Genomic DNA, 144,179 nt, shown 5'->3' on the forward strand with positions numbered 1-144,179 from the left:
CTGATAACGGTAATCGATTGATAAAGTGGTATCAGAGCCTAAGCTCTCTACTCAAAGATCTAACAATCTTGAGCTGATCCCTTAAAATGGGTGAGAATAGCACTCGGTTTCTTCCAGGAAACCAAACAACACAGATACTCCCAGAGGGATTATCAATCACCAGACCTCCCCTATTCTTTGGGTCAAACTATACATTCTGGAAGAATAGGATGAAGAACTTTATACAAGCCACAAACATGAGTGCATGGCTTGCAATTGTTCAAGGTCCACATGTGCCATACAAAACTGTTAACAATGAGAAAATTGTTAAAAGTGAGGCTGAGTGGACAGAGGATGACCTCAGAAAATTACAAAATAATGCTTCGGCTATAAATATGCTTCACTGTGCGTTAGATGCTGCAGAATACAATAAGATTTCAGGTTGTGAGTCAGCACAGGAGATTTGAAAGAAGCTTGAAGTAACCTATGAAGGCACAAGCAAAGTTAAGGAGTCTAAAGTCAATCAACATATGAGACTCTACGAGCTGTTTGAGATGAGTGAGAATGAAGACATCTCAGAAATGAACGCAAGATTCACAAACATTATAAACGAGCTAAAAAGGCTTGGAAAGAACTTCACTGAAGAAGAACAGGTGAAGAAAATTCTGAGAAGTCTGTCTAAGAGCTGACAAGCAAAGAAAACAGCTGTAGAAGAAGCCCAAGACTTGACTACCTATAAATATGATGAGCTGATCGGATCCCTGCTGACCCATGAAATCTCTATGAAAAACTTTGAAGCCAAAGAGAAAGAAAAATCAGAAGATAAGAAACAAAAGTCACTTGTCATGAAAGCTGACTCGACTGAAGCTGAGTCAACTGATGATGAGGAAATGGCCATGTTCACCAGAAAGATGAAGAAGCTGTTCAGGAGAAATGATAGAAACGGCAAAAGGTCATTTAGAAGAAATGACAAGTATAAGGCCGAGTCAAGTGACAAGTACAAGAAGGACAGCTCGAAATCTGTCACATGTTTTGAGTGTCATCAAACTGGGCACATCAAGTCAAGCTATCCCAACCTCAAGAAAGAGAAGAAGGGGAGCAAAAAGGCTATGGTAGCCACATGGAGTGACAGTGATGTGTCAACATCATCTGAAGCTGAGCAAAATGAAACAGCCAACCTATGTTTCATGGCAGATGATGGAGCTGACCAATCCCAATCTGAGCAAGCTGACCTCTCTGGAGATTCCGAGCAGGAGGAAAATAACAAAGAGGTAACATCCCTACTTTTGCTTAGAAACAAAACGGTAAATGCCCTGAGTGACTTATATACACTAACTAAGAAGTGTAACAAAAGGATTAAATCACTCAGCAGGCGGTGTGACGAGATTGAAGAGGTCAAGCTGAGTGACCTCCGATATCTCCTCCAGGACAACTCTGACTTACATACCAACATGCAAATCATACATGAGTTTGTCACGGAGGTTCAAACTGAGTCAAAGAAACTTAGAAACGATGTCACAATGTTACAAAACCAAGTAAAAGGCTCAAGTAAGAATAAACCCCATGCTGAGTACGCAAGTACTAGTCAGCGTAAGCAATTCACTCTATGTGAATGCTGTGGAAAAAAGGGGCACACAAGGGATGTGTGTTGGCATAACAAGCGGATTGTCCAATGTGACTTCTGCGGAAGAAAAGGGCATACCATAAAAGTATGTTGGCATGCTCAACACAACAATGCTGACCATGCTCAGTTCAACCCTCAAGGGGTACCATTTTGTGATTTCTGTGGTAAGCCAGGCCACACCATAAAAGTATGCCGTCACAAGTTAAAATATGATTTTGCACCTGTTTATACTAACAAGAAAGGACCCAAAAGGAATTGGGTACCTAAAAATGAATAGTTTAAACTGCAAGTCAGCTTGACATGCGTGGAGAAGTCAAAACTATGGTATATAGACAGCGCATGCTCAAGACATATGACAGGTGATGAAACCCAGTTCATCACACTAGAGCTTAAACGAGGTGGAAGCGTAAGCTTTGGAGACAACAAGAAGGGTAAGATAGTCGACTCAAGTACTATCGGAGGTAACCCAACCATTGAGTCTGTCTCCTTAGTTAAAGGTCTCAAATACAATCTGCTGAGTGTAGCTCAGCTTTGCAAGAGCGGCAGAAAGGTTGTATTTGATGATACTAAGTGTCAAATACTCGAGGGAAATACAAATGAATTGATTTTAACTGCCCCTCGTGTAGAAAATGTATACATGTTAAACTTAGAAAAACAGTTTTCTAAAAACATATGCTTAGTGTCTAAAGAGGATAACTCCTGGCTATGGCATAGAAGACTTGGGCATGTCAGCATGGACCTTCTTGCCAAATTAGCTAGAAAGCAATTAGTTGAGGGATTACCCAAATTAAAGTTTGAAAAAGATCAATTATGCAAAGCTTGTCAGCAAGGCAAACAAACTAAAAAGTCATTTCATAGCAAAAATATTGTCTCAACCAAAAGACCATTGGAATTACTACACTTGGATCTTTTCGGACCTATCCAGCCACTCAGCTTGGGAGGTAAGAAATTTTCTCTGGTTATTGTAGATGATTTCTCTCGGTACACTTGGATCATCTTGCTGAGTAGCAAGGATGAAATTTTTGAGATGTTTACCACACTGATTAAAAAGCTTGAAAATGACAAAGACCTAAGAGTAGCTCACATTAGAAGCGACAATGGTGGAGAATTAAAAAACCAACAGCTTGATGAATTCTGTAAAACCAGTGGTATTGACCACAACTTCTCCGCTCCTAAAACACCTCAACAAAATGGGGTTGTTGAAAGGAAAAATAGAACCATTGTCGAAATAGCTAGAACAATGTTGAGTGAAAATAGACTTCCAAAGTACTTCTGGGGTGAAGCTGTTCACACAGCATGTTACATATTGAATAGGGCTCTAGTTAGACCTATACTTAAGAAAACTCCATATGAGCTTTGGAAAGGACGAAAGCCCAACATTGGACACTTTCGTGCCTTTGGGTGTAAATGTTTTATACTCAATACAAAAGACAACCTCGCAAAATTTGATGCTAAAGCTGACGAAGCGATCTTTTTAGGGTACTCAACAAACAGTAAAGCATATAGAGTATTTTATAAAAGAACTCAGGTTGTAGAAGAGTTTGTACATGTTGAGTTCGATGAAACTGACCCTACAGGTAAGTCAGCTCAGCTCGAAGAAGATGAACCAAGCTCAGCTTCCGCTGATCAACCAGAAGCCTATGTGTCATCTATACAAGGACTGACCTCAGGTAAGCAAGAAATTGAAATATCATTTGCTGACCAATCTGTTCCTGTAGAGATTGTAGAAACACCTCTTCCAAACAACTCAACATTGCCCAAGGAAATAAAGATCCCAAGAGGACATACAGAACAGGCCATTCTTGATGCTGCCAACAACAAGTTGATGACCAGAGATCAGCTTAGAAAATACCTTAGCAATGTTGCCTTTGTCTCAATGCTTGAGCCAAAGAATTTTGCCGATGCTGAGCAAGATGAATATTGGATAAATGCCATGCAAGAAGAACTTGACCAATTCACCAGAAATGAGGTATGAGATCTAGTACCTAGACCTAGGAATCAAAAGCCCATAGGAACCAAGTGGGTCTTTAGAAATAAACTAGATGAGCATGGAAATGTGATTAGAAACAAAGCTCGACTCGTAGCCCAAGGCTATAGTCAGCAAGAAGGTATAGACTATGGAGAAACATTTGCACATGTTGCTAGGCTAGAAGCTATACGTATATTGTGTGCCTATGCTAGTTTCATGAATTTTAAGCTATACCAAATGGATGTAAAAAGTGCATTTCTTAATGGCCTTATAAACGAAGAGGTATATGTTAATCAACCTCCTGGGTTTGAAGATTCAAAATTTCCAAACCACGTTTATAAACTCAAAAAGGCCTTGTACGGTCTAAAGCAAGCTCCAAGAGCTTGGTACGAGAGGTTGACAAATTTCCTGCTGACCAGGAACTATGTCAGGGGAAAAGCTGACACAACCTTGTTCATTAAGAAAAATGGTAAACATACCCTACTTGCACAAATATATGTAGATGATATAATATTTGGTGCTACTGACGAATCTTTGTGCAAAGAATTTAGCCAACAGATGCAAACTGAGTTTGAAATGTCGATGATGGGTGAACTCAACTTCTTCCTTGGACTTCAAATCAAGCAAGGTAAGAATGGCATCTTTATAAGTCAGTCTAAGTACACCAAGAAAATGTTAAAGAAATTCAGCATGGTAGATTGCAAACCAATATCAACCCCCATGGGTACGGATACTGTCCTAGGCAAGGATGAGAAGAGTAAGGCAGTTGATAGTAAACTTTATCGAGGTATGATAGGTTCCTTACTCTATCTCACAGCTAGTAGACCTGATATTCAGTACTCAGTATGCTATTGTGCTAGATATCAAGCTGACCCCAGGGAATCTCATCTAACTGCTGTAAAAAGAATTTTTAGATACTTGCAAAGCTCAGTTGATGCAGGTCTATGGTGTCCAACTTCAAATGACTTCACACTCATTGGATATACTGATGCTGACTATGGACGAGATAATCTAGAACGGAAGAGTACTTCGGGAGGATGTCATTTCCTTGGAAGCTGTCTAGTATCTTGGTTCAGCAAGAAGCAATCATCCGTAGCCCTATCCACAATCGAAGCTGAGTACGTGGCTGCTGGAAGCTGTGTTGCACAAGTCCTATGGATAAAGCAATAGCTTGAGGATTATGGAATCAAAACAAAGACAATAGAGATCAAATGTGACAACAAAAGTGCCATTGATTTATCTAAGAATCCAGTCCAACACAGCAGGATGAAGTATGTTAGCATAAGACATCACTTCATCAAAGATCACGTACTAAAATATGAGATCAAGCTGATCTATGTGCCAACAAATGAACAGCTTGTAGATATCTTCACTAAGCCCTTGGCACGAGAACAATTCCATACACTAAGGGAAGCCATCGGTATGTCAAATCCACTCTAAATAAAACTGTATAATTGAATGATTGAGTGATTGCTATGTTGAGTGAAATGTTTGTACAAATGCCATACTGAGTAAGTTAACAATAAGAAACTTCTACTCACCAAGTTTAAAATGATCACCCTATGCTGAGTTGACATTCACGTTGCATGATTATACTGAGTAGATACAAATGATTCTGTGCTGAGCATATAAACATATTGAATAATCACCTTATGCTAAGTAGATGCACATACTGAATGATCAAAGTATGTTGAGTTATTTAGAGATAGAAAAATCATGTATACAAAAAAACTAGGCACTCAACATCGCGAATGCTTCGAATTCCAGCGAAATAAAAAAGAACCCACTCGCGTAAAATAAATACCTACATGTGTAACCTCTGGCATCTTGGAAAGACGCACATTAATGACAAATCCCATACGCCGAAAATGTCATAAATGACAGTATCTTTGTCGGTTGAACATCCCTAGGCAAAACGGCTAGTTAAATGAATAGGGCCGCCATAAATCTATATAAAAAGTGGAAGGATCCCCACTCATTACTCTTTACGCCTACGATTTTCTGAAATCAAACTCTTCTCTCCCTAAAACCTCAAACCCTTTCAACAATGGCTTCCGGCAAAGACAAAATCCCTAACCTCACTACTCAACTTGGCCAAACCTCTGGCAAACCCACTCAGACTGACCCCGCGGGTCCTTCGACGCAAATAGAAAGAAAAATGATCAAAGTACACAAAAAAGTCAACAATCTGGAGGTTCTGAAATGCAGATGGTTCTCTCCAGGATTCGTCAACTCTGAGAAACCATTTTGTGACTGGATCGAGAAGAACAAGTGGACTGGTCTCTTCTCTCTCTCGGGAACAACCTACCCTAGGTTAGTACGGGAATTCTACTCGAATCTATATGTTGATGAAGATGATTCTGATTATTTGGAGACCACGGTCAAAGGTCAGAAAATCACTATAACTCCTGCCTATCTAGCCACTTTACTAGATTTACCAGACGAAGGAATAGAGTTTAGGACAACAAAGGAGAAAGTACCAAAAGACAAGGTTGAGAAGATCAAGGGGTTCTGTAAACCCAAGGATCATAAAGGTGAAATACCCAGCACCTGTATGGGGAAAGAACAAAAAATGGTCCACTACATGCTGACCAACTTTATCTTCCCCAAACTCAGCTCAGCTTCATCCGCCTCTAACTTTGAGCAGTGCTTCATATGGCACATGCTGACCTACACTCTGCTCAATCTCCCCGTCTTCTTAGTTGGAGCTCTTCAACGAGGTGGTAAGAAACTCCGCTTGGGCTCTCTAATCACAAAAATTCTCGAAGACAAGCAGATCGAGACGATAAATGAAACAAGTAGTTTGGGAAGTGAAATCACTGCAGTTCTGCTGGAAGGATTGTTGTACAATCAACCCTTGAAAGGATATGAAGAAGTTGAAGAAGCTGAGGAGAATGATGATGCTGAGCAACTAGAAGTTGAGCTTGAAAATGAGCCTGAAATAGAAGTAGAGGCTCATGCTGAGTCCCCTAAGACAGCTCAGCCCGAGAAGAAGAAGAAGAAGAAGAGGAAGGCTCTTGAAATTTGCTCCAAAGACATTCATGTTGTCCTAAAGAAAGTGAGGCTGTTGTCTCAAGAAAAGGTTAAAGCTGACAAAGCTAAGGAAAAAGCTGAGTCAGCAGAGAAGAGAAAGAGGCCAGAAGAGCCTGAAGATGAAGAAGAGGAAACTCCTGAATCACCCTTGATGAAAAGGAAGAAAGACAACACCTTAAAGACAGTTGAAGCTGATCCCCTAGATTGGGTTGTATCCTCCAAAGGTCATGGCACTGACCTAGAAAAGGAAACTGAGCAAAGACATGAAACAGAGAAGGAAGCAGAGAAAGAAACTGAGCAACAAGCTGAGAAATAAAGGGAAGATGAAACTCATGCTGAGGAAGAACCCACTAATGTTGAGCAACATCAGGGTAATACTGAGGAAACAGTTGAGGAAGAAGAAAATGTTACTGTTATGGATCTTGCTGAGCAACTTGAGAATCCATGTGTAGAAGAGGAGACAGCTGCTATTGAGTCCAGTGAAGGTAACCCAGCTGACCCTTCATCCCCAAAAGCTCCGACACGACGGAGACTCAAAAAGAAGGCACAAAAGCAAATTGATCTTATGGACGACTTTCCTGTTGATGAGATTGATACTGACCTCTCCAAGATCTAGTTCCAGTACTTCTCGAATGATGCTGAGACTGAGTCACCTCCAGCAGATACCGTACAAAAGCAAGCCTCTGTTACTCAGGATGAGGAACAAGCCAAAACCCCTGATGATCCAATCCAGGCTGATCACGATGGATCAAATCCTGCCTCAACGTCACCCATTCAAGATGAGCATGTCAACATGCCTAATCAAACTCCACCTCTAACTCAACATGTTGACGACTCAGCTCATGAAATCAATCAAAGTCCAGGTACCAATCAAGGTACTCAATCTGGCAAAGAACCAACTCCTCCACCACCATCAAGCTCAATACCAGCCTCTGAGTCTCATGCTGCAACATTCACATACTTGAATGCCACTGAGTCAGGACGCCGTATCATTGCTTCTGCTCAGTCCTTGCTTCAAGATTTGAACCTTCCTCAAGATAATGCTAATCCATCTACTCAAGCTGCGTCCTCCCAATTGTCAGGTATCACTCAACTTCTCAATGAACTCAGAGGATTGAAGGATCTGGTCAGCATCATAACTACAGTTCAGACAGGGCAACCCAATCAAGATCAAATAGCAAAATTGACCGAATTGGTGCTCACAATGGCGAACCATATGAATTCGCTTGAAGGCAAAATTCAACAGCTGACGGAAGTCAATCCAGGGTATGCCACTTCTACTGAACTTCAAGGATATTTTACCAAGTTAACTAAAGAACTGACCAAATCGAGTGCACCCGGCAATGCTGAGTTTGCCACCTCTATCGAACTTCAACAATGCTTTACCAAGCTTCATGCTGAGCTGACCAGTACCCGTGACTTAGTATCCTCCTCTTCTCAGTGTACTATTGACCAACTGAGTGAAGCAGTAAGCATACTCAACCTCAACAAGGCACAGATGGATGTTGATCCAGTTTCCAACAGTGAACTCCTGAGCTTTTCCCAGGCCATTATGAAAGCCATGCGCATCAACAATGCCCAGCGGATGTTCTATGATTCTGCCTTGCTCAAGATGTACCATCAATCTTTTGGTCAGCTCACCGGCTCGCTCACCTGGCTGAGCAAATCCCATGAATGCCTACTTAGCATGATCAGCAGCTCCCTCCGGGTCCCTCGGCATGTCCAGGATGACAGTGTTCCTGTTATTGATGGTTTGGGTGAAAGCACTAAGCGGCTTCAGTGCTACTCCCATTACCTTTCCAATGCCGCACGAAATGAAACCTTCCTCTATAAACCCGATGATGGCAAAACGGGGGAGACAAGTCAAGGTGGAACTCAGCTTCCAGGAAATGTCTCAGGAAGTAAAGACAAAGGTAAAGGAATAGCTCAAGCTGACCACCAAACTCAGAAGAAGAAGAAGTAGAACTAGATGTAGTCTAGTAAATGTTTGTTTAGAACGTGCATAGACACCTTCATGTATGTGTTTGCTTTATTTTCTTATTTAATCTATGCCAAGTACTGTTTTTCTCAAAATAGTCGATAAAATTGAACAAACAAGTTAAGAAGTAAAACATACTCAGTATAAATTAACACTAAAACACTTAGGTAATAAACTGAGTAACAACATACTTGAAAGCTGACTTAAAATTAAAAAAGATCAGATCTTGAAAAATCCAACATTAAACTAAGTCAGCATACACAAGTGTCTTAAAAGTAATTCAATTAAACATTAGAAGGTTTAGAATTAAGTTAAGACAATATGTGCAACCCTTACGGGGGAGTTATTTCAAAAATGTCAATCATGGGGTAACTTATAACTGAGTTCCATAATTATGTATTTTGCCAACATCAAAATGGGGGAGTTTGTTGAAACACCTTTTCCACAAGATTTTGATTTGACAAAATCATCCATGATTAAGAGGCAATTAAATTTAAATGCTTTGATTTAATTGTACTAATGTGTTTGTTCAATATTGAGTGCAAAAATATATATAAAGTAAAGACAGGACAAAAGTCAGCACAAGCAAAGCTGAGTAGAAGGGAACTCAGCATGACAGAATGGAAGCTGAGTGGAGTAGAACTCAGAAGCAAAATGAAGCTAACTAAATTTGAAGACTTCTTCAGAAGCGTTTAAACAGAACGGAGCTGACCAAGAAGGAACTCAGCTTAGAAGTTGAACATCCGAAGATAACGAATAAAGCTGAGTGACAGTCAGGACAGCATGAAGGATCCGTTCACTACAAGACAAAGTCTGCCAATCCTCTGCACCAATAATTGGAACCTCGAAGACACACAAAAGACTAATTCCAAGAAACATGGGACATTGGATTATTGGTAAAAGACAACTGGCGCAAAAAGACAAGTCTGGTGCAATAAGACAAAACCTGACGCCTGAAGAAAACAGAGGAAGGGAATGGCGGAACAGACTGAAGCTGACCAGAATTTGTCCCCCAAAAGAGCCGTTTTGGTGTTAACGGTAACAACAATTCAAACGATCCAAATCTGCAATTTTCCTTCTATAAAAGGACAATGAAGAACCTTGGATAATCACCGAAGCATCAAGAGAAAAATAAAAAAGAGAGAAAATCTTGAAAGCACTCAAATACAAAAAGATCTTACACCAACTTTTCTATTCTCTGTGTAAATGCTAGATTGATTGTTTTGTAATCATCTAAAGTGTTCTTTAGTTGAAAAAGAACAAGTCTGTGATCAATAGGACTATTGAGAGTGTTAAGCTGAGTGCTTGGTTGTAAGCATTCAGTGGTAGAGAAATCTAGGTGCTGGGTTGTAGCACTCAGTAGGAGTTGAGTAGACGAATAGAGGAAGGTACTCTTGCATATTCAACTACCTTGTAATTGGTTTGTGCTCTACCGTTAAAGAGCTCAGTATTGGATTCAAAAAGCCCGGAGGACTCTGGGGACTGGACGTAGGCAGAGAGGCCGAACTAGGATAAGTGATACTGAGTAATCTCTAAACTCTCTCTCATATTGCATGTGTTGTTTGCTTTATCTACTTAGCATATAAATTGCCAAAGCTGACCTTGAGTAAATAAGTTGTGCTGAGTTAGAAGCTGACCTCCAAGAGTGTCAATTCCTAACTTACAAGAAAATAACTTTAGTCAACACCTGACTAAAGCTGTCTTAAAACACATCTCACCAAGCTGACCAAAAGCTGAGTTAACAAACTCCTAAAATAACCTTCAGTCAGCATTACTAAACGCGAAAAAGTTATATTAGTTCCTAACCCCCCCTTGGAACTAATTACTAGGGACCAACACACTTCATTTACATTAAGTTTGTATCCTAGAACAATTGTCTATAGGACACTAAAACCCCAACACTTGAAGTGAAAGGGAGACCCAAGCGAGAAAAGAAACCTGGGAAAGACGTTCAGTCACCATTCACTCATCCTCAGATGAATTGTCATTTTGCTGATGATGATGATCAGTACCCCGTGGAACAACACGATGGTCGCGATCGTATAAAAGGACACCTCCTACAGGCCTATGACGACTGGAAGAAGAATACCCCCGTGATCTGTTGAGGCAGTTAGGTGGAACCGAATGGGGACAGACTGTATCGTGGTTTGAAGATGCAGAGTTAACTGGAATGTACATAGACAGCCAAGTAAGATACTGCTCACTTTGTATGTTTTGGTGTATATTGTTCACTAGGATGCATCGATATATCAACCATATCGACGCATCATTCAATTTGGGTCCTTACTAATATGTGTTTGTACTTATTTTTTCATGTGTTACAGCTTGTAAATGCATTTTTGTGGTTATTGAATGGAAAAAACGTCCATCAGAGTCAGGATTGGACTGCCATTGACCAAATTTCTTTGGATTCATGGAGATTGCAAATATGACCAAGAATTATGACAAACCCGGAAAATGGGAACAAGCCAAGTTGTTTGTGCAACGAATCAATGGGATGGAAGCGTTTCGAAATCGGCCTTGGTATGAGGTTAAACATGTGCTAATACCCATCAACGATAAAGGAGAACACTGGTTACTCGGGGTGTTCTACGTGGAAGAAATGAGGATAGAGTTCTATGATAGTCTGGAGTCAAATGCATCCAACGAATCAATAGACAAATGGCTAGAACCCCGGTTTCGTATTATGACAAGAGCAATGGAAGAGGCCGATTATTGGAATAAAAGTGGGAGGCCTGATAACGGTAATCGATTGATAAAGTGGGAGAGGGCTCGCAGGTGCCCACAACAGCTGCGCAAATCCAATGATTGTGGTGTCTTCCTATGCATTTTTGCTCATCATTATGTTTAAAAAGGGCCATTATGTACGGATTATGGCTTCTCCAGGTCTGATGGACGTTTCTATCGGTTGCAGGTGTGCTTGGAACTCTTCAACCAACGATTGTTCAACCAGAATGATCTAATTACGAGGCCTACTTTGCTTGGATTGTAAACTTTTGTAAGATGTAAACGTTTGTTGGTAAATTATTAATGTAAATTGTTATTGTTGATAAACGTTTGTTGGTAAATTATTAATGTAAACTGGTATAGGCGATGTATAGAGTCGATATGGGACCATATCGGCGTGTATATAGGACATATTGTTGTATGTAACCATTATCGGCGTAACATATAGTCGATATGTAACCATTATCGGCGTAACATATAGTCGATATGGGACCATATCGTCGTGTATATAGTGTTGGGGTTTAGTATCCTATAGACAATTGTTCTAGGACATGAACTAAATATAAATGAAGTGTTCTTTATGTCTTTTGTTTTAAATAGATATGGTTTCATAAACTATATATAAAGGCAACCTCTTTTAAGAACTAAATAAGTCTAATAAAAGGAAATCCCTAAGTTTGTTTAAAGTGATTATAAAGTGTTCATACAAGCATGAAGTGAGACGAAACTTTATAATAAACTAATAAACTTAAAACCACCCCAAGTCAAGTAATATGTTTAGAAAAGGATTGACATATCACTGTTGAGACTTGCATGTAACAATTTCTTCTGTCAAGACAGAGAGCTGATCTCACAAGCTTCGGATATATAGATAATATGAACAGTTGCATGGATCCAATGAAAGGGAGTTCATTAGGATTGGGGACCTGACTTGAGATAATAGGATGGGTAGACTTATCCTTGTCACCTGTTCATGTCATTAGTATTAATAGGTATAAGTAATCCTCAGACTCAAAGGAATGTTAATTAGTGATTCTGGATTACAAAATGTGATGCTTTGATCCTGTTGTAACACGATCCATAACATAGATGACTCTAGGGTGTGAACGGCAAACGTTGGGTATCACAAGAAGTAATTGCAGGATAGTTATACATTGGATTGAGCATTTGTCACTCCGGATAAATGGGAGATACGTCCAAGGATCGCTTGTGGAAGACTTGACTCTAAATCCTTGCAAGGTGATAGCTTAAGACTTGAAATACAGATTTCACTTAACCTATCTAATTGGAGTTGACTCGGCCTGTACAAGTAAAACGAACGTCTCGCTATATGTGACTTGACATTATCCATAGTCATAAGATTCAGTTCAAGGATGTAGTTGATAAAGGATCGAATTATACTGTAACTAATACGGAAAGGTCAACGACAGAATCAACATGTCTTCTTATAGCTCTGGGGGAATGTTTCGGATTTGCTAATCACATTTCGCGCACTCTTTCCGTTATGCAAAGATTAAATATAATTCTGAGAAAATTAATTTAATAGTTGCATACGGCTAGAAGCAATAAGAACCTAATGGGTCACACATAAGACTTGGAGCCCAAAAGAGAAACAGATGTTAATTAATTGATGGAAGCCCAACTGAGTCCACTAAGGCCCAGTAAGTGAGGGGGGGGGGGGGCGATTTTATGTATATAAAATACATAAATAATTAATTTGATTTTTAACAATTCTAATTAGATTATGATTGTGAATTAAATTAATTAAAGGATAAATAAGTTAGGAGGATTAATGAGATTAAATTGCTTCTATTATTATCCTGTCAGGTTATTATTATTATCTTTATATTTAGATATAATTATAGATAATAACTAATAAGAATTTTATTCCGAATTAAATTCTTATTCAGTAACCTAATTCTATCTAACTAGGGTTTAGATACAAGAGAGTATATATACCCCCCTTACATGAGAATTTTGGCCAACCCTAGTCTACCGAAGAGAGAGAATTTCGACCCCCTAGTTGAGGACGAGATCATTCACCACTTCCTTCCGATTCGATCGATTTTCATCTCTTTCTTTTATTCATTGATCTTGTGTTGATTAATTAGAGGCAATCTATTCTTGATTGCTTTTACACGGTTGAGTTCTAACTTGTTTTGAATTGTGTTTTTGTCTTGTGCTCGGGAACTCGAAGTAAGAGTTGTGGGCACTTCGATTGCAGCGGTAGATAGAACTTCTAAAAGGTATTTCCTTCTATCCCTCTTTATATGAAATAACGATTACCGGATCTTGGGTTAATGGAAAAAGGTTAAAATTTTATATTTCTGCTGCCAAACGTTTGCCTATTTTCCTTCATATAGTCGATATGGGACCATATCGGTATGTATATAGGACATATTGTTGTATGTAACCATTATCGGCGTGTATATAGTCGATATGGGACCATATCGATGTGTATATAGGACATATTGTTGCGTAAACTCTTGATTCAAAAGACATAAACTCTCAATCACAAATTATCATGGCAAAAATACACAAAATTTCAATCACAAATTATCAATACAAAATATACTAGAGTACACTATTTTCCAGCTGAGTTTTTAGAGCAGCTTGGTTCACTCGATATTGTAGGTGGAAGCCGCGATGGAACTCGTAACATACTAGTACAATTCGCTCGATTATGACCAGTATTCTCGCACCTGGTGCATCTTGTTGGAGTTACCTCCTCGCCCCTTGATGGTATTCAGTTTTGATTTCTCGGACGTCCCACTCTAGGTGCAGCCTTTTTAGGAGGAAGCACCCTCTTAGGAGTCTCACAAACTTTCCATTATTCTGGTTGCCTCTACTTCAGCAACATTTTGTGGCCATAATTCAACAACAATTGGTCGTCTTACTTCGGCAACAATTGGTCGTCTTACTTCCGCAATACTTGGTCGCCGTACTTCAGCAACCATTGGTCGCCTTACTTCCGCAACACTTGTTCGAGGAGTCATAGTAACATATAATGGCATCACATCGGGTTTATTCCATCTACAAAACTCAACGAATCCAGCAATATCACTGTCATCCACTATGTGTGCTAATCTTCCAAAAAGTTTATTTGGACCGTATGTTGTGTGCATTGCCATTTGTATGTCAAAACAGGTTGCATCAACGTTCAACGAAGCGTGAATTCTATCTTTCAAAGTTTGATAATCAGTTGGCGTTGAAAAATGGAGCACCTTCGATTGACCACCAACGTATATCATTATGTCCATGGGCCCCTCTTTTTTCCATTCTCCATCCCACGAAAGCATACACAGACAAGTATTCGGGGTGGACATATTTCTGCATTATCATAAAAACAGCTTGTAAATTATATATTATTTGTAACTTAACGAAGAAAGCTAACGAAGCATATCATGGTATACACATTTCAAAGTATAAGATATGTCGATACAACATATATATCGACACCTATCGGCACATATCGACACATAAGACTGGCTACTCCGTCGATATTTGACATATATCTACGATGCATTCTCGTGATAGCGGTCGATAGTGATCATATATCGACTGATATCGACGGAAGATCAAAAGACGTTTTTCTAGAATGATCTGTTAATGAGCATTAAATGCATGTAATGATCACTTTGACTTTCACTCTTCTTCGAATATCACTCTAAGCGTTAAATATGAGGCTTGTCTGTTGAGATTCCCCATGAAAAATACGGTTCTTTCTCCTATAAATAGACGCTTTGTCTGTTTATAGTATATTCATTCTAGTAAACTCTCAAACACTCTAGTTTATCCAAAAATGGAAGCGCCACCACCACCACCACCTCTGCCTGAGTTCGAAGCATTAATAGCTACATTCGGCGAATCCTTCCGTGAAGGTGACACGGACGAAATAGTCCGATTCATGAGGGGCATGGCGCACACCATGTCTTTCGCTGCTGAGGCCATGGCTGACCATCTGGAGTCAGTTAAGAAAAAAACAGGCAGCTCAGGAGGACAATTAGGCGCCTCAAAAGGCAGTTGGAGAAGTCCAAGATGGACTACGCTGACGCCCTTTTGGGTCCTGAGTACCTGAATGTTTAGTTTATGTATTTTTTATCTTTAATGTTTATGTACTTTTGTTGTTTTGTGTTTGTTTCTCTTTTCTTTATGTGTTTTGTGTTTGTCTATTATGTTTTATTGTGTTTTTTTCCGTTTTGTGTATTTTTTCTTTATTTTAATATAAAAATATTGTTCTCATCTATGTTTTATGTGTTTTGTGTTTGAATATTATGATTTAGAATGGAAAATCTCATTTAACCGAGGTCGATATACGTCGATATTCTTCATCTATCGACGCCGATATGTCTGTCGATATTAATAAGATATCGACGGTTATCGACCTTTTCGGTAAAAAATCGCTGAGTGAAGTTCCAAACGAAATGCATCTTCCTACAACAATGTCACTGTTTTTAGGGATTCGCACGAACAGGAAAAACATGAAAATGCAACAGCAACAATATACATTGGGTTTTAGAGAAACAAAATGCTACATCTTAACCATGAATATGACGAAGCTTTAAATATTGTAAATAAATGAAAAACTTACATGATTGTGTATAAAATCTTGAAGCACAAACTGTGGGTTGGATTGATTGTTGTTTGTTGTCTGTAAATTGATTTGTTCTTTAGAGAGAGAGAGAGAGAGCGAGAGCGAGGGAGCGAGAAAAAAGAGGAAAATGGGGGAAAGACAACGTTATAAAAGGATAGAGAGGAGGGCAAGGTTGGAATTTAGTTAATGAAATGTGTTAGTTTTGGTGAGTTTCTCAAAATGAGTTAGAAAAGAAAACTAGCCCCTTAAAATGTGCTAGTTTTGTAATTGTCCCTTTATAAAAGAACTATTCTATTTTAATGGATCGTTGAAACTAATGCTATTCACTCCACTTTCACTCAATTAGATATTATATGTGAAAATATACTTAAAAACAGTATGCAAAAATTAATCAACCTTTTATCATATTTTCACATATATCCCAGGTTTGAAAGAAGTCCAACTTGAACAAATAAGAAACAGATAAAGGTAAAAAGATCAACCTCAGATATTAAAGTAGCTCCAATTGTCTCTCCTCCCTGCAACTGATTTCTTGTATCCTTGTAAACATATGGCTTTCGCATGGCAGTATAAATAAAAAGAATATTAAAAGTCAAAAAGTCATTCAACAGTTGAATATAAAATCCCACTCATCCAACATAGCCCAACAAATTAGAACATCTGCTCCTTCTCCAATAGTTACAAACTAAACCACACCAATGTAATTTAACTGAATCATTCCCTAGAAATTCTTCTGTTGCTGAGAAAATTAAAAAGAATAAACTAAAAGGAAGAAATTACCATTTGTGAATAGACAATGAGAACCAGTCGCAGAATCAAAATAGTTAATCTCCATTAGGAGATTTCTTTTTCCTTTCTTGAGGGAGAACAAAAGTGTTGAAGCTAATATTTATACGCGTATCCTCGTGAGTGGGGTTTAGGGTTTTAGCGTGTCTGCTCGCCTACACCATGATTCGGTGGAACCACATCCTATTTCTGATCATCCGTTTTGGTTTAAGAAGTTCATGCTTATCTCCAAAACTTTCAGGATCCCCAGTGAAAAGAACAAATCTCCGATGTTTATCACTTTGAATTTCTTAGTAATTGAAAAATAAGTTAATTTAGAAAATAAGTAATTTTTAGTATTTTTTTTTGTACACGGAACAATGATAAATTTTTTTTTTTGTTACAATAGCAATTCTATATAAATTTCAATATAATACTTAAGCAAGGTCCGTCAAATTGTGGATTCCTTTATCATTTGGGATGTATATATAATTTCAGTTAAGCCATGGAAATATTTTTAATCTGGAAGAATTTTGATAACTAATAATTTCAAATGATGATGGAATGAAATATTTTTAATCAACAAAAAAAATTAGGAGTTGACATGTTTTATATTATATATAGAATATAACTTTATAATATTTTTATCACATCATATTTTATGGATATTACCACTATAAATTTACATTAAAATTGGCTTGTATTAAATCATATTTTTATAGATTTATGGAATATTGGAAATTGTTTGATATATGTTAGAATATTTATCACATTAAATTGGCTTGGATTTATCACATATTAAATCATATTTTATGGACTTATGGATTATTGGAAATTGTTTGATATATGTTACAGTGCAGGTGCAGCAGGCTAAAATATTTATCACATTATTTTTTTAAGAACATTAAATCATATTTTTAATCTATAAATCCAATCCAATTTTAACATTGTAATTATCCATAAACTCATTAAATCATATTAAATCAAAAAATTGGATTCACGATTGAAATTGAATTTATGGATAATCAATAATTTTTTTTTTTTGAAGATGGATAATCAATAATTAATTTAGAAGAGTTTTAATTATTGAAGTTGGATAATCAATAATTAATTTAGAAGAGTTTGGAAAATTAAAGATTAACAATAATTCTATAATTATAACACATTAGCTGCTTCTCTATTATGATGCCACGTGGACAATTGAATCTCTATCTTTTTGACAAATGTAACTTTTGTTCCACATTTTATATATATAATAATAGATAGATGATGAATGAAAGCGATTACAATTCAATTTATGTCTATCACAAAAATAACTAAATCAATTGTAGATGTTAATCATAAAATAAAGGCATAATGCTCATCCATCCCCCTTAACTTGTTTAAATTGGTTATTTTACCCATCAAACTCATCGAATATCCTATTTACCCCATTAACTCCATAGAAATGGTATTTTCCACCCCCTTAACTTGTCCAAATTAGTCATTTTATCTCATCCTCAACTCATCGAATGTCCTATTTACCCCCTTAACTTCATAAAAGTGGTATTTCTCATCCCTTATGATCCTATTTACTCACTTAACTCCATAAAAGTGGTATTTCTTACCCCTTTATAGTGCAAAATTACACTACACCATAGATTGCATATAGCAACCAATTTTTAGAAATCATTGCCGTAAAATCGTTGCATTATCAAATTTTTTTATTGCTCATGTTTATGTGAGTCGAATGCAACGATTATGTATGACTTGTTGGTTTATTTTTAATTGTTTAATTTGAACTAAGGCAACAATAATATGACATTTACGACATGTCGTTGCCTTTTTAACTTGATAATTAGATAAAGCAACGAGGTTCCACGTAAAACACCATTGCATTTAATAAAAATACAATATATATACCTAATTAATTTGAAAATTTTAATTTCCATACTTGTTCATTAAGGATTCTATATATAGTTTGTCAATAATTGCATTTATTGACTGAAAATAGTGTAAAGTTGTGTAATAATATTTTTATTATGTAATAATATTTTCTAGGTAATAATAGAAAAACATTAATAAAAAACAACTAAAAATTGTATTCCATTTAATTAATATATTATTTTTGAAGCAATTAATTAATATCTTAAGAATGAGAAATTTAAATAGAAATTCATTGTTTAAAAATTATCTACAACTATGTCAAACTAAAAAAATTATTAATTTTAATATATTTTAAGAAATAAGATGTATCAATTATAGGTCTAAGATACTTTTTAGGGTTAAAATTTATGAATTGAGATTTAGAATTTTTAAATTATAGTATAAAATTATAATTAATTTGTGATATATAGAAAAAAAATGATATATTTAAAATTAATTTTGTTAGTATGATTTAGTTATAATTTTATATCTAATTATGATTATTTTTATATAAAAATCCTATTAAAAATTTGATTCAATTAATTAAAAATTTAGTAAAAAATAAGATTTCCACTTCCCGCCATAAATTTTCACCAAATATATTTCTATTTTCCCACCATTAATTTTACTCTAAATTTTCAATTCCCACCTTTAACTTTTTCCCAACTTTTCACTTCCCTCCAATAATTTCAATTTGACTACTTTCACTCTCTCTCACCCACTGCGTAACCCTTTTGCCTCTCTCTCACAGCCTGCAATTTTCCTTTCTCTTTTTCACTCTCTCACTGACCCTTCTCGGTTTGCTCAGTTTCTCATCTGTTAGGAAAACGATTTCTCATCAGTTGATTAGAGAATCTATCTTTAGTGCCCTATTTGCTAGAGTCCTCACCAAAAATCGCTTTTAGGTCTTCTAACCTAACATTGCATTGATAAGTTAACGAAGGCTCACGGATTCCAGTCAAATAGGTATTGAATCTGTTATTAGTTTTGGCTTCTCTTTCAATTTGTGCTTTATGTCCCTAGATTGCTTATAGATAAAGTTGATTTGGCCTCTGTTATAATTGTGCATTTATGATTTCATACTGATTGATATGCTCATTGGAATTTATCCTTGATCTGCATCTCTGCATTTTCTCTTCCTTTCGTCCCCAAACCCTAACTAGAAATGACCAAGGGTACTAGAAAAAGATTGACAATATCCTCCGAAAGCCTCAATCCCGCATACTATGAGTTGTCGATTCAGTTTATCAGCACCTTCAACGTCGGACGGCAAAAAGGACCTCTACATCTATAAACTGATGGGAACAACGAAAGAAGACACATTGGATGAGTTCAATGTTAACTATGGATTCATAGAGGAGGAGGAATTGACTGACGAATCTTGCAGGAGCACAGTGCACGATACACACCCTAATTTCCATCGGAATGCTTTCTGGGCAGCAATTGTGTGAGATCCTAAGCCCTTCTTCCAGCCAGGTGTCTCTAAATCGAGATACATCAGAGTCCCATACCTAAGGTACTTGCAGAGGTATTTTGCGCATTCGATGTTGGGGAGAAAAGTGAATCCAAGCTTAGTGTCAAGGAATGAACTGTTTTTGCTATGGTGCGCACATTATGGGGTGAGAGTGAATGTAGCCTTCTGGTTTCGGCTGCATCTGTCTAATAATGTCCATGGAGATGGAGGAATCATGTTCGGAAGTTTCATAACTCATCTAGCCAAGACCGTCGGTGCTTACCAACTAGAGAAGCACATGGAATCCTTGTATGGCGAGCTTCATATGGAACCGTTTAATCTCGGGATGATGGAAAATCTTCATATCTGCTGGACCGACAAGGAAACTGGCCAACTATACTTGATGGATGATTGCAGCGCCCAAGCTTGGGCAGAGAAGCTGGCTAAGGAGAAGGTTGAGGTCCCTATGGATGATGGGGCCTAGAGTGGGGGAGAGTGGTTCATCCCAAAGGCACTGGAGCACATTGACTATCGAGCAGATTGCTCAATTCATGCTAGACCTGCAGACACAGGTAGCCAAGCTGAATGCAGCTGTGTTCCCCCAAAATATGTTTACAGAGGAGACCCCGCAGCCCGAGGCTTCCCATGACTCGTTGAGTGAATCCACTTTTAGCCCCGATGAGCAATATCAGCGAGTTAAAAGACTTAAGAAAGGGAAAAGTGTTGAGCAATATCAGGGAGTTAAAGGTCTACTCTATATTTATATGTGTGTCAGTGTTCTAAAGGGTAAGTGTTGTAAAGTGATTCTTAATTTGTTTCATTGATGTTACTTGAAATATCAAAATAGTTAGATGGTTAGTTTTTCTGTTCTTAGTTCCTGGCATGTTATTATTACTGCAACTGCTATATCTTATAGTTTATTTCTAATCATAGGTGCAATTGTGCGAAATGGAGCAAAACTACTTGCTGAAGCCGGCTTCGTCACTGGTTGGTACAGCTGTGACAAATGCATTGATCAATGCAAGGAAGGCTGTGGATAAGACTTCAGCTGGTAAAGTTGAAAATGTGCCTATTTTATCCACAAGTGTTGCCTATGGTATCTATATAGCAGTTTCTAGTAACCTCAGGTATCAAATACTTGCTGGCGTCATTGAACAACGGATATTGGAACCTCTATTACATCAGCACAAGCTTATGCTTAGTGCTATTTGTTTTGCTGTTCGAACGGGCAACACATACTTGGGCTCATTGTTGTGGGTCGATTATGCTCGCCTGATAGGACTTCAGAAGGCTCCTGAGGAACAGAAGGTCTTAGCTTAATTTTTATCAATCTAGAAAATATATCAATTCAATTTTTGTGGGAGCTTTGGATGCTGAAATACAAGTTCTTTCTTTTCTTTTTGGAAACTTCATACGTCTGCCAATTCCTGGAAGCTACCTTGAGGCTGAAGGTGTTGAAAGGACATGGAGAATTCGACAAATATCAATTCCTCTGGAAGTTGATATCTTAAGCTCAAAGAATCAACATGGTATAATCTTACCAGGTTGTATGTTATCCTATTTGCTTTCATTTGCTTTTCTCTACAATGTATTAGTAGTCCATTTAATTGAAAATATATAGCGTCAATCATGTTGACAAGTCAGGATAGTTAATTATGAATGGAGTTCTTTTAGTATTGATAATCAATCTGTGCTGGAAATTGTGAACTCTAATTTACCTCTAAATTGTGGTTATTTTTAGGAGTGGCCTCTTGCCAAAATATTGATAGGGGAAGGCTTGCCCCAGTACACCCTTGTGGTGGGATTCAATCACTTCAATAATATGGAAAAACTTTTTCTTTTATAGTAATCATTTGTGAGATAAATTCCGTTAATGAATGGATTACACGGGGTCAGCTTAGAAGATCTGGGGTTCTATAATAGAAAAGGATTATTAAAGAGAGCGTGAAAAGGAGCATTGGGCAGGGAGAAAGACAGACAGATACATATCAGGGGCAGGCAAGCCTAGGCGTGAATTGGTGCTCTCTTTTCAAAACCATCTCTCTGTTTTCTTCTTCTTCTCTAAACCAACCAAAATTTCTCAATTGAAATCAGCTATGTCTGTGAGTCTCTAACTCTGTTATTTCTGCATTGAATCTTAAATTAATCATACATTTATTAATACAAAAACATTGACATTTATGCAGAAGGTAGAGGCAAGAGTTCCCAACCTTGACTGCGAGGGTTGTGCTTCCAAGTTGAAGAAAGCTCTTTTCAAGCTCGTTAGAATGACGGATTAAGGGCTCGTTAGAATGATGAGTCTTCTTATGATTTATCCAAAGAGAAGAAGTTCCAAGCTCTTGGGAACATGAACCATGGTCTATTTCTATCGAAGAAGTGAAGTCATTTTGGCTACTACAGAGAGAACATCAATGTGAAAAAGGTAAGTCATGCCATGCTACTGCTTCAAGAGAAATGCTGAAAAGAAAGGATAGGGGTTTGGAAGCTGCCTGCCTGTAAATTGGTTGGAATAGTTGTTCTGAAAGGCCTTTTAACCAAAAGTGTATATACAAAAGGTGTTGTTCTTGCTATGCTTTCAATGGCATTATTCTTTCATATGAATTTTTTTATATTGAACTTCCCATGGGCTTTAAAAAAAATATATTCAAACTTAACTTGAGAAAAAAAGGTTTTTTCTTGGCAATCTTACGCTTGGTACCCATCATTTTTGTCAGCATCTGGTTCAGTTCGGCTTCCTTTTGTTGACTCCATTCAGCTGCTTTATTAAGTAGTCTTCTCTCAACTGTCCATTCTGAATTGAGATGCTTCTTGTGTAGTTTGTATCGTCAAATCATATAGCAGTCTAGAACTTCTAGATTTGTACATTTAGAAGAAGTTAGGAGAGTGAAAGAAAGAGCGCTTGCTTAAGCTATGGTTGTTCAACTCTTAATATTTCTTGGTGGTGCTAGATCTGTTAGATTCCCTCCATTTTTGGAGGGTTTCAATTTATTTGTTTTTTTCTCTCTTTTTGGATGGTCTATTTATTCCATCTCCCACATTCATTTACATTTTTAATTTTGTAGCAACTTATGTAGCTTGCCTTGAGTTAATTCTTCATACTTCGTATTTAAAATCTGCAGGCTGTTGAAGGGGCCAGGATATCAATTGCTTTAGGGATCATTGGTGTGTGGATTTGATGCCTAGCCGATTTGAAGAAGGTAAGATAAATTTGTATTAAACTATAGCTATAAGAATACTTGGGTTTTTTTAAGATACTGAAGAAGGTAAGATTAATTTGTATTAAACTATAGCTATAAGAATACTTGGTTTTTTTAAGATATTTATTCCCACTGCGTTTAATTGATGATGGTTCAAATTCTTTTTGGTCTGGTAGAGTAGAAAATTGGTGTTATTGAGTTTCTTAATCCAAAAGATTATGAAAAGCCTGTTTTTTTGCTTAACTGATTATAGTCTTGCTTTAATCTTGGCATTTGACATGTTTTATTTTCAATCCATGAAAGGAGAATCAGGTCACCATGCGCTATGATTTTGTAGAAAATAGTGACAGGTTTTACTTATTTCATATTCAGTACTTCGTTATTTGTTGTTGATCATACTTTGTTTTACATGGATTAGGATAAGTCAGACCAGAGTTTAACTATAGGTCTCTGCAAGGCCAAGAATCTACCAGATTGTACTTTGCAAACACATACTGGAAAGCGCAATAGTAGTGCAAGTTGTAAGGCCAAATGAGGTGGAAGAGAAGAGGAGGGAACTTCCAATTGTCATGATGGAGCAGGAGATAATGGAAGCAATATATGACAATCCCATTATTATTATTTGTGGAGAAACTGGGTGTGTCAACTCAAGTTCCTCAGGTGGATTTATCTGATGTTATCTTTTCATTAACATTTTGTGCGATTCAATTTGCAAGTTTGTACAAGGATTGTCCTAATTTCATTATTGGTGAAATCTTTCAGTTCCTTTAAGAAGCAGGCTTTGGTTCAAAGCAGTGTGCTCCTAGAGGTGGTGTTATTGGAGTTACTCAACCACGACGTGTGCTCCTAGAGGTGGTGACATCTTTCAGTTCCTTATTATTGGCATTTTAAATGGAATTTTGTTGCTACTCAAAATATTCAAAATAAAATAAAAAACATAGATAGCTTGAATGCTACTCACTCCAACTTCACTTTACCTCTTCCATGCTTATCTACAGTAATATATTATCTTTCGCCCAATTCTATATATAGTTTATGTGTTTCCCCCATTTATAGATTAATATGTACTTTTTTATTACAAAAAAGATGACAGTGGTATTCGCTAGTAGTGTTCCATACACTTTGAATGATGATTTACCTGTTAGATCTAACTTATTAAATTTAAATTTTAAAATGCTTATCATTTTCATCATAAAATTTTGATAAAGCTATATTTAAAAGTGGATGATCAAATTGATTTGGCTATTAGAATTCATATAAATATTACTGATTAGAATAATCAATGACTTTTAGGTGGATAATGTCAGTTTGAGCGTTGAGATTTCAAACAGAAAATTCTAACAATTGATAAGATTCTAACCAATTTTAATTTTTCAACATTTTAGTTAAGAGGTTATTCTAAGCAACTTCAAACTCAACTTCACACTTTCTAATATTATGGAAGATTAAATTTTAATTAAGGTCTCAAAATAACCCTTAACAACTTTAAAATGAAAATATTAAAAAATTAAAGTTGTTTAGAACGACATTTGCCATAAAACCATATTTTTATTTTCTAAAAATTCATTCTCTCTTTTCTAACCAAACACCACCTAAATGGTCCTATAGAAATATTGGTATTTGGAATAGCAGAGAATGCAACTAAGGTCCTATAGAGTGTAGTAGTATACTATATCAGGTCAATTTTTAGCTGTTAATTCTGAAATAGAACAAACTTGGTTTTAGTAGCATGTTATTCTTTTGCTGCACTAGTTAGCATGTTATTCTTTTGCTCTTTATCTCACAATTTGAGGGATATTCAATATTCACGATGCAAAAAGTACCAAATGGCAAACTTGAAAATGAGTGTGCATTAGTCTACATTGTTAGTTTTGTTTAACCAACAACACATATTGGGTAAGTCTCTGATATCATTATCTCGTGTGTTTCTCAGGTATCCAAGCAATATAAGCACCTATTAGCTCAACAGACTGGCTTATCAAGAAACCAGGTACATTTTTCTGTCCCTCTCTTTTTATATATATTTAAAAATCAGTGATAAAGTAGAACTTGTCAAATTAGAAATTTAATTGAGAGGTTTAATTAGTATCCTATATGAATAACTGCCCAAAACTTCCTTTCTCTCATGAGCCACAAGATGTTTTTCTATGGCTTCATACCCAAATTGTAAATATAACTTGTTTTCATTCATTATCTTATGGTGAAAACAGAAAGATATATTATAGCTCTTAGCATTAAAAAATTATAACGAATCTTATTATTGAAACTCAAAGGGAACTTCAAAACAAATAAAATTATGCATCATCAAATAGGATTGAAACATTTAATGACTTGAAATCAAAAGAACAAAGACAGGAGCAGAAAATGAAGGAAATGAAATAGAAAATGACATGGAGAGTATTTAATTAATAAGGACACTGGAATCTGGCGGCAACATTCTTGTTGCACTGGTTGAGCAGCAAGCTTAAGTCCAGTGGAACGTTAAGGTTGATTCCCAAAACATTAGCTTTAATAGCAGTACAAAGGCAAAGAGCAGCATCAAGATCGACTAGACCAGAAATTAAGGAGCATCATTTTTCATTTGGTGGAATTTGAATTTTTCATTTAGATTTCTTTGCAAATTCATGAAATTACGGAAGTTATTTTTGTATTTCTTTCTTTTAGATTTTCTAAATATTTTTTAAGGAGGATAAAAGGAGACGCATGATGCGTCAAAATCAAAGTGTCACATTTGTAGAAAAACAACAACTAATTGGAGAGTACATATTGATTTTGCTGTATGGGTGGGTCTAGTAATTAATTGGAGAGCACTACTACTTGGAACTCTTTTTCTTTTTTCTTATTTTCTTTTTAATATTTGAAGTTGTTTACTTAAGCCACCAAATCAGTAATGCAAAATCATATATTTGCTACTTTATGAGGCATGTAAACAACTATATCTTTTTTAGACCTGATAGCCTTAAGGACCAAAAACTTCTAAAGTTTATGGTAGAAATTGAATCCATATAAAAACTGAGATGCTTCTCTAACTGTTTGTACTTTATTTAAATCAGAATTTTTTTGTTGTTTTCTTGTTCCCATGATATTTGTTGGTTGTTTTCTTGTGCCCATGATATTTGTTGGTTATCTTCTTTATGGTAGAAATTGAATCCATATAAGAACTCAGATGCTTCTCTAACTGTCAGCACTTTATTTAAATCAAATTTTTTTTGTTGTTTTCTTGTTCCCATGATACTTGTTTGTTTTCATGTTTTAATTCTACAGCCAAGGATTGAAGAGTTGTTGTCTGCCGGGGAAAACATTGAGCAGATTGAAGAAATACTCGGAGGCTTGTCATCTCATGGTCGTGAATATCTAGTTAGTAGGATAGGCCCCATTGAAGAAAACAAAAGGTTATAGGAGCGTGGAATCTTCAACTTCTACGAGTAAGAGCCCGTTGTCTAAAGATGCAAAAGAGCAATTCAAAATGGAAACCAGAGAGGAAATCAGAGACGAAGTGAAGAATGAAATTAGAGAGGAAGTGAAGAATGAACTATTGTGATGATACTTGGATGTTGATATTTAGGCACCTTTGGATTTTATTGTTTGTGGATGTTTATTTGAACAGGCGTTGCCTTTTGGATTATAAATATCATCGTTGCCTTTTTGTTACAAAATATTGTTGCCTTTATTTTAAAAACATCGTTCCTTTCTACTTTAAATATCGTTGCACTGCACACAAAACATCGTTGCACTTGCAAACAAAACATCGTTGCACTAGTAAACAAAACATCGTTGTCTTATTTTTTAAAAATCGTTGCAACTGTAAAATAAAATTGTTGACATAACGTTTCAAACCATTGCTTTTGCTAAAAAATTATGTTGCTTTAGCTAACCAAAAACTGTTGATTTAAAAAATATTTGTTGCCTTTAATGACTAAAATTGTTGCATAGTATAGCAATAGGTGTTGCTTTTGGACCTGAAATAGTGTTGCCAGTTGGATTTAACCGTTGCCTTTAGTTTGAAACAGTGTTGCCTTATCTTAGTAATGGCAACGACTAATAAATGTAAACGCGTTGCTTTAGGGTTCATGTTTCGTTGCCATTAGTTGTATCCTTCAACCGTTGCACTTGCTGGAAAAAAAGCAACGACATCGCCATTGTTGCATTAGAGAATATTTTCGTTACCTTTGAGAGAAAAAGCAACCGTGAATTAACCAACGAAAATAAATGGACCAAAATCGTTGCCTTAGCCCATTATTGGCCATAATGCAACCATTTTTGGTGCCTAACGTAACGAATCAGCATCGTTGCAATAAGCATTCTATGGTGTAGTGTTAATAGCACTTATTCAAATGAATTTGAAAATATATATTTTTGATATCAACTTTTTATTTTGTTTTAATTTGATAATTATATTGATACTTCATGTATTTATTATAATAATATTGTATTACAATAATTAGATAATCAAAATTTAACTAGCAAAAAAAGTTGAAAAGAGAAAGAATGAATAAAAGGTACAAATAACAAGAACATTTTTTTTGATAAAAAAACAAGAACATTAATATAAACAAGTTAAAGACATTATATGTAGGGATAATGTACCAAAATAGGCTTATGATTTTGGGAAAGTATCAATTTAGGTTCCACGTACAAAATAACACCAATATAGGTTAACGTTTAAAGGATGTATCAATTTAGGCCTCGATGACAGATTGTAAGGGGTGAAAAATACCACTTTTATGGAGTTAAGGGGGTAAATATGACATTTTATGAGTTGGGGAAGGGGTAAATGGACATGAGGGGGTGAGAAATACCACTTTTATGGAGTTAAGGGGGTAAATAGGATATTCTATGAGTTTGGGGGGATAAATGGACAAGTTGAGGGGGTGAGAAATACCACTTTTATGGAGCCAAGGGTGTCAATAGGACATTCGATAAGTTGGGGGGTAAAATGACCAATTTGGATAAGTTAAGGGGGCTGGAGAAGCATTAGGCCTAAAATAAAATACAAACGATACAACAATTGGAATGCGACAATGAAATAATGGAATTGAAATGCTACAAATAGAATTGAAATGAAATTAAAATGACAAACTCGAAGCCAATAAATGGCTAGCTTGACATGTCTTGATTAGATTCCACGAGAGTGAGTACGATTTGAACGACGATCGAATAATATGAACGTCTTGAGCATGAACTTTCAGTAATGATTTGATGATGACTGTGGGCGAATTGAATGTTTAGAGAATTTTAGGTTTAGAATCGGGATTAACGAATGATTTTGAAGTGGAATTGGATGAGAAACTAAACGATTTTCAAGCAAAAGGGATGACTCAAGATTAAATTAACTTGGTATCATAAAAACTAAATAATACAAACAGAATTTTGAAAGTTGAAACGGAAAATCGAGATACCAAAACGTGTATAAAATGAGTTTTCGGACATGGAATTGAGCGAAACGAAAGCCTAGAATCAAATTTAGGATGTTAGAAACGATAGTAAAGTGAAAATTTGGACTAAAACAGACTATACAATACCGAAATAAGGCCACAAAGAAATCTGGATAGGATGTGCAAAAGAAGAACAAAAACAAAAAATTATGAACTTCGAATGACGAACACTGAAAACCAGACTTTGAAATAGACAAACTAAAGAAAGAAAACTAGAAATTGCTCAGTTTGAGCTGAAGAAACTCGAAAAAATAAGGCAAGAAAGGGCCAAAAGAAAAACTCAATAGAGTGATAAGAGAGACTTGTGTTGTTGTGTTGTGTGTTGAAATGAGGAGGGAGATGACTCTATTTATAGTTGAAAATGGTAGGTTTAATTATAAATAAACTCCTAATTTCCCTCCACTAACCCTTAATTTCAGTTTATTTAGTTGCTAGTGGGTGGTTAAGTTGGTTAGAGTAAGTGAGTAGTTAAATTGGTTAGAGTAAGAGTAGAGATAACAACCAATTTAACTAACCCGTTAGGCATGGACCTTATACTTCCAAGCCTTATTTCTCCATTCGTAGGAAAATTTCTCTGTTTGATATCTCGAATGGTCAATTGAAGTGACGTTGGTATGACATACACGTACTCTAATTTCCGAAGCTTATTTCTATCTCCATATGGACCCGAATTAGGCCTAAAAACACATCACAGATTCCTTGCATGTCTAGTTTTTGGAACACTCGACCTTGTGAAAAAATTCGTCCGTTAGATGGCTCAAATGGTCCATGGAAATGATGTTGGTGCTGCTAGAAAGAGTGTTATTTTTGGATTTTTTTTTTCTTTTCTCCTTCTTTTCCTTGTACTGGAGGCTAGCTCACCGAGCTTGCCATCAGCAGTCCCTTTGGGGCTTCTCGTGTCCAGCTCGGCGAGCTGGAGATCAATAGCGCCGAACAAATGATTTTTCATTTTTTATTTTCATTTATTTATTATTTGTTTTTATATTTATTAATAAAAATTACAATACTTGAAAAATATAAAATTTATTTTATGAGCCAACACTCACTATGAAGGAAAGAATAAATGGAAGAACACAGTAGGGCTGGACGCGGATCCTGGAGATACTGGACCGGACCGAATATCCGAAGAAAAAACTCCAGAATTGGATCGGACCGTTGACTTTTTTTGGAGAACCGAACTGGATTGGACCGTTGACTTTTCGTCAAAGAACTGGACCGAACTGGACCGAAATTTATCCAGAACCGGACCGATAACCGGATTGGATTGGATTGGATTGGACCGAACTGAAATAACCGAAAGTTTAGCAATAATAAATTTATATTTCATACATTAACTTTATATAAAGAGAAATATTATATAATATATAGTTATATATTTTGTAAGGTTTGGTAAACTAATTACAATAATACAAATTTATAATTTATTAATAAGGTATAACGTTATTATATAGTCATAAAAATTATCCCGATTAATTCCCGTTTATAAAATGAAATAAAAAATATTTACCTGAAATGTAGACATAGAGAATCAAACACCTAACCAAATGGAACATTGTTAATCGCCTTAACCATCTGAACCAATTCTACTTCTTGTTAACCTTTTAATTAAGTAACAAGTATTGAGGTTCTGTTGACACACTGAATGTGATGCTTTTTGTATCGGTGGTTTTTGACCCAAGGTATAAAATTAAGTACTTGATGACTAAGTACACTGAATTTTATAGTGAGAACGATGCTAATGAGTTGGTGGCACAAGTTACAAAGATTATTATTCCATTGTTAGATGAGTATATAGTGCAAAATGTGCAAGAAAATGTGAATCTTGGAGCACATTCTTCTAGTTTGGATGAAGCGGATGATGACATTGATGATGAGATTGAGGGTTAAATGCACCATTTGTCACTGAACTTACATGATTGTCTCAAAATGGTCACTCAATTTCAATTTGTCTCAATAAAATCACTCAACTTTGAGTTTTGTCTCAATTAGACCACTCTGTCGATTTTAGTGGTTAAAACGCATCGAAATAATGACATGGATGACACGTCAACATGAGTTAACTCAAATCTCTGACCAGAACGAAATGTGACAGTCGCATGTTTTATTGAAGAAGGTAATATTTACTTAACAATTATATTTCATAGTTTTATTTTAATTAAATGTTTGTGAATACTAACTATATAAATGTTATTTAATTTGTAGAAATTAGTTCTGATCCTGAAATTGCATCATCTCTTTTATCCATATTTCAATTGGATATCTAAGGTTTTTTTAACCGAATCAAATGCATTTTGGTAAGCATATTTTTTTCCTTTTACTTTTTGCTAGTGTGTTGATTAATTTTATTGAAGTGAAAGCTAATTAATTTAACATTTGTTGATTCACTAATATGGTAAATTTTATATGTTTAGGTTGATGTTTGGCTTTTACTGCATTTGCTTTGGAAAACAAGGAATTTGTTGTGTTAAGAAGATTCAATTACAAATTGGAATGATGATTAGAGAGATTTTTGTAACGACCCGGTCCGAAATGGGTGGCGCCGGGGTAGACGGCCTGAGCAAGGAGCGACCCTAAGGGATGGCGATGGGGACAGAAATGAACTGAATCCCATATCGGAAATGGAGAGGGAGTGATTGGGGCTTATTAGTAAGATGTGAATCCAATACATGCAGACGCGTTTTAAAGCCGTGAGGCCCAATGTGTTGGAATTGGGCCAGAGCGGACAATATCTACATGGTATTGGATCAGGGTGATACAATTGGTATCAGAGCCGACTCTCCACGTACGATGTGTGGTTCGGGGACGAACCAAGCGGAAGCTGGTGGGCCTGTAACGACCCGGTCCGGAATGGGTGGCACCGGGGTAGAAGGCCTGAGCAAGGACCCCTAAGGGATGGCGATGGGGACAGAAATGAACTGAATCCCACATCGGAAATGGAGAGGGAGTGATTGGGGCTTATTAGTAAGATGTGAATCCAATACATGCAGACGCGTTTTAAAGCCGTGAGGCTCCATGTGTTGGAATTGGACCAGAGCGGACAATATCTACATGGTATTGGATCAGGGTGTTACAATTTTGCTAATGAAGCGTTGTCTTTTTTGAATTAAAGGTTGTTTGTTTTTATGGATTTGTTATTTTGTAGCTTTGATTTTGTGGGTTTTTTTAGCCTTGTTGTCTACCGTAACTTTTAATACTTTGATTTTGTGGGGTTTTTTTAGCCTTGTTGTCTACTGTAACTTTTAATAAATGTTGTTTACTTCCTAAAAAAATATTATTTATTTCAAGTTATGTAAGATAATAAAATTTTATATTTTATTATCTTGTAAATTAAATTTTTAATTTATTTTTTAGGACTTAAACTATTAGATATTTATCCGAATCACCGAAAAATTATATTGGATTGAACCAGAACCGAATCTCCGAATCCCCAAACTGGACTGAACTGAAATTTTGGAGCAATTCAATTCTGGAGATTTATTCTTTCAATTCTATCCTGGAGATTTCCTTTTATTAATCTCCGAATTTCAATCCAATACTGGAGATTTATGAATCCCCGACTTGGACCGAACTGTGCCCAGCCCTAGAACACAGTGAGTATTATTTTTTCGCAAATAATTCTTTCCTTACTTCGATCCCTGCAGTCTTTTTATCTTCAATTTTCAGCCAATGTAGATGAGTTGTCTTCAACAATGTTGTATTGTATTTAGCTTCAATATTAGCATGTTATTTATTAGGGCTAATTACAAATCTAGCCCAATTAAGAGGGGTCATTTACATCTCTAACACGCTTTGCTTCCATCTTACCAAATTAGACCATTTCATCCATTTTGGACAAAATTACCCTTAGTTCTATTGATCGATGGATCTGCTCCTGCTTTTTCTTATTCTTCCGCTTCATCATCATCTTCATCTTCTTCTTCTTCTTCTTCGATTTCTGATATCAATCGTTAGCAATTTTTGAGATTTTTGAAGTATTATGTTCAATTTCCCGTAAAAATGGTATGTTTTTATCTTATACGTCTGCTTTTATCGTTGGTCTTGCCTCTTTCTTCATCTGTAATGGTATCGTTTCAATTTTCTCAATTTTCCACCATTTTTTTCATTTTTCTCCATTGTTGTCGCATTTGTGATGAAATTTGTCGCATTTCGTCATAAATGCGACAACTGTTGTCGCATCTGTGACGAAATGCGACAAATTTCGTCACAAATGCGACAACAATGGAGAAAAATGGTGAAAATTTGAGAAAATTGAAACGATACCATTATAGATGAAGAAAGAGGCAAGACCAGCGAGAAAAGCAGACGTATAAGCTAAAAACATATCATTTTTACGGGAAATTGAACATAATACTTTAAAAATCTCAAAAATCGCTAACGATTCATATCAGAAATCGATCCATCGATCAATAGAACTAAGAGTAATTTTATCCAAAGTGGATGAAATGGTCTAATTTGGTAAAATGGAAGCAAAGTGGGTTAGATATGTAAATGACCCCTTTTAGTTGGGTTAGATTTGTTAGCCCTATTTATCACACTAAATTAAAATCAACACTTACTTTAGTGTATATATTAACTTTAATATTAACATTCTATTTATCACACTAATTTACTTTAGTGCATGTATGAACATACTATTTGTTACACTAATTATAAAGTCAACTCTGTAAACCGTTCTCTACTCTCTCCAAAAAATTTCTCAAACTTTCTTCTTGTTCTCTTCAATTTTCATCAATTTTTCTCCAACTTCATCAATTAATCTTCATGTTGATTGGATATTCTTCTTTTTCAAGTTGCAGTCTTCTATTTGAGGTGGAAGAATGAAGATTGTCTTCCTTTTTCCTTCTTGCACCGTTCTATTGTTTTATTTTTTCTTTTTTGTTCAATAAATTATAGTTGGATTGCGTATATTTCACTGAATCTCTTATTTTGTTTGAATTGCATCCGTTGTTTATTATCTTTTCATTTGTAATATTTTCTGTTTTAGCAAGAGCAAAAATGGTAGATCACTACATCTACGTGATTACAGAAGAAATGACTCAAATCCGAAGATTCAGAAGAGTTTAAATGCTGAATTACAAGTGTTTTTCTGTAAAACTGGAGTTTGAGGAAGTACATGTTTCATCTATTGTACTTATGTCTTTAATGGTTTATTTTGCTCTTTGTAGTCATTTTCTTATCTTTATGGATTCTGTACTAGGCATAGCCAGTACTTATGTAAGGTTTTATTCCTTGCTTTTTTTTTTGTACTTGATGTTTTCTTATCTATGAAATTATGAATGCACTTTCATCCAAAAAAAATCAACTCTTAATTTAGTACATATATTACATGCTATTGATTACACTAATTTACTTTAGTGCTTATATTAACTCTAATATTAACATGCTATTTGTCATGTTAATTATAAAGTCAATTCTTAATTTTAATTAGATAACTGCATATCACAATTAAAAGAGTTAATTTTTTTTTTAACTAAACTTCATTAATTAAGCAAAGAATGGCAAAAGTATAACACAGAGCAAGTAAATTCACTAGGAATAAAATCAAAATAAGACTGACAAGCAAATTGAGAGGCCACTCTAGCAAAAGCGTGAGCTAAACCATTTGTCTGTCTTCTGATAAAACGAATAGTGAAACCGCTTTCTGAAGACAAAATCGACCGACACTGATTAACAATATCACCAAATTCTGAATGATCCACAACCCCGGACTTGATGGCTTGTACCGTAACCAGGGAATTTGACTCGAACATAACCCTTTTGTGGCCCGTCTTTTTCACCCATCTAAAAGCCTGCAGCAATGCCCATGCCTCCGCGTCCATGACCTCCATTATGCCCTCCCACGTAGCAGTCCGCGCCTTCACGAAAGCTATGTTGTAATTCCTTATAACTGCACAACTCCCCGTCTTCCCAAGGATTGAAAAAATGCTTGCATCTATACAGCTTGACAGAGCTTTGGCTGGCGGTCTGTGCTAGGATTTATCACCGTAGCAGTTACACAAAACAGCAACACTTGCCGTAATAGCAGTTCCACTTCGGATTCTCGCGACTTTCCAATCCGATAAAATCTGTTTGCTTCTTGTAATAATCTCAATTGCAGGGATCAATTTCTGGTTCCATAATCGTTCGTTCCGGGCTCTCTACCATGACCAAAGCACTATCATAACTTTTTCTCGTGCCTCCATTCATGCAAATGTGGAAGAAAAAACTAGCAAAGTTAGCAGCATCCTCTCCCGCTCGCCCACTTCATTGCTCAACCCCGCCTCCCTCCAAACTTCATGCACTTGTGGACACATAACCAACAAATGCCAAACATCTTCAACATCGTGTGCACATATAACACAGCTTCCCTCCATATTTACTCATCGACATCTCAATCTGTAACGAGTCGGAATGCAGTCCCGAGCTAATCGCTAGCAGAAATAACGAACTTTATATGGGACTTCCGCTTTCCAGATAGCCTGCCATAGCCCCTCAACCCAAAGCTGCTGGTTACTAGTAATTTCCTATGCTGCCAACCGGTACGCACTGCGCACAGAGTAGCAGTCATCACGCGAGCCATCCCAGATGAATTGATCTTTCCTACCTGCTAGCTTTGCTGTTGAGCGTATTATAACTAGCACATCCTGTTCCGAAAAGATTTCATGTAGCAATTCGACATCCCATTCAATAGTATTTGGAATAAAGAGGTCACAAACTTTCAGATTTTCCAAATCTACTACCATTGGTGTCGATATGGTTAAGGAGGGAGATTCATGCAGCCATGAATCATTCCAAACACTTATCGATTTGCCATCCCCAATCTTCCAGCGACCACCTTTTGTAGCAATAATTGAGAGCCCCAAATACTCCACCAAATATAGCTAGGTGAATGACCCAATTTAGCGTTTAAAAAATCCTCATCTGGATAATATTTTGCTTTAAATACCTTGATAACCAGAGAATCAGGAGCTGACTGAAGTCGCCAACCTTGTTTTCTCAGCATTGCTAGATTAAAGGCAGTAAAATCTCTAAATCTCAATCCACCTTCATCCTTGGATATGCATAACTTATCCCAAACTAACCAATTAATTCCCCTTGATCCATCCCTCTTATTTCCCCACCAAAACGAATTCAACATTCTCTGCAGCTCTTCTGTCATTGAGATGGGAAGCATGAAAACACTCATAAAGTAAACCGGTAACGCCTGCCCATCGGCTCAGATTAAAGTTGCTTCCCGGCTTTAGATAACGGTTTAGCTCTCCATGTCTGAACTTTTTTCCACAGTTTATCTTTGAGATGTGCGAAAATTGCGTTCTTCTTCCTTCGCACAAGTGATGGAAGGTCCAAATATCGTCTAGTACTAATAGGCTGAGAAACCCCCAAGATACTAGAGATACCCTCCTCTAATATTGGATCGACATTATGAATTGAAAGAGTTAATTATTCATCAATGTATTTATTTATTTATTGATGTTGTATTAAAAAATATGAAAATTATAAAATTGGATCAATTTGAAAGACTATTTACAAGCCTGTTTCTCTAAATTCTTACCGGGCTTAATCAAGTAAAATGGACAAAATCAGGATAAATCAGTGTAGAGAAAATTACTGGAAAAATCACATGTCATGAAAAAATTATAGTTATGTCAAATTTTATTTTGAATTATATCATTAAAGAAGTTATCAATAATTAAGTGAATTACTATACCTAGCCACAAATTCCTACCTCTAGCCTCGGGAATTGACCGAATTGAAAAAAGACAAAACCTCTCAAATACCCTATACACTCTTCGATCAAATCCGAACTCATTTCTGAACCAAATCATGGATCGTGAAAGAGGCCGTAAAGGGAAAGAGAAAATGGTAAGATTTACGATTTTATTTTTTTTGATTTACGGTTCGAATTGGGATCTGTGGGCGTTTTTGTTCATACGCCGGAATCGCAATCGGGCGTATGAACATCATGCCCGGCCGGTGGTTCCAGTGTATGAACATCACGCCCGACCAGTGGTGCTGGCGTGATAGCCAAACGCCCGAACCACTAGTCGGGCGTGATGTTCATACGCCCGCACCACCGGTCGGGCGTGATGTTCATACGCCCGACCTGTGATTCGGGCGTGATGTTCATACGTCCGATGGTGTTTTTTTTTAAAATTATAGTTACATTTAAATTAATTTAGTGTAATTTGTAATTTATAATTTATATGTTACAATTTTAGATTAATTTAGTGTAATTTTTTTGTAGACGGAGCGGCCTACTATCGGGGGGAAATCCATCTCGTCATCTGCTCGTCGTTTAGATGTGGACGACGAGGATGATACACCATGACATACGAGATTGCGTGGTATTGATATATCTGGTCGTAGGTGGAGAGGGGCTGCGACGGAGCAGGTGCGGAGGGGTTTGATTGTGGATCAGCCCGATATTAGTGGATCAGAGGATGCGACAGATTTTGATGACAGAGAACCTGATAGCGATTTTGTGGAGGACTACTTGGATGTGGTAGCCCAGGTACTGCGACAGTCTGCAGCTAGACGTGATTTTCATCGTACAGGCTCATACATTCCTCTGTCTCAGTCGAGGATACCTGGCAGTAGGGCTGGGCACAGTTCGGTCCAAGTCGGGATTCATAAATCTCCAGTATTGGATTGAAATTCGGAGATTAATAAAAGGAAATCTCCAGGATTGAATTGAAAGAATAGATCTCCAGAATTGAATTGCTCCAAAATTTCAGTCCAGTCCAGTTCGGGGATTCGGAGATTCGGTTCTGGTTCAATCCAATATAATTTTTCGGTGATTCGGATAAATATCTAATAGTTTAAGTCCTAAAAAATAAATTAAAAATTTAATTTACAAGATAATAAAATATAAAATTTTATTATCTTACATAACTTGAAATAAATAATATTTTTTTAGGAAGTAAACAACATTTATTAAAAGTTACTGTAGACAACAAGGCTAAAAAAACCTCACAAAATCAAAGTATTAAAAGTTACGGTAGACAACAAGGCTAAAAAAACCCACAAAATCAAAGCTACAAAATAACAAATCCATAAAAACAAACAACCTTTAATTCAAAAAAGACAACGCTTCATTAGCAAAATTGTAACACCCTGATCCAATACCATGTAGATATTGTCCGCTCTGGTCCAATTCCAACACATGGAGCCTCACGGCTTTAAAACGCGTCTGCATGTATTGGATTCACATCTTACTAATAAGCCCCAATCACTCCCTCTCCATTTCCGATGTGGGATTCAGTTCATTTCTGTCCCCATCGCCATCCCTTAGGGGTCCTTACTCAGGCCTTCTACCCCGGTGCCACCCATTCCGGACCGGGTCGTTACAGGCCCACCAGCTTCCGCTTGGTTCGTCCCCGAACCACACATCGTACGTGGAGAGTCGGCTCTGATACCAATTGTATCACCCTGATCCAATACCATGTAGATATTGTCCGCTCTGGCCCAATTCCAACACATTGGGCCTCACGGCTTTAAAACGCGTCTGCATGTATTGGATTCACATCTTACTAATAAGCCCCAATCACTCCCTCTCCATTTCCGATATGGGATTCAGTTCATTTCTATCCCCATCGCCATCCCTTAGGGTCGCTCCTTGCTCAGGCCGTCTACCCCGGCGCCACCCATTCCGGACCGGGTCGTTACAAAAATCTCTCTAATCATCATTCCAATTTGTAATTGAATCTTCTTAACACAACAAATTCCTTGTTTTCCAAAGCAAATGCAGTAAAAGCCAAACATCAACCTAAACATATAAAATTTACCATATTAGTGAATCAACAAATGTTAAATTAATTAGCTTTCACTTCAATAAAATTAATCAACACACTAGCAAAAAGTAAAAGGAAAAAAATATGCTTACCAAAATGCATTTGATTCGGTTAAAAAAACCTTAGATATCCAATTGAAATATGGATAAAAGAGATGATACAATTTCAGGATCAGAACTAATTTCTACAAATTAAATAACATTTATATAGTTAGTATTCACAAACATTTAATTAAAATAAAACTATGAAATATAATTGTTAAGTAAATATTACCTTCTTCAATAGCTTCAAATCTTCAATTTCTTCTTCATGCTTGAAAGCTTGAGTTGAAGTTTTCAACCAATCTTGATAACAAATCAAAACCGCAGCTGTAGCAGGAGTTAAAGAACTCCTAAATTGATTACCACTTGTGCTAAACATAGATTCAGAAGCCACAGTTGAGCATTGAATTGCAAAAACATCTTTTACAACTTTGGATAAAACAGGATATCGCATAACATTAACCTTCCACCACAATAGAAGGTCAAACTCAATTACATATTTTTCAGGTGCGTCATTGACATATCTTTCCCATTCTCCCTCAATTGACATATCTTTATCAATATTCAAAAAATAATCATCAATCTCAGAGTTAAATGCACCATTAGTCACTGAACTTATATGGCTATCTCAAAATGGTCACTCAACTTCAATTTGTCTCAATAAAATCACTCAACTTTGAGTTTTGTCTCATATAAGTCACTACAACGATTTTAATGATTAAAAATCATCGAAATGATGACATAAGTGATATGTCAATATGAGACAACTCATATTTATAACCGAAATGACACCTGACATCCACATATGCGCCACATGGCTATCATGTGTCGATTATTTTTATGGAAAAAAACTAAAATTTAGTTTTTTTCATAAAACATGCGACTGTCACATTTCGTTCTGGTCAGAGATTTGAGTTAACTCATGTTGACGTGTCATCCATGTCATTATTTCGATGCGTTTTAACCACTAAAATCGACAGAGTGATCTAATTGAGACAAAACTCAAAGTTGAGTGATTTTATTGAGACAAATTGAAATTGAGTGACCATTTTGAGACAATCATGTAAGTTCAGTGACAAATGGTGCATTTAACCCTCAATCTCATCATCAATGTCATCATCCGCTTCATCCAAACTAGAAGAATGTGCTCCAAGATTCACATTTTCTTGCACATTTTGCACTATATACTCATCTAACAATGGAATAATAATCTTTGTGACTTGTGCCACCAACTCATTAGCATCGTTCTCACTATAAAATTCAGTGTGCTTAGTCATCAAGTACTTAATTTTATACCTTGGGTCAAAAACCACCGATACAAAAAGCATCACATTCATTGTGTCAACAGAACCTCAATACTTGTTACTTAATTAAAAGGTTAACAAGAAGTAGAATTGGTTCAGATGGTTAAGGCGATTAACAATGTTCCATTTGGTTAGGTGTTTGATTCTCTATGTCTACATTTCAGATAAATATTTTTTATTTCATTTTATAAACGGGAATTAATTGGGATAATTTTTATGACTATATAATAATGTTATACCTTATTAATAAATTATAAATTTATATTATTGTAATTAGTTTACCAAACCTTACAAAATATATAACTATATATTATATAATATTTCTCTTTATATAAAGTTAATGTATGAAATATAAATTTATTATTGCTAAACTTTCGGTTATTTCAGTTCGGTCCAATCCAATCCAATCCAATCCGGTTATCGGTCCGGTTCTGGATAAATTTCGGTCCAGTTCGGTCCAGTACTTTGACGAAAAGTCAACGGTCCAATCCAGTTCGGTTCTCCAAAAAAAGTCAACGGTCCGGTCCAATTCTGGAGTTTTTTTCTTCGGATATTCGGTCCGGTCCAGTATCTCCAGGATCCGCGCCCAGCCCTACCTGGCAAAGATTTCCATCGACTCGGGGCATTGATCGGAGGAGATGCCGGCCAGTTGGATACGATCCCACTGCCTGTGATGCTGCTTACATGGACTGGTATATGCGATATTCGCATCCTCATCTCCTTCATGCACCATAGGATGGACCGGTCCAGTATGCTCGCACCAACAGCGAATTTGTAAGTTTATTATTATTTAATATTATTATTTAGTATTAGTTTATATGTGTTTATTTTTTAATATTTATTTTTTTTTGCAGTGGGTTAGCTGGTTGTGGCGTGTGTCACCCAACTAGCGGTTATCCACCGATATGATGAGGATGCTCCACTCATTAAGAGGGAGATGGATGAGTTTATGGACGCGTGGCCTCGGGCGAACTAAATTATTTTAGTAGAACTTTATAAATTTTAACACTTTTGACATTATATGTACTCTTTTATGTTTATTAATTTATTTTAATGTTTACGTTGTTGTAAATTTTATTTTGTTTAATTAAATCTTTATTTTGTTAATTTTAGTTAAATTTTTATTTTGTTAATTCAGGTATTTACGGGTTTAATTCAATATCGGACTATATTTTTTTTTGCCCTCCCGACACGCGGGCGTGTAGCTATCACGCCCCACCGTGAGGTCGGGCGTGTGGCTATCACGCCTCACCGTGTGGTCGGGCGTGATAGCCCCACGCCTCACCGTGTGGTCGGGCGTGTAGCTATCACGTCCGACCACACGGTGAGGCGTGGGGCTATCACGCCCGACCACACGGTGAGGCGTGATAGCCACACGCTCGCGTGTCGGGAGAGCAAAAAAAAAATAACATTTTCCTATCCTTAACTCATGAAAGGGCATTTTCGTCCTTTCACGAAGCTAGGGTGGGAATTTGAGGCTGGGTATAACAACACCCATAATTAATTATGTTGAAGAAGGTTAAAGGACACTGGTTATATTTTACTTACATTTCTAAAATAAAAATCAACATATGACATTTCTAAAATTAAAGTCAAAATATTATTATGATCTGGGGGAGTATTGTGGAAGTTCGCTGAGGGACTCAGAATGCTTCTTTCCCTCGTATATTTGCAAAATCGCCGCGGCCGACCACCGGTGGCCGGTCACTAGTCATCCTGCTCACTGCCACGATCTATACGTGGCCAGAAATTCCTCAATTTTCCTTTTAATGGCTTCATGACTACGAATTTGTTTCTGAAAGCCTTCAGTTGCAGCGAAGAAGACAGAAGAGAACTTCAATACCAACTCAAACCAAGTCATGGATTTCCATTATCCGAACAAGAAGAGCAAGAAAATCAATGCAGATCGGGACTCTGGAAAATATGACACATTTAATGGAGGATTTCTCAGATTCCCAAATCGAATCGATTAGGTATGTTGTTATTTCTCCTTACTATTCACAAATTATGAATTCTTGTTGCTGGATGATTGAGAACCTATGCTTTTAGCGACTTACCAAACTGCTAATTGTGACTCCATTAATAGAACTTGATGCATTCGCATCTGCTGTTAGAAGTATTGGTAGATTTTCTGTAAATGTAAGCTGGTTGTTTTGGAGAGGGAAGAGCCTTTTCACTCCCTAACATTAGGACTATTTCTACCATAGTTGGTCTGTCCTCTGCATTTTCTTGAACACATAAAAGCCCAATTTGAATGCATCTCAAAGCTTCATCCATAGGACATGACCCTTCCATTGATGAATCAACAATCTCTATTCCTCTGTTTTGTCTCCATAGTTCCCACACCTGTATGCTTTGAAGCATTAGCATATGGAGAATATAATCGTTATAGTCATAGATTTATGGGATAATGTACAAATTTAGGCCAATGGAGAACAGAACCTGTAAAACCGTGCAAGGTTTGCACTAACCTTTTGTAGATGGAGCAATTTTAGATTCCATTAATGAAAGATCCAACAGAAATCAATTTTCTGTTAATTTCGTTCCATGACTGCACCTCCTAAGGTAAAAATATAGCCATATGGTTATATTCAGACTCCATATACAAAACCATGTAATATATGCACGAACTTTGGTTACAAGTGGACTAATGGAGCTTAGGTGGTGTAGACATGGAACCAAATTAATGGAAAATGTTAATGAAGTCTGAAATTGCTCCATCTTCAAAATGTTAGTGTTAACATTTCTCTGGTTAGGGCTAATTTTGTACTTTATTCCTAGATTTATAGATTGGTGTCTATGAGTTTCCATCACTTACATATTCTATCAAGCTCAAGGAAGGATCCTCTTCACGAAAGCCATTGTTCTTCTTAGCACTCACAATCTCCAACAGTATGACCCCAAAACTAAACACATCTGATTTTGTTGAAAACTTTCCTAATATTAGATACTCCGGAGACATATAGCCACTGTACAAGAAAATTGTTGAAAAGTAAAGTTAACATGTTTCCAAGTTTTTCATGGATATTCGCAATGACAAACTGTTCTATATTTCATACTTACTGTGTTCCCACAACTTTGTTTGTTTTCTCTTGAATTTGATCAGTCCTGAATATTCTAGCCATGCCAAAATCTGAAATTTTTGGGTTCATGTTTGCATCTAGTAGAATATTGCTGCATTTCAGATCCCTATGAATGATTGTCAACCTTGAATCCTGGTGAAGATATAACATCCCGCGAGAAATTCCATTTATAATATCGAAGCGTTTCTTCCAGTCCAAGAATGGTTTTCTTGTTTGATCTACATCAAGATTTTAGATTATTATTATTTTTATTTATTAGGGTTTATAATAAAAAATGTGATAGATAATGCTATACCAGAATTAAGGCCAAGTAGGAATAAAAGGGACACAAATCAAACCAAGAAGTAGAATGCACAATAGATGAAGAATAGTAGAACTGATATAACATTAGATCCAAGTTGATGAACAAAATCAAATTATAAATCTATGCCGAAGCACTTCCGAGGGAATGATCCTTTTCTCTTAGCAGAAATCTAAGAGACCCAAAAATTCCCAAAATGTATAAAACAAAAGCTACCTTTCTCTTGTCATACCACATCTATATATAATTATATACATACTCCCATCCAATTCTCACTTTAAACCCCTGATATGACCAATTATAACTACGATAGCCATGTGTCCCTTTTATTTCAATTTTGTTGTTGTTGAGGTAAATTTAATGAGAAAATATAGTGAATTTTATTTGTTATTTGTTATTTTTAACTTAATTCAGTTTGTTCGGTTTAAACCGAACTGAACCGCATATTTCGGTTCAGTTTTAATTCGATTTTACCTATTATCCGGTTCGGTGTCGGTTTGAATTATTTTGATCATTTCGGTATTCGTTTTTTTTATTCGGTTCGGTTCGGTTTTGTATCGATGCACACCCCTAGACGTGAGATTTGAGAAATGAAAGGTTAAATGACAATGTAATGAGAATTCAAGTCATTTTTCTATGTAATGGAGATTACAAGATTTCTTCAACAAAATTTAACTCAAGGTTTTCTCATTCCATTACAATGAAATTGTAATATGCAACCAAACATGGTAATGAGCCTTCAATGTAATGGCCATTCCATTACGAAGCTCATTACGTCTTACCAAACGGCACTTATATGCGGGTCTAAGCGGGCTTGGGCCGGACTGGACATATTACGAAACATATAGGGTCTTTTACATAAAGATCAGAAATGATAAAAATATTTATAATTTAATCAAATTGATAATTTTATTAGTATTATATCAAATATATCATTTTTTATTTTAGAAATGTCAGATATTTTTGAATTTCTATCATCTTTTAACATTCTCTAACCATTTCTAACCAATCATTTATTGATAATTTTCTAATTGACAAAATGCAAAATATGATTTGTTATAAGTGTAAATTACTTTTTATAAAGGCTTTTCTGTGTAATTTCCCCAAACATATACGTCCAAGTCCAGTCTTTGAAAAGCGGGCTTGGATGGGCTGGGCGGGCCAATGGGCTTATTTTACTATATTAACCCTATTAAAACTACATAACATTGATTTGAGGAATAACTTATTAAAATTGTAGAAACTTAACTCAACTCTAAGATTGGAAGGATATAACTTTTATCCATCCCTTATCCGATCACTCTATCTCTAAAACAAATATTGGATAAATGAACTTGAGACTTTTTTTTATTCTTATCCCACCTTATTTATCCCCTGTAACAAACACAATCTAAATGCTACCGCCACTTCCAAACCCGTAAGAATGTACTATCATGTCTGTTTCCATCCTATGTTTGCTCTTCTTCCTCTATAGCAGGCGTCTCTAATGATTTATGAGTGCTCAATTGAGAGTTTTTTGGTGCTTTAGCAGAAAAAATCAAAGCTTCAACGAAGTTTTTCTAGACACAATGGGTGCTCAAGTCTCCTTTGCCCTTTTTAGATTCGTCCTTGCACATGTTTGTGGTGGTAAATTGCATGTTATCAACGATAATAAATCATTTCAAGTGTGAGGTAATCTTCCTATTTTGAGATGCATTTTGAAGTGAATTAGACCTAAGTTTAATATCAATTACATATGGATTTAAGATTCAGTGACAGATCCAGAGGTCAGGGGGGCGCTTATTTATGAATGTTAAATTGATATTTTTTTTTAATGTTTTTACATTAAAAAATTAAATTCTCATTCACAGTTTTTATATATTTTTTTTTTGCGTTTTCCAACGACATGGGCACTCAAGCTCCCCCTAAACTCCCATGGATCCATCCCTACTAACAAGGGTATTTGAAGTGCTTTCTGATAATTTATAAGTGGTGAATTGATATTTTTCTAATGTTTTTTTTACGTAAAACTCTATGCGCAACTTCAAAAAAGTTTTTATACATTTTTCGACAATCAATAGGTGATTAAGCCGCTTGTATCCGTCCTTGATAACTGTTGTACGAGTTTAACGAAAGATAAATAAACGAGAATCGAAAACACAAATTTACGTGGTTCACCAATGTTGTGTTGGCTAGTCCATAGGCAGAAGGAGAATAGTTTTTATTAGGAGACGAAAAAACATATTACAAATTAGGTTGACATAATAGAGTATTTATAGTACTTAATCTAACCTAATCCGACTTGCAACCCACGATGTCCCCACGATGTCGTTTCCGAGTAGCAAACCGAAAGCCAACACTATTCCGAATCGGATTAGGTTAGGTTGCCAATACTAATCCGCGAGACCCTTATTGTTTACTGTCGTACTATGTTATATTGATTCAAGGCATTACGACAATAAAAAAAAAAAATCAAGCATGAAGATATACTATTCCTTATTTTCTTGAAAACGTGGTGGATTGTGGATCTAGGATAGCTCTACTAGACAAGAAAATTAAAAATGAGTAGATAGAATTAGAAAGGTTGAGACCAAACAAATATAATGAAGGATAATGTGATAACCACACAAGTCATTTTTACATGACCACTTCTTTCACTTTTCAGTTGGCGTGTTAACTCAGTTGGCTCCCCCTCATTAATAACTCCAACTACTTCATAAAAAAGGTAGCCCTAATGTATAATTACAAATTTGTTACTTTCATTCTTTGGTAGCCCAAATTTATATTTGGATATTGATGGGGGATAGTCACATGTAACCTTTTTGGATCCTTTCAATGCTTGAATTAACGCATGATAAAGTTACGGAGGGTCAAAAATTTAAAAGGGGTTGCTCGTTCAATTAGGAGGATAGCTGGAGATTTTAACAGGTCATAATCCTTCATCCATTGTACGGGGGGCTGTCGATCCACCCTGCAAGGAAGGACCGGAACTAATGACCTCATTCTGATATTTAAGTTAGTAAAGCAAATGGAGAGTAGTATAGTACCGAGGAGTTTGAAATTAGGAAATGTCAAGAGAATGTATCTTGCCCTGCACCAAACACTTTTATACAATAGAGGAGTTTGATTCCATGTGTTGGTTTCTGAATGGAGAAGACTCGTTGGCAACATTAGGCCATTTGTGTCGGTTCTAACTGTTATCTCGTAATTCTATGCATAGAATTAGGAATTTGTGTTCGATTCGAAATTCCTTTCTGATTGGTCCACGTAGTACTGACAGTTACCTCCTTAGAAATGGATACTCTCATTGGTTCGCCAGTACTCAATTTATTTACTATGATATTAAATATATTATCCATTAAAATTTATCAATTTTGAGTATTGATCTGACATTCTTATTTACTTATTTAACGGATTTCAAAATTGGCAAGATACCGTCAAATCAAAATATTTTATATCTATAAACAAGCATGTGAAGTTCCAAAATTAGTACCTAGTGATACAACTATAAATTCTAGGTACCTAAATAATAAAAAAACAACAAATTTAAGTATATAATTATATATCAAGCTACAAAATAAATATATGGAATAACATATAAAAATATCTTCTAATTTTGGCTTTCATAAGTAATTTTATCTTTAACGTTGAAATAGTGAAAAATATCTTCTAATTTTGAGTATTGATCTGACATTCTTATTTACTTATTTAACGGATTTCAAAATTGGCAAGATACCGTCAAATCAAAATATTTTATATCTATAAACAAGCATGTGAAGTTCCAAAATTAGTACCTAGTGATACAACTATAAATTCTAGGTACCTAAATAATAAAAAAACAACAAATTTAAGTATATAATTATATATCAAGCTATAAAATAAATATATGAAATAACATATAAAAATATCTTCTAATTTTGGCTTTCATAAGTAATTTTATCCTTAACGTTGAAATAGTGAAAAATATCTTCTAATTTTGGCTTCCACAAGCATTTTTATCGCTTAATGTCGAAATAGTGCAATTTAGCACTAAAATAGATCAATTTCACATATTATTATTATTAGTTGCTTATCGGCTGGTTTAAAAAAAAAAATTATTGTTTTTTTAACTCCATAATAAATTTAGATATAAAATATTCTTAATTTCACCAAAATGTTTGAATATTTTTTATCTAACACATGCAGAAGAATATAAGATAATTCTTTTAATTTATATTTTACGTGTATATATACATATATATGTACTCTGTTATTTATAAACGATAACACGTTGCACTTAATATGAAATAATTCTTTTAATTTATATTTTACGTGTATATACATATCTAGAGAATTTCGTTAATAATATTTGAAATTGATCAATGTGAATCATTCAATGAGGGATAAAATTGAGATAAATGTAAAAGTTTGAGCCATTTCTGTACCTTTCATATATATATATATATATACACAAGTATTGCCGGCACTACTCATAATCATCACCGGAAAACCATGATACATCCTTCAAAATATCATGAATCAACTAGAAATTTCTCTTTCTTCCTTGATTTTCTTCCTAATTCTCAACTTCACCATCTCAATTGACACCTTAACTCCGACCCAACCCCTCCGAGACGGCGACGTTTTAGTTTCTAGTGGGGAAGCTTTTGCACTCGGATTCTTCAGCCCAGGCAAATCCCCTCGGCGTTTCGTCGGAATTTGGTACAACAAAGTTTCAGAACTAACCGTCGTTTGGGTCGCAAATCGAGACACTCCGATCAACGATACAACCGGAATTCTCACTATCGACGGCCGAGGAAATCTCGTCCTCTACGAGAATAACAAAACCGATGTTCCTCTTTGGGCTTCCAACGTCAACGATGATACGACGTCGTCTAAGGCACAGCTTCTAGATTCAGGGAATCTCGTTTTACTTGATCAGAAAAATAGCAGCAGGATCTTATGGGAAAGCTTTGATTTCCCGACCGACACTTTGCTTCCGTACATGAAACTTGGCCGGAAAAAAAACACCGGAAAAAACTGGTCTCTGTCGTCGTGGAAGTCACCGGAGGATCCGGGAACCGGGAACATTTTCTACAAAATTGACCCGGTTGGATTTCCTCAGTTGTTTCTTTATAAAGGTCCGGCCCGAATATGGCGGGGCGGGCCATGGACCGGGAAGAGATGGAGCGGAGTACCCGAAATGACCCGAAGTTTTATCTTTAATACTAGTTTTGTCAACACCGACGATGAGGTCTATGTTCTTTATGGTGTAACCAATGGTTCAATCTTTACAAGAATGATGGTGAATGAATCGGGGGTTGTTCAACGGGCCACGTGGAACGGTCGTGGATGGATCGGGTTTTGGTCCGCACCGAAAGAACTGTGTGATAATTACGGTGAATGTGGGGCGAATAGTAATTGTGATCCGTTTGATTCGGATAATTTTATTTGTAAGTGTTTGCCGGGATTTGAACCCAAGTCACCACGTGATTGGTACTTACGGGACGGGTCGGATGGGTGCGTGAGAAACGCGGGTGTGTCCACGTGTCGAAGTGGGGAAGGATTTGTAAAGATGACAATTGTTCGAATTCCTGACACCGCGGTAGCACGTGCGGATATGAGCATGGGGTTGAAAGCCTGCGAGGAGGAGTGCTTGAAGAATTGTTCTTGCACGGCTTATACAAGTGCTGATGAGAGGGGAATCGGGTGCTTGAGTTGGTATGGTGATTTGATTGATACGAGACAGTATTCAAGTGTGGGACAAGATTTATACATAAGAGTTGATGCTGCCGAGTTAGGTATGTACATTTGCTAACTACCGATATTGAATTCATTGTCCGATATTGCTGCAAGTGAGAAAGTTACTAAACCCAATGATTGAATTACTAATTCTTTGCGTTTGGAACTGGTATAATTAGCATTACAATAAGAAAAATTTTAAACTTTTTTAAAAGAGAAAATTTTTAAACTAAGCATTACTTTTAGGTGACGTTTGATAAAACTTAAAATTAAGTACTAAAAAAAAGTACCGAGTTATAAATGTTGAAAGTATTAAATGATATAAATGTTTGATAAATTAAATACTATAAATAACTACTGAATTTAAAAATATTAGTTAATAATGTTGAACGTAAGTTAAATCTTTTGAACTTAATTCAAATATTTAAGTTGTGTTATGAAACAAGTTTAAATCTAATAAGCAATTAACGTATTAATTTTAAGTGTTAAAATTGGTTATCAAAGAGGGTCTTAGATATATTCTCACAATAATAGAAAAAATATCATATATGTAGTAAAGGAGCTTTCTTTCTTTGTAGTGTTTTAAGCGGGCAGATCATATTTAATACATTTCAATCATTAATTATAAATTTAATGATTTTTGTATCGCTTTATTTTAATTATGATTCTACCATGAGATGTGAAATTGTAATTCCAACTATTAATTATGAAATTAATGGTTAAGATTTAATTGTTAAATTCTCAAAATTAATTACTAAATAATTAAATCTCAATTATTAATTCTACAATCAATCGTTGAGAAACCTCATTAATTTTACATATTACATTGTAAAAAGACATCTTATAGCCAGAAGAAATCGGTTAGCCCGAATTTTCTATCCCTTTCATAAAAAGTGATTCCTACCTAATTAAAATAATATATAACCTTCTAATTAAGTTTAAATGCATAATATTTATTTAGTGTAGAAAAACTAAACTTATTTTTTCTTCCTAGCTTAATAATACATTTTTCTGTAAATAAATGTATATTATGTTTAAATTTTAGGGTCCCATTAGGTATTTTCTGGAGCAAATTTATTTTATTCAAGTAGATTGGAGAAAATATTTAAAACTAATGGAATAATTATAATAATAATATCTTGAATTATTATTTGTTCTTTTAATTAATTAATTTTTTTTCTATTTTGTGACAGCAAAGTATAGGAAATCAAAAGGACCTCTTGCTAATGAGGGAGTGCAAGCATTAGTAATTGTTTCTGTGGCAGTAATTTCATTTCTTACAGTCTTCCTCATATATTATATAATAATTAAAAGGAGAAAAGGTAATTAATTATAAGAAAATTAATTTCTTGATCAATTAAAATATATATATTTTCAGGAATTATATTATTAATTGCTTCAAATTTCACTTTATGCTAATTTTTGTATGCAGCTAGAGATAGAAGGCATCGTAACAAATTCTTATTTAACTTCATTAATCAAGATTCTGAAAGTGGAAAGAGAAATGATGATGAAGGTGGAATTCCGGATTTACCATTCTTTCATCTGAATGACATAGCTGAAGCTACGAACAATTTTTCAGATGATAACAAGCTCGGAGAGGGCGGATTCGGGTCGGTTTATAAGGTATGCTATTCGTAATAGGAATGGATATAAATTTATTAGGGTAAAGTCGGCATAAAATTTCTCAAGTACTAAAAGAGATGAGAGGCTGAAGTAACTATATATATAGCCGAGGATGCTAAAGCAACATTCTCCTTGAGCAAAATCCAGGTGTCTGGTGGCGGTGGAGGGAAAGGGTGCCCGTTGCATCCCGACTACCTGGGAGGGGATTCCAGGTGGTACTCCCTCTGGTTTGAGAGTCTCGGGTTTTGCAATTGCATCTCTAGACTCTGTTTCCTAGCTTCGCCATTAGGGGATTGTTGAAACAATCTCCTCTTTAGATAAAATGCCAGGTGTCCAATAGCGGAGGAAGGTGGGTGCAACAAGCACCCCCGACCATCATAATTCATCCTAATAGGGGTGATTCTGGTGTTTCTCTCTCTAGGAAGAGAGAAGAGAGTAAGGAGGTGTTATAATTGCATCCCTAGACTTTTTTTCCTTAGAGTATGCCATCGTACGAATGTTTAAGCAAACTCGTCTTTTAATGAAATCCCAAGTGGAGGGAGGGTTGCTCGTTGCACCGCGTCTAGAAGGGGTAAGGCTCCGCCACTTCTGGATACTGAACAACCTCCTCTATGAGCGAAATTTCAAGTGTTCAGTGACAAAGTGAGTGGGATGTTCACTTGCACCCGACGACCGGAATTCACCTAGAAATAGTGACTCTAAGCGGCTTTCTATCTAGAAAGAGAGTCCGAGCGTGTTGTAATTACACCCGTAATGTAACATTCTAGCACAATACCGTGTAGATATTGTCCGCTTTGTCCCAAACCCAACACCTTGGACCTCACAGCTTTAAAACGCGTATGCATGTATTAGATTCACACCTTACTAATAAGGTTGAGTCACTCTTTCTCCATTTTCGATGTGGGATTCAATTCATTCCTATCCCTATCCCCATCTCTTAAGGCCGCCCCTTGTTCAGGTCATCTACCCCGGCGCCACCTACTCCGGGCCACATCGTTACACCTAAACTTTTCACTTCGATATTAACCCCCATATACCTCCATTCTTACTAATCCATATAGCTAATTTCATTTAGTTATATTAAGATTTGGTCTAATTTTGATTGTTAGGGTGTACTACATGATGGAAAGGAAATTGCAGTGAAAAGACTATCAAAACATTCAGGACAAGGAAGCAATGAGTTTAGGAATGAAGTTGCATTAATTGCAAAATTACAACATAGGAATCTTGTGAAAATGATTGGTTATTGCATCCATCATGAAGAGAAGATGCTCATCTATGAATACCTCCCAAATAAAAGCTTGGACACTTTCATTTTTGGTATGTCTTTTTTTCTCAATATTTTTCTATATATGTTGATGTTTTCGAAGAAATTGTTCTAAATCCAACTTGTTTAAAAAAAATTCATATATATATATATATATATATATATATATATATATATATGCTATAATCTGAGTAGTCAAGAACGAATGTAAAAGTTCTCAAAATTAAGATACATTGTATTTAAGATTTTTAACATGTAAACAAAATCGTGTTTAATAGAAAAACGGATTTAGGGGGAAAAATAGAAATTTGGATTTAAGAAGACCTAACAGACCAAATTTTTTTAAAAAATTGGATTTAAAGAGGATCTAACAGGCCAAGAAAATTAGAATTTTGGATTTAGATACATCTTAACAGGACATGGCCCAATTTTAGGGTGCTATAAATTCAGCATCTTAGAGACAGGGGTCCGGAACCACTACAACCTTAAATTTTGTGGAGATAGAAGGACCGAAACTACTCCTAATCATGGTGGTTCTGGCGGCCGGAGGCTGGGCCGGGCCCCCGTATCCGCCCATGCTCTTATACATTTGTTTTATCAAGATTATGTCATAATATTTCAATAAATCATAGATATCACCTCTAAATATATGCACACATTATTTAAATAATCAAACATGTAAGATACCCAAAATCAAAATCTTCATTATTTATTGGAAAATTTACACGGAAAATTCAAATTCGAAAAATTATTTACAATTATGTCAAGTATTAATTTAAATAATGTCAAACTAAGCAAATAATTGTTTTCATATATTTTAAAAACTAGGTTTTATGAATTAGAGGTTTAAGCTATATTTTTTAGGATTTATGATTTATGAACTGAGGTTTAAAATTTATAAATTAGGATATAAAATCATACCTATATAGAAAATAGTGACATATTGAAAATTAAGTTTTATAATATGATTTAATTGTAATTTTATAATTAGATATGCTTTTCATATAAAAGTCCTTATTTATTTAAATTAAGTTTCATATTGTTTGTCTATTAAAAATAAACGTTTCATATTGTTTGCTTACAATTTATTATTTGTAATTATGGAAATGCTTCATTTACTAATTAAGAAATTATATATATGTTGATTTATATCCAGATGAAGCAAAGAGAAAACTTATAAATTGGTCAATGCGGCATGAAATTATATGCGGGATTGCTCGAGGAATTTTATATCTTCATCAAGACTCGAGATTAAAAATTATCCATAGAGATCTCAAAGCCAGTAACGTTTTGCTAGATGCTTTAATGAAGCCTAAAATTTCAGATTTTGGGATGGCTAGAATATTTGGAGTCGACCAAATTGAAGCCGAAACACACCGTGTTGTTGGAACTTAGTAAGTACGATTGAATTTGAATTTTTGATCTAAATTCGTTGAATTTTTTTTTAATAAAACCATTTATCAATTTCAAATTAAAAAAAAAAGTTACTAGAATAGTAACGTGACAGTCACGTTGATTTAATGTTTATTTGTGATATTTCAGTGGTTACATGTCACCGGAATATGCGATGCAAGGATTATTTTCAGTAAAGTCCGATGTATATAGCTTTGGGGTTTTACTCATTGAGATCATCAGTGGGAGAAAAAATAGCAGCTTCTATGACGAGACAACATCTTCAAATTTAGTTGGATATGTAAGTCAAAATTAAAATCTTTTTATTATATAGTTTTAAATATTTTATATTGAGTCTCTTAATTAATTTTGAGAAAAATAAAGTATTACATGAGTCCCTTGAAACTTACTTAAAAAAAGTGAATATATTTTAGGATATATATGAACTTACCTAATTTGACTTGATTAATTATTTATAGCTACATCAAAAAGTAAAAGGCGATTTGACAAGTTGAAACGCACAACACTTTAAGCAGATTTAAGGGCTAGCTAGTAGGTCATTTTAAGTAAATTCATAGAGACAATATGTTATTTTAAGAACATGATGTATTGAGCCGGAAAAAAAAATAACAAAAAAAAGAACGTAAATTAGATTTAAGGCTTAATACATCTTCAACGCCTAATGATGACTTTTTTGCCTCCTCGATTTGTTTATACTGCCATGACTAATCCCTTACATATGATGGTACTGTATACTCTATGCGTCACTCGCATTTTAAGTAAGTTGATGTGGTAGAAAAATCATTTTAAGCAATTTCAGATGATGAAAAGTCATTTTAAGCAAGTTGAGGCGGCAGAAATATCATTTTGAAAGTTTGAGTATCATTAGATATTTGAGTGCAAGAAAGCAGTGATATCATCAACATGGTAGTGTCATTTTGCATGATAAGTAACCAAGAAATAGGATCTAGGGGGTGCAATTGCAGCATGCCTAGATATTATGTCTAGGTGAAGGCGGCTGGGAACCACTTCTCTCAGACCATATTTTGGTAGCCGAAAGTGTAATGGCTATGTGGACCCCTCGCTTGCCACTACCTATAATATATTACAAACTTTTATATATATATTTTTTAATATTTACATTTATATGATGTTTAAATATCCATGGAAATGGAATTATAGGTTTGGGAGCTATGGAAAGAAGGGAGGAGCTTGGAGATAGTAGATATATCATTAGGAGAGTCCTACAAAGAAGAAGAAGTAAGAAGATGCATTCAAATTGGGCTACTATGTGTACAAGAATCAGCTGCAGACAGGCCTACAATGTTTGATGTTGTCTTCATGCTCACCAATGACACAATTCTTCCCTCTCCCAACCAACCTGCCTTCATTATGAAGAGAACTTACACTAGTGGTGACCCATCAACAACTAGTGGAGCAACTAATTCTCTAAATGACTTGACCGTTACCACGCTTCATCCTCGCTAGTTTAGCTCGTTAGTTAAATATCTCATATTGGTTAGCTATAAAAGTTTAATGAGTCGTTTGTAAGTGTAAACTTAACACTCCCAATGTCCAGATTTGGATGTGGGTTGGAGAGGTGTATTAAAACCTCTTAGCCTAATAATATTAGGCCAGACTTAGAAATAAGAAAAAGAAGCTTTTTGTATTATTTTATTGTCTTATCTTGTGACATAGTTTTGTCTCTAGGTGAATATCACTATGGGAATGCGTTAGGATCGCAAATATCTAGTCTTGTAAACTTCATCCTCGAGATAGTTAATCTTGGGCAATACAAGGTATGTTAAGTATTTCATATATACTACCTATGAAGATATCATTTATAAGTGTGTGACAACTCCGATGTAGGAGTATTGTGCATTATTCGGTTAAAACTGATTTATTTCAGTTTTTCGATTTGGTTTTTTTAAATATTTTACTGTGGGATTAGTTACAGGTTTAGTTTTATTTCGGTATTTCAGTTTGATTTGGTATGGAGAAAATGTAAAAATAAAAAATAAAAAAAGACTGAAACTAATTATTCGTTTGTCTTTAATTGTAAACTAGAAGATACCCTCGCTTTGCTTCGGGAAAAAAATTTAAATAATATAGTAGGAAAAAGTAAATAAATTTTTAATATATTTTTTATGAATATTACCTAATACAATAAAGAATATATTTTTATAAATATTTGTAATATATTTAAAGTGTATAATTATTTTTTGTATGAAATACGTCATTATAGCATCAGCATATCATCATAATTCTGCCTTAATATACGTACGTATCAAAAACGACGTCGTACAAAAAGATGGTCCATATTCAACTCTAAAAATTGCACACTATATAATGTCACTTATACAGATCTAACTCCACGCCGCTGCTAAACCAACTGCATATCCACTATCTTTCTGTCTCTCTTCATCCACAAAAAAAAATGGGAAATCCAAAAGAGCGTGAATCCATGGACGAAATCCCTTACCTCATCATCACAGAGATACTACTGCTTATCATCCTCCTCATATTATTTGCATTTTTTCTTCCCGAGATCGTCCTAGGTCCTCATTAACTGAGAGAAGGTAATATGTTTAGCAATAAAATTATCGTTTGATTATGAGTTGAAATTAGAAGTTTTGTTGTAATTTCAGTAACTGTATCGTAAAGATGTACTGGAGAAATCCAGATGTTTGATGATCTGAAGGTAATAAAGAACCAATTAGATTGTGATTTTGTCTGTAAATTCAAAAAACATATGAATCTGATGTTTTATCTATATTATTATCTATTTTGGGACTTATAGAAGTGAATGAAAATACTGAACTGTGAAGCCATATATTATCCATGAATTTATTATATATTGCATTAACTTCATTGTTTGAAAGAGTTCAAGATAAGCTAAAGGATTTGATAAGGGAGATAATCGGATTAAACATCTTTTAATAAATAAATTCAGGTACAATTCATAAATAATCGTAAAAAACAATTAGGAAAGATAGTTGAGAAGTGGCTGCAACTTCAATTGCCCTGTAAAAGAAAAATTTAAATAGTCGTGATGAAAATAAACCAAGAATGTATTTGGAGAAAATATTTAAAAAAAACTAACCGCAATAATCGTTTTTGATCTACTGTTTACTTCTTTTTTGATGAAGTTGATGTCACCCTGAGAAAGCATATTAATATCAAAAGTGTAATTCACAAAACAAAATTAACTACTACTTATGTACTTACTCATTAAGCTTTCTTTTGTTTTGAACCTCTGTTGATGATTGATGAACATCTAGTTGGTTTTCAACAATTGGTAACTTTCGTTTTGCTACTGGAGACAAAGAACATCGAGATATGGGTGACTTCAAATGAGTGGAAGGTGTTGAATTTGGACTTGGAACTTCTTTTTTAGGTGTTACCAGAGTGTCCTTAAAAATATAAATTACTTTAAATGATATGTTGGATGGATCATCAACTAAATGACTGACTTGAATCTGAAATACGGTTTCGACACCGTAAATCTTTGTCATTACAGGTGGAACCTCATATCTTTCTTTAAAACTATTTGCAAGAGTAGTTGCAGGAATGCCAATTAAATCTGCTGCCATATGCCCAAAAACTACAAATGTGCTTGTACCTGTAGCATCTTCAACAACCAATTTCACTCTATACCTGTAATATTTGTTATAGAATAAGCAACAATAATTTTAGTAGAAAATAATTTAAATATGTATGAATAGTATAAAGAATTCAAACTTTTACCATGGCAGTGGTAGATCATCAATGAATCTGCAATTTTTACACCACAATTTGTCGTCAAAGTTTTGAATACCACTTTTACATGTAGGACATGCCCGGTACCACCAACCATCAATGGGGTCAATTTCTTTGATTTTTGCCTTGCATGTGAATTTGATTTCCTAAGAAAAATGAAATTGAGATTGGTAGTGTTAATTTTTATGCTTAAACTCATATATATAAACTGATCAAATATAATCTTAAATAAAACCTTGTCGGTGTGAATATCTATTTGCAGTAACTCAGCAATTGTCTTTCGATTTGCTTCTTTCTCTTCCTCTATAGTCATGACTTTTGGGAAGTTCAACGTGCTTTTTTCCAGCAAAGGGTAAGGTTTTTCAACACTAAAATGGGTGTAAACTGCATCTTTATAAGCTGCTCCATGCCCACTCCATTTTGCACTTTACCATCAAAACATGAAATTGTCTCATAAAGAATTCGGCGAACTTCATCAACTACGATATCCTACATTAAAACGTATAATATTCGAGCATTTAGAATGACCGTGGGAACGGTAAACTGGTATAGATTCACTTGGTATAACAAATTGGTAAAGTGCAACTAATTGAATGAATAATAATTTTATTAATTTCATTGCACCAGACTATGTCTCAACACACACAAATAGGCAAGACTGCATATTCTCTAGTATTATTGTTTTCGTGCTACGTAGTGAAATTAATTTTCTATATAGTGAAATTAATTATCTAAAGGATTAATAAGGGCAGTTAAAATTGGGAAAGATATCTCTCACATTATTCTAGTTACACTCATATATCACAGAAAGAAAAGCAATGATATATAAAAAAGATGAGCTCTTACCTGAGTGTGATCTGTGAGCGTCTTTCGCTTCATGCCTGAGTGTCCTTCATTTGAACACTTTTCTTTGTGGTCTATATATGATATATTGTTTCCATGGGTGGACAACTTTGCCCATTTCTTATATTCATCACTGAGATTGAGGATAGCCAGAAAATATTGAGCAAGTTCTTTTTCTCCAACCAAGAAATCTCTAATTGCTCCTGCATATGAAAGCCGGGAAAGAACGCCTGAGTGAAAAGCATATTTTAATACAAATTTAGCATGTAACACATAAAGGCTTCAATTTGACTCTAAGAAAAGAAACAAAGAGCTCATAGATCTGTGTATTTCAACCTTTGAAATGGTTCTATTTTTACTATTTATAAGAAAATACATGCTAAATATCATCAATCAAAAAACTAAATAAACATATCTGGAAAAAAAAAAATGAAAAGCAATGAAAATTAGAGCTACATAAAACCATACCTGAACCGTGCTTAGATACCCGTTCTTGGAGTCGCAGGTTCTTGGAGTTGCACAAAAGGATTGAAGGCGGGCTAGAATCTGAAAATTGTTGGATCATAATACATAAGCATTTGAAGGATTAAGAGTGTAATGATGTGGATTTAAATGATAGCAACTGTCTAAACAAAAAGGTTCATCGAAAATCATATAGGAAGCCCGACATAAAGAGGGAAAGATAGAAACCACTGGAAAAAATAAATCGAATCAGCGTTACAGCTTAAATAGGAGGGTTAATCGATACTGAAACAAATAAATTAAGATGCATATGAACTTCAAAAAGTACAAAATAATAAAAAAGGAAAGCACCTGATTTGAAAGTTGCAAGAAAAAATCAAAACCTTCAATTCTCTTCCCTACTAACTAAAATGAGAAATTTCCATAATTCATAACCTGATTGACTAAATTCCCCAAATATCTCACCCAAATCCAAAAGCATGAACACATATTACTCCTATTATCCATGACATGATTTTACAAATATAAATAAAACTTTCAACATATTTTCCAGTAGCCTCCCTGTAATTTAAGCATATTTTAATACAAATTTAGCATGTAACACATAAAGGCTTCAATTTGACTCTAAGAAAAGAAACAAAGAGCTCATAGATCTGTGTATTTCAACCTTTGAAATGGTTCTATTTTTACTATTTATAAGAAAATACATGCTAAATATCATCAATCAAAAAACTAAATAAACATATCTAGAAAAAAAAGTGAAAAGCAATGAAAATTAGAGCTACATAAAACCATACCTGAACCATACTTAGATATCTGTTCTTGGAGTCGCAGGTTCTTGGAGTTGCAGAAAAGGATTGAAGGCGGGCTAGAATCTGAAAATCGTTGGATTATAATACATAAGCATTTGAAGGATTAAGAGTGTAATGATGTGGATTTAAATGATAGCAACGGTCTAAACAAAAGGGTTCATCGAAAATCATATAGGAAGCCCGACATAGAGAGGGAAAGATAGAAACCACTGGGAAAAATAACAACAACTGTAATCAGAGGAGAAAACTTACTGTTGAGAGGAAAGAGGCGATTCATGATGCCTGATACAACAACGAATTTAACGTGGGAAAGTAATCTGAAACCGAAGAAGCTGGACCATTAAATCATGTGTATGGCTGCAAAAAGGGGAAAAGAGATAGGAGAGAACCGACAGTTTTGGGAGGCAAGAAGATAGAGAAGCAACTGGAAAATGATTGGGAATGAGCGGAGTAAAGAGAATGCAACCCTACCAAGGTCCAATTTACTGAAAGGGACTTTTAAAAACGATGTCGTTTTAGAGAAATAAGGAGCAGTTTTTCAGAAACTCCAGGGGCAGCATAAGGAATTAATTAGAAAACTTGCTAAAAAGACAATAAAACCAGTTGATGATGGAGAAAATTATAAGGGCTCAATTAGAAAATTTAGAAAAAGATGCCAAAAGACAATAAAACCAGCTAAATAGAAAGCAGGGTGAGGATTGTAGGGGTTCAATTGGAAAAAAATTGACAAAAAGGTTCCAATTTCACTATTGAGAACATTCAACTTTAAAGTATTAAATAGATATATACACATTTTCAAAAGAAGAAAAAAAACTACTTTTTTTTTTTATGGATTGTTTTATCCTACTTCTTTCTATCTATCTATCTTGCCTATTGTGATGTAAATTGGGGCAAATGTTTGATAATCGGGAGATTTCTTACGGATTGTTGTATTTTTATGGATCCTCTCTTATTTCCTAGAAAACTAAGAAGCAGGTTATCGTTAGTCGTTCCTCTACTGAAGATTAATACATGAGCATGGTTGTTATACATTTATAGCCTAAGACAACACTTATTGAGGGTTGCATTAGGCCATCAATGGTGCAGTGAAAATAGGCTAGGAAAGACAAAAATATATATTACAAAATAACTTGAATACTTGGTGGGGAAGTAAACAGTGTAATTACCTTCATATCCTAATATTCCTCGTGAAGGAATCTTCTGGTGTTCCGATTTCTTTTTTTAGGTCTACATTCAGCCAAGGCTGTAAAAAATGCTAGGTGCTACAACGCGTTCGAAGATTAATCGAGGATTAATTGAGGATTAATCGGATTTCTATTTTTATACTTTTTATTTGTTAATCAGCAAATTGTTATATAAATTCAATTAAAAAATGTATTATACTATATAAAATTAATAATAGAAAACACGTATATTTATAACATATATCTTTAAAAGCGTGCAAACATCAACATTTCAATAACAATATCATTGAAACAACTAAAAAATGAAGTATAATAAAGCAAACAATAATTTCACAATAAAAAATGCTTTTGTTCATCGCCGCTTAGGTGACACCTAGACGGTCTAGGCAACGTCGAGGCGGGGTAAGTGGAGCCTAATGGCTAAAAATCGCCTAGGGACAAAAAAATGTCCATATGAATTAATCAGAGAAAATTGACGTGGATTCTCGATTTAGACAGGGCTTAGACGGTTCAGACGGCCTTAGTTTTGAACAGATACAACCCCACATTATGTTTTCGGAGCTTCATCATTCGGGTGCTCTGTTAGATCATCCCACACACACCCTTGATCATATAATTGTCTTGTCCGGATATTTTCTCATCTATGTATGGATTCCCTCTCCCGCGATTCTTTTTCTTGTTTACATATCCTCGAGCTGATGCCTACATCATGTTGTGATTTTTTTAACAATTGTTGAATATGACACGAGAGATGGGGAATAAGATAATAGAAAAGGGAATTATAAAAAAAGTTTGAAAGAAATTCACTTAAAGACTAAAAAGTATCAATTTTATTCTTAAAATGTCAAACACTCGAATTATTTGGAAAATATCAGAAAATCAAAAGGAAAATTTCCTCAATTACCATTTTTCAGACAAAACAATGTAAAATTATTTTCATATAAGAATTCAACAGACTCACAAACTCTTAAAAAAATACTCGGTAAAAGTAATATTCAATTCAGATCTTATGGATTGTTTTGTCCTAGTTCTACTGATGTACATCAGATTCTTGCTTGTTGTGATGCAGATTGGAGAAAATGTTTGACAATCAGGAAATCTCTTACTAGTAATTGTATTTTCCTTGAACCCTCTCTTATTTCTTGGAAAACTAAGAAGTAGATCACTATTAGTCGTTCATCTGCTGAAGTTGAATAATGGAGCATGGTTGTTACATGTTTTGAACTGGAGTGAATTACTTATGATCTTAGAGCATCTATAATGGATCATACTACTAACCAATACATACATATGACACATCATTAATGTGGGACCATACCCAATAAATTTTATTCCATCATACTATCTTTCTCCAATGGTTAAACACTTAAACCACTCAATCACATGAACCCACTATTAAATCACATTTTTTATTATTATTTTCTACCATTAATTTAACTACCCAATTAATTTTTTTTTATTTTAATGGCTAGTTTTCTAACAGCTAGTTTTTTTAAAATTGTTCGTATTCCGTTAAAGCATTCAAAACATATTTTTAAGGAATTTTTTTGAAAATAGTTGGTACTTGATAGTGGACTAATTAAAAGTTTTGTGTTTTTAAAGAAATTACATTAAAATAGACATTACATTAAATATAAAATTACACTAAAATAGAAATTGCATTAAAAATAAAAATTACTACTCCTCATATCGGTTTTCCCGACTACTATTTTCCTCATCAAGAACAATAGTGTCATTCTCTAGCTGTGTAGAAAATGTTGGAATTTGAGACTCATAACCAGAACCTGTAAGTGGTGTAACTTCTTGAGCAGCAGGAGATAATCTCTCATAATTGGATTGCACATTTGAACGGCTTGAAAATCCATTAGGGGAGCCAAAATTTGGCATGTATGGATTAAAACCCGGTCCCAAATTTTGCATATATGGATATGGAAAATTCGTTTGATTTCCAAAATTTGGTTGCGAGTTGTAGTTTATAAAATTTAGAAAATTTGGGGGATTATGAAAATTGTTGATATTTTGAGAGAAAAATAGATATTCATAATTTTCATTTCGAATATTCTTTGGAGTTGAATTGGGAGATGGTGAAGAATTGAAATTTTTTTCCATAATTGATAAGTAGGATTTTAGAAGAAAATGAATGTAATTTTTTTAATACAATTCTTGGGTATATATAGAATTTTTTTCATAATTCAATGGATCACAATTAAATTTCATTAATACCTATATAATTAATTGTAAAAAAATTAAAAAAAATTAAATCAGTGTACCGTTGGAGAAGGCTCTCCAACGGTAACACAATGTTGTTACCGTTGGAGAGCCTTCTCCAACAGTAACATCATTTAATATTATAAAAAAAAATAAAACTAGTGCTCAACTTTTGCTGCCATTTGGCAGTAAAAGTTGAGCTATCAACCGGTTGATATTTTTTTTTTGTATCGTACTCTCTCCAATAGGAGAGTATGATACTATGGGGTATATTGAGTGGTACAATATACCCCATTGGAGATGCTTTTATATCTTTTAGAGTTACAGTTAAGCTTACACATTATGATAACCAATCTGCAATAACTTTAGCGCATAATCTCATTTCTTATGATCGAATTAAACATGTTGACATTGATTGTTATCATAAGAGAACATGTTGGTTTTGGTTTTGTCCAAACTCCTTATATTTCTACAAGGCCGAATACATCACCAGTTCTCTGAACTTGTCCATACTAGTATATTAGCTCCCTAAGCTTTGCAAATGTCTTATCAATTCCTTGAACTTGATTATTCCGTATCATCAACTTTCTGAACTTCATAAAAGTAGATTAGGTCATTAAACTTTATTATAAGTGTCTCACCAACTCTCTAAACTTGCTTACTCTATAACAACTAAATAAAAAACCTATTAAGTCTCTTGAACTTTATGATTTGGACTTTAATGTTAAGGTTAAATAACTCAGAATTTTTATGATTAAAATTTTATTACTATTATTTATTTATAATTATTATTAAAGTTTTGAATGAGTAAAACTTCAGTTCCTAAAAATTAGCTTAATAGGTTATTAGTGGCTATTTCTCCAACTTTTTCTCCTGACTTACTGCCTTTAACATTGAGTAAGATACAAACTCATATGCCTAAGAAACTATAAATAGGGTGGAGTTTCAGTACATTAAACATGGATATTGTGTTTGTTCATAAATATCTTTTCTGATGAATAGTGGTCTTCATTCAAGAATAATTGTGTTTGTTCATAAATAGTCGTGTCAGCTCATGAACAGTCATGTTCGTTCATAAACAATCGTGTTCATTCGAGAACAGACATGTCCATTCAGGTTCTATATATATAGGATGGAGCTGTCAAATTCACAGACTTTTGAAAAATTACTCTGTGAAATATTTATGCTCTCTATACGTTATTGTTTTTCTTACTCCAGTGATAACGAATCTCCACTTGGTAACAGTTTGCTTGCCTAATATGTTATTTCTTGTTAGACGATCATCAATAACGACGAATCTGTCTTAAGTAGACTGCTAACACGAGCCTTAGATTTGTCTGAACTCTATTCTTTTGATTTCAATTTACTGTTCATATACTTTTCTGTGTTAAAACAAACACAGAAAAGTAAATGAACAGTAAATAGAAATCAAAAGAATAGAGTTCGGACAAATCTGAGGCTTGTATTAGCAGTCTCCTTAAAACATATTTCAGTGTTATTGATGATCGTCTCCCAGGAAATAACATATTATGCAAGCGAATGCTTAACGAGTGTAGATTCGTTATCACCGGAGTAGGAAAAACAACAACGTACAAAGAGCATAAATATTTCAGAGAGTAATTTTTCAAAAGTCTGTAAATTTGACAGCTCCATCATGTATATATATAGAACTTAAATGGGCATGTCTATTCTTGAATGAACACGACTGTTCGTGAACAAACACGAGTGTTCACGAACTGACGCGACTATTCATGAATGAACACAACTGTTTATAAACGAAGACGACTATTTATCAGGAGAGGTGTCTATTAGACTTTATACCAATTTCAAATTCCAACAATTCTTAGTTGCATATAAAAATTTCAACGGATTGAAGTGTATCTTGTGGGGGAGGTGTGGATGATTAATACTCGGTGCAGACGGACCATTTTCTCTCAAAGACAGTGTAAATCAGCGTGCTTCAGTCCATAAATTCATAAGATACTCTGAATCAAATATTGATTTAATTGTTGTTTGTTTTGTAAATATTGTTATTATTAATGTGTTCAAATATAATAAATGTTCATTTATCATTATATTTATTTGTTTGAGTATAATTTAAGGAATAGTACAAAAATAAACATTGTGGTTACATATGTTTTCGATCGGCACCTTTGTGGTTTAAAAATTTACAAACTGGTACCTTGAGGTTCATTCCGTTAGCAAACACATGTCAAATTGACTAACGGTGTTAAAAGTCAAAGGAAAAATAATTAATTCTGTTCTTATATTTATTTATTTTATAAATTAACCCCCCTTATTATCTAATTATCACAAACAAACTCCAAAATAAAAAATAAAAATCAATTACACCATCTTCTCTATCTCTTTAATAAAAATCAAAACACATCCACTCTCTTTTCTCTCTAAAAATAGATTAGTGATGTTTTTAATGAGGTAATGTAGATGATTTAAATAGTAAAAAAACAGAATCATCCAATCTCTTGTGACTCCTCATCCTTTTCCATCCAATTAAAATTTGTCAATTTTAAAGTTAGACTTTTGAGAGCATTCAATAATGAGAACACAAAAAAAAAAAAAAAATCAATGAGGAATATTAATTTGATAACTTTAATTGATTATAAGAGACATAGTCTTCTTTTCCTAGTCAAAAAAAGTTAGTATTATATGTTGCTTGCAAGAAACTAGGAAAAGGATGTATCTATATGACCAAGTTGTTATTATTACTATTATTCTCAATAAGCCCTTGATTTTTTGCATTATTATGCATTAACCTTATCATTTATAATTTCACATATTAAGACGGATAGATCGATTTAAAATATATGGCAAATTTCATTAATGTCTAAAATTACGCTTTACAGTTCGAATTTTTTCGTATTGAAATCTAAAACGTCTATAGTAAAATTATAAAAAAACTTTAGTTTTTAGATGTGAATGAATAATTGCTAGCTATTAGCTTAACGTGTGGAATTATGATTGTTTTAGAATTTTGTATGACTAAGCCTGTTTTTTTACCGAAAAATATTGTGCAGAAAAAAAAATTCATGAATTTTCGGTGTTTGTTTTGTTTAGAAATATAAGTTAACATAAAGTTTTAAGTTAGTCAACGGAAAAATATATAAAGAAACTAAGGAAAATGTTTTACCATTTTGAAAAGAGTAAAATATTTTTCTAAACTTTTGGAACCATTTATTCCTTCTTATCCTTTTGAAAAGAGTAGTCACCCACCATTTTTTTCTATTTTCAAGTGTTATAGCCAAACATCGGAAAACACCTTACTTTCCAATAAAAAAATTCACTTATTCAATATTTTCGGGAAACAAATGGGGCCTAATAGAATCGGAGATTGAAGAAAGGAAAGTCCATCTTTCTTATGCAAGATGAATTGATATAGAATCATTAATCTCTAATTAGCTTTTAAGCTTTGCATAGAAACAACGAAGGAAACAGTTAGGACTATGACGAGATATTTAGTCCAGTTGCGAATATCACCTCACTATGTGTCCTATTAGCACTTGCATCTAGTAAAGATTGGAAGTTGTGGCAAATGGATGTGAAGAATGCTTACGAATTGAATCGAGAGATATACATGGACCAACCTTAAGGGTTCGAGAACAAGGCTCAACCAAACTATGTATGCAATCTGAAGATGGCGTTGTACGGATTAAAGCAAGCATCAGGAGCATGGTACGGGAAGATAGCGGAGTTCCTAATTCAAAGTGGCTACATGATGACACCCACTTATTCGAGTTTGTTCATAAAAATCTAAGGCGGGAAGTTGGCTATAATATTAGTTTATGTTGATGATCTTATCATAACAAGTGACGATGTTGATGAGATCAATCAAGTCAGAGCCAAATTATCAGTACGGTTTCAAATAAAATCCTTGGGAGAGTTAAACATTTTCTTGGTTTTGAAGTTGAACGAACGAGCGAAGGAATCTTCTTGTATCAGCATAAGTATGCAATATATCTTTTGGAGAAATTTGGGATGCTATAATGCAAGCCAACTACAGCTCCAATAGAGGTACACACAAAGGTATGTTCTGGTGAAGGAAAAGACTTGGAAGATGCTACCATGTAAAGACAACTAGTTGGCAGCCTGGTCTATCTATCTCTAAAGAGACTAGACATATCGTATACAGTAAGCATAGTAATTCAATTTATGTAGGATCCGAATAACCTTCGTTTAGAAGTTATTTGAAGAATTTTATGATATGTCCGAGGTACCATAGATTATGGTATTTTATACAACGAGGAAAAGGTGGAATATATGGATATTGTGATGTTGATTATGCTAGAGATTACGACACAATGCATTCGACTACAATTTACATGTTTAGTCTCGTATCGGGACCTATATCTTGGTGTAGTAAAAGACAACTTACAGTTTCCACATCAAGTACTGAAGCATAGTACATGGCAGCAGCAACAACAACTCAAGAATATACCTGACTGATACAACTTATGAATGATCTCCATCAACCAGTTAATTATTCAGTACAATTATATTGTGATACTCAGTCAACTATTCACCTGACTGAGACTCCAGTGTTCCACTTGAGAACTAAACATGTGGAGATACATTATCATTTCGTACGAGAGAATGTCTTACATGGAGACATCAAGATGCAGTACGTGAAGACTGAAAACCAAGTTGTTGACATATTTACTAAAGGTCTTAGTGGTGCAAAGTTCGATGATTTCAGAAAGCAACTTGAAATGATAAGAGATATTAAAAGTTGATTCTGATGGGGACTATTGAAATTGCATCATCAACTTTTGACCTCTACAATAATCCATTAATAATATCTAGATTTTCTTTTGATTGTTATGTAGTTATTATTCATACAAGTTTGTAGTTGTTAGTGTTGCTATGAATTTGTGGTGGCGTTTGAGTTCTCTACCAACACTATCCAACTATAAATAGATATGGCTGTCGTGTGATATGTAGAATAAAAAAGAGCAGCAAATCAAAAAATAGCGAGCGAGGAATTTGTGTGTGAGAGAGTGTGATGAGGAAACAATTAATATAATTTTGTAAAATTTCAATTTCAATTTAATAAAATAAATTTTGTTCAATTTAGTCCTTAATACCTAATATATAATGTAAACTCTTCTTTCATTGCGTTGAAACAAATATAAAAATCTAAGGGGCACGAAGTGTTATATTTGATGAGTTGATGAACATAATAGGATGCACGGGATGAGTTGGATGGCTAATCAATACCATATAGGCACATAAAAGGACATAAAATATTATATTTATTGAGTTGATGGGCTGATAGATTAACCGCTAAGTAAAGGTGACTAAATGATAAAATGGGATAAGTGCAAGATTGGACAATTTGATTGATATAACAAAGTGTTCAACTTTGAGACAAGAATTTATTTGTAAGAGTTGATGCTGCTGAGCTATGTATATACATTTTTTTTTTTATGGTGAGCTGTATATACATTTTCTAACTACCTAATTTATTACAAGGAAAAAAAAGTATATATATTTATATATATGAAAATTTTCTTCAAATTAAATAATGCTTTTATGAGAAACATTTCTTAAATAATATAAGAGTAAATTACATTTGGGGTTTTGAGGAGAAAGAAAATGATTGTTAAGAGCATGGTTGTCAAAACCGGACCGGTCAAATAACTGGAAAAGGCAAAGGATTAAGGGTTTGAGATTTAACCAGGATCCAATCAGGGTTCAACCGGTATTAAAAAAATCATGTGAAAATTATATTTCTATTTATATTTACTAACTATGTGGGTGTTTGTTTCAGCTTTTCGGATGAGCGTTTAGCGTTTCACTCCAAACCGCATGAAATATAGCGTTTGGTTAGGTTTATATAACCGCAACGTTTAGCATTTTCTCTGGAAACTGCAGCGTTTTGGAGCGTTTCACGAAAAGCTCATATTTGGAGCTTTTCATAAACAGTTGTTTGTAGGTAGTTGTTATTGACAGAATTATCCTTCTTATTTCCACAAAATATGTTTGTTCTGTAACATTATTTATATTTCTACAACATAATTACCGGAAAAACAAGGTTTTGTCGCGTTCAATAAATTTTTTATTTTTTATATAGATTATTTTTATTAATTTGTGTAACACATTTTTTATTTTATAATAGAATAAGGTGAAAAAATACTCCCAACATTTATAGCTAGGAACAATTTTACCCTTAATGTCTAAAATGGTGCAATCATACCCTAATTTTTGCAGCCAAAAGCAATTTTACTCATAACATTGACAAATTGGGTCAATTTGAGAAATAATCTATCAAACTGTCTTCTTGGTCATGAATATTGTCATCTACACTTCACATGTGCACGATTTTATCATCGTTAGTTACATATCACAAACATATGATTAAACGTGAATTTTTTTTTAAGAAAATAAAAAATATATATTGTCTTTGTACGAGTTGGACAAAAAAATTTCTAATATTTCATCGATTTAATAAATATTAATTTTTAATTTGATTATTAAATCACAAAAAAATATGAAATCTCTTTTTTAGAACAATTGGTATGTGCAATTGGTGTATAATAAGAAATAAACCAGATGGGCTATAATTGGAGATACCATCGACCCAACTTGTCAATGTTAGGGATAAAATTGCTCTTAGTTGCCAGCGTTATGGGTAAAATTGCACCATTTTAGACATTAAGAGTAAAATTATTCATAGTTGTAAACGTTATGAGCATTTTTTCGCATTTTTCCTTTATAATTCCATCGTTGATTAATTTAAAACATGTCCATTTTAGATATTTTAAATCCGAACAGCAACAGTTCAATATAATTTTACCAAACACTAGTAATTAAACAACTAATAACAAACAGCTAACAGCTTACTGCAACTGCAAACAACTAATAGCAACCGCAACAGCTATTAGCTAACAGCTGAACCAAACAGGCCTATATTCATAAAAGTTATACTAATATAATAACATTTATTTAATATCAAAACATGATATCAAATTAATAAATTTAATATGATAAATAAATATAAAAATTAAAAAAAATATATATGCTTTTAAAATTAATAGTGATTATTTTTTGTTAATAACTAACATGTAAATATGTTAATAGGATATGTATTTTATAATTCAACTTAAATTTAAATTTATTAGATTTTTAAAATTTATTTGTATATATTTAAAATTTAATGTTAATTAAACTTTATTAATATTGAAAAAATATAATAATTTTTTAATGATATTTATTTAAATAGAAAAAATAATACTAAATTATATTTTAATTATTTAACTTATAACATTATTATTTATTCTTAAATAACTAGTATTAGACATAAGTGAAATGGTAATGTAGTGGTAAACATTAGAGTTTATAGGCCAAAGGGGGTAAATTTCATCTATGGTGTACAAACTTTACCCTAAATCACACTTTAGTGTACAAACTTAAATTTGTCACACTAATATATACGTACTTAGGGGTGACCTCCCAATGTAGTGTACAGTGTTGAAACACCATTCCACATGATTTTGATTTGACAAAATTATTTAAGTAAACTATAAAAAATATTCTAACACATTAAATTTAAATGCTTTGATTTATTCACACTAATGTGTTTGTTCAATGTTGAGTTTATTGTTTATAAGACATTAAGATAAAAAGCTTAAAGGCCCATAAGTGGAAGTCAAGCCCAAGTCAACAGATCAAGACCACACGGCCCAAGAATTCAAAACGCGGTCGTTCTAAACAAAGTTCAAGCTCAGCGTGAAGAAGGATCGAGAAGCCTTCTATCAATTGCTTCAAGATGAAGCTGCTGAGTCGAACGACAAGAAGTACAAGTCAGCGGCAGACAAGAACCAACTTATAGACAAAGTAATTCTACTTTTGGTAAAGTTCAGAAGGCGCATGAAGCTGTCTGGAAGACTTTGCCATAAATGTCGAAACATTATGTTTACCTGACGAAAAGCTGCTGAGCACTGCCGTAGACAGAAGATGCAAGAATCTCATTGGCCAACGACACTGAGCACGTCCTGAGTGACAACGAAAGGAAGCCGTTAGCCTCCAACGGTTATTTCGAAATTCGAAATTACCGGTGCTTGAAGTGTCACTATATAAAGGCCTCTCATTTGCTTCAATCGATGCAGATCTTCAACTAGTCGAAACGCTGACCAAATTCACACTTGAAGTTCTGTGAGAAAAACAAAGCAAAAATCTTACACCAATTTCCAATCATTGTGTAAAAGTCTAGAGTGATTTCAAATCATCTAAATTGTCTTAGCAATTGTTGTTTAGGACAAACATTTTATCATTTCTAGAAGAATAGAAAGGAGAAGCTGAGTACTCGGTTATAGTACTCAGCGGTAGTTATATGAGTGAGTAGAGGTATAGAGGAAGGTACTCTTGTATACTCAGCTTCTATTATAAAAGGTTCCGTGCTCTACCTTTAAAGAGCTCAGTAGAGAATTCAAAAAGCTCGGAACGCGTTCCGGGGACTGGACGTAGGCGGAGAGGCCGAACCAGGATATGTCTGCTGAGTAACATATTTCTAACCCTTAAACTCCTTTATATATTGCTTGCTATAAAACTGACTAAGTAACAAACTCACGCTGAGTTGAGTGCACTAAGAAGCTGAGTTCAGGAATAGACTTTAAGTGCTATCTCCTGACTCAAGGAAAGAAACAGACTTAGTCAGAAGTTGACTAAGCTTGTGTCTTAAAACTACTTAGCGCCGCTGTGTAAACCTTTTATTAAGAAAAGAAGTCAGCCTTAACGGACAAAATTTTAAATAGTTCCTATCCCCCCCCCCCTTGGAACTAACCTTGTCACGTTATACGGGACCAACAAGTGGTATCAGAGCTTAAAAGCTCACTGAGCAAGGTATAACTACCTTGAGCTGATCCCCACAATGGCTGAGAACAACACTCGTTTCCTCCCAGGAAATCAGACAACTCAGATTTTACCTGAGGGACTGTCCATTACTCGGCCTCCTCTGTTCTTCGGGTCTAACTATACCTTTTGGAAGAACAGAATGAAAAATTTCATTCAGGCAACAAATATGAGTGCATGGCTATCTATAGTCCAAGGCCCATTTGTTACTGTTGAAACTATTTGTTGAAACACCTTTCCACAAGATTTTGATTTGACAAAATCATCCATGATTAAGAGGCAATTAAATTTAGATGCCTTGATTTAATTGTACTAATATGTTTGTTAAATATTGAGTGCACAAAAATATAAAGTAAAGACAGGACAAAAGTTAGCACAAGCAAAGCTGAGTAGAACGGAACTCAGCATGACATAATGGAAGCTGGGTGGAGTAAAAATCAAAAGCAAAACGAAGCTGACTAACGATTGAAGATTTCTTCAGAAGTGATTAAACAGAACGGAGCTGACCTTGGAGGTACTCAGCATGAACGATGAACATTCGAAAAGAACAAACGAAGCTGAGTAACAGTCAGGACAGCATGAAGGATCCGTTCACTAAAAGACGAAGTCTGCCAATCTTCTGCACCAATAATTGGAACCTCGAAGACACCTAAAAGACTAATTCCAAGAGTCATGGGATGATGGATTATTGGAAAAAGACAACTGACACAAACAGACAAACCAGACGCTAGAAGACAAACCTGACGCCTGAAGAAAACAGAGAAAAGGAATGGCGGTGCAGTCTGAAGCTATCCAGAAATTGTTCCCCAAAAGAGCCGTTTTGACATTAACGGTTAAGACATTTCAAACGATCAAATCTACAGATTTCCTTCTATAAAAAGGACAATCGAAAGACTGGAAAGGTGTGCAAGCATCGAAAGAAAAATACAAGAGAGAAAGTTTAAAAAGCACTCAAATACAAAAAGGATCTTACACCAACTGTTCTGTTCTATGTGTAAATGCTAGATTGATTTGTAATCATCTAAAGTGTTCTTTAGTTCAAAAATAACAAGTCTGTGATCAATAGGAATATTGAGAGTGTAAAGCTGAGTGCTTGGTTGTAAGCATTTCAGTGGTAGAGAAATCTAGGTGCTGGGTTGTAGCACTTAGTAGGAGTTGAGTAGACGAATAGAGGAAGGTACTCTTGCATATTCAACTGCCTTGTAATTAGTTTGTGCTCTACCTTTAAAGAGCTCAGTATTGGATTCAAAAAGCCCGGAGGACTGGACGCAGGCAGAGAGGCCGAACCAGGATAAGTGATACTGAGTAATCTCTAAACTCTCTCTTATAATTGCATGTGTTGTTTGTTTTATTTACTCAGCATATAAATTGCCTAGCTGATCTTGAGTAAGTAAAGTGGTGCTGAGTTAGAAGCTGACCTCCAAGAGTGTCAATTCTTAACTCTCAAGGAAACAACTTTGGTCAACATCAGACTAAATCTGTCCTAAGATATATCTCACCAAGCTGACCAAAGGCTAAGTTTATAGATTCTCGAAATAACTTCCAGTCAGCTTATTTAAAACACGAAAAAGTTATATTAGTTCCTAACCCCCCCCCCCCCCCTTTAGAACTAATTATCAGGGACCAACAAGTGGTATCAGAGCCTAAGCTCACTACTCAAAGATTTAACAATCTTGAGCTGATCCCTAAAAATGGGTGAGAACAACACCCGTTTCCTTCCTGAAAACCAAACAACGCAGATACTCCCTGATGGATTATCAATCATTAGACCTCCCCTATTCTTTGGATCAAACTATACTTTCTGGAAGAATAGGATGAAGAACTTTATACAAGCCACAAACATGAGTGCATGGCTTGCAATTGTTCAAGGTCCACATGTGCCATACAAAACTGTTAACAATGAGAAAATTGTTAAAAGTGAGGCTGAGTGGACAGAGGATGACCTCAGAAAATTACAAAATAATGCTTCGGCTATAAATATGCTTCACTGTGCGTTAGATGCTGCAGAATACAATAAGATTTCAGGTTGTGAGTCAGCACATGAGATTTGGAAGAAGCTTGAAGTGACATATGAAGGCACAAGCAAAGTTAAGGAGTCTAAAGTCAATCAACATATGAGACTCTACGAGCTGTTTGAAATGAAGGAGAATGAAGACATCTCAGAAATGAACGCAAGGTTCACAAACATTATAAATGAGCTAAAAAGGCTTGGAAAGAACTTCACTGAAGAAGAACAAGTGAAGAAAATTCTGAGAAGTCTACCCAAGAGCTGGCAAGCAAAGAAAACAGCCGTAGAAGAAGCCCAAGACTTGACTACCTACAAATATGATGAGCTGATCGGATCCCTGCTGACCCATGAAATCTCTATGAAAAATTTTGAAGCCAAAGAGAAAGAAAAATCAGAAGATAAGAAACAAAAATCCCTTGTCATGAAAGCTGACTCAACTGAAGCGGAGTCAACTGATGATGAGGAACTGGCCATGTTCACCAGAAAAATGAAAAAGCTGTTCAGGAGAAATGATAGAAACGGCAAAAGATCATTTAGAAGAAATGATAAATACAAAGTTGAGTCAACTGACAAGTACAAGAAGGACAGCTCGAAATCTGTCACATGTTTTGAGTGTCATCAAACAGGGCACATCAAGTCAAGCTGTCCCAACCTCAAGAAAGAGAAGAAGGGAAGCAAAAAGGCTATGGTAGCCACATGGAGTGACAGTGATGAGTCAACATCATCTGAAGACGAGCAAAATGAAACAGCCAACATATGTTTTATGGCAGATGATGGAGCTGACCAATCCCAATCTGAGCATGCTGACCTTTCTGATGAAACTGACCAGGAGAATCACAACAATGAGGTAACATCCTTACTTTTTCTTAGAAACGAAATGGTAAATGCCCTGAGTGACTTATATACACTAACTAAGAAGTGTAACAAAAAGATTAAGGCACTCAGCAGGCGCTGTGATGAGATTGAAGAGGTCAAGCTGAGTGACCTCCGATATCTTCTCCAAGACAACTCTGACTTGCATACCAACATGCAAATCCTACATAAGTTTGTCACGGAGGTTCAATCTGAGTCGAAGAAACTTAGAAAGGATATCACAACGTTACAGAGTCAAGAGAAGGGCTTAAAAAGAAATAAAGCCCATGCTGAGTATGCAAATACTAGTCAGCATAAGCAAATTACTCAATGTGAGTGTTGTGGAAAAAGGGGACACATAAAGGATGTGTGTTGGCATAACAAACGGACTATCCAATGTGACTTCTGCGGAAGAAAAGGGCATACCACAAAAGTATGTTGGCATGCCCAACACAATAATGCTGACTATACTCAGTTCAACCCACAAAGGGTGTCCTTTTGTGATTTCTGTGGTAAGCCAGGCCACACCATAAAAGTACGCTGTCACAAGTTAAAATATGATTTTGCACCTGTTTATACTAACAAGAAAGGACCCAAAAGAAATTGGGTACCTAAAAATGAATAGTTTAAACTGCAGGCCAGCTTGACATGCGTGGAGAAGTCAAAACTATGGTATATAGACAGCGCATGCTCAAGGCATATGACAGGTGATGAAACTCAGTTCATCACACTAGAGCTTAAACGAGGTGGAAGTGTAAGCTTTGGAGACAACAAGAAGGGTAAGATAGTCGGCTCAGGTACTATCGGAGGTAACCCAACTATTGAGTTGTCTCCTTAGTTAAAGGTCTCAAATACAATCTGCTGAGTGTAGCTCAGCTTTGTAAGAGCGGCAGAAAGGTTGTATTTGATGATACTAAGTGTCAAATACTCGAGGGAAATACAAATGAATTGATTTTAACTGCCCCTCATGTAGAAAATGTATATATGTTGAACTTAGAAAAACAGTTTTCTAAAAACATATGCTTAGTGTCTAAAGAGGACAACTCCTGGCTATGGCATAGAAGACTTGGGCATGTCAGCATGGACCTTCTTGCCAAATTAGCTAGAAAGCAATTAGTTGAGGGATTTCCCAAATTAAAGTTTGAAAAAGATCAACTGTGTAAAGCCTGTCAGCAAGGCAAACAAACTAAAAAGTCATTTCATAGCAAAAATTGTCTCAACCAAAAGACCATTGGAATTACTACACTTGGATCTTTTCGGACCTATCCAGCCACTCAGCTTGGGAGGTAAGAAATTTTCCTTGGTTATTGTAGATGATTTCTCTCGGTACACTTGGATCATCTTGCTGAGTAGCAAGGATGAAACCTTTGAGATGTTTACCACATTGATCAAAAAGCTTGAAAATGACAAAGACCTAAGAGTAGCTCACATTAGAAGCGACAATGGTGGAGAATTCAAAAACCAACAGTTTGATGAATTCTGTGAAACCAGTGGTATTGACCATAACTTCTCTGCCCCTAGAACACCTCAACAAAATGGGGTCGTTGAAAGAAAAAATAGAACCATTGTCGAAATAGCTAGGACAATGCTGAGTGAAAATAGGCTTCCAAAGTACTTCTGGGGTGAAGCTGTTCACACGGCATGCTACATACTGAATAGGGCTCTAGTTAGACCTATACTTAAGAAAACCCCATATGAACTTTGGAAAGGTCGAAAGCCCAACATTGGAAATGCTTTATACTCAATACAAAAGACAACCTTGCTAAATTTGATGCTAAAGCTGACGAGACGATCTTTTTAGGGTACTCAACAAAGAGTAAAGCATATAGAGTATTTAACAAAAGAACTCAGGTTGTAGAAGAGTCTGTACATATTGAGTTCGATGAAACTGACCCTACAGGTAAGTCAGCTCAGCCTGAAGAAGATGAATCAGGCTTAGCTTCCGCTGATCAACCAGAAGCCTCTGTGTCAAACATACAGGAGCTGACCTAAGGTAAGCAAGAAATTGAAATATCATTTGCTGACCAATCTATTCCTGTAGAGATTGTAGAAACACCTCTTCCAAACAACTCAACATTGCCCAAAGAAATAAAGATCCTAAAAGGACATACAGAACAAGCCATTCTTGATGCCGCCAACAACAAATTAATGACTAGAGATCAACTTAGAAAGTACCTCAGCAATGTTGCATTCGTCTCAATACATGAGCCAAAGAACTTTGCTGACGCTGAGCAAGATGAATATTGGATCAATGTTATGCAAGAAGAGCTTGACCAATTCACCAGAAATGAGGTATGGGATTTAGTACCTAAACCTAGGAATCAAAAGCCCATAGGAACCAAATGGGTCTTTAGAAATAAGCTAGATGAGCATGGAAATGTGATTAGAAACAAAGCTCGACTTGTAGCCCAAGGCTATAGTCAGCAAGAGGGTATAGACTATGGAGAAACATTTGCTCCTGTCACTAGATTAGAAGCTATACGTATATTGTGTGCCTATGCCAGTTACATGAATTTTAAACTATATCAAATGGATGTGAAAAGTGCATTTCTTAATGGCTTTATAAATGAAGAGGTATATGTAAATCAACCTCCTGGGTTTGAAGATCCAAAATTTCCAAACCACGTTTATAAACTCAAAAAGGCCCTGTATGGCCTAAAGCAAGCTCCAAGAGCTTGGTATGAGAGGTTAACCAACTTCCTGCTAACCAGGAACTATGTCAGGGGAAAAGCTGACACAACCTTGTTTATTAAGAAAAAGGGTAAACATACCCTACTTGCACAGATATATGTAGATGATATAATTTTTGGTGCTACTGATGAATCTTTGTGCAAAGAATTTAGCCAACAGATGCAAACTGAGTTCGAAATGTCGATGATGGGTGAACTCAACTTCTTCCTTGGACTTCAAATCAAGCAAGGTAAGAATGGCATCTTTATAAGTCAGTCTAAGTACACCAAGGAAATGTTAAAGAAATTCAGCATGGTAGATTGCAAACCAATATCAACCCCCATGGGTACTGATACTGTCCTATGCAAGGATGAGAAGAGTAAGTCAGTTGATAGTAAACTCTATCGAGGTATGATAGGCTCCTTACTCTATCTCACTGCTAGTAGACCAGATATTCAATACTCAGTATGCTATTGTGCTAGATATCAAGCTGACCCCAGGGAATCTCATCTAACTGCTGTAAAAAGAATTTTTAGATACTTGCAAAGCTCAGTTGATGCAGGTCTATGGTATCCAACCTCAAATGACTTCACACTCATTGGATATACTGATGCTGACTATGGACGAGATAAGCTAGAACGGAAGAGTACTTCAAGAGGATGTCATTTCCTCGGAAGCTGTCTGGTATCTTGGTTCAGCAAGAAGCAATCATCCGTAGCTCTGTCTACAACTGAAGCTGAGTACGTGGCTGCTGGAAGCTGTGTTGCATAAGTCCTATGGATAAAGCAACAGCTTGAGGATTACGGAGTCAAAACAAAGACAATAGAGATCAAATACGACAACAAAAGTGCCATCGATCTATCTAAGAATCCGGTCCAACACAGCAGGATGAAGCATGTTAGCATAAGGCATCACTTCATCAGAGATCATGTACTAAAAGATGAGATCAAGCTGACTTATGTGCCAACGAATGATCAGCTTGCAGATATCTTCACAAAGCCCCTGGCACGAGAACAATTCAACACACTAAGGGAAGCAATTGGTATGTCAAATCCACTCTAACTAAATCTGCATTAAATAAGTGTCGTATGAGTGGAACCTTGAGTAATCGTGCAAATGCCATGTTAAGTAAAATATCTACTCCTTACTAAGCTTGAAAATGAAAACGCCACCCTATGCTAAATCGACACATATATTAAGTGATGATATTGAGTAAGTAAAAAAGCTGAGTAAACATCCTATGCTGAGTAGATAAACATATTGAGTAATCACTCTATGCTGAGTAAATACACATGCTGAGTGAGTAACGTATGTTGAGTTAATTAGAGATAGAAAAATTATCTTCACAAAAGTTAGGCACTCAATATCGTGGATGCTTCGAATTCTAGCTAAACCTAGTAAAAACCCACTCACTTAAAGTGAATCTACACGTGTAACCTCTGGCACCTTAGGAAGATGCACATTAATGACAAATCACATACGCCGAAGATGTCATAATTGACAGAATTTTTGTCGGTTGAACGTCCCTAGGTAAAAACGGCTAGTTAATGATTAAGGGCCGTCGTAAATTTATATAAAAAGTGGAAGAATCCCCACTCTTCATTAATTACGCCTGTAATCTCCTAAAATCGAACTTCCTTCTCTCTAAAAACTTCAAAACCTTCAAAAATGTCTTCCAGCAAAAACAAAACCCCTAAAACTCAAACCACAGACAAATCCACTGACCATGCTGGTCCTTTGACGGAAATCGAAAGGACAATGATCAAGGTACACTCAAAGGTCAATAATCTGGAGGTTTTAAAGTGCCGATGGTTTTCTCCAAGTTTCGTCTCATCTGAGAAACCATTCTGTGAATGGATCAAGAAGAACAAATGGAAAGGTCTCTTCTCTCTTTCAGGAACAGCTTACCCCAGGTTAGTACGAGAATTCTACTCGAATCTACGTGTTGATGCAGACGACTCTGATTATTTGGAGACCACTGTGAAAGGTCAGAAAATCGTCATAACCCCTGCTTATCTAGCCACACTGCTAGAATTACCAGACGAAGGAATTCAATTTAGAACGACAAAAGAAAAAATACCAAAAACCACATCTGATAAGCTAAAGGGGTTCTGTAAACCCAAAGATCATAAGGGGGAAATACCCAGCACCTGCATGGGTAAAGAACAAAAGATGGTCCACTTCATGCTAACCAACTTTATCTTCCCCAAACTCAGCTCAGCTTCATCCGCATCGAATTTCGAACAGTGCTTCATCTGGCACATGTTGACCTACACTCCATTCAATCTTCCCGTCTTTCTAGTTGGTGCGTTTCAATGAAGTGGTAAGAAACTCCGCTTGGGATCTCTAATCACAAAGATTCTTGAAGACAAGCAGATTGAGACGAAAAGTGAAACAAGTAGCTTGGGGAGTGAAATTACTGCAGTTCTGCTGGATGGACTGTTGTACAATCAACCCTTAAAGGGATATGAAGAAGCTGGAGATGCTGATGAAGATGAAGAAGATGAGCAACAAGAAATTGAGCCTCTAAAAGAGGTTGAAGCTCGTGCTGAGTCACCAGAGATAGCTCAGCCTGAGAAGATAAAGAAGAGGAAGGCTGTAGAAACCTGCTCCAAGGACATTCATGCTGTCCCAAAGAAAGTAAGGCTTTCATCAAGACAAAAAGCTAAAGCTGACAAGGCTAAGTAGCATGCTGAGAAAAGAAAGAGGCAAGAAGAGCCTGAGGATGAGAACGAAGAAACTCCAGAAACCCCTTTAAAGAAAAATAAAAAAGGAAACTCCTTAAAGATAGTAGAAGCTGTCCCACTAGCCTCTACTCAACCTGAAGGTCATAAAACTGACCAAGAAAAGGAAGCTGAGCAACATGTTGAGCACCAAGAAGTTAATACTGAGGAGGAAGAATACCCCAATGATGATGCTGAGCAGAAAAAGAAAGAAAGATATGTTGTTGAGGGCCCTATTGAGCAACCTGTAGAAGAGGAGACAGTTGCTACTGAGTCCAGTGAAGGTCTTCGAACTGACCATTCACCACCAAAAACTGAGACCCGGCGAAGACTAAAGAAGAAAGCGCAAAAGCAAATTGATCTCATGGACGACTTTCCCATTGACGAGCCTGAAACTGACCTCTCTACAATCCAGTTCCAGTACTTCTCAAATGAAACTGAGTCTCCACCAGAAAATCTAGTGGAAAAGCAAGCCTCTGTTACTCAGGATGAGGAACAAGCCAAAAACCCTACAAATCCAACTCAAGCTGCTCAAGGTGACACACTTCCTGTTTCCACTTGACCTCTTCAAGCTGGGAAGAGTAACTTATCGAATCAAGTTCCACCCTCAACACAACATGTTGATGATTCAGCTCATCCAATCAATCAAAGTCCAGGTACCAATCAAGGTACTCAATCTGGCAGAGAACCAACTCCTCCACCACCATCAAATTTTGAACCAGCCTCTGAGTCCAATGCTGCTAAGTTTGCATACTTGAATGCTACTGAGTCTGGCCGACGGGTCATTGCTTCTGCTCAGTCCTTGCTTCAAGATTTCCATCCTACTCAAGCTGATGGTCCCCAATCTACTCAAACTGAGTCCTCTCACCTGACAGGTATTACTCAGCTTCTGAATGAACTTCGAGGACTAAAAGATCTGGTTAGTGTTATCACTGCAGTTCAGACTCGGCAACCAAACCAAGAGCAAATAGCAAAACTGACTGAATTAGTGCTTACAATGGCCACTCATATGAATTCGCTTGAAGGAAAAATTCACCAACTGTCAGAGATCAATCCAGGGTATGTCACTTCCACTGAGCTTCAAAGCTACTTTGTTAAGCTAGCAGCGGAACTGACCATCTCGAGAGCCCCTGCCAATCCTGAATCTGTTACGTCTGCTGAATTGCAAGATTGTTTTTCAAAATTGAATGCTGAGCTGACAAAATTAAGTCAACCCGGCCATACTGAGTTTTCCACCTCTACCGAACTTCAACAATGCTTCACCAAGCTTCATACTGAGCTGACAAGTACACGTGACTTAGTATCCTCCTCTTCCCAGTGTACTATTGACCAATTAAGTGAGGCACTCAGACTCCTGAACATTGATAGAGCCCAGATGGATGTTGATCCAGTCTCCAACACAGAACTCATGAGCTTTTCACAAGCTATCATGAAGGCAATGCGTATCAACAATGCCCAGCGCATGTTTTATGATTCTGCTCTTCTAAAGCTGTTCCATCAATCTTATGGTCAGATCACAAGCTCAATCACCTGCCTAAGCTGGAAAACAAACCAAACAATCTTTTCATAGTAAAAACATCGTCTCAACTAAGCGTCCATTAGAGTTGCTACACTTGGATCTCTTCGGACCAGTCCAGTCGCTGAGCTTGGGTGGTAGGAGATTTTCCTTGGTCATTGTAGATGACTTTTCTCGGTACACTTGGATCATCTTGCTGAGTAGCAAGGATGAAACATTTGAGACGTTTGCAACTTTAGTAAGAAAACTTGAAAATGATAAAGACCTAAAGTTGGCTCACATCCGAAGTGATAATGGTGGAGAATTCAAAAACCAATAGTTTGTTGAATTCTGTGAAGCCAGCGATATTGACCATAATTTTTCTGCTCCTAGAACGCCTCAACAAAATGGGGTTGTTGAAAGGAAAAACAGAACCTTGGTTGAAATAGCCAGGACAATGCTGAGTGAGCATAGGCTTCCAAAGTACTTTTGGGGAGAAGCTGTCAACACAACTTGCTACATACTTAATAGGGCTCTAGTTAGACCCATATTAAAGAAAACTCCCTACGAACTTTGGAAAGGACGAAAGCTCAACATTGGATACTTCCGTGCCTTCTGCTGTAAATGTTTTATTCTAAATACTAAAGACAGCCTTGCTAAGTTTGATTCAAAAGCTGGTGAAGCTATCTTTTTAGGCTACTCAACAAACAGCAAAGCATATAGAGTTTTCAATAAACGAACTCATGTCTTAGAAGAGTCAGTACACGTTGAGTTCGATGAAACTAACCCTGCAGGAAAAGACAAGCAGCTGACTGAGGATGATCCATACTCAGCGCCCGCTGACCAAGAAACAGCCGCTGAGTCACTGCCTCAAGGGCTGACCAAAGGTAAAAGCGAAACTCAAATTGTTTTCACTGACCAATCTATACCTGCAGAGATTGTTGAAACACAACCAGCTCAAGACATCACTCTACCAAAAGAGATCAGAATTCCAAGAGGACACTCAGAGAGTGTCATTCTTGATGCTGCTGAAAACACCCTGATGATAAGAAATCAACTCAGGAGATACCTCAGCAACGTAGCATTCGTCTCAGTTCAGGAACCAAAGAACTTCGCTGAAGCTGAGCACGATGAGTTCTGGATGAGTGCAATGCAAGAAGAACTTGATCAATTTAGAAGAAATGAAGTATGGGACTTAGTGCCAAATCTAAGAAGTCAGAAGACCATAGGAACAAGATGGGTCTTCCGCAACAAGCTGGATGAACAAGGGAACGTGGTCAGGAACAAAGCAAGACTCGTAGCTCAGGGCTATAGTCAGCAAGAAGGTATTGACTACGGTGAGACCTTCGCCCCAGTGGCAAGGCTAGAGGCTATAAGAATTTTATGTGCATATGCATCTTATATGAATTTTAAATTATTCCAAATGGATGTTAAGAGTGCATTCCTTAATGGAGTTATAAACGAGGAAGTTTATGTTAATCAACCTCCAGGGTTTGAGGATCCCAAGTTCCCAAACCACGTTTACAAACTCAAAAAGGCTCTGTATGGTCTCAAGCAAGCACCACGTGCTTGGTATGAGAGGCTGACCAGTTTCCTGCTGACTAGAAATTATGTCAGAGGTAAAGCTGATACAACCTTATTCATTAAGAGGAAGGGTAAAGATACACTACTGGCTCAGATATATGTGGATGACATTATTTTTGGTGCCACTAACGAGTCAATGTGCAAGGAATTTAGTAAACAGATGCAGACTGAGTTTGAAATGTCAATGATGGGAGAACTCAACTTCTTCCTTGGACTTCAAATCAAACAAGGGAAAAATGGCATCTTCATCAGTCAAGCTAAATATGCCAAGGAGATATTGAAGAAGTATGAACTTGATAATTGCAAGCTAGTATATACCCCTATAGGCACTGACACTGTCCTCTGCGCTGACGAGAATGGTAAGTCAGTAGACAGCAAATTGTACCGAGGTATGATCGACTCTCTACTCTACTTAACTGCTAGTAGACCGGACATTCAGTTCTCAGTATGTTATTGTGCTAGATATCAATCTAACCCTAAGGAATCTCATTACATAGCTGTAAAAAGAATCCTTAGATATTTGCAAAGCTCAGTGAATGCAAGTTTATGGTATCCCAATACTTATGATTTCACACTTATTGGATACACTGACGCTGACTACGGACGAGACAAACTTGAATGAAAAAGCACCTCAGGAGGATGTCATTTTCTTGGGAGCTGTCTTGTATCTTGGTTCAGTAAGAAGCAGTCGTCAGTAGCCTTGTCAACCACTGAAGCTGAGTACATTGCTGCTGGAAGCTGTGTTGCTCAAGTCCTCTGGATTAAGCAACAACTAGAAGATTCTGGTGTTCAGACTAAGACAATTGAAGTCAAATGTGACAACAAAAGTGCCATTGACCTATCAAAGAACCCAATCCAGCACAGCAGGATGAAGCATGTCAGCATAAGACATCACTTCATTAGAGACCATGTACTCAAGGGAGAGATCAAGCTGACCTATGTCCCAACGGATGAGCAGCTTGCAGATATCTTCACAAAGCCACTAGCTCGTGAGCAATTCAACATACTTAGAGAAGCCATTGGTATGTTTAATCCTCTTCAGTAAATTCCAAGTATAATGTGTGATATATGCATGCTGAGTTGATTACCATGCTGAGTGATTTATGCTAAATCAATGTCTATTACATGCTGAGTAGATATACACACTGAGTGATTAAACACACGAATTATTCCTTGCGTAGAACTGACTACTCAGAACATTAAACGTTTGGAATCCTTAACACTGAGTAAAGATCCGTTGCAAAATTTAATGCAAAACACGCGAATTAAATAGCCATCTAGGATGACGTAAGCGCAATAATTACAAAATACATACGCCGATTGTGTCATAAATACTAGAATCTTTGTCGGTTGAATATCTCGAGGTCAAAATGCCACCTCAACTCTTCAGATCAACTCGATACTTCGATAAATAGTGGACGAATTCCCACTTTTACCTCTTTACGCTTAGAAATTTCTGGTATTCATATCTCCTCTCTTTCAAAATCCCAAACTTCTCAAAACTTCTCTAAGAATCATGTCTGACGATTCTCAGAACGTCTCCGGTGCCGGTTACGACGATGATCGCTCCGATGAAAACCCTTCATCTCCTGCTCAGCAGGAATATAGCGAGACTCCCACGAAGTCTCAAGAACTTAGTCAGCGAGACCACTCTAAGGTCACTACACCGAGCAAGAAAACCAAGGCTGACCAAGCTACATCCTCGAAAGGGAAACAAAAGCAGGACAAGGCAAAGAAACCAGTGGAACGCACCTACTCCCTAGTCTACGAGAGTGTTAGGGGATATAAGGTTCACCACTCTCGCTGGTTCTCACAGGGATTCGTGAAAGCTGAGAAGCCCTTCTGTGAGTGGATCTCATAGAACGGCTGGACCGAGCTGTTCTCAACTCGAGAAGCCACCTACCCCGAGCTAGTGAAAGAGTTCTATGCTAACTTAAGAGTCGCTGATGACAACCGGGACTATATGGTTACCAAGGTTCAAGGGAAGGATATCTTCATCAACCCTTCTTACCTTGCCTCACTGCTAAAGATAAAAAACGAAGGAGCTAAACTTAGAAAATCGGGTGATCAGGATAAAATTGATTATCCCGTTGAGTTCTGTAAACCCGCCGATCACGTAGGAGAGATTTCTAGCAGCTCCATGGGTCAGCATCAGAAGATGGCCCATTACATACTGACCAACTTTCTTTTCCCCAAGATCAACTGCACCAGCTCAGCAACGAACTTCGAACAATGCTTCATCTGGCACATGCTCAACTACCAGCCGATCAACATGACAGTCTTTATTATCGGTGGTTTTCAAAGAAGCACTGGAACCCTTAGGTTAGGCTCCATTATTACCAAAATCCTCAAAGATCACCAAGTAAGTTTGGTAGAGGAAATCCACACCTGGGGAACAGAAATTACTGCAGCTGCACTGTTCGGCTTGGTCTACGACCAACCGATTGTCCCTAAGAAAGGAAAATGGGCCGATGTTCAGGATACCAAGGGGATGGTGACCCGAAAAGGAAGAGATGGAAACTGACCAACTCAAGATGAATGAGCTTCTACAATACTCCCAATCCATCTTCAAACATATGCGTCATTCGAATGCTCATCGTCAGTATTATGACTCGGCTCTGCTTAAGATGTTTCATCAAGCCTATGCCATGCTGACTGACAGTATCACCTGGATTGGGAAGTCTCAAGCATACCTTCTAAGTATGATCAGTACGTCGGTCAAAGTTCCTCGCTCTGTGTTGGATGATGGTGTGCCTGTTTTTGATGGCATAAATGAAAGCACGCGCAAGCTTAAGGCATTTTCCTCGCGATTAACTCATACTGCTATTGATGACACCTTCATTCCTCCTCCTCCCGATGGTGGCAAAACGGGGGAGAAAACTCAAGCTGATAGAACTCAGCATAAAGAAGAGGCGTCTGGAAGTCAGCTGAAACAAAAGGGCAAAGCCAAAGAACATCCTGTCCAGATCAACTACAAGAAAAAATAGCTTGACTAGGAATGACTAGATATGCTAGACTTAGCCTTTTGTTAAACTTTAAACTTATATTTTTCTTGTGTATCTTGTTATGCTGACTTTAAATCCAAAACTATGCTTGCATCTCTTATTCATACTGACCAATCTTATGTGATGCTTACTTATGTTTTGTGATAAATGTTAAACGCATCTTCATTAAATCAACTATGTTAAGTGTCTACATTGCTTTTTGATTATCTGCTGTGTTGATCAATACGTTGACCACTTCTTATATGTTCTCTTAACTAAAACTCATTGAACAAAGATATACTCAGCGCGCTCTCTGATATCTAAATCTTCCGCATAAACTGAGTTAAAAAGAATATGTTCCATGAGCTGACCTATTTCTGAAAAACTGACCTTAGACTTACTCGATTAAACCTTGAAATGTTTAGAGTAAAACTAAGTCAGTAGCTCAACCCTTACGGGGGAGTATTTTGAGTAATATAAGGTCAACTATCATGGGGGAGCTCAACACTGAGTTCTTCACTGAATATTTTTGCCAACATCAAAATGGGGGAGTTTGTTGAAACACCTTTCCACATGATTTTGATTTGGCAAAATTATTTAAGTAAACTATAAAAAATATTCTAACACATTAAATTTAAATGCTTTGATTTATTCACACTAATGTGTTTGTTCAATGTTGAGTTTATTGTTTATAAGACATTAAGATAAAAAGCTTAAAGGCCCATAAGTGGAAGTCAAGCCCAAGTCAACAGATCAAGACCACACGGCCCAAGAATTCAAAATGCGGTCATTCTAAACAAAGTTCAAGCTCAGCGTGAAGAAGGATCGAGAAGCCTTCTATCAATTGCTTCAAGATGAAGCTGCTGAGTCGAACGACATGAAGTACAAGTCAGCGGCAGATAAGAACCAACTTATAGACAAAGTAATTCTACTTTTGGTAAAGTTCAGAAGGCGCAGGAAGCTGTTTGGAAGACTTTGCCATAAATGTCGAAACATTCTGTTTACCTGACGAAAAGCTGATGAGCACTGCCGTAGACAGAAGATGCAATAATCTCATTGGCCAACGACACTGAGCACGTCCTGAGTGACAACGACAGGAAGCCGTTAGGCTCCAACGGTTATTTTGAAATTCGAAATTAACGGTGCTTGAAGTGTCACTATATAAAGGCCTCTCATTTGCTTCAATCGATGCAGATCTTCAACTAGTCGAAACGCTGACCAAATTCACACTTGAAGTTCTGTGAGAAAAGCAAAGAAAAAATCTTACACCAATTTCCAATCATTGTGTAAAAGTCTAGAGTGATTTCAAATCATCTAAAGTGTCTTAGCAATTGTTGTTTAGGACAAACACTTTATCATTTCTAGAAGAATAGAAAGGAGAAGCTGAGTACTCGGTTATAGTACTCAGTGGTAGTTATAGGAGTGAGTAGAGGTATAGAGGAAGGTACTCTTGTATACTCAGCTTCTATTGTAAAAGGTTTCGTGCTCTACCTTTAAAGAGCTCAGTAGAGAATTCAAAAAGCTCGGAACGCGTTCCGGGGACTGGACGTAGGCGGAGAGGCCGAACCAGGATATGTCTGCTGAGTAACATATTTCTAACCCTTAAACTCCTTTATATATTGCTTGCTATAAAACTGACTAAGTAACGAACTCACGCTGAGTTGAGTGCACTAAGAAGCTGAGTTCAGGAATAGACTCTAAGTGCTATCTCCTGACTCAAGGAAAGAAACAGACTTAGTCACAAGTTGACTAAGCTTGTGTCTTAAAACTACTTAGCGCCGCTGTGTAAACCTTTTATTAAGAAAAGAAGTCAGCCTTAACGGACAAAATTTTAAATAGTTCCTATCCCCCCCCCTTGGAACTAACCTTGTCACGTTATACGGGACCAACAAGTGGTATCAGAGCTTAAAAGCTCACTGAGCAAGGTATAACTACCTTGAGCTGATCCCCATAATGGCTGAGAACAGCACTCGTTTCCTCCCAGGAAATCAGACAACTCAGATTTTACCTGAGGGACTGTCCATTACTCGGCCTCCTCTGTTCTTCGGGTCTAACTATACCTTTTGGAAGAACAGAATGAAAAATTTCATTCAGGCAACAAATATGAGTGCATGGCAGATGAGCTTGCTGAGCCTTGTATTTCTGAGCACGCTGACCCCTCCATTGCATCTGTGGGAAGAAAGGACACACCACAAAGGTGTGCTGGCATGCTCAGCACTGGGGTGCTGACCAGTCAGTGAGATATCCTAAACGGAAGGTCAGCTGTGAGTTCTGTGGGAAAAATGCACACACTGTCCAAGTATGTCATCATAAAATTAAATATGATGTTTTACCTGTTGAGCCTAACAAACAAGGACCCAAAAAGAATTGGATACCTAAAAATAACTAGCTATATTGCAGGTAAGCCTGAGGTGTGCTGAGAAGTAAAAAATGTGGTACATTGACAGCGCATGCTCGAGGCATATGACTGGTGATGAAACTCAATTCATCACACTTGTGCGTAAACTAGATCAACCGACTATAGCGTCTGAGTTAATAAATGAATAAAAACTGAATAAAAATATAGACTATGCACTCTAAATGAGAATAGAGCTCACGTACAGCCGGTTTTTATAACCGGTCAACTATGTCACGTCATCGATTTTCATTTTATCTATTTACAAAAGTGGGACCCACTCTATATACGATCACTAAAATACTTTTACTTTTATAGAAATTACTAAAATGCCATCATCATTTTCTCTCTCCATTTGTCTGCATCTCATTTCTCTCTCAATCTTTCGCCTTCTCTCTCTATCTTTTCTTCCTTTTCTATATCCATGTAAATGCTTCCTTTACGGTCACCCATTAAAATTAATCCCTTTCTCTAAGAGAGGGAGGAAGAAACTTAAGTTCACCAATTTTTCCCCCAAAAATTTAGGTTTCCAACCATATTTACTAGTCTCCAGTAATGGCGAAAACCCTAATGCTAATTTTGATTTTTATTGCCTAAAATTAAAATCCTGTATAACGGAATTATCAGGAGAATTTGAATTATTGAACACATATAGGTAATCAAACTGATCCTGCGGCTAAAAGCATTAGGGGAACCAATTCTCAGAACCTTGTAGAGAAGATTTTGAGGTCTAAGATTACCAGCACACCTACTGGAAGGAGCAATGTTTTGGTCGAACAGCCGAGAGAATTAGGAGAGAGATGGGTATTGATGAGTGAAAAAAATATATAATTAAGGGTAAATTAGTCCTTTGCTATTAGGTGGGATCCATTTTTATTTTTTAGGAGGTTAAAAGTGCTGAGATGGCAACGTTGACTTCCGTTGACCGGTCACAAATACCGATTGTACACTTCAGTGGAAGGTCACTAAAAGGTTGTACAGTTTAGTGTGACGAATTTTTGGTTGTACACCAAAGGGTGAAAATGGGTAAAAGTTGTACACCACGTATGTAATTTACCCGAACTTTGATTGGGATTAAGTCTGTGATCATTTATTTTTCCACATTTAGTCATTGATCATTGATTCTATTATGGATTAAGTCCTTATTTAAATTTTTTATCGAGTTTGGACTACATACATTGTTAGGGTGGTTCGGCTTGTTGACATGGACAAATAAAAATAAGAATTCCTTGACTAGAAGAGAGAAAAGTTAAAAAATAAAACGAAATTATAGAATCTAATTTCCAGTATATTCTTTCAAACTCGATTTTCTCCTCTCCCATTTTGTGATTTTCAATATTAGAATCGTCAAATCGATCATCTCATCTTCTAAACTCGACAGAAAAATTAAATAAGGGCCAAATTCATAACAAAAAATCAATGACTCAAGGGCTCAATGTAGAAAAATAATTGATCAGTGGCTTGATCATTAAAACATGTAGAGTTCAGAGGCTTAATTATGCTTTTTGCTGTTGGAAAACCACAAACCTAATATATAGGCTTAATACATCACCAGCTCCCTAAACTTGTTTATTTCATATCACCAGCTCCCTAAACTTGTCCATAAAAATTGATTAGCTCTATGAACTTTCCAAGTGTCTCACCAGCTCCCTAAACTTGTTTATTCTGTAACAACGGAATACAAAAACCATGATAAAATACCCCTAACGTTTTGGATCAGGAGTAATTTTACCCCTAACGTCTAAAATGGTAAAATTTTACCCCTAACGTTGAAAGCCAAGAGCAATTTTACCACTAACATTGATAAATTGGGTTAATTTGAGAAATAATTCATCAAACTGTCTTCTCGATCATGAATCTTGTCATCTACACTTCACACCTGCATCATTTTATCAGTAACAAATCACAAACATATGTTGGGATGTGAAAAAAAATATAAATATATATATACTGACTTTTGTACGAATTGGACAAAAAAAATTCAAAAAATTCACTAAATTTATAAATTTGCTTTTGGCTACTAATGTTAGGAGTAAAATTGCACCATTTTAGACGTTAGGGGTAAAATTACTCCTGACCCAAAATGTTAGACGTATTTTTGTACCTTAATCCGAGTTAGTATTATGATTTTTGTATTTAGTTGTTACGGAATAAACAAGTTTAGGGAGCTGGTGAGATATTTGCAAAGTTTAGGGAGCTGGTGAGACATTTACAAAGTTTAGGGAGCTAATAAATTTTTATGGACAAGTTTAGGGAGCTGGTGATACGAAATAAGGAAGTTTAGGGAGCTGGTGAGACACTTGCAAAGTTCATGGAGCCAATCTACTATTATAGACAAGTTCAGGGAGCTGCTGATGTATTAGACCTAATATATATAAAAAGCAAAAAACATTATTAGGCCTCTGATTTTTTATTTTTTTGGTTCATTAAACTTTTGATTTTTTATTTGAATACATTAAGTCCCTGATCATTTATTTTTTGTCTCATTAATCCCTTAATGGCCAAAAAAAATTTGAACATAAAATTCGATTAACAGACTGTTATTCATTTCACATGCATTCGAAAATTGTACTTTTACACTTTTTAAAAGCAGTTTTGGATATGTAATGTGGATATAAGAAAACTATAAAAACCTTAATTTAAACTGTAAAACATATTTTTTTTTTAATAATTTCAAATACATATGAAGTTAATAACGTATTTTTCACATAATTACATATTCACGACTTACTAATTTGGTCATCAATGGCTTAACGAGACCAAAAATAAAAAATTAAGTTAAGGGTTTAATGTATCTAAATAAAAGATCAAGAGTTTAATGAACCAAAAAATGAAAGATTAAGAGTCTAATGATGCTTTTTGCGTATATAAAAATCACATACCTACAATATATATACATATATAAAAATAACATACCTAAAATAAAAATCACATACCTACAATATATATACATATATAAAAATAACATACCTAAAATACATAAATACAATATATATACATATATAAAAATCACATATCTAAAATACATAAATATACACATCCTTATAATTTATTTATATCATAAAAACAAAATCGACTCTGCTGGGGTTCGAACCCAGAATCTCTGGTTTCGTAGACCAGCGCCTTATCCATTGGGCCACAGAGTCATTTGTTCATGTGACGCGTTTTATTTAGTGGGTTACTAAACCTAGCCACTAATTCCCACCTCTAGTCCCTAGAATTGACCGAAATACCCTTTGGACTAAATTTCAAAAATTCCAAAACCTCTCAAGAACCCTAAACGTTTTTTGCTCAAATCCGGACAACACATTGAGCCGAATCATGGATGGCGACAGAAGACGTAAAGGAAAAGATAAAGTGGTAAGATTCACCGCTTTATTTCGTTGATTTCGAGCTCGTAACGAATCTGTGTTGTTTTTTTTGGAATTCGCCGGAATCGCAGGTCGGGCGTATGAGTATCACGCCCTCCCTGCGGTTCGGGCGTATGAGCATCACGCCCTACCAATGGTGAGGGCGTGATAGCCATACGCCCGAACCGCAGGGAGGGCGTGATACTCATACGTCCGAACCGTAGGGAGGGCGTGGTGATATCACGCCCGAACCATTGGCAGGGCGTGATGCTCATACGCCCTACCAATGGTTCGGGCGTGATTCCCTTACGCCCACGTTGGTTTTTAAAATTTATATTATTTAAAATTTTATTAATTTTAGTTTAATTTATATTATTTAAAATTTTATTAATTTTAGTTTAATTTTAGTATAGTATTAGCATGATTTTTACAATTTTATTAATTTAGGGTAATTTTATAATTTTGGTATAAATTGATTAAAACTTTAGTATAATTTATTATAATTTTATAATTATAGTATATTTACAATTTTATTAATTTAGTATAATTTTTTTATGTAGACGGAGCGGCCTACTAGGGGTGGAAAATCCATCCCGTCATCTGCTCGTCGTCTAAATATGGACGACGAGGATGATACACCACGCCAAACGAGATTGCGTGGTGTAGATGTATCTAGTCGTAGGCTGAGAGGGGCTGCGATGGAGCAGTTGAGGAGGGGGCCGATTGCGGATCAGGCCGATATTCATGACGCAGAGGGGGCGGTTGATTTTGATGACAGAGAGCCCGGTAGCGATTCTTTGCAGGACTACCTCGATGTGGCAGCCCGGACAGTGCGACAGTCCGCTGTTGCACATGATCGCGAGGTTGAGGAGAGCGATGAGCAGCCGACCCCGGGGAGACAGCCGACCCAGCGCGTAGGAGGTCGTTTTGCGGGTACAGGTATTTTTTAGTATAATTTAGTATAATCTAGTATAATTGAGTATAATCTAGTATAATTGAGTATAATTGAGTATTTTTTAGTATTTTTGAGTATAATTTAGTATTTTTAGTATAATTTAGTATAATGTAGTATTTTTAGTATAATTTTGTATAATCTAGTATAATTGAGTATAATTTAGTATAATTTAGTATAATTGAGTATTTTTTAGTATAATTTAGTATTTTTTAGTATAATTTAGTATAATTTTGTATAATTTTATAATTATCAGGGACAAGCAAACGTTCCAAAGCTAGTGAGGACGAGAGCTGGGTAGTTACTGGACCGGTTGCTGGTGGTCCCGTTGATGGTTCCGTGATTCCTAGTTTTCTAGGACATGTTGCCTCACGGATGTTGGGAGGGGAGATTCGGTCGTTTCTGACATGCTATAATAGATCAGCAGCATGCAAAGATTTGTGTCAGTGGTTTTCTGATGCGTCACCCGAGGTAAGCATAATATAGTGTGTCAACATTTATTGTAATTCGTATTTTTAACTATAAACATACAAAACATTCTGTAATTTTATAATTTTATGTGTCATTTTACAGCTGAGGGAGATGATCGAGAGGACTGGTTTGTCCCACCTTCCACGTGCCATGTTCAGGAACCTCGACACTCCGCTATTGACTGCGTTCGTGGAGCGGTGGCAGCCCGATACGAACTCCTTCCACATGCCGTTCGGTGAGATGACTATCCAGCTGCATGATGTGTGGCACATTCTTCGGATCCCGATCGACGGTCAGATGGTGTCCGAGTCTCCCCCTGTTGACTCGCTTCATGCCATGTGCATGATGATGTTTGGGGTGAGTCAGGCTGAGCTTCTATTGCCGACTAGTCGTTTATGGTCATATGGAGGTGTATTTGTTACGGCTGTACAGAGGCTACTAGGTGAGGGTAGGGATGACGCTACTCGGGCAGCGGCGTGGATGTGGCTTATGCTTGGATCCACTCTGTTTGTTGATAAGAGTGGAGATAGGATTAGGCCGGCCCATCTTCATGAGGTTTACAGCGGTGTCAGCGGGGCAGCTGGACTATCATGGGGGTCTGCCACATTAGCCATGTTGTACCGGCAGCTAGGGATAGCGAGCAGAGGAGATTGCTCCGGTATATGCGAATGTTTGACCCTACTGCAGGCATGGATATATGAGTATTTTCCGGTTTTCCGGCCGCATAGAGGAGCTCACCTGATCCCAGCTGACCATACCCGTGCACTGAGATGGGAGGTCGGGGTCCCAGGCAAGACGACCGCCCGACTAGATACCTTTCGGGGGCAGCTGGATCGTATGACGGCGGCAGAGGTATTTTATAAAATTCTAGAATTTATTTAATTATTATTTATAGTATATTATTTGTAAAATTGAGTATTACTTTTTTTCAGGTGACGTGGTTGCCTTATGGTCCTGTCGCTGATGATGATCGGCTTCGGGTGTCCTACGCCGATTGGATACGGTGTAGAGACATCGTCGAGCCGTATATGCCCGACCGAGCGCTGCGACAGGTCGGATATACTCAGCCTATCCCAGCTGAGCGTATTAGACCTGATAAAGCAGTACGACCATGGAAGTCGTTATCGTACAAGCTCACGCATTCCTTAGTCACAGTTGAGGACACCTGGAGGAGATTTCCATCGGCTCGGGGCATCGATCGGAGGAGATGCCGACCAGTCGGATACGATCCCACTGCCTGTGATCTTGCTTATATGGATTGGTATATGCAGTATTCGCATCCCCATCTCCTTCATGCACCACAGGCTGGACCGGTACAACATTCTCGCGCCAACAGCGAATTGGTAAGTTTATTATTTTTTAGTATTATTATTTTGTATTGGTTTATATGTGTTTAATTTTAAATATTTATTTATTGATTTTTTTTGCAGTGGGTTAGCTGGTTGTGGCGTGTCACCCAACTAGCGGCTACCCACCGATCTGACGAGGATGTTCCATGCATTAAGAGGGAGATGGATGAGTTTATGGATGCGTGGCGTCGGGCGAACTAGATTATTTTTTTTTTTATAACTTCATACATTTGAACACTTTTTGTTGTATATATTACGTTTATAAATGTTTATGTTTATTAATGTTTATTTTAATTTTTATGTTTTTAAATTTTTTTTGTTAAGTACATTTAACAGACTATTTACGGGTTTAACGGCATATATACGGGATGGGTGTTGTTAAACCCAGCCCCATTTTCCCACCCCTAGCCCCGTGAAAGGACGAAAATGCCCTTTCATGGGTTTTGGGAGGGGAAAATCTAGTTTTTTTTGCGGAATCGACACGCGGGCGTGTGGCCATCACGCCTCACCACGCGGTCGGACGTGATAGCCCCACGCCTCACCGCGTGGTCGACCGTGACAGTCACACGCCCCACCTTACCGTCGGGCGTGTGACTGTCACGACCGACCACGCGGTGAGGCGTGGGGCTATCACGTCCGACCGCGTGGTGAGGCGTGATGGCCACACGCCCGCGTGTCGATTCCGCAAAAAAAATAGCTTTTCCCCTCCCAAAACCCGTAAATAGTCCGTTAAACCCGTAAATAGTCTGTTAAACCCGTAAATAGTCCGTTAACCCCGTAAATATGCGGTTAAACCCGTAACTACAGAATTGTACTTAAAACCAAAAATAATATAAGTTAATTAATAAATATTATTAATCACAACATATAAAACTAATATAATCTAGTCCAAGCCTCTCTCATTTCAGCAAATAAATTCTCCAAATGACGAACACTCTGATGAGAAAATAATCGCCATTGGGTGGCAATGGGAGGCACTGGAAACGAAGGATGTAAATAAAGACGTATGTAGTGACGATAACTTCCCAAATGACAAATCACAATCTCTCGCTCAGGTGGTCTTCCATCGTCCGAACGCATTGGCAGTATAGTGCAACATCCTAATTGTTCTGTAGTAAAAAGGAAAATTACTGCGTTCAATACAGATGCAGCAGCAAATAAGTCATCCGGAACCACCATCCAGTGGGACTCGCCACAACCCCCTCCTCCCCATTTAATACGTGTGAGGGCAGCATCAAACCCGTTCCCGTACACTGGCACATACAGATCACGGTTTGCCCGCATCTCATTCTCTATGAGCACTCTCATCAGCTTCCACTCCTCTTGATTAAAAATGATGGCATCGGCTAAAACACGAAATCCACAGTTACCATCTGCTACAACATCATGGAATCCAGTAATAAATGGTACGATGAGACGTTGAACCCGATGTAAATGGTGGTAACTGGCGATATCCGCATCATATCCGACTGAAAATATTAATATATGAAATTTATCAATAAAAATATATTTACTTTAACTTCAACATATATATAAATGAAATAAAATATACCCGGCATCTGGCTGTTATGCACAGATGAGGATGAAGAACGTCCTCGACTACGACTACTCCTCGAACCCGAGGACCGTGCTCGACCTCGTGGTGACTGATTGTACTCCCATGCACTCGGATTTCGTTTTGTTGATGAATTTCCCCTTGGTCTACCCCTAACAGTGTCTTTGACCTCAGGTTCTTTAAAGCCACTTTGTTCCGGGTTTATCTGATCATGAATCATCATCGATATGCTACGCACCATTGAAGGATCTAATTTGTGTCAATATATGTTTTCAGCTCACATGCACACGGAATACCATGAGTCATGGGCAACACGCATCCGCATTCAGTTACCACATCCGTACTCAATGCGTGCATACGCTTGAGCTCATCATTTAGTACAGCCAAACAGTAATGTGAAACGTGTAAGTCGAGATACGTGAAAGGTTCTCCACAGTGATTCACCACGGATCTTCTTCTTGAGTCCTCGAGTGAGTATCTGATTATATACAATGACGGATTATAAAACTAATGTATTAAACCTTAAAAGATTAAAGAAAATAATAGAATAAATGTCTTACTTGATCGCCTCGATCTGAGCCTCAATGTCCTTGTGCACCTTCGCCCACACTGTATCAAGTGCACCAGTAGATGAATTCAACCACTGTTTCAACTGTGCATGTGAACTCTCCACTCGACAGGTTGTGGTGTTTCCTAAGTGCAACACCTTGTTCGTCCATGCTCGACAAAACTTCTCTTTATGCACTAGCCACGTGGTCTCCACGTACTGAATCACACCAGGCCAGTTGCCAGTAGTATTCTTCATAGCTACCACTGCCGCCTCATATTCAGCTTCTGTCGGAGCTTCAATAATATGTTTCCATTTGGAATTTTTAAAAATTTCACCAAACTTCTTCATTCCACTCAACTTGCCAACTCTATCCTCCACATCCTTATTAATATGCCATGTGCACAATAAATGATGAGAATGAGGAAATACCTCACGAACCGGCCGCATCAGTCCTAACTCCCGGTCTGTAGCAATGACTGCCGGATGCACAGCAGGTTGGAGCAAAAGCTTCAATTTTTGTAACACCCACATGTAACTACCCTCCGTTTCATCCTTCATGATTGCATAGGCGATCAAAAAGTTTTTGTTAGAAGGCGTCATACCAATGATTTCGAAGAATGGCATCTTATACTTGTTTGTTTTATATGTTGAATCCATACCAACAAACAAGTAATAAGATCGGAACAGTGTGATCGATGTTGGATGTGCCATAAATAAGTGAGTCACGACATTACTGCCCAGCACCGCTTGCGTCCAATGTACATAGTCCTTATCTATAGCAAGCCGATAAAACTGACCGATTACATCCCGACCCTCAAAGCTCTCAGTCCTGATTTTCTCCCTGTAGTTGTAGATATGCCTTTGTGTCGGGCAATCCTCCGGATGTTTTTCTTTGATTGCAGCAAAAATAGCACAAGGCTTAGCTTGAGCTGAACTCATTTCACGAACGAGTTTTTTGGAAGCCGGGCTTAGTCCGCTCATCTGTCTGTAGCCCTGACGATATACAGCCAACTGATGACAGTGTTGTCCTCTATCTCCAGGAATCCCATTCACCACCCAACCGCTCAATTCGCCGATTTCCATAACCTTTATCTGGAATTTGCACCCACAGTACTTTGTTTTTGTATTCTTCCGTAATATAACATCCAAATCCATATCCTTTTTCCTTTTATAATTCTTAACACCACGAGCACATTTAACCAATATCCACTTTGACTTGCGCCCCGTCTTGTGCGACGCTGTTGTTAACTCAAACCCGATCCCAATTGCTGTCTGTTTTGCCCAGTTAACAGCTTCATGATATGTTTGAAATGTTTGTTTGGGGAAAAAATGCGAGCTGTAATTTATGACGTTTCCGCCAAATTCTTCCCACGAAACCTCCTGTAAATGATTAATAACGAACATTTTGTATTAGAACGTCACATTTATATAGCGTTTCGGTGTCTAAACTTGGATACAGCCACAAATATGCTCGGGCGTGTGAGCATCACGCCCCACCACATGGTGGGGCGTATGAGTATCACGCCCCACCACATGGTGGGGCGTGATACTCATACGCCCCACCATGTGGTGGGGCGTGATACTCATACGCCCGCGCGCCGAACCAGAATATTTTTTAACACTTCAAATCATAGAAATTCAAGGAAGCTAAATCAGAAACATACCTCCACTTCGGATGTAGCATCACTCCCGTCTACTCTCGGTGATAACGGATTGCCTTCCATCAAACTTTTTATCTTTGATTCGGATCAAAATGGGTTTGAGAGAGTTTGGGAGGGATTCAAATTTTGTGTTTTTGTTCAAAGGACGGATAAGTCTTTTTTCGGGGCTGGAAGTGTGAAAATGGGGCTGGGTTTAGTAACCCACATACGGGATACATGACATATTTTTTTTGCTCTCTCGATACACGGGCGTGTGAAGATCACGCCTTCCCGTGTTGTCGGGCGTGATGCTCATACGTCCGACCACTCGGTGAAGCGTAGGGATATCACGCCCGGCCACACGGAAAGGCGTGATCTTCACACGCCCCACCATGTGGTGAGGCGTGATGTCCATACGCCCTTGCATCGAGAGAGGAAAAAAAAGTGATTTTTCCACCCCAAAATCTATGAAAGGGTAATTTCGTCCTTTCACGGGGCTAGGGGTGGGAAAATGGGGCTGGGTTTAACAACACCCTTTATTTATTTCAACCTAATAATGGGGTCCTCTCTCTATAAAATAAATAATACTGTAATATGTATCTCACTAAATATTTTATACGATACAAAAATCTACTAGTGTATTTAATTAATCAAATTACACCGATGTTTAATATATATTTCGATAGCAATTGTATTCATATGAATCTTAATAACTAAATGAATTTAGTAATTCACCATTAGATCTAGTAAGGTTTAGATTAAAGCACATATAATTAAAACTAATTTCTAATAAAAATTATGGACGGGAAAGGGAAAAAATGTGAGATATTCTAACTAGGTTGGCAACCCTTTCACTAACTTATGAGAAATATTAATATTTACACTTTGATTGTGATTTGGAAATATTTATCTTATTTGTAACAAAATCAATAAAATGTGAATAGGGCTGAGAGGATTCTATTAGAATCCTGCTGCCGGAGGTGTGATTGTTTTGTCCCTTACATGCAGGAACATGAGGATTTCCGTACACATTCCGGATATGTCTCTACGGGGATTCTCGCAAATTTCCATATTGATTACCCGTTTAATATTTTTTTGTTTCTTTATACATATTTTTTATGATTTCTTTTAGAGTTATTTGGTTTCGCTAATCTTATTTTTTCTTTCAGCTTCTCAACTCAAACTCTTTTTTTTTCTTTGTTTTTTTTCCATGATAACTCAATCTTATTCTTTATCTATATATTATGCAAAATGCAAAAAGATAGAGAAAGAATAGAATAGAAAATTTTGTTCTGGCTAAGGGAACAGAGAATCCCTGATAGGTCAGGGAGCCAGTATTGGGAATGTACTCCTCACCCCACTACATTAATTAATCAAAATTTTGAATTATTATATATTCTTTTAATTAATTAAATCTTAAATAAAATAATATGATTACCATTGATTTTAGGGAAATTTACATAGAAATTCACTTTTGAAAAATTATTTACAATTATGTCAAGTCATAATTTTGAATTATATCGAATTAATAAAATTATTATTTTTAAAGATTAAAATTTATAAATTAGAAGGTTAGAATATATTGTCAAGAGTTTGAGATTTATGAATTGAAGTTTAAACTTTTTAAATTAGGTGTAAAAGCATATTTTATTTGATATATATATAAAAAAAATGACATATTGAGAATTAAGCTTGATGATATGATTTAGTTATAATTTTGTAGTGAATTATAATATTCATGTAAAAAGCCCTTGATTTTAATATGTTACACCAACTAAAGTTGCTCCTAGAACTCTAATTAAATCAACAAAGTAAGGTTTATTTTAAATCTATTTGATCTTCCAAAAGATTAAACAACAAAATCATTTTTTAACCCAAATTTGATGTATTTTTCTATATCCATAATATAATATAATATATATGGACAATGATGAAAGTAACTTTTACAGTTGTATTGTAAGAGCTCGTGATATTTAATCAATGAAGATAAACATCAAATTTAGTTACAACGTTTTAAAGTACAAATTTAACTATAACGTATAAAATAATATAAATTTAATTCTAACGAACATCAATTTTAACTATATCTTATCAAAGATCAATTTTAATCATATTTTATCGAAAATTTTACTTCAGATCTTCCAAACATTAATTATGTCTAAGATATTTAGTGTGTTACTATCACAATTACAAAAAAACATGTTAAAAGGTTAATAACTAAGTCTACCACGTATAAATTAATCACAAATTTTTTTTGTGGAAGTGGATAAAATATTTACTGTCTTATGAATGTAGTTACAAATAACCAGCAAAAAAAATATGAAACTGCTTTAGTTTGTCAATAAGCTTGTTTGGAATGTCTGCTATGATAGTTAAATAACAGTCAAAGAAGTCTTTTTAAAATTTCGATAACGTGGATTTAAAATCGATCTGGTTTAAAAACGTTATGGTTAAATTTATATAATTTCATACGTTATATCTAAATTTATATTTCCTTTAAATATGTATCCCTTCATTAACTGTCAATCTATTGCCCTCCAAATAAATACTAACAAATAATGTATTTGCAAGAAAATGTATAAAATTGTCTACTAGGCTTTTTTTTTTTTTGTAACAATAAAACGAAACGAAAACAAAAGGCAAAAGGAAAAAGGTCATCCACGGATGAGCCGAGGAAAAACAACACCAATATTGTCTTCAAAGATCAACTGGGCAGTAGGAATTGGGGGCGAGTCGAGCTTAGAGACTTCCAACAGGACCGCATGAGCATCATGGGCAAGTCTATCTGCAACTCTGTCTTGCTTTCAGAAGATATGGTGCATCTGAACCTGATGAAAATTGGCGAACACTCTCCTAATGCAGGAGGAGACCAAGGAGATAGACCCCATGTGAGAGCACTTAATCGAGGAGACGTAATCCACAATCTCTTGATTATCTGATTTAATTGAGAGCTTCGAAGCCCCAAGGATGAGGGTAAGCAAATACCTGAATAGAGACCCCATAACTCCGCATCAAAGGATGAACGGAGCCTATATTATGGTCAAAGCTCGTCAAAACTCGATTTGAGAGAGCTCGACTCGAGATATTAATGAGCCAATACCGAGAGCCTACTTAGGGTTCGGCTCTGCTCGGCACGTTTACACCCATAGACAAGATAACTTATGTACGATGCCATTAGTATAAAAAAATTTGATTAAGATTCAATTCAAATGCATTATTAGTCCCATCTCATTTAATAGACACTCCAAATTGTGTTCTAACATACTGATAAAAAGAAATAATGGCTCGGTAAGCCTCAGAGTTTTTGCAAGTAAATACACCAAAGTATGCCTAGTGTGATTATCAACAATGATTAAAAACTATTTATGACTAGAAATAGAAGAAGTGGTCATTGGACCCCAAACATCGAGATAAACTAAGTCAAAACAAGCAGTTGTAATAGAACTACTTACAAGAAATGTCAATCTTTTCTACTGCGCCAAAGGGCAAACATCACGCTTAAAATCAACACAATTGTTCACGTCTAAATTACCATAAACATCATCTAAACAAGCATTTGAAAGATGACCAAGTCTAAAATGCCATAATAAAATAAAGGGAAAAGTACGAAAAAAATGATTGTGTTTGTCCAATTTGCAAACAGAGACATGTGGTTTAAAAGTTTACAAATAAAGGTCTATGATATGTTTTATTTACAAAACAAAGTATTACAATTACACAGTTAAGTTCTGATTACAACCAAAGACATTTTTATCTTAAAAAATTATTATTACACATCAGCAAAACAAAACCCCCGAAAAAACAACTTCCTAAATTGAAACAATATATAATATGGTGGCATTTTACGTTTTTTTACTAATCTGGCAGTTTATGAACTAAATTGGTATTTAAGTTCATTTTACACAACTGCAATTTGATTTTGGGATCTGTGTTTTGTCAATATATAAATGTAATTGAAGAAAAATTAAAAATTGCTCTTGATTGTCATCAATTACTTAAGAGTTTAATTTTAAATACTTTGTTTTGTAAAAAAAAGCATACTGGATACCTCTATTTACAAACTTTTAAACTACGGACCTCTATTTACAAATAAGGCAAACCACGAGTATTTTTTCGTACTTTACCCTAAAATAAAAAGAACTACTAGTTATATTCTGAATATTAATTTTTCGGTGAACTTTATTGTGAATATTAAACTAATATAATCCATAATGCAACTTAGCATAATCAATCATGGTTACAAATCAATTCCTTATCATTTTTAGAAGATATCCACTGATTCTAAATGATTATTTCTCTCATAACCAAGTTTTTGGTATTTATTCGATTTCAATCGAATTTAATTCCATCAAACAATTGTTTTGAATAACTCTTTTGCTTAAATTTATTTCGACCTCCACGATTAACTATTTTCCTTAAAGTCAATTTTAATCTCTTTCTTGCCATACAAGCTTTAGATTCGAGATTTCCTTTCACTCAAAACGACCATTTATAGCCTCTAAAATTTATGTCGAAAGTATCTTCCTAAAATTCGAACTCTACAACATCATAACTTCTATTTTTTCCCAGCTAATACAAATATAACAAAGTCTTTATACGAACATCAAAAGACACAGATAGAGTGATATTTAGTTGTTAGTCTTTTTAATTTTAAAATCGTCATTTTTTATTTTGAGGTCATTTATTTATAAATGACCTACTCACTTCAATAACATCTTTCCAGGATAATTTATTTATTTTATAAAAATAGAATACGACTCTGCTAGGGATCGAACTCAGAATCTCTGGTTTCGTAGACCAGCGCCTTATCCATTGGGCCACAGAGTCATTTGCATTTGTGGATAAGTTAAACACATAATAGCTAAACCTTATAAAATAGGGGTGTAAACGAGCCTTGTTAGTTTCTAAACTATTCGAGCTCGGCTCGGTGAAAACTCCGCTCGATAGGGCTCGACTCAAGTTCGAGATCGGTTTGAGTACTAACGAGTTGAGTCCGAGATTCCTCAGGTTCGGCTCGAGAGTTCACGAGTAGGCAAGATTATTTTTAATTACTATATATATTTCATTATATATTTAATATATATGTTTTATCCGTTATTATTAGTTTTCATCACATTTCACAACTCAAATAAGATTTAACCCATAAAAAATGACACAAAAAAGTTTAGACATTTGATTCTTTAGCTGGACAATTAGGTTTTGATAAGAAACAACATACATTACAAACTTTAATATATATTTCATTATTTGAAAATTTTCTCCAAGTTTGTGTTTTCTGACCACAAGTGTCTTATACTATTCTAGAATCTCGACAATAACATGATTGTTTTTCTTTATAAATATTTTAAACTCATATGGAGTATGTTATAAGGTTTTTTGTTTTCTATGCTACTTATTCTATGCATGTATGATGAATTTGGATAAAGTTCGTTAGAAGCTCGATAAAAGCTCGGCTTGGTCAAAGCTCGGTCAGATTCGGTCAAAGCTCGTCAAAGCTCGATTTGAGAGAGCTCGACTCGAGATATTAATGAGCCAATACCAAGAGCCTACTTAGGGTTCGGCTCTACTCGGCTCGGCTCGTTTACACCCATATACAAGATAACTTATGCATGATGCCATTAGTATAAAAAAATTTGATTAAGATTCAATTCAAATGCATTATCGATTTAATTCCATCAAACAATTGTTTTGAATAACTATGTTGCTTAAATTTATTTCGGCCTCCACGATCAACTATTTTCCTTAAAGTCAATTTTAATCTATTTCTTGCCATACAATCTGTGTCTAATATTCTCTCAAAATAAATACATAACACAATCCTTATAATTTATTTATTTTATAAAAAGAGAGTACAACTCTGCTGGGGATCGAACCTAGAGTCTCTGGTTTCGTAGACCAGCGCCTTATCCATTGGGCCACAGAGTCATTTGCATTTGTGGATAAGTTAAACGCATAATAGCTAAACTTTATAAAATAGGAGTGTAAACGAGCCTTGGTAATTCGTAAACTATTCGAGCTCGGCTCGGTGAAAGCTACGCTCGATAGGGCTCGACTCGAGTTCGAGATCGGTTTGAGTACTAACGATCTAAGTCCGAGCTTCCTCAGGTTCGACTCGAAAGCTCACGAGTAGGCTCAATTATTTTTAATTACTATATATATTTCATTATATATATTTAATATATATGTTTCATCCGTTATTATTAGTTTTCATCACATTTCACAACTCAAATAAGATTTAACCCATAAAAAAATGACACAAAAAAGTTTAGACATTTGAGTCTTTAGCTGGACAATTAGGTTTTGATAAGAAACAACATACATTACAAACTTTAATATATATTTCATTATTTGAAAATTTTCTCCAAGTTTGTGTTTTCTGACCACAAGTGTCTTATACTATTCTAGAATCTCGACAATAACATGATTGTTTTTCTTTATAAATATTTTAAACTCATATGGAGTATGTTATAAGGTTTTTTGTTTTCTATGCTACTTATTCTATGCATGTATGATGAATTTGGATAAAATTCGTTAGAAGCTCGATAAAAGCTCGGCTTGGTCAAAGCTCGGTCAGATTCGGTCAAAGCTCGTCAAAGCTCGATTTGAGAGAGCTCGACTCGAGATATTAATGAGCCAATACCAAGAGCCTACTTAGGGTTCGGCTCTACTCGGCTCGGCTCGTTTACACCCATATTCGAGATAACTTATGCACGATGCCATTAGTATAAAAAAAATTGATTAAGATTCAATTCAAATGCATTATCGATTTAATTCCATCAAACAATTGTTTTGAATAACTATTTTGCTTAAATTTATTTCGGCCTCCACGATCAACTATTTTCCTTAAAGTCAATTTTAATCTATTTCTTGCCATACAATCTATGTCTAATATTCTCTCAAAATAAATACATAACACAATCCTTATAATTTATTTATTGTTGGGGATCGAACCCTCTTATAATTTATTTATTTTATAAAAAGCGAGTTTTATTTATTGTTGGGGATCGAACCCTCTTATAATTTATTTATTTTATAAAAAGAGAGTATGACTCTGCTGGGGATCGAACCCAGAGTCTCTGGTTTCGTAGACCAGCGCCTTATCCATTGGGCCACAGAGTCATTTGTATTTGTGGATAAGTTAAACGCATAATAGCTAAACTTTATAAAATAGGGGTGTAAACGAGCCTTGGTAATTCGTACATTATTCGAGCTCGGCTCGGTGAAAGCTCCGCTCGATAGGGCTCGACTCGAGTTCGAGATCGGTTTGAGTACTAACGAGTTGAGTCCGAGCTTCCTCAGGTTCGACTCGAAAGCTCACGAGTAGGCTCGATTATTTTTAATTACTATATATATTTCATTATATATATTTAATATATATGTTTCATCCGTTATTATTAGTTTTCATCACATTTCACAACTCAAATAGGATTTAACCCATAAAAAAATGACACAAAAAAGTTTAGACATTTGAGTCTTTAGCTGGACAATTAGGTTTTGATAAGAAACAACATACATTACAAACTTTAATATATATTTCATTATTTGAAAATTTTCTCCAAGTTTGTGTTTTCTGACCACAAGTGCCTTATACTATTTTAGAATCTCGACAATAACATGATTGTTTTTCTTTATAAATATTTTAAACTCATATGGAGTATGTTATAAGGTTTTTTGTTTTCTATGCTACTTATTCTATGCATGTATGATGAATTTGGATAAAGTTCGTTAGAAGCTCGATAAAAGCTCGGCTTGGTCAAAGCTCGGTCAGATTCGGTCAAAGCTCGATTTGAGAGAGCTCGACTCGAGATATTAATGAGCCAATACCAAGAGCCTACTTAGGGTTCGGCTCTACTCGGCTCGGCTCGTTTACACCCATATACAAGATAACTTATGCACGATGCCATTAGTATAAAAAAAATGATTAAGATTCAATTCAAATGCATTATCAATTTAATTCCATCAAACAATTGTTTTGAATAACTATTTTGCTTAAATTTATTTCGACCTCCATGATCAACTATTTTCCTTAAAGTTAATTTTAATCTATTTCTTGCCATACAATCTGTGTCTAATATTCTCTCAAAATAAATACATAACACAATCCTTATAATTTATTTATTTTATAAAAAGAGAGTACAAAAAAAAAATTGATTAAGATTCAATTCAAATGCATTATCAATTTAATTCGATCAAACAATTGTTTTGAATAACTATTTTGCTTAAATTTATTTCGACCTCCATGATCAACTATTTTCCTTAAAGTTAATTTTAATCTATTTCTTGCCATACAATCTGTGTCTAATATTCTCTCAAAATAAATACATAACACAATCCTTATAATTTATTTATTTTATAAAAAGAGAGTATATGCTTAAATTTATTTCGACCTCCATGATCAACTATTTTCCTTAAAGTTAATTTTAATCTATTTCTTGCCATACAATCTGTGTCTAATATTCTCTCAAAATAAATACATAACACAATCCTTATAATTTATTTATTTTATAAAAAGAGAGTACAACTCTGCTGGGGATCGAACCCAGAGTCTCTGGTTTCGTAGACCAGCGCCTTATCCATTGGGCCACAGAGTCATTTGCATTTGTGGATAAGTTAAACGCATAATAGCTAAACTTTATAAAATAGGGGTGTAAACGAGCCTTGGTAATTCGTAAACTATTCGAGCTCGGCTCGGTGAAAGCTCCGCTCGATAGGGCTCGACTCGAGTTCGAGATCGGTTTGAGTACTAACGAGCTAAGTCCGAGCTTCCTCAGGTTCGACTCGAAAGCTCACGAGTAGGCTCAATTATTTTTAATTACTATATATATTTCATTATATATATTTAATATATATGTTTCATCCGTTATTATTAGTTTTCATCACATTTCACAACTCAAATAAGATTTAACCCATAAAAAAATGACACAAAAAAGTTTAGACATTTGAGTCTTTAGCTGGACAATTAGGTTTTGATAAGAAACAACATACATTACAAACTTTAATATATATTTCATTATTTGAAATTTTTCTCCAAGTTTGTGTTTTCTGACCACAAGTGCCATATACTATTCTGGAATCTCGACAATAACATGATTGTTTTTCTTTATAAATATTTTAAACTCATATGGAGTATGTTATAAGGTTTTTTGTTTTTTACGCTACTTATTCTATGCATGTATGATTAATTTGGTTAAAGTTCGTTAGAAGCTCGATAAAAGCTCGTCTTGGTCAAAGCTCGGTCAGATTCGGTCAAAGCTCGTCAAACCTCGATTTGAGAGAGCTCGACTCGAGATATTAATGAGCCAATACCGAGAGCCTACTTAGGTTTCGGCTCTGCTCGGCTCGTTTACACCCATAGACAAGATAACTTATGCAATATGCCATTAGTATAAAAAAATTGATTAAGATTCAATTTGAAATGCATTATTAGTCCTAACTCATTTAATAGACACTCCAAATTGTGTTCTAACATACTGATAAAAAGAAACAATAGGTCTGTAAGCCTCAGAGTTTTTGCAAGTAAATACACCAAAGTATGCCTAGTGTGATTATCAACAATGATTAAAAACAATTTATGACTAGAAATTGAAGAAGTGGTCATTGGACCCCAAACATCGAGATAAACTAAGTCAACACAAGCAGTTGTAATAGAACTACTTACAAGAAATGTCGATCTTTTCTACTGCGCCAAAGGGCAAACATCAAGCTTAAAATCAACACAATTATTCACGTGTAAATTACCTTTATAGACATCATCTAAACAAGCATTTGAAAGATGACCAAGTCTAAAATGCCATAATAAAATAAAGAGAAAAGTACGAAAAAAATGCTTGTGGTTTGTCCAATTTGCAAACAGAGACATGTGGTTTAAAAGTTTACAAATAAAAGTCTATAATATGTTTATTTACAAAACAAATGATTATAATTACATAGTTAAGTTCTGATTACAACCAAAGACATTCTTATCTTAAAAAAAAAAATATTATTACATATCAGCCAAACAAAACCCCGAAAAAAACAACTTCCTAAATCAAAACAATAAATAATATGGTGGCATTTTACGTTTTTTTACTAATCTGGCAGTTTATGAACCAAATTGGTATTTAAGTTTATTTTTCACAACTGCAATTTGATTTTGGGATCTGTGTTTTGTCAATATATAAATGTAACTGAAGAAAAATTAAAAAATGCTCTTGATTGTTATCAATTACTTAAAAGTTTAATTTTAAATACTTTGTTTTGTAAAAAAAAAAGCATACTGCATGCCTCTATTTGCAAACTTTTAAACTACGGACCTCTATTTGCAAATAATGTAAACCACGAGTATTTTTTTTCGTACTTTACCCTAAAATAAAAAGAACTACTAGTTATATTCTGAATATAAATTGATCGGTGAACTTTATTGTGAATATTAAACTAATATAATCCATAATGCAACTTAGCATAATTAATCATGGTTACAAATTGATTCCTTATCATTTTTAGAAGTTATCCACTGATTCTAAACAAAAAATCTAAACAAATAAACTGAGAACAAGAACAATCCAAGATCTAACACGAACAAAGGAAAAAAAATCTTACTCAAACCCATAACATTTTCCATGAAAAATAACTACAAAAACTTAAAAAAAATGCATGAAAAGTATGCAGGAACTTACAGAGAAAGTGAGAAACAAGAAATGAGAGCCGGAAAAAGGAAATCGGGGGAAAAACGAGAAGAAAATGATCGGAAATGGAGGAGGAAGTATACTTAGGCCGTGAACTAAAAATCGAGAAATAAGAAGGCGCCGATTTCAGAGGGTATTTATACAAGCCCGTTAAATTACCATTATGGCCCCACATGTTTTTTAAAAATATCTACTTATTTACGAAATTTCTACATTGTCACACAATAAGGCTTGTCACACCACAAGAAATCTGTCACACCAGATCTTTTATATATATATATATATATATATATATATATATATATTATTGAATACAAGAGAATGAAAGAGATAATTTCGTTTGATTTATGCGACGTGGTTTATAAGCTAATATCCAAAGCTTAAGCTAATCTATTGAAAGAAGGTTTGCCTAGTTTGATTCATGAAATACTGTTGGATAAAAATGAAGAAAATTATATAATTAATTTAAATACTAACAAATACCTCCCTTCATGAATAGTCGAGTCTGTTCGTGAACAGTAGTGTCTGTCCATGTACAGTCGTGTTCGTTCGTGGACAGACATATCCATTCGAGTTCTATTTATACGAAATGGATTGTCAAATGTAGACTGTTTATACTCTGAATAATTTCTACTCTCTACGTTATGTTGTCTTGTTTTCCTACTCCGGTGATAATGAATCTACACACGGTAAGAGTTCGCTTGCGTAATCTGTTGTATCTTGGGAGACAATCATCAATAACGATGAAATCTTTCTTAAGAAGACTGTTAATACAGGCCTCAGATTTGTCTAACTCTATTCTTTAATACAGATAAAAAAAATTGTGATTTTCCAATAACACACAAAAGAAAGAAGAATGAGTATGGCAATTTTAAATATTTTGCTTTGCTTTCGTCATGTATTATATTTTTTTGGTAATAGTGGAAAGTTAAAGAAAAAACAAAAAACGGAAAATGGAAAATGGAAAATGGAAAAAGCTAAATGGTAAGTTCTCGAGGGGTCGAGACGCTAATGTAATCTTCCTAAAGGAGGTTCTTAAGTGATGTAGGAGCCTGGAGATGGTTTAGGATCCCTGATGGTATGGAGTGCGCTAAATATGCCAGAAGATCTACACACATGTTCTGTTCCCTGTGAATGTGAACAATGGAGATACGGAAAAATTTGATGAGCAAGGACTGTATCCCCCGAATAATAGCCCGTGAGGGGTGGTGTAAAGGGCAAGCGAGCTTCAACATCTTCACCACTTTTAGGCAATCTGATTCCACAATGAGAGAATGACAGTGATAATAAAGGGCCTGTGAGAGGCCCGTGTGAAGACCCCGTAGCTCCGCCTCAAACGAGGACCCAACCCCTATGTTCTTACTAAACCCTACAATCCATTGACCATGACTGTCCCGGATAAGTCCACTTGAGGTGATGTTCCCTATGGAATCCTTACAGGAATCTGATATACATTGCTCTGTCCTCAGGTATATATTTTCCTTCATTAAAAAGCTCTAAATTCCTTCACTTCCATAAATTGAAAATTGTAAGTGACATGTATTATATATATGGAAAAGAAGAATTTTTTTTTAATGGGTGAAGTTCTAGTTTATTGGTGTGATTCATGTTTTTTTACTTTTAAATAAGTATGTTTAATAGGCGAACAATGTCCTAATGTAGGAGACCAATGAGGTAGACCCCATGCGAGAGCACTTAACCGAGGAAACGTTGTAACACCCGATTCTCAAAAGACATTTATTACTCAACAAAACATATAAATGCGTCAATACTAATCAAAACTCATAACTTAACCATTAAATTCTAAAGTCAAAAATTACAAATAAACTTCGAAATAAATTATCCCAAACTGATTAAGCACATACTATACTCCAAAGCTATAATTTTAATCTAAAATAAATTCCAAAGCTGCTGGTTCACTTAACACGGTCAATAGGAACTAAAAAACTGGAGAGGAAAAGAACCAAACCGCTAAATTTTATCTCCTTAAAAATAGGTGGCAAGAGATGAGCTGCCTACTCAATAAGGTGATAGCTAATATATATTTATCACATGCAACATATAAATCACCAAAATATTTTATGGATGAATATAAATACAAAACATTAAATTATCACATAAATAACTTCTCATGACTCGTACTATAATTTCATACGTATTTTGATATTAATTTATTAGTTAAAGGCCCTGCTTGCCAAGTAGAAGTATACCAATGGTTCACCGGTCAATTCACTATCAAAATCTCAATCATAATCTCACCATATTATATATCAACAGCATAGGATACCTCTCCGTCAGGTATCCCCGCACCTCCCCAGTGCGTAGCAAAAACAGCATAGAGTATCTCCTACATCCCGAGATACTCCGACATTAGCCACAAGGACAAGTGCCTAGCAAATCATATCTCAACTGAACCATAAATACTAATAGCACAAAATTGACCATTGCGTATAAATCCAGTATGACAAGCTATTAATTAACCATTATTCTCGATCTGTCATGTTTATCTCATAACACACCCAATATCAGAAAATCAAGTGCAATATCATTACTCGTGTCCGTAGCATCCATAAAATTCAACTCAACCCAATGTCATAAGATCTCAAACAATCAATTTGCACAACGCATCATAATCATTTCAATTTCTCGTCAATTGTATCCATCAATGACAATTGCTTGTTAAAACATAAATAGTCACAACAATCAAACAAATATATATCACCTATCACTTACTTGGAACAGATAATCCAATGAAACGCTAAGTCTCCGTTGTTAACTCTCCACTTCTTCGACACCGCCTAAATATAAATAACTAATTCACTCATTAACTTGCTTAAGTAGTATATATCTATCTTAATTTTTACCTACTAATTATGCAAGTTTCGGATCATTATTAAAATATAATATCTAAATTTCTAATTATCATTATCATTATTATTATTTGTACTAATTCTAATGAAAGAAAAACACAATGAAGGAAAACTATTCCATTAACCAAATAATTTGATATATATGTATATATAAGATAATGGAAGAAAAATCTCATAGACTTTGCCGCAAATCCAATAAAAATTTGTTTTATTTTATTAATAATAAAAAGGTATTATTTTTATTTGTACAAGAAAGAAAAGCCTAGAATCAAAGTTTATAAAATACAGTAAAACACATCCACTTTCCATAAAGAAAATCATTACATAGATTTGTACCTTGTGAATTGAAAATAGTGCTTTCAAGAGGAATTGATAGGATAAGTAGGTAGCTCTTCAAAGTAGGGATCGCAACGGGTAGTGTACCCGCGGGTATCCGATACTATCTGACCCTAATGGGACTACCTGAACCCTGTATAAAAGGGTATGGAAAGGGTATGGGATCAAAATAATTACCTGTTAGGTTCATGAGACAGGTATGGGAATACCCCCCAGGGTACCCGGTACTCATTACCCGTCATAACTCTTTTATATATTAAAATTTTTATTGTTTTTTAGATGTAATATTTGAGATTTTAAACCCCAACCTTTTGTTTTTCAACCATTGAGTGATCCCACAAAACTACTTATTCTTATTGATTAAGGTTCAATTAGTTCAATTTTTAGATAAATAATTTATTAAATTTATACTTTGTTAAATTTGTAATATTTTTTATTTTATTTATTGATTCTTAACGGGTAAGGGTACCCGTGGGTACCCGCGAATTAAATGGGAAGGGTATGTGATGCAAAAATATACCCGTTAGGGTAATGAAACGGGTACGGATAATTAAAAAATAAACGGGTAAGAGTTTGGGATCGGCACTACCCGCGGGTACCCTACCCGTTGTCATCCCTACTTCAAAGGACTTGAGGTTTCTCTCTTTTCTCTTCTTTTGTTTTGTTTTTGCGGAAACATAAAAGTTGTAGGGTTTCCCCTATATGTACTATGCTTAGAAAATTACTATTATGCCCATGCTACTTATGTAAATAAAAATCTGATTATTATTACCCTCAATTAACTAATTTTTAAATACCTTCATTAACCTTTTGTATTGATTATTTTCTTAATCTCATCCTATAATTCAATTGTATCACTAATAATTTTATAACTCTATTATTATTATTTTTTAGGACGTTACAAACGCAATCCACAGCCTCTTGATTATCTGATTCAATTTCGAGCTTCGAAGCCTCCAAGGATGAGGCTAAGCAGATACCTGAATAGAGACCCCGTAATTCCGCTTCAAAGGATGAACCAGAGCCTATATTATGGATGAAACCCACAATCCACAGCCGGGACGAATCACAGATAACTCCACCAATAGTCATGGTTCCCAAACATAGGCACGATCCATCAAAATTTAATTTCAACCAGCCCTCCTGAGGTCATGACCACCCGACCAGCAGCCTGAAGCAGTAACCGATTGTTAAACAAGTCATCAGGGCCGGCCCTGAGCATAGTCCCGGGGTGCGCCGGCCTAGGACCCATGGCTGGAGGGGGCCAAAAAAAATAGCTTTATATATATATATATATATATATATATGGGGTTGTTTTCAATGGTGAGCACTAAATTATCTCCATATATGGTGAGTGTTTAATAGTCATTGGATCAAAATCCAATGGTCAATGATTTAAGTTGTGATTTAATATTAAAATGTGTTTTACCTGATGACATGTCAGTTGTAACTTAGAATATTGTGTTTTAAAAACGTTTTCTCTTTCCTCAAGATATAACCAACTTTCAAGAAATAATTATTTTTCTTCGGATGTTTTTATTTTGCATAAGAATACGTCTGTTTCTGAGTAATTTTATATCCGTCTAATCAATGTTATATGCATTAAATATATTTCTCTTAATAAATGCTTATTAATGTGGAACATGAAAAGCTTGACATTAGAAATGTACAACATTATTTATGACAATCAAATACAATATTATTTATATATGGGCTATCTCCATTTTTCTATCTTTTTTTTTCATTCAACTCTTTTTTCTTTTTCTTTTTTCTAATTTCCTCTCCTAAACATCAACACTCTACCTCTTTCTCTTATTTATTTTTTTCTTCATCAGCTCATTTTTTTCTTTCTCAGACCCTCTCATCCTTTTCTGTTTTCTTCTCCTCTAGATCTGCCCCCTTAAGTCTTACATCTCTTTTCTTTTATTTAGTCCAACCTTTCTTTTAATTTTTTCTATTTTTTTGTTTATTATCTTCACAAATCATACACTTTTTTACAGATCCATATCTCTTACCTTTTTTTGAGATTTTGGTCTTCTAATTATTGGTGTTGTCCCCTCTATTTATTACTTTCATCTCTTGTCTCTGTCTTTTCTCTTTTCAAGTCCCCTCCTCTCTTTCTTCCATACTTTTGTCTTTTATTGATTTTCTTGTTTTAACGTAAAACTAAGTAATGATAAGGGCGTAAACTAAAAACTAAAAATAATATAAACAAACGATGTAAATTATGAAAACGCAAATAAAAAATGATAGATATCAAGAGTTTGTGTTTTGAATTCACGAGAGTCTGAAACCGGTATGTTTTCTTTGTTCGGTTTTTCCACATTTTTAGACTACTGAGACAAGGAGCCGTTTCTAGCTTTTCTCATCGTGTTCCAAGCCGTGATCCCATACAACGAGACGTGGGGCCCACCTGCAACATGCTGAGCAAAGATAACTATAATTTCATCACGAGGGTCGAAAAAGTTCATGCTAATAGTAACATAACATAACGTAACGTGATATGACATGAAGTAACGTGATATAACGTAATGTAACGTGATATGACATGAAGTAACGTGATATAACGTAATGTAACATAATGTAAGGTGACATAACGTGACATGACGTAACGTGATGTGACGTAACGTAACGTAACGTAACGTAACGTGACGTAACGTAACGTAACGTAACGTAACGTAACGTAACTCAAGATGATGTAATGTGATGTAATGTAATGTCACCTAACGTAACATAAGTAATCTAACATAACATAACGTAACGTAACATAAGGTAACATAACTTGACATGACATAACGTAACGTAACGTAAAGTAACATAATAATATAAGCTCAATTTACGTAAAGTTATTATGTTACAAAATCAAAATCACATCTTTAGAGATAATTTATGTAAAGTTTGACTTAATTAACGTAAAGTTGTATTTTTTTTTTAAATCATTAACATTGCGAAAAATCGAGTTTTACGTAAAACATTTGAACTTTACGTAAATCTTATATGTTTAGATAATATTACGTTGCGCTACGTTATATTACATTACGTTACGTTAAATGTAACGTAACTTAATGTGCGTAAGTAACATAACTTAATGTAATGTGACGTGATGTAATTTAACATTACCTAACGTAATGTAACTTAACGTTACGTAACTTAACGTGACGTTAATAAATATAAGCTCAATTTATAAATCCTTAAGATCGTAAGCTCATTTTATAAATTCTTAGGATTGTAAGCTCAATTTGTAAATCCTTGGGTTTTTTTATTTCTTTAAACTTAACATAACATAACTTAACATAGCTTACAGTCCCTAACGTAACGTAACAAATATAAGCTCAAATTATAAATCCTTAGGATTGTAAGCTCAATCTATAAATCCTTAGAATTGTAAGCTCAATTTAAAAATCCTTAGGCTTTTTTATTTCTTTTCAGCTTTCATTTATTTATAAGAAATCATTAAGCTTATAATCCCTTATGTAACGTAACATAACGTAAGCATAATTTATAAATCATTAGGATTGTGAGCTCAATCTCTAATCTAACCTAACCTAATATAAGGTAAAGTAGCATAATGTAATAAATATAAGCTCAACTTATAAATCATTGGGATTGTAAGCTCAATTTACAAATCCTTAGGATTGTAAGCTCAATTTCTAAATCCTTAACATTACTGGACTGAAACGTCACTAAACTGAAATATTACTCAACTGAAACATCATAGAACTGAATCATTACTAAACTGAAACATTACTATACTGAAACGTTACTAAACTGAAACATCACTCAACTGAAACATTACTGAACTAGAACATTACTAAACTCAAACATCACTGAATTCAAACATTCCTAATTTGCAACATTACTAAACTGAAACATCACTTAACTGAAACATTACTGAACTCAAATATCACTAAAGTGAAGCATCACTAAACTGAAACATTAATGAACTCAAACAATACTGAACCGAAACATCACTGAACTGAAACATTACTGAACTGAAACATCACTGAACTCAAACATCACTGAACTGAAATATTAATGAACTGAAACATTACCAACTGAAATATTACTAAACTGAAACATCACTGAACTGAAACATTACTGAACTAAAACATTAATGAACTGAAACATTATCAAACTGAAATATCACTGAACTGAAACATCACTTAACTAAAACATCACTGAACTAAAATATGACTCAACAGAAACATCACTAAACTAAAACATCACTGAACTGAAATATTACTCAACTGAAACATTACTGAACTGAAATATTACTGAACTGAAACATTACTCAACTAAAACATCACTCAACTGAAATATCACTGAACTGAAACATTACTGAATTGAAACATTACTGAACTGAAACAATATTGAACTGAAACATTACTAAACTGAAACATTAGTTAACTGAAACATTACTGAACTGAAACATTACTAAACTAAATATTACTGAACTGGAAAATCACTGAATTTAAACATTACTAGATTGAAACATTATTGAACTGAAACATCACTCAACTGAAACATTACCGAACTTAAACATTACTAAATTGAAACTTTACTGAACTGAAACATCACTCGACTAAAACATTACTCAACTGAAACATTACTGAACTGAAACATCATTGAACTAAAACATTACTAAACTGAAACATTAGTTAACTGAAATATTACTGAACTGAAACATTACTAAACTGAAACATCACTGAACTAAATATTAATAAACTGAAACATCACTCAACTGAAACATCACTAAACTGAACTATCACTGAATTGAAACATCACCGAACTAAAACATCACTGAACTGAAACATTACTGAACTAAAACATCACTCAATGGAAACATTACTGAACTGAAACATCACCCAACGGAAACATCACTCAACTGAACATCTGTAAACTGAAATATTACTGCACTAAAAACATCACTGAAGTGAAACATTACTGAACTCAAAAATCACTCAACTGAAATATTACTAAACTAAAACACTACTAAACTGAAACATTACTAAACTAAAACATTGTTGAACTGAAATATGACTGAAATGAAACATTACTAAAGTGAAACATTACTGAACTGAAACAACACTCAATTGAAACATCACTGAACTAAAACATTACTAAACTGAAATATTTCTAAACTGAAACATCACTGAACTAAAACATCTTTAACTGAAACATCACTGAACTAAAATATTACTAAACTGAAACGTTACTGAACTGAAACATCATTGAATTGAAGCATTACTAAACTGAAACATTACTTAACTGAAACATTACTGAACTGAAACATCATTGAACTAAATATTACTGAACTGAAACATCAATCAACTGAAACACCACTAAACTGAAATATTACTGAACTTAAACATCACTGAACTTAAACATCACTAAACCAAAAAATCACTCAACTAAAACATCTCTAAACTGAAATATTACAGCACTGAAACATCACTGAAGTGAAATATTACTACATTGAAACATCACCGAAATGAAACATTACTAAACTCAAACACCACTGAACTAAAAGATTACTGAACTGAAATATTACTGAATTGAAACATCACTGAATTGAAATGTCACTGAACTAAAATATTACTGAACTGAAACATCACTTAACTGAAACATTACTGAATTGAAACATTACTGAACTGAAACATTACTGAATGGAAATATTACTGAACTGAAACATCACTGAACTCAAACATCAATGAACCGAAACATCACTGAACTAAAACATCATTGAACTAAAACATCACTGAACTGAAACATCACTGGACTGAAATATCACTTAACTGAAACATCAGTGAACTGAAATATTACTAAAACGAAATATTACTCAATTGAAATATTACTCAACTGAAATAATACTAAACTGAAACATTTCTAAATTGAAACATTACTAACTAAAACATTTCTAAATTGAAACATTACTAAACTGAAACATTACTGAACTCAAGGATTACTAAACTGAAACAGTACTGAACTGAAACATCACTGAACTGAAACATTACTAAACTCAAACATTACTGAACTGAAACATTACTAAATTGAGACATTACTGAACTGAAACAGCACTCAAATGAAATATTACTAAACTGAAACAACACCAAACTGTAACACCACTCAACTGAAACATTACTAAACTAAAACATTATAAAACCGAAACATGACTCAACTGAAACATTACTGAACTGAAACATTACTGAACTGAAGTATTACTGAACATAAATATCATTGAACTAAAATATTACTAAACTGAAACATTACTAAACTGAAACATCACTGAACTAAAATATTACTAAACTGAATATCACTGAACCAAAAAATCACTGAACCGAAACATCACTAAACTGAAACATCACTGAACCAAAACATCACTGAACCGAAACATCATTAAACTGGAACATCACTTAACTGAAACATCACTGAACTGAAACATTACTTAACTCAAACAGTACTAAACTGAAAGATTATTGAACTGAAACACCACTCAACTAAAACATTGCTAAACTGAAAGATCACTGAACTGAAGCATTACTGAACTCAAACATTACGAAACTAAAACATTACTGAACTAAAACAGAAACATCACTCAACTAAAACATTACTGGACTGAAACATTACTAAACTGAAACATTATAAAACTGAAACATCACTAAACTAAAACATTACTGAACTGAAACATTACTAAACTGAAACATCACTGAACTGAAATATTACTAAACTGAAATATTACTAAATTGAAACATCACAGAACTAAAATATTACTAAACTGAATATCACTAAACCAAAAAATCACTGAACCGAAACATCACTGAACTGAGATATCATTTAAATGAAACATCACTAAACTGAAATATTACTAAACTGAAACCTTACTCAACTGAAATATTACTGAACTAAAACATCACTGAACTAAAACATTACCAAATTGAAATATTACTAAACTGAAACATTACTAAACTGAAACATTATTGAACTAAAATATTACTGAAATAAAACATCATTGAACTGAAATATTACTGAAATGAAACATCACTGAACTGAAACATCACTGAACTGAAATATTACTAAACTAAAACATTACTCAATTGAAACATTACTCAACTGAAACATTAATGAACTGAAATATTACTGAATTGAAACATTACTAAACTGAAACATTACTCAACTGAAATAATACTGAACTAAAACATCATTGAACTGAAATATTACTGAACTGGAACATCACTCAATAGAAACATCACTAAACTTAAACATCACTAAACTGAAATATTACTGAACTTAAATATCACTGACCTGAAATATTACTGAACTCAAAGATTACTAAACTGGAACATTACTGAACTGAAACATCACTTTACTGAAACATTACTAAACTGAAATGTAACGTAACTTAGAATAACATAACATAATGTAACATAACTTAGATTAATGTAACCTAACATGATGTAATGTAACGTAATATAATGTAACGTGACGTAACGTAACGTAACGTAACGTAGCGTAACGTGACGTAACGTAACGTGACGTAACGTGACGTAACGTAACGTAACGTAACGTGACGTAACGTAACGTAACGTAACGTAACGTAACGTAACGTAATGTAGCGTGACATAATGTAGCGTGACATAACGTAACGTGGCGTGATGTGACGTAACATAACGTAATGTAACGTAATGCAACGTAACGTAACGTAACGTCATCTTATCGAACGTAACATAATGTCATCTTATCGAACGTAACTTAATGTGACGTAACGTAATGTAACATAACTTATAATAACATAGTGTAATGTAACGTGATTTAACTTAACTTCATGAAACGTAACGAAATATAACATAACTTAACGTACCATAATGTAACATAACGTAACCTAAATAGCGCAACTCATCGTAACGTAATTTAACATAATATAATGTAACGTAATATAACTTAGTGTAACGTAATGTAACTTAGTGTAACATAAATTAATGTAACGTAATGTAAGTTAACATAACTTAACGTAAGAAATATAATCTCAATTTATAAATAATTAGGATTGTAAGCTCCATCTCTAACGTAACCTAACATAACGCAACTTAACATAATGTAACGTAATATAACGTAATGTAACTTAACTTAACATAATGTAACGCCACTTAACTTGACATAACGCAACGTGACTTACGTAACATTGCATTACATAACATAACATAATATAACATAACTTAACTTAATGTAATTTGGTATTCTAATGTAACGTAACATAACATAACGTAACGTAAGGTAACGTGACGTAACGTAGCGTAACATAGTGTAACGTAACAGAGCGTAATGTAACGTAACATAACGTAACGTAACATAACGCAACATAACGTAACGTAACATTACATTACGTGAAATTACGTGACGTGACGTAATATAACATTATATAACGTTACGTCACGTCACGTCACATAATGTAACGTGACGTAACATGACGTAACGTAACGTGACATAACGTAACGTAATGTCACTTCACATAACGTAACATGATGTACGTGACGTGACATGTTGTGACGTGACGTGACATGACGTGACGTAAGCTGAATTTGTAAATTCTTAAGTTTTTTTTCTTTAAGCTTTTATTTATAAACAATCATTGAGCTTATAATCCTTAATATAACGTAACCTAACGTAACTTAAGTAAAGTAACGTAATAAATATAAGCTCAATTTAGAAATCCTTAGGATTGTAAGCTCAATTTATAAATTTTTAGGATTGAAAACTCAATTTGTAAATCTTTAGTTTTTTTTTTCTTTAAACTTTCATTTATTTATAAACAGTCATTGAGCTTATAATCCCTAACGTAACGTAATGAATATAAGCTCAATTTATAAATCATTAGGATTGTAAGCTGAATTTGTAAATCCTTATGGATTCTTTTATTCTTTAAACTTTTATTTATAAACAATTATTGAGCTTACAATCCCTAACACAATGTAATCTAACGTAACCTAAGTAACCTAACATAACGTAATAAATATAAGCTCAATTTATATATCCTTAGGATTGTAAGCTCAATTTGTAAATCTTAGTTTTTTTTTATTTCTTTAAATTTTTATTTATTTATAAACAGTCATTGAGCTTACAATCTCTAACATAACGTAACCTAACGTAACTAACCTAACATAACGTAATAAAATAAGCTCAATTTGTAAATCCTTAGGATTGTAAACTCAATTTATAAATCTTTATGAAGTTCAATTTATACATCCCTAGGATTGGAAACTCAATTTAAATCCTTAAATTTTTTTATTTCTTTAAGCTTTCATTTATTTATGAATAATCATTATGTAACGTAACGTATCGAAAAAAATTATCTTTATCAAATCAAAACATCATGTATTATGGAACAAAAAAATCCTCTAGAAAAGACAATGTTATAATACTGCATACTATTTGATTTTTTCATGAATATGACATGAATATGTGTATTATTAGAAGAAAAAAATAGGTTTAATACATCGGTTGCTTCCTGAACTTGTCTAAAAAGTTTGATTGGTCTCTCTGAATTTACATGTTGTATTATTAGCCCCCTAAATTTAACGTGTCATGATTAAATCCCTAAAGCTATAAAAATGTCATAAATATGTGCAAAACAGAAAGTTATTTATTTTAAAGACTTATAATTATGAATTAGACTTTTATTTTTTAAGTTCTAATTTTTTTTTTTTAAAGATTTAGGCAAATTGCAATCTATATCATTTTGAGCAAGTTTATGGTGCAAATGGATCATTATATAAAAGTTCAGGGGGCCAATATACCATTTTAAACAAATTAAAGTGGTCAATAGGTTATTTTAAGTAAGTTAAGAGGGCTAACGAGATATCATTTAAGTTTAGAGAGCCGATTAATTTTTTTTTTTGGATAAAATTTAAGAGGCTTTTGATGTATTAAGCAAAAAAAATAAAGTAAAGAAGGTTTGTATATGTTAAATTAAATTTTGAAAAATATGGCAGTAGTAAGAAGATAATAATATTTAAACAAGTTGATAAATTTCCATTTAATGGCTTGGTCCATTAATCAAGTTTCAGGCGGGTAGTTTAAGTATCAACTTAGAAATATTAATAAATATTATTCCTCTATATAGCTATAAATATTAAATTTTATAGAAAAACGAGAAGTATTTATTATGGAGAAAGAAATATACCTTTAGGTAACCTGATAATTTTTTGGTAACCTATTATAGCAGGTCATTTATTTAGGATATAATAGACTTTATGGATGGTACTTTCCATTGAGAACTCTTCCATATATATATATATATATGTATGTGTGAAATTTATATTTTTTTTAATATAAATAGTGATAAAATTATATAGGAGCGCCTATTTCTTTCCGAAACTCCATTGATAAAAAAAAATTAAAAGACCTATTTTGCTATGTATAAATTTTTTATTAGTAAAGAGGCCTTGATTACTTATTTTTCTTAGGACCTCTAAATTATCAGGACCGGCCCTGCAGGTCGTCTCCAGCAGCCTGAAGCAGTTTGGTGACGACAAAGTCTACTAGGCTTTTTTTAATATTGGCACTGAGTTACTATAAAAATAATTAAAAATACTAAAGAAATTTTTCATTTCCTTTCGGAAATAGAAAAAAATATTATTCTTTGTTTTTTCTTTAACTTCTTAACTTGTATAGGATTTATTAATTTATTTTTTTTAAATTAAAATTTACCAGGCATGCTAAAGATTCGAACTAAAAAAATTATTTTAAGTTGCTTGACATCTTTAAGGGGCGTTAGATCCGCGCATGGATAACGGAATGAAATCCAAAAAAGAGAAACAATAAGAAATAAATGGAATGACCTTGAATTCTCTTATATGTTTGTTTCAGTTCCAGAAAAAAGAATGATATACTTCTGATTTTTTTTTTGTGACTGTTTGGTTCAAATGAGGTACTAAACCAGAGAGTTACTGTAACGACCCGGTCCGGAGTGGGTGGCGCCGGGGTAAGAAGGCCTGAGCAAGGAGCGGCCCTAAGGGATGGCGATGGGGGCAGGAATGAACTGAATCCCACATCGGAAATATAGAGAGAGTGACTGGGGCTTATTAGTGAGATGAGAATCCAATACATGAAGACGCGTTTTAAAGCCGTGAGGCCCAATGTGTTGGAATTAGGCCAGAGCGTATAATATCTACATGGTATTGGACTAGGGTGTTACAATTGGTATCAGAGCCGACTCTCCACGTACGATGTGTGGTTCGGGGACGAACCAGGCGGAAGCTGGTGGGCCTGTAACGACCCGGTCCGGAGTGGATGGCGCCGGGGTAAGAAGGCCTGAGCAAGGAGCGGCCCTAAGGGATGGCGATGGGGGCAGGAATGAAGTGAATCCCACATCGGAAATGGAGAGAGAGTGACTGGGGCTTATTAGTGAGATGAGAATCCAATACATGAAGACACGTTTTAAAGCCGTGAGGCCCAATGTGTTGGAATTGGGCCAGAGCGGACAATATCTACATGATATTGGACTAGGGTGTTACAGTTACGGGTTAGTTTTAATAACAATTTTTATACATACATATATCTGTATTAATTAATTACTTTAAAAAAAGCAGTGAAACAGAAAAAACCGAAATACAATTAATAAAAAAATGTATAAACATTAGCCCCTTCCTTTTTCTGATTGCTATGGAAAGGCTGGCTCACCTAATTCAAGAGGCTGTGAGTAAGGGGATTCTCCATCCTGTGTCCATTAACAAGTTTTGCCCTCCTATCTCCCATTTGTTCTTCGCTGACGATGTGATGATCTTTGTGGAAGGGAATGAGGAGCAAGTAGGTGTGGTCATGGGTATCCTTAATTGCTTCTGCGCCGCGTCTGGCCAGAAGATCAATGTCCATAAGTCTCGGATGCTTTGCTCTAAGAACATGGGTAGAAGCATTTGTAAAAAACTTAGCGATCTTTCTGGTATTCCTCTTACTCACTCTTTGGGTAAGTATCTTGCGGTCCCCCTCCACAGCGACAGAGTTTCCAAAGCCTCCTTTAAAGAGACTCTGGATAAAACTAATGGGTTGTGTGCTAGTTGGAAGGCCAATTCTCTCTCCCTGGCAGGCCGTCTAACCTTAATTCAATCTGTCAATTGCGTGGCTCCCAATCATATCATGCAAGCCTATAAATTGCCTGAGCCGGTTCTTAATGAGCTTGACAAAATCAACCGGTGTTTCCTTTGGGGAGAGTCTGGAGAGGGAAGGAAGATTCACCTTGTCCCTTAGAAGGAGATCTGCCAGCCTAAAAGCAGGGGGGGTCTTGGCATTAGACAAGCTAGGGACAACAACAAAGTTTTATTAATGAAGCTCCTCTGGAGAATGTGGCAAAACCCTTCTTCTCTTTGGGTTCGTCTGCTCTGTGGCAAGTATCGAAAGGACAAAATCTTTGGGGGCCCTAAGGAGAGAGTTGTCAATTGTTTTTTCCTTTGGAAAGGGCTCAGTGCTGTGTTTGCTGAATTCTGCTCGGGGGTTGGCCTAGAGGTGGGTAATGGTAAGTCCATTAGCTTCGGGAATGACACCTGGATCGGAGATAAACCGCTTATAGATGTTTGTAGCTCCCCCCCCCCCCCCCCCCCCCCCCCCCCCCCCGCCTAGCAATATCCGCAACTGGAGGATTGCTGACGTGGTGGACTCTGATGGGGACTGGATTTGGTCCAAGTTTGATACCTTCTTGAGCCTGGATACTCTCCTCAGAATCAGGGGAGTTAAGATTAGTAATCATGAGGAAGACAAAGATAGGCATTGATGGGCCCTGACTAACAATGGAGCTTACTCTTGCAAATCTGCCTTTGAAGCCTTTACTCTCAACAGATCCGACCCTCTCTCGGATACTTGGAAATCCATTTGAGCTTTGAAAATCCCTTACCGTATGAGGAGCTTCCTGTGGCTGGGAGTTAAGGACAGGTTGCTTACTAATTCGGAGAGACATAGACGGCATTTGGCGGATTCAGGAGCTTGCAGTAGATGCAGAGGCCATGTTGAAACTTTGTGCCATGCCCTTATGGATTGCTCTAGAAGTAAGGAGGTGTGGATGAAAGTTCTCACGCACCACATTCTCCCCTCCTTCCTTGCCCACTCTGAGAATGACTGATTCTCTAATGGGGTTAATGGAAAGTTACTGGCTAACATGGAGCATGGTGACATTTTCTTTGCTATTATTTGTCACCAAATCTGGAAATGGAGGAACGAGGAGATCTTTGGTGAGAAGACTGTTTTTATTCAGAACTTACCTGAGTTCTTCTCGAATAAGCTCCTTACTATTACTGAGAGCTTCAAAGGGGACCCCCTTGCCAGGTCTATCCAGAATAAAGAGGTTCACCTTGTTGGTTGGAGCAGGCCGAAGGATGGGGTGGTGAAGTTGAATACGGATGGCTCCTGCCTCAACAATGGAAGAGTTGCGGCCGGAGGTGTTCTCAGAGACGCGGGGGGTGCCTGGATGTCTGGGTTCACCCTTAACCTGGGGTTGGGCTCGTCATTTTCAGCGGAGCTTTGGGGTATTCTCTCTGGTGTCAAGCTTGCCAGAAATCTGGGTATTAAGAGGCTTTCTGTGGAGTCTGATAATAAAGAGGCCATTAGTATGATTTCTAATAATCATGCTATATGTCTTAATAGCCAGAACCTTATCAAAGCTATTAAAAGGCTTGGCTCCTCCTTTGAGTTCTTAGAGTTCAGCCACATCTTCAGAGAACAGAACCGGATTGCGGATCGCTTGGCGGCGGCTGGGCATGAGGGGATGTTAGGTGTTACCACCCTTTCTGATCCTCCTATCTTTCTTTCTTCTCTCCTTTTAGAGGATAGGGTTGGGGTTAGCTTTCCTAGGCTGATCCCAGGCTAGTTTGGTCTTTGTGTTGTCTTTCTTTTCCTGTTTCTACCAAAAAAAATAATCATATTAAAATAACTAGTCGAAAACCCGTACGATGCACGGGGTATGAAACTTTTATATAATTTAGATAAATAAATAAATTGACATATTTACTTTTAAATAATTTTATATCATGCTATGAAAAAAATTTATATTATGTATATTTGAAATTAATATATATTTCTTAATGATAATTCAAATTAAATTAATTTTAAAAATAATTGACTACTTTTTTTATAGAATTTTAACTAAAGATGAATGATTTATTTATTTTTACAAAATTCAATGATTTGTACTTTTTAAGAATTTTAATACATTTTCATATTCCAAATAGTCTATGAAACAATAATAATAAAATAGCATATTAATTAAGAAATATATTAGAATATAATAAAAAATCAAAAATTGAATTAAACTATAATTAAAATTAAATATTATATTTACGATACAAAAGAATTACAATATAGGTTAAACAAAGATTGAATTAAACTACAGTTAAAATTAAATATTATATCTACGATACAAAAGAATTACAATCTATGTTAAAATGGAAGCAACATCAATATATTATTCTATAAACTATTAGAATCAATACTTTTCTAATGTTGCATATGAAGAAACTTTATCAATTCAATATGTTACATATAAAAAATAAAATTCGTAAGAATTAGTCACAAATTCATCTTGATGATAATTATTTTGGTTGATGGAATTTCATGATCACCAAGTATTCGAATTCAATTATTCATTCTGCTACAATAACCCAATATATCTAATTGAATCAGTTTAAGATGATGATTTCTCCTATTTTCATCTCGTAATATCTCATCAAGACATTCGATCAATTTGTTTTTCATTCTTTCACTATATAGAATATCAGCCATACTCACAGATATCACTTATTTGACTTCATTAATTTTTCTAATTCGTAATATCTCGTAAAACGTTGTTGCCGTGTGACCAGAGGTCACGGGTTCGAGTCTTAGGAGCGGCCTCTTGCCAATTAAATTGGCAAGGGAAGGCTTGCCCCCAATACACCCTTGTGGTGGGACCCCTCCCCGGACCCTCGCTCAGCGGGGACGCGTAATGCGACCGGGCCGCCCTTTTTTTTTATATATTCTTGAATTTTGTAAGTAAGAAAAACAAACAAAAGAATTGAAAAAAAAAATGAAGGGACGAAAAAGATAATTAGGAGAGAACCATATTCCTCTCGGGGGTTTTTTTTTTTTTTGAAAATAAGAGAGAATGTCGAGACATAAGCGTATAAAGAGGAGAGTGAAAATATTTTTTGCCCATTAATTAAATATTTTATTTTTTCTTAATGAAGTATTAAGTCCATAAATTAATTTTAGTTAAATAGAATTAAATCGCAATTGTAACCACTCAGTAAAAAAAACGTTTTATAATTAATATGTGAAATTAATTATATTAATTGGAATCATTATGCTCAACATTTGAGAATTTGAAGAGATTCAAATAATAATATTTTCTTAATTAATATTTTTCAATAATTTGTCCTATTATCATATTTCATTTTCATCTGTTAAAAACTCTTGAAATACTAACAATTTTGTACGAATCATAATATAATAGTTAAAAATTATATAAGCCAATGTTGCAAAAGCAATTATCTCAATATCCATAATTAATGTACATTTTTAGAATTTTGAGCATCAAAATTTATTTTTATTTACATTGATTTTGAATTCGTATATAGCATAATCCACATTCTTCAAGAATAAACATTTTATCAAGCATATTAGACGTTTACAATCTCCTTGTCTAGAAAATTGGAAAAAATAAATTCTTGATAATAATAATAATAATAATATAACATAATTTATATTGAAATAAACTTCACTGTAAGTATAATATTTCAATATCTCTTTAATATTTTATTTAATATGTCTCAAACTTCAATGAACAACTATCGTGTGAAACTTTATATCCATTTGTACCAAAATGCATAAAAATAAAAAATACAATCCATATCAATTACCTAAACTCAAACTAAAAAAATTAGTGGATTTCAACATGTTCCGAATTAGAAAAATTAATCTAACTTCAATTAAAACTAAAAATTGAGTTCATAAAAAGCCGAAAATCTAAATTTTAGTTAGAGTTAACAATCAAAACGATAACACCTAGGAACATATACTAAAAAAGAATGCAAATATACAAAATCTTTATTTTAGTCATTTTGAAAAATAAATAAATAAAAAAGAAAACATGGATAAGGTAGCGAGAGGTATGGAACCTGGATAACGACAGAAATGGAATTTCATCTCCGAAAGATGAAACTATAACAATAATTGTTTAATAAAAATAAAACAACAGCACAATTGAGAAAGCCAAAAATTGAGTTCATATAAAGCCGAAAATCTAAATTTTAGTTGAGTTAGCAATCGAAACGATAACACCTAGCAACATATACTAAAAAAGAATACAAATTTACAAAATCTTTATTTTAGTCATTTTGAAAAAAAAAAGACAAATAAAAAAGAAAACATGGATAAGGTAGCGAGAGGTATGGAACCTGAATAACGACAGAAATGAAATTTCATCTTTGAAAAATGAAACTATAACAACTATTGTTTAATAAAAAGAAAACAACAACACAATTGAGAACAAAAATAACTACAATATGAAAAAAATCGAATAATTACCTTGAGAAACATAAGAATTTCTTGTAATTTTTGACACTTTTGTGTTTTCCGGTTTTAGTTGTTCATGCATCTTCTATTTCTGTCGGATTTCTTCAATTGAAGCTATCAGTTTGGAAAAAAAAGACAAATAAAAAAGAAAACATGGATAAGATAGCGAGAGGTATAGAACCTGTGTAACAACAGAAATGAATCTGTAAGATAAAACTATAACAACTATTGTTTAATAAAAATAAAACAACAACATAATTGAGAACAAAATAACTACAACATATGAAAAAAATCGAATATTTACCTTCAGAAATATAATACTATCCATCGTGACCAATGAATATAATGGTGGAATACTATCTATCATACTTTATATAGAAGTTTATTTGTGACTTTTGGATTTCCTTTGCTTTGTATTTTTTCATCTTCCCGTAACTCTTGCTTTCTTTTATTATTTTAATTAATAGGCTAGTAATTATTTAATATATTATAAATATAAATTTGTTATTTTTAATTAATTAAATATTTATTTTTAATTAATTAAATATTTTTAATCTGATTTTTTACTACGTTGACAACTCATCAAAAAAGCCTCTAAAATACTTCTTCTCATTTCTCTCTGCTTCCGTAATTATATATAGTATAGATAAAAAAGATGATTAAATTAATAAAACAAAAAAACCCAATAAAATGAATCAACTTTAAAAACACTCGACCCGTATTATTTAGCTTGGCTCAAACTAAGCCGAGCTTAGACTTCAAAATCAAATCCATTGCAGCCCATAGATGTCACAATATAGGTCCAGTGGAACCGTACAAGTCGGGCATAAAAGTATCTGGGCTTGGGCTTGTTCTTGGTCTGGGTCCAATAATATATTTTTATGTTTCAAACCTGATTTATTGGGCTTGTGAAAATATCTAGGAGTGACTCCAAATAAATAAATAATTAATTGTATTTAAGAATATCATATTATATTGTTCTCTCAAACTATTCTAAATATTAATACTAAATTTTAATGATTTTTCATAATCTCTAATTTATTCTTTTTCATTGTGCATTTCTCGGCCCGGCGTAAGATTTTCGCATCACAAAACTAAATTGACATGAATTTTTTTTTTTTTAAAATTAATAAAAGAATATTATTCATCTGTATAAAGTGATTGAAAGTTAAATAAAATATAAAATTATTATAATTTTAATATTAAAATCTATATTAGTTTGAAAGAAACATAAAAATAAAAAAATAAGAAAGGTCCAATAAAATTATTTATATTAAGCAATAATCTAAATATTGACGTAGAGTGTCAAACTAATAAAAGTATAAAGTATAAATTAATAAGCAATTTGTGTCAACAAAATTAAAAAGAAAAAGTATAAAATTGATGCTTGAGGTAGAAGCTATCCATAGAGAGTTTGAAATTGATAAAAATGTTGTCATATCAATATGGATAAAAAAATATATGTCATGCTGATTTTGTTTTCCAGAAAATCTGGCTTCTTCGGTTACGTACAGAAGTGGGAAATCCAAGGTTAAAATAAATGAAAATCATACATTTCAATAGGGTTAATTTTAAAGAAAATCCATCTGGTTTTACGTTTTTGCAGATCGATATATTGTTTTTTTTTTTTGTACAAAACAAACCTTTGTGGTTTTGCACCGTTAGCAGAGTCAAGGTAAATGTCTTAACCTTGTTATAATGTTGACGTGGTAGGAGGACATTTTAGGGGAAAATTTTTATCTTTTTTTTTAAAAATCTTAAAATACCCTTGCTTTTTAACGGAGTTAAAGTATTTGTATTGATTCTGCTAACGGTGCAATCCAAAGGGTTTGTTTTGTAACAAAAAAATCACAGGTATTGATCTACAAAAACGTGAAATCACATGCGTTTTATTTAAAATTAACCTAAAATATATCAAATATAAGCGATGAATTTTAGATATATAATTTGCAAGTATTACACCTAAATCTGTAAATTTTGAACCTTTAGTATCCTTATTTGCTAACATGGTATGGCACACGTTTAGGTTGAAGTTTGACTCGACGGTATCATATCATCTTTGAAGTCTGCTAAATCAGTAAATAAGGATGTCGGATGTTCAAAATTAATAAGTTTAGATATGTAATAGATTCAAATGTAAGTTCACGGTACTAAATGACAAACATGACAAGTTTAGATGTGCAGTTATATATGTGTGTGTGTCGTTGTCTAGCTAACCCGCTTCTATACCTAAGTCAGTTTGAGGTAAGACTTAAGAATGAAGACAACAGTAAATCAAAACTAAAATGTAACACTGGAATGTGCTATGTGTCACATGTTGATAAGTGGACATACGCCTGGACATCGGCGTCTGATATTCCTTAAGCCCACTAGGCCCGAAATTCACAGAATCAGACGTGATTGTTGTAACGGGTGGATCTTTGACTAGATCTTTTGAGATTTCCCGAGCCAAATAAAAATTAAAGTTTTGGCGCAATTTGCAGAGAAAGACAGAGTTAATTATATTATTATGAGATAAGGTATAAATTTAGCCCTACAGTAAGACCAAATTTCGCATCCACGAACAAAACAGTGTAATCTTAAGCCTAATGCTTATTAAGCGCGTAATTTCAAGCCTTATTAATGAAAGGTGTGTTTGGTTTTCATGTGCAATTTCATGTTCTTACTACCATCAAACATGTAGCATTCTGCCCATCCAACAAAGATTGAAATTGCTCATTTTCTGTGAATGAAAAAATTCATCTTCCGTTAATGAGGTTTGACATTACACTGTCTAATAATTATTACGCTTAAAATTATAGTTTTGTACATATATGATAAATATGTTCTCCCCCAGTAACCATATAGATAAAATTGTAACTTATCCCTATTAATATTATTAAGAGAGAAGTTGTGAAATAAATTTTAGAAGTCTCTTGTTGTGCTATTGTTGTTAAAATATGGTGATTGAAAAAAGAAAAGACAATGTGTATTATTGTTGTCGACTTTTGATTCGATTTTGACAGGTTGCATTCATGTTTTCTTTATATATTACTATTAAATTCAGATACAGAATAATAATTATTTATGAAGATAATTTTAAACAATTGATATGTCAATAATTATTTTATTATAATTGAAATGAGTTTGGGATTTTATAAAAAAAATGGATCGGAAGCCTTTCTAAATAAGAGACTTAAGAGGCCGTCTATGTCGGCTCCTCCTAAAGTTGCTCCTATCAGTCCTAAAGAAGCTTCACCAACTTGGGGCATCCCCGTCACAAATTTTTGTTTTTTTTAAATCTCATTCTTATACCATACCATTTTATATAGGATTCAGATAGTACTACGTACTCATATATGTTAACATTCCTAATTCCCTTTACTCTTGCATTTATTAGTGTCCAAGAAAAGAACCAACTCGACCGTCTAGACGCTCAAAATCGAAAATTTGTTCTGATTTATTCTGTTTAGTCCCTTTATAAAAAATTTGGCCCTCTGAGCATTTTTCAACCACTTGGACGGTGCCTAAACCACCTAAGTAGTGCCTAAGCGGTGACCAAAAAAAAATGTTTTTTTTATTTATTATAATTCATTTATAACACTATCGCATGATTGTTGGTGAACTGTGTTTATTATTTTCGAATATTTTTGTTTAATTGTATTCTTTACTTGTTTCATGATATGTTTAAGACTTTAAGAACATTGTTTCATAGTTTTTGACAAAATATATTACCTATAGATATTTTTTTTTATAGAAATTGGGACGAGACAGAACTTGGACGGGGTGAGCACCCGTGGTCCAAGAACTGACAATCCCGCAATATATTAATAAATGAAAAATGAGTGTTTGAACAAGAGAAGAGGAAGGAGAAAAGTTTAGGAAAGTCAAGAAAAACGCAAGTGAAAAATACTACAAATATCATCATTGATAAACCTGTGGTAAAAAACAGGAGCTGAAGGCCACCAATTGATCACTGAGGAAGAGACTCCAAACTTTGCCAGTGTATCAGCAACTCTATTTCCTTCCCTAAAGATGTATGAAAAAAGAATGTTAATCCTAGAGCAAATGCTGAGACAATGCAACCATTCTTGACGAATACTCCAAGGAACATCCATGGAACGATGTCTAAGCAGATTAACAACGTACATTGAGTCTGACTCAACCCAACGCAGATGCCAATTTTTCTCCCAAGCAAGTTCAATTGCAAAATAGCGGCTCTCAATTCAGCCATGTAAGCAAAAGAAGGAGGGGTAGAAAAAGCAAAACAGCCTTTGGAAAATCCACGATAGTTGCGAAAAATACCTCCCGCGCCTGCCTCGTCTGGAGTGCCAAAAGCAGAGCCGTCCACATTGACTTTAACCCATCCCGGAGGAGGTTTAAGCCAATGGACCGTAATAATGTTGGGAGCCGAATGCGGCCTAGGAGAAGCCAGAAGACGGGATAAGATAACATCATCTCTCCGTGAAGAGCAAAAACCTTTAGAAGTGGCAAAGGACTATCTAATCATTCGAAAGAGGGTGATCTTCGAGTGTTGAATAGAAGGAGAAACTTCCTTAAAGATTGCTATTACTTATAGATATTACGTGTTACTTATTTAAGTTGTTTCAATGATATTGTTGTTGAAATGCTCTTATTTGCATATTTTGAAGAATATATATTACAAATATACATATTTTTCTATATTAAATCATTTCATATTTTATATTAGATAGTATAATACATATTTTAATTAAATTTATGTAATAAATTTTTATTAATAAATAAATAAATATAAATTTGATTAATCTATGATTAATTTTCGATCTATTCACTCGAGTAGCGTCTAACGTTTTTTGATTAAGTTATGAATTGTGGATATGGACTCTTTTAGCCTTTTAGATGGTGACTGAATGAATTATTGGATAAAATATGTTATGGGTTGGGTGATATGTATATCACTTTGTTTTTTTTTTCTTTATTAGGAAATGTCATTATCATATTTTGATTTAATTGAGAATATTTTGTCTCCACATTCTTGGAGATTCATTCAATAGTCATTTGATGATTTTCTATTTGACCCATTTTATTGCCTTAATTTATTAATCCATTTTTCCGAATTACTTGTCCACAAGACTAGGATGAGGTCCATGTGGCTATTTATGGTTATCTTCTTAATTAGTATCTTATAATTAAGTTATAATCAATTTCTTCTTCCATTATAGGTACGTTAAGATTGGTTTCAATAATTGTTTCTTGGTTAATTATTCACTTATTTGACATTTTGCAATTGTATATGGTTTGGACTAACTTTAATTGGTTCTTATTACAACTTATGTTTAGTGAACACTTGTCTTCACAACAAGCCACAAATAATTTACATGTAATGATCCGGTCCGGAGTAGGTGGCGTCAGGGTAGAAGGTCTGAGTAAGGAGTGGCCTTAAGAGATGGCGATAACGGCAAGAATGAACTGAATCCCATATTGGAAAGGAAGAGAGAGTGACTGTGGCTTATTAGTAAGATGAGAATCTAATACATATAGATGAGTTTTAAAGCCGTGAGGTCGAAGATATTGGATTTGGACCAAAACGGACAATATCTACATGGTATTGGGACGAGATCGAGATGTTACATTCCAAAAAGGTAAGATTGTATTATTATTATTATTATTATTATTATTATTATTATTATTATTATTATAAACTACAACTATTTTTTATTTGTTCATAAAGTATAATCACAATTAGATTTGCTTATATATGAACTGATATAATTTGATAGTCAGGGTATATTTAGGGAACCGTTTCCGATGCAAGTTAGAAGATTTGGGCATTACCATCCGAGATGGATAATCTCGGTTTTCCATCATTTCATGCTATGAGCATTGATAGGGGTCAAAAACCCTTATCTTTGGGTACGGTTTTAGGACGGTTTTTAGCGTTATTTTATGAATCAGCGAGCAATTCTCGCATTTATATGCTTTTGTGTGAGTTAGTTAGACATTGTATATGTTCTATTTATTTTTCGTTGTTTAGGCTCGTTTTCTGGTTATTTTAGGCAAATATGGCCAAATTGGCATGTATGTTAAATTTCCATTATCTTTTATAGCTCATTGATCCGCCAAAAGTCGCACCAAACGGAGTGTTTACTCAAAATGAGCGATTGGCGGGTCAATTTAGCCTCGGAACTAATGTTATTTGGACTTTTCGTGCATATGCAGGCTAAAACAAGAACGAGTTAGGGTGAAAGTTGCGTTTCGGGATATCCAGCAGTCGCGCAAGGCGTTCTGGGCATTCTCGCTCGTCGAAATGGCCTTTTTGGGGCCGGATCAGCGAGCTGGCACTGCCAGCCCGTCGAGAAGGCCTTTAAGGGGCCAGCTCGGCGAGCTGGAGGCCAGCTCGCCGAGCTACCCTACGGGAATCAGTCAAAAGACTGATTCCCGGTCCCACGACGCCACGATCAACCCCACGACTTTCCACCTGCAAAAGGATACTAATTAGGTCATAAAGAGGGCCCTCACCGCGTCTATAAATAGGAATTTCCAATTGTAAAATAGATATCTTTTATCTTTTGAAAAAACCTAAGCTTCCACCTTGAGAAATCCTCTCCACCTCCTCCATCTCCTTTAACCTCCATTGAAGACACCTCCGAAGCTCCGTTCACCGAGGATTGCTCAAGTTCCATCCTTAAGTCCTAGGAAGACACCTGCATTGGTAGACAGGTTCCCTAAAAGGGATTTTTCTTCTTTTATATTCTGTCTAGCCTCTGATCCATGTTATGAATCCTAGGCTCATTGTATCTTCGTGACAATACTTTCATCTTTAATATATATTATTATAGTTTTGTTTATTCAATTGTTTTATTGCTTAAATCTTTGTCTCACGCTTTGTCTGATTGGTTTAACTCATTCGATAATCCCAAAATTAAGTTGGCACATATTGCGAGCTGAATCTGACCTAGTCAGTGCCTATAGGATTGACGACCCTATAGAAGATTAAGCCCAAATTGCTGAGCCTTAGAGCTAGTTTTGGCCTTACAAGGGAATCACGAACTAAGGACCTCAGGAGGATAGGTAGGGTTAATCGCCTCGGACACAAGTGACTTAGATTAGGTTTTAATTTCGTTGTTTAAACAATCTATTTTCATTGTTATCGTATCACCTCATGTCCCTTCGGGTAATTACATTGGTAAAAGATCACCTAGGAGTAGAATAATTTAGATAGGAGTAGAAGTAACTTAATTAGGAGTAGGTTAACTTAATCAAAACAACCTCAAAACGCACACAGTCTAGATAACACCTGAGACCAAGTAGCTCGATACTTGCAGGAATAAATCCTGTGGATTCGATACCTAGACTTTCCAGATTTTATTACTTGATAATGACGGGGTACACTTATCCCTTAGTGAGTTTTCTACGGAGGCGCATCAAGTTTTTGGCATCGTTGCCGGGGATTTATTTCTTCTGCAATATCGAACCGAAGGTCGATTTGTTAGTTTATGCATTCTTTTTGTGAATATCCTTTGTTTATATCGTTTATACATGTTTATATATAATTCTTTATACCTTCTATACTTGTTCATATCTTTTGTATTTGTTCATAACTGTATACTTTTACTTATCAACTTTTGTGCTAGAACTTCACTTTTTCTCAGCATTCTCTGATCAATGAATTGGCAAGAAAGAGTCGAGTGGCAAGCTCAAAAGTTTACTATCCCATGAAGACAATACATTCATGCCTTGGAGAATGAGGCTCCCAATCCCTCCATGATCGAGTTAAATAAGAAAATGGATATCTTGATGGCGAAACTGAGCCTCAACACCAATAAAAGTGTAAGTTTTGTGGATAATCACCAAAGGTACAATTCTAACCCCAATTCTTACAGCTTTTATGATAGTGATTGGAGGAGACCTCAACAGTCAAATCTGTCCTACGGGAACCCTAACATGTTGAGGCCTCCAAATAGGTTTGGTAATGAGAACAGGAAAAACGAATTGGGAATGTTTCCTTACGAACAAGCAAGCCGAGTTCCTCCACAACCCTCTAGCTCACGATATGGGGTGTTGTCCCTTTTGAAAGGAATATCAGCCCGACTTACAATCAATGAGGAGGTTTGCAAGGACTTGAGCAACCAATTGGCTCAAATAAACCATAAGATGCAAAATCAATCCCGAGATGCTCTCCCAGACATGAAGGAAAATATAGAAATTCCACAAAGGGTATCAGCTCAAGTCATCTCCTTGAGGAACGACAAAAAGGTAGAACCAGGCCCACTGTCACATGCATCACTCAAGGTAAGTGAGGAACCGGAAGCGATAAGCAACCCTGGTTCAGAATCTGAAATTCTAAATCATGTGATAGAGATAAAAGAGCAAATCAAAACTTGTGTATCTCAACTACCTTTTTCTCAAAAGTTAGAAAAGTTTAGGTTCGCTTCATGCTCAAAAGTTTTCATTCTCTTCGACCTACCAAGAGAATCCAAAAGGGCTCAAACCAAACTTTTTCATAATATGTTTAAATTCGTCCTCCTACTTTCATTAAACTTATTTGAGGCTCTTAATCCGTTTTGTAGGAACGGGTTATTTGTTAAGGAATTCGAGTTCCTAACGCGGATAGAAGCTTATACTCAGGAAGGAACTCTATGTCGAGCTAACCGACTATAAAAGTAGCGCTTCTTAGGAGGCAACCTAAGTTTGGATTAAACTTTTTCTAGGTTTGTTTTTCTTTTTAATTCAATTATAGATTTTTGTTTTTAACTTTGATCAGTAAGTTGTCTTCTCCACCCTAACTTTTTGCACATGTGTTTTATGGTTTTAGATGCAATGTTGGAACTTATTGCATGATTTAAATGTGAGGAGGAGGGGTAGACAAACTTACAAAAATTTGTATAATTTTTAAATTTTTGTTGCGTCGTGTCTAGTTTAGTTTAATGTTTTCGGGTTTTATTTATGCTTCATTTATGTTTTTGCATGTTTAGGACCTAAACCCGTGAACCTCCTTCGAATCTAAACTTCGTTATTTGTCTTTGAAGGTTGAGAATCGAATTTAAGCTTGCATGACAACTAGTTTAGGTGTAGGATACAATCCATGTATCTGTAAAAACATGAGCTAAAGTTTGCATTTAGACCCTACTTTTGAAGAAATGCTAAAATCATTACTTAGGTAGATAACTTAAGAATTGAAGGCATGTGATATTAAACTTGAGTTTGGGGAGAACTAGTAAGCACAAATTTGAAACCCAAGAACTGTGAGTTGAATTTGAGCCCAAGAGCGAACATCAAAAAGCTATTTTTCTTGACATTTTTTTGTGAATGCTTTGACTTGTGGAAAGATTACAGATTTTGCACCTAATACTGAGTTGAACCTACATGCAATGATTTGAGATGGTAAACGATGAATCAACCTCATTAGAATTAACCTTTTCTTTACCTTATTTTGTCTTTTTCATCTACTCTAGGAAGCCCCTTTGAGCCTGTATTTTTGTATCTTGTAGATTTTCTTTTGTTCTAACCCAATTTTTGCAAACCATCACTTGGTTTGTTACTTAACCTAAGTTTTTGCAACGCTCACATTGAGCCTTTGTTTTCTTCTAGTGCTTTATCTTTGTTTATGGCATCATAGTAGCAAGCCAAAAGGCTAAGAAGTGAATGAGCATTACTATCCAAAAGAAAAAGAAAAACAGAAAAGAAAAGAAAAGAAAAAAGAGAAAAGAGACAAACAAAAGAGGGAGAACTCTATCTCCCAGTTCTTAAAATTAGAACGTCTCAGAAAAAATATATGAATAAAAAGCTCAAATCACTTCACAATTTGCTAAAGCCATTTTAATCTTTCTTTTTCTAGCGCTAGAACTCCTAACCTTTTGTACCTTTAACCCTCTAACCATATTACAACCCCAATTCGAGGCTGTTTTTGATATCATTGGAGTCATATAGCATAGTAGAGGAACTCGGATGAACGTGCAAAGTCAACATAATCCTAAGCAAGAACATAAGCCGAGAGTAAACACTTTAGCCACTAAAATTGTGTGAAACGAGTGAACTACCTATGGTGAGGTGTTTTACTTAGCTATCCCCTTAAGCTCGTTTAATTGAACATGTGTCCTTTTCTTAAACGTATGACCTGTGATAATTGAAATACGGCTTTTGGATATCGTGTCTCTACTTTGTACTTCCGAATGCATGTAACTACAGATGCTCGAAATTGTGTCAAGCACCTAGTAAAACCAGGAGGTTTCCTAGCTTGCTTGTGATTGCGGGTTTAGTTTTTTAGTTTACTTGGGGACAAGTAAAGTTTTAAGTGCGAGGAGGTTTGATAGGGGTCAAAACCCCCTATCTTTGGGTACAGTTTTAGGACAGTTTTTAGCGTTATTTTATGAATAAGCGAGCAATTCTCGCATTTATATGCTTTTGTGTGAGTTAGTTAGAAATTGTATATGTTTTATTTACTTTTCGTTGTTTAGGCTCGTTTTCTGGTTATTTTAGGCAAATATGGCCAAATTGGCATGTACGTTAAATTTCCATTATCTTTTATAGCTAATTGATCCGCCAAAAGTCGCACCAAACGGAGTGTTTACTCAAAATGAGCGATTGGCGGGTCAATTTAGCCTAATGTTATTTGGAGTTTTTATGCATGTGCAGGCTAAAACAGGAACGAGTTCAGGTGAAAGTTGCGTTTTAGGACATCCAGCAGTCGCGCAAGGCGTTCTGGGCATTCCCGCTCGTCGAAATGGCCTTTTTGGGGCCGGATCGGCGAGCTGGCACTGCCAGCCCGTCAAGAAGGCCTTTAAGGGGCCAGCTCGGTGAGGTGGAGGCCAGCTCACCGAGCTGCCCTGCGGGAATCAGTCAAAAGACTGATTCCCTATCCCACGACGCCACGATCGACCCCACGACTTCCCACCTGCAAAAGGATACTAATTAGGTCAGAAAGAGGGCCCGAACCGCGTCTATAAATAGGAATTTCCAATTGTAAAATAGATATCTTTTATCTTTTGTAAAAACCTAAGCTTCCACCTTGAGAAATCCTCTCCACCTCCTCCATCTCCTTCAACCTCCATTGAAGACACCTCCGAAGCTCCGTTCACCGAGGATTGCTCAAGTTCCATCCTTAAGTCCTAGGAAGACGCCTGCATTGGTAGACAGGTTCCCTGAAAGGGATTTTTCTTCTTTTATATTCTGTCTAGCCTCTGATCCATGTTATGAATCCTAGGCCCATTGTATCTTCGTGACAATACTTTAATCTTTAATATATATTATTATAGTTTTGTTTATTCAATTGTTTTATTGCTTAAATCTTTGTCTCATGCTTTGTCTGATTGGTTTAACTCATTCGATAATCCCAAAATTAAGTTGGCACATATTGCAAGCTGAATCTGACCTAGTCAGTGCCTATAGGATTGACGACCCTATAGAAGATTAAGCCCAAATTACTGAGCCTTGGAGCTAGTTTCAGCCTTACAAGGGAATCACGAACTAAGGACCTCAAGAGGATAGGTAGGGTTAATCGCCTCGGACACAAGTGACTTAGATTAGGTTTTAATTCTGTTGTCTAAACAATCTATTTTCATTGTTATCGTATCACCTCATGTCCCTTTGGGTAATTACATTGGTAAAAGATCACCTGGGAGTAGAATAACTTAGATAGGAGTGGAAGTAACTTAATTAGGAGTAGGTTAACTTAATCAAAACAACCTCAAAACCCACACAGCCTAGATAACACCTGAGACCAAGTAGCTCGATACTTGCAGGAATAAATCATGTGGATTCGATACCTGGACTTTCCAAATTTTATTACTTGATAACGACGGGGTACACTTATCCCTTAGTGAGCCTTCTTACGGGAGGCGCATCAAGCATCGACCGAGACCATTACAAGTCCTTCACCATCAACCAATCAGCAATAACGAAATGGTAGACACTCCCCTAATGAAGCCACCTGCATGAATCAAGTCATTGGGACCATCGGGCAAGCAAAAGATAAGGAAAAAGAAGTTCCTTTTGGAATAAACCTAGATGGCGTTGTAGGTGCCGCGGCCTCGCCCGGAAGGACCGGGGGGTGGACACCGTTAACGATAGATGCTGTGATTGGCGCCGAAAGTAACCAATCGCGGAATCAAGCTGCTCGGCAGGGCCGGAGCTCGGAGTATGGAAGAGTCGCCACCCACGAATGGAAAATGAACACCGATCCCTTACGGGAGACCGGTGAGGGTTCGGGAAACTTAGGTACGAGCCGAGAAGGCTAGCTCCTTTCCGGAGAAAGGCTACTAGGCACCCCGACATCGCCCGGTTATGAACCACCAGCCTCCTACTTAGTGTGTTAGGCGATAACGGACTCATCGCATATTTCTTTAAGTTTAAAATTCATTTGAAACCTTTTCTTTCTCGCTTTGAAAACCGTTTTGAGCATGTTATTAAAAGCCATTTTAGTAAAGAATCACCTATTTTGCATAAATTTAAAATACATAGGAGAGAGAGGGGGAGAATAAAGAGTTGATTTATTCACAGTGTGATTTATGCTTTACGCTAGCTCTAAATTAATCTCACTCCCAAAAAACGAGTTTATTTACATGGTTCGTACCTTAATCGCCGTTGGAGTGATTTAGGTACGTTTCAAAACCCCGTTAATTAACATGATATCGACTCGAATCGCCGTTGGAACGATTCGAGTGTTTGAAAGTGTGATATAAAAAGCTTTAACAAGAAAACGTGATTAAGCATACAAGTCCATTTATTTTTTAAACAAAACTGTTTAATTAAGAAAACGATTCGAAAACTCGGTTATTTATAATGAAAATGGTTTTATTTACAAGGTTCGCTTAATCCGCCGTTGGAACGAATTAAGGTTTCAACACGTGATATTTTGGAAACGGTTTAAAATGACAAAAAAATTCTTTTATTTACACTTGAAGAATATCTAGAAAAGCTTTAATTTAAACAAACAACTTGAAATCTCTTTTTTATCTTTTGTTTTCCCTTTTTTCACTCAATTAGCCCTTACTTGAACATAATTACAATAATTAACAAATCAAGACCAAATTTACCCAACCAAATGTATTTGAAATATATACCTATATGCAAAAATAGAATAAAAATACATATATATACATAGTTTTATCTAAAAATAAAGATATATCTATAGATAAGAATAAGTATGAAATACTATATGATATAATAAAGAAAATGAAAAGAATACTAAATATAACACCTTTTTATTCTAATTCAAAACATGTGAAAACAATGAAGAAAGTTCATAAATGTAAAGAATAACATTTAGTTCTAAATAGTTTTAAGTATTAAATATATAGAACATAACTTTTACCCTAAATAAGAGCTAATATAACTAAAATATGCCAAAACTATATATATATACAAATATAATACTTTACAAAACTAAGTCAAAATGAATTAAGTCCCAAATATGAAATAAATAGCTATATAATACATAATTAATAATTATAGGGCCCAAAAATAATTTTTATAAATATATTACATAGTTATATACATATATATACAAGTAGAAATATCAAAAAGTTGAGAAAAGAGGGTTAAAGGAGGGATTTTCGGATTCCAGCAGATTACCGACAGAAAATCCGTCGCTAATCTGCTGTTAGTGACAGAAAAGGCAGAATTACAGAATTAGTCCCCCAGTTTCCAGATTTATTCAAAAGCTTTAGATTAGGTCTATTCTATCATTTTAGGTCTCCGAACTACCAAAATTGGATCATAGTCTATAACGGAGACTCCTAAAACGATGTTTTATTTCAAAACGTTATTTAGAAATATTTTCAAAACTTATAATTACAACGTTTTTAATCCCGAACTACCTTTGAATCGGATCACGGTTCGTATTGGGATGTTAAAACGAGGTTTTTATTTCAAAACAAAACCAAACGTTTATTTGGGGCGTGACGGAATTTAAATAAATACGGGAAAATAAATAAATGTGATAAATAAATAACTAACTAAATAAATAAAACTATCACCTAAATAAATAGAATAAATAAATAAAATGAATAAATAAATAAATAAAGGAAATAAATAAAACGAGTCTAGTCCTCGGATAATACCTCAAGATCGGTATTGACAGCTGAAGTCGGTTGATTCCACGAATCGTGATTTTTCGGTGTTTTTGGTAAAATATTTAACTTTGGAAATTTTGGATTTTTTAGGAAAAAAAATATTTTTCCCAAAAAATTCACTTTCTCTCTCTAAAAATTTCCTTAGAGTGAGAAGTTCTCCAAAAAGTCCTCCTCTTTTGCATGGAGATCCATTGGGCGGACGCCCAACATCAGTTGGGTGAACGTCCAACTTTTCTTAGGCGTACGCCCAACTTCCGTTGGGCGTGCGCGCCCAACCATCATTGGACGCGCGCCCAACAGGCGTTGGGCGTTCGCCCAGCGCCGTTGGGCGTACGCCCAACGTGCGCCCCGCGCAGCTGGGCGTGCGTCCAACTGCCGTCTGACGCGCGCCGACTGCCGCTAGGCGCTCGCCCCACGTCGCTGAGCGCTCGCAACCCCTACGGACCCCCTCGTGATTTTATTTTATTTGTTTTTTAAATTATCGGAACCAACCGTTTCAACCGTCTTGTTATGGGTTTTCGTCACAGGTCCTCCGACTCGGTGTCTACAGTTGCCCCTACTTTTCTATTTTGACAGTGATGTATGTGTTTTGAAAACGTTTTTTGCTAACGCATCACATGCAATGGAAATATATTAAAGTAAAAGACACATATAGAGTAGGAGGAAGAATACCTGATCTCTGCACCGCACGCTCCGGCCTTGTCTTCAATCTTCACCTTTGGTTATCCCGCCATTGCCTTTAAATCGGTTGCCGGTGGATGCTTTCCTTGGGGACCCTCGTCTAAATCGACCGTGGGTAAACGGCTCTTTCTAGCGACCCTAGTCGTCGACCGCGGGTAAAAGAAATGGCTCTCAATAGCAATCTCGATCATCGACCGTAGGTAAGATGGCTCAAAAGCGACCTCGGTCATCGGCCGTAGGTAAGATGGCTCAAAAGCAACCTCAGTTGTCGACCGTAGGTAAGATGGCTCAAAAGCAACTTCGGTCATCGACCGTAGGTAGGATGGCTCAAAAGCAACCTCGGTCATCGACCGTAGGTAAGATGGCTCAAAAGCAACCTCGGTCATCGACTGTAGGTAAGATGGCTCAAAAGCAACCTCGGTCATCGACCGTAGGTAGGATGGCTCAAAAGCAACCCCGGTCATCGACCGTAGGCAAGATGGCTCAAAAGCAACCTTGGTCATCGACCGTAGGCAAGATGGCTCAAAAGCAACATCGGTCATCGACCGTAGGCAAGATGGCTCAAAAGCAAAAAGGCTCTCTTTAGCAATTTTGGATTTTAACACACTGTCGTCTGTATTTTTTACTGGAGCTATCGTCTCGGGTATTTGATTTGTTGATAGGAACATCCTTATCTCTTCGTCGGGAACATTTTAGACTAAAAATTGTTTTTCCATTGACTGTTGTCTGTATTTTGACTGGCGCCACTCTTTTGTAAAATTTCGGCTGTCGTCTGGCATAAAAGCAGGCTGAAACGGACTGCAAATCGGAGGTCTTTGCACCTGGTAATTAATTATTTACTTTTTACCTTTATGTCACGTCGTACCTTTTTCGCTATTTACGGGAATGTCATTCCCTTCTTCTATATAAGGTGGTGGGGTTTCATTTCAACCCCACACCTTCTCTCTCTTCTCTCTCTCTCTAGCACTAAACTTAGAGCATTCTCGTGATGGGTTCGGATAGATACGATGGCACGAAGGGTATGGAGGCGGGTTTTGAGGACTTGACTAGAGTGGCTCCTTTTCAGAATCCTGCTTCTCATCTGAGTCGGACCAACATCAATCCGGTAAGTACCCCCTTATTCTTTATCCTTTGACAAGACTTCTAGGCTTTAGCAGCCTCACTTCGAACGTCATTTGCATGCTAACCTTTAAGCTGCTTAGAAGACTTTT

At 35.3% G+C, this 144,179-nt stretch overlaps 2 protein-coding genes, 1 long non-coding RNA gene and 5 other non-coding genes across 18 annotated transcripts; 2 read left to right on the forward strand and 6 right to left on the reverse strand.

The window, feature by feature from the left end:
• The first annotated feature begins 19,297 nt into the window (after positions 1–19,297).
• LOC136232151 (uncharacterized) lies at positions 19,298–26,880 on the forward strand. 7 transcript variants are annotated; one of them, XR_010690332.1, is made up of 10 exons: positions 19,298–20,813; positions 20,961–21,078; positions 21,155–21,571; positions 21,769–22,129; positions 22,214–22,582; positions 23,147–23,224; positions 23,643–23,884; positions 23,987–24,076; positions 25,158–25,214; positions 26,489–26,880. It is a non-coding gene; the product is annotated as an uncharacterized lncRNA (long non-coding RNA). The 7 variants fall into 7 exon arrangements; XR_010690330.1 differs by having other exon boundaries at positions 19,298–19,540; positions 19,738–20,813; positions 20,961–21,571; XR_010690329.1 differs by having other exon boundaries at positions 20,961–21,571.
• Positions 26,881–47,366: 20,486 nt separating this feature from the next.
• On the forward strand, positions 47,367–54,963 carry LOC136232141 (G-type lectin S-receptor-like serine/threonine-protein kinase At1g11410). Its single transcript, XM_066021186.1, has 7 exons — positions 47,367–48,917; positions 50,052–50,180; positions 50,291–50,484; positions 51,594–51,804; positions 52,908–53,145; positions 53,294–53,444; positions 54,326–54,963. The coding sequence occupies exons 1-7, from the start codon at positions 47,651–47,653 to the stop codon at positions 54,629–54,631; spliced, it is 2,496 nt and encodes an 831-aa protein (XP_065877258.1). The 5' UTR covers positions 47,367–47,650; the 3' UTR covers positions 54,632–54,963.
• A 1,065-nt stretch (positions 54,964–56,028) lies between these two features.
• Positions 56,029–59,413, reverse strand: LOC136233449 (DAR GTPase 2, mitochondrial-like). 5 transcript variants are annotated; one of them, XM_066023109.1, is made up of 9 exons: positions 59,272–59,413; positions 59,005–59,082; positions 58,214–58,291; positions 57,749–57,975; positions 57,138–57,391; positions 56,891–57,048; positions 56,372–56,800; positions 56,247–56,303; positions 56,029–56,167 (listed from the first exon to the last, which is right to left on the reverse strand). In XM_066023109.1, exons 1-5 carry the CDS (start codon positions 59,294–59,296, stop codon positions 57,230–57,232), a joined length of 570 nt encoding a protein of 189 aa, XP_065879181.1. In that variant the 5' UTR covers positions 59,297–59,413; the 3' UTR covers positions 56,029–56,167; positions 56,247–56,303; positions 56,372–56,800; positions 56,891–57,048; positions 57,138–57,229. The 5 variants fall into 5 exon arrangements, with proteins under 5 accessions (XP_065879181.1, XP_065879179.1, XP_065879177.1 ...); XM_066023107.1 differs by having other exon boundaries at positions 56,031–56,167; positions 57,138–57,327; positions 57,749–57,948; XM_066023105.1 differs by having other exon boundaries at positions 56,032–56,167; positions 57,749–57,948.
• A 31,647-nt stretch (positions 59,414–91,060) lies between these two features.
• On the reverse strand, positions 91,061–91,133 carry TRNAR-ACG (transfer RNA arginine (anticodon ACG)). The gene has a single exon. It is a non-coding gene; the product is annotated as a tRNA-Arg (tRNA).
• An 11,475-nt stretch (positions 91,134–102,608) lies between these two features.
• Positions 102,609–102,681, reverse strand: TRNAR-ACG (transfer RNA arginine (anticodon ACG)). Its single transcript has one exon. It is a non-coding gene; the product is annotated as a tRNA-Arg (tRNA).
• A 1,025-nt stretch (positions 102,682–103,706) lies between these two features.
• Positions 103,707–103,779, reverse strand: TRNAR-ACG (transfer RNA arginine (anticodon ACG)). Its single transcript has one exon. It is a non-coding gene; the product is annotated as a tRNA-Arg (tRNA).
• A 1,121-nt stretch (positions 103,780–104,900) lies between these two features.
• TRNAR-ACG (transfer RNA arginine (anticodon ACG)) lies at positions 104,901–104,973 on the reverse strand. The gene has a single exon. It is a non-coding gene; the product is annotated as a tRNA-Arg (tRNA).
• Positions 104,974–106,372: 1,399 nt separating this feature from the next.
• TRNAR-ACG (transfer RNA arginine (anticodon ACG)) lies at positions 106,373–106,445 on the reverse strand. The gene has a single exon. It is a non-coding gene; the product is annotated as a tRNA-Arg (tRNA).
• Positions 106,446–144,179: the final 37,734 nt, after the last annotated feature.

The sequence above is a fragment of the Euphorbia lathyris genome, chromosome 6 (genome assembly GCF_963576675.1).
Source record: "Euphorbia lathyris chromosome 6, ddEupLath1.1, whole genome shotgun sequence".
NCBI lineage: Eukaryota > Viridiplantae > Streptophyta > Magnoliopsida > Malpighiales > Euphorbiaceae > Euphorbia > Euphorbia lathyris.

What these genes read in the sequence shown, in the direction of transcription:
- LOC136232141 (XM_066021186.1), top strand. Translation starts at nt 47,651, where the DNA reads ATGAATCAACTAGAAATTTCTCTTTCTTCCTTGATTTTCTTCCTAATT. An exon ending in CTTGGACACTTTCATTTTTG is followed by an intron (nt 51,805 to 52,907) that starts GTATGTCTTTTT and finishes ATTTATATCCAG; the next exon opens with ATGAAGCAAAGAGAAAACTT. An exon ending in CTTCAAATTTAGTTGGATAT is followed by an intron (nt 53,445 to 54,325) that starts GTAAGTCAAAAT and finishes ATGGAATTATAG; the next exon opens with GTTTGGGAGCTATGGAAAGA.
- LOC136233449 (XM_066023107.1), bottom strand. Translation starts at nt 57,215, where the DNA reads ATGACTATAGAGGAAGAGAAAGAAGCAAATCGAAAGACAATTGCTGAG. An exon ending in TAGATATTCACACCGACAAG is followed by an intron (nt 57,049 to 57,137) that starts GTTTTATTTAAG and finishes CATTTTTCTTAG; the next exon opens with GAAATCAAATTCACATGCAA. An exon ending in AACAAAAGAAAGCTTAATGA is followed by an intron (nt 56,304 to 56,371) that starts GTAAGTACATAA and finishes ATGCTTTCTCAG; the next exon opens with GGTGACATCAACTTCATCAA.